This window comes from Triticum aestivum, chromosome 3D (genome assembly GCF_018294505.1).
Source record: "Triticum aestivum cultivar Chinese Spring chromosome 3D, IWGSC CS RefSeq v2.1, whole genome shotgun sequence".
Lineage (NCBI taxonomy): Eukaryota > Viridiplantae > Streptophyta > Magnoliopsida > Poales > Poaceae > Triticum > Triticum aestivum.
In genome coordinates, this window is record NC_057802.1 from 37,241,411 (window position 1) to 37,385,589 (window position 144,179).

The window sequence follows — 144,179 nt, forward strand, 5'->3', positions numbered from 1 at the left end:
TCCTCGTTGATTGCTTGACGTCCACTCCAAGTCCTCTGGATCACGTTTGTTCCGAAAATCACGTTCCCGAAGGTTTCATTCCGTTTGGACTCCGTTTGATATTCCTTTCCTTCAAAACACTAAAATAGGCAAAAAAAACAGCAATTTGGGCTGGGCCTCCGGTTAATAGGTTAGTCCCAAAAAAATATAAAAGTGTATAATAAAGCCCATTAAACATCCAAAACAGAATATATAATAGCATGGAACAATCAAAAATTATAGATACGTTGGAGACGTATCAATCACCCAGTTACGTTGTGATGTTTGATAGAACACAAGGTATTCCTCCAGTATTCGGGAGTTGCATAATCTCATAGTCGAAGGAATATGTATTTGACATGAAGAAAGCAATAGCAATAAAACTGAACGATCATTATGCTAAGCTAACAGATGGGTCTTGTCCATCACATCATTCTCCTAATGATGTGATCCCGTTATTAAATGACAACACATGTCTATGGTTAGGAAACCTTAACTATCTTTGAACAACGAGCTAGTTTAGTAGAGGCATACTAGGCCATGTTATTTGTTTATGTATTCACACATGTATTTAAGTTTCCGAACAATACAATTCTAGCATGAATAAAAACCTTTATCATGAATAAGGAAATATAAAATAACAACTTTATTATTGCCTCTAGGGCATATTTCCTTCATGCCCAAGTGGCCATGTTTGCAGGGAACACCTCTGAGTGGCCTATGTTTTGCCGGAGTGTTGATTAATTTCCGTTCCGGCAAATTTCAGGCGCTCAATATGTCCTTTTCTAGCCAAGGTCATGCCAAATTTTTCCGTGAATTTTGGCATTGAAGGAAATATGCCCTAGAGGCAATAATAAAGTTATTATTTATTTCCTTATATCATGATAAATGTTTATTATTCATGCTAGAATTGTATTAACCGGAAACTTGATACATGTGTGAATACATAGACAAACAGAGTGTCACTAGTATGCCTCTACTTGACTAGCTCGTTGATCAAAGATGGTTATGTTTCCTAGCCATAGACATGAGTTGTCATTTGATTAACGGGATCACATCATTAGGAGAATGATGTGATTGACTTGACCCATTCCGTTAGCTTAGCACTCGATCGTTTAGTATGTTGCTATTGCTTTCTTCATGACTTATACATGTTCCTATGACTATGAGATTATGCAACTCCCGTTTACCGGAGGAACACTTTGTGTGCTACCAAACGTCACAACGTAACTGGGTGATTATAAAGGTGCTCTACAGGTGTCTCCAAAGGTACTTGTTGGGTTGGCGTATTTCGAGATTAGGATTTGTCACTCCGATTGTCGGAGAGGTATCTCTGGGCCCACTCAGTAATACACATCACTATAAGCCTTGCAAGCATTGTGACTAATGAGTTAGTTGCGGGATGATGTATTACGGAACGAGTAAAGAGACTTGCCGGTAACGAGATTGAACTAGGTATCGAGATACCGACGATCGAATCTCGGGCAAGTAACATACCGATGACAAAGGGAACAACGTATGTTGTTATGCGGTCTGACCGATAAAGATCTTCATAGAATATGTGGGAACCAATATGAGCATCCAGGTTCCGCTATTGGTTATTGACCGGAGAGGTGTCTCGGTCATGTCTACATAGTTCTCGAACCCGTAGGGTCCGCACGCTTAACGTTACGATGACAGTTATATTATGAGTTTATATGTTTTGATGTACCTAAGGTTGTTCGGAGTCCTGGATGTGATCACGGACATGACGAGGAGTCTCGAAATGGTCGAGACATAAAGATTGATATATTGGAAGCCTATGTTTGGACATCGGAAGTGTTCCGGGTGAAATCGGGATTTTTCCGGAGTACCGGGAGGTTACCGGACCCCCCCGGTAACTTAATGGGCCTTATTGGGCCTAGGTGGAAGAGAGGAGAGGAGGCCAGGGCAGGGCCGCGCGCCCCTCCCCCCAGTCCGAATAGGACAAGGAGAGGGGGGCGGCGCCCCCCCTTCCTTCCTCCCCTCCACCTTTCCCCCTTCCTCTCCTAGTCCAACATGGAAAGGGAGGAGTCCTACTCCCGGTAGGAGTAGGACTCCTCCTGGCACGCCTCTCCTCCCTTGGCCGGCGGCCTCCCCCTTGCTCCTTTATATACGGGGGCAGGGGGGCACCCCATAGACACACAATTGATCATTGATCTCTTAGCCGTGCGCAGTGCCCCCCTCCACCATATTACACCTCGATAATATCGTAGCGGTGCTTAGGCGAAGCCCTGCGTCGGTAGAACATCATCATCGTCACCACGCCGTCGTGCTGACGAAACTCTCCCTCAACACTCGGCTGGATCGGAGTTCGAGGGACGTCATCGAGCTGAACGTGTGCTGAACTCGGAGGTGCCATGCGTTCGGTACTTGATCGGTCGGATCGTGAAGACGTACGACTACATCAACCGCGTTGTGTTAACGCTTCCGCTTTCGGTCTACGAGGGTAAGTGGACAACACTCTCCCCTCTCGTTGCTATGCATCACCATGATCTTGCGTTTGCGTAGGAATTTTTTTGAAATTACTACGTTCCCCAACAGTGGCATCGAGCTAGGTTTTATGCGTTGATGTTATGCACGAGTAGAACACAAGTGAGTTGTGGGCGATATAAGTCATACTGCTTACCAGCATGTCATACTTTGGTTCAGCGGTATTGTGAGATGAAGCGGCCCGGACCGACATTACGCGTACGCTTACGCGAGACTGGTTTCACCGTTGCGAGCACTCGTTGCTTAAAGGTGACTGGCGGGTGTCTGTCTCTCTCACTTTAGTTGAACCGAGTGTGGCTACGCCCGGTCCTTGCGAAGGTTAAAACAACACCAACTTGACAAACTATCGTTGTGGTTTTGATGCGTAGGTAAGAACGGTTCTTGCTAAGCCCATAGCAGCCACGTAAAACTTGCAACAACAAAGTAGAGGACGTCTAACTTGTTTTTGCAGGGCATGTTGTGATGTGATATGGTCAAGACATGATGCTATATTTTATTGTATGAGATGATCATGTTTTGTAACCGAGTTATCGGCAACTGGCAGGAGCCATATGGTTGTCGCTTTATTGTATGCAATGCAATCGCCATGTAATTGTTTTACTTTATCACTAAGCGGTAGCGATAGTCGTAAAAGCAATAGTTGGCGAGACGACAACGATACTACGATGGAGATCAAGGTGTCGCGCCGGTGACGATGGTGATCATGACGGTGCTTCGGAGATGGAGATCACAAGCACAAGATGATGATGGCCATATCATATCACTTATATTGATTGCATGTGATGTTTATCTTTTATGCATCTTATCTTGCTTTGATTGACGGTAGCATTATAAGATGATCTCTCACTAAAATTTCAAGATAAAAGTGTTCTCCCTGAGTATGCACCGTTGCGAAAGTTCTTCGTGCTGAGACACCACGTGATGATCGGGTGTGATAGGCTCTACGTTCAAATACAACGGGTGCAAAACAGTTGCACACGCGGAATACTCAGGTTAAACTTGACGAGCCTAGCATATGCAGATATGGCCTCGGAACACGGAGACCGAAAGGTCGAGCGTGAATCATATAGTAGATATGATCAACATAGTGATGTTCACCATTGAAACTACTCCATCTCACGTGATGATCGGACATGGTTTAGTTGATATGGATCACGTGATCACTTAGAGGATTAGAGGGATGTCTATCTAAGTGGGAGTTCTTAAGTAATATGATTAATTGAACTTAAATTTATCATGAACTTAGTCCTGATAGTATTTTGCAAATTATGTTGTAGATCAATAGCTCGCGTTGTTGCTTCCCTGTGTTTATTTTTGATATGTTCCTAGAGAAAAATTATGTTGAAAGATGTTAGTAGCAAAGATGCGGATTGGATCCGTGATCTGAGGATTATCCTCATTGCTGCACAGAAGAATTATGTCCTTGATGCACCGCTAGGTGACAGACCTATTGCAGGAGCAGATGCAGACGTTATGAACGTTTGGCTAGCTCAATATGATGACTACTTGATAGTTTAGTGCACCATGCTTAACGGCTTAGAATCGGGACTTCAAAGACGTTTTGAACGTCATGGACCATATGAGATGTTCCAGGAGTTGAAGTTAATATTTCAAGCAAATACCCGAGTTGAGAGATATGAAGTCTCCAACAAGTTCTATAGCTAAAAGATGGAGGAGAATAGCTCAAGCAGTGAGCATGTGCTCAGATTGTCTGGGTACTACAATCGCTTGAATCAAGTGGGAGTTAATCTTCCAGATAAAATAGTGATTGACAGAATTCTCTAGTCACCATCACTAAGTTAGTAGAACTTCGTGATGAACTATAGTATGCAAGGGATGACGAAAGTAATTCCCGAGCTCTTCGTGATGCTGAAATCGACGAAGGTAGAAATCAAGAAAAGCATCAAGTGTTGATGGTTAACAAGACCACTAGTTTCAAGAAAAGGGCAAAGGGATAGAAGGGGAACTTCAAGAAGAACGGCAAGCAAGTTGCTGCTCAAGTGAAGAAGCCCAAGTCTGGTCCTAAGCCTGAGACTAAGTGCTTCTACTGCAAAGGGACTGGTCACTGGAAGCGGAACTGCCCCAAGTATTTGGTGGATAAGAAGGATGGCAAAGTGAACAAAGGTATATTGGATATACATGTTATTGATGTGTACTTTACTAGTGTTTATAGCAACCCCTCGGTATTTGATACTGGTTCAGTTGCTAAGAGTAGTAACTCGAAACGGGAGTTGCAGAATAAACAGAGACTAGTAAAAGGCGAGGTGACGATGTGTGTTGGAAGTAGTTCCAAGATTGATATGATCATCATCGCACACTCCCTATACTTTCGGGATTAGTGTTGAAACTAAATAAGTGTTATTTGGTGTTTGCGTTGAGCATGAATATGATTTGATCATGTTTGTTGCAATACGGTTATTCATTTAAATTAGAGAATAATTGTTGTTCTGTTTACATGAATAAAACCTTCTATGGTCATACACCCAATAAAATGGTTTGTTGGATCTCGATCGTAGTGATACACATATTCATAATAATGAAGCCAAAAGATGCAAAGTTAATAATGATAGTGCAACTTATTTGTGGCACTGCCGTTTAGGTCATATTGGTGTAAAGCGCATGAAGAAACTCCATACTGATGGGATTTTGGAATCACTTGATTATGAATCACTTGATGCTTGCGAACCGTGCCTCATGGGCAAGATGACTAAAACGCCGTTCTCCGGAACTATGGAGAGAGCAACAGATTTGTTGGAAATCATACATACAGATGTATGTGGTCCGATGAATATTGAGGCTCGTAGCAGGTATCATTATTTTCTGACCTTCACAGATGATTTGAGCAGATATGGGTATATCTACTTAATGAAACAGAAGTCTGAAACATTTGAAAAGTTCATATAATTTCAGAGTGAAGCGGAAAATCATCGTAACAAGAAAATAAAGTTTCTACGATCTGATCGTGGAGAAGAGTATTTGAGTTACGAGTTTGGCCTTCAGTTAAAACAATGTGAAATAGTTTCACTACTCACGCCACCTGGAACACCACGGTGTAATGGTGTGTCCGAACATCGTAACCGTACTTTATTAGATATGGTGCGATATATGATGTCTCTTACCGATCTACCACTATCGTTTTGGGGTTATGCATTAGAGACAGCTGCATTCACGTTAAATAGGGTACCATCTAAATCCGTTGAGACGACATCTTATGAACTGTGGTTTGGCAAGAAACCAAAGTTGTCGTTTCTTAAAGTTTGGGGTTGCGATGCTTATGTGAAAAAGTTTCATCCTGATAAGCTCAAACCCAAATCGGAGAAATGTGTCTTCATAGGATACCCAAAGGAGACAGTTGGGTACACCTTCTATCATAGATCCGAAGGCAAGACATTCGTTGCTAAGAATGGATCCTTTCTAGAGAAGGAGTTTCTCTCGAAAGAAGTGAGTGGGAGGAAAGTAGAACTTGATGAGGTAATTGTACCTGCTCCCTTATTGGAAAGTAGTTCATCGCAGAAACCAGTTTCTGTGACACCTATACCAATTAGTGAGGAAGTTAATGATGATGATCATGGAACTTCAGATCAAGTTATTACTGAACCTCGTAGGTCAACCAGAGTAAGATCCACACCAGAGTTCTACGGTAATCCTGTTCTGGAGGTCATGTTATTTGACCATGACGAACCTACAAACTATGAGGAAGCGATGATGAGCCCAGATTCCGCGAAATGGCTTGAGGCCATGAAATCTGAGATGAGATCCATATATGAGAACAAAGTATGGACTTTGATTGACTTGCCCAATGATCGGCGAGCCATTGAGATTAAATGGATCTTCAAGAGGAAGACAGACAGTGATAGTAGTGTTACTGTCTACAAAGCTAGAATTGTCGCAAAAAGGTTTTCGACAAGTTCAAGGTGTTGACTACGATGAGAGTTTCTCACTCGTATCTATGCTTAAGTCTGTCTGAATCATGTTAGCAATTGCCGCATTTTATGAAATATGGCAAATGGATAAACAAAACTGCATTCCTTAATGGATTTATTAAAGAAGAGTTGTATATGATGCAACCAGGAGGTTTTGTCAATCCTAAAAGTGCTAACAAAATATGCAAGCTCCAGCGATCCATCTATGGACTGGTGCAAGCATCTCGGAGTTGGAATATACGCTTTGATAAGTTGATCAAAGGATATAGTTTTATACAGACTTGCGGTGAAGCCTGTATTTACAAGAAAGTGAGTGGGAGCACTACAGCATTTCTGATAAGTATATGTGAATGACATATTGTTGATCGGAAATAATGTAGAATTATTCTGCAAAGCATAAAGGAGTGTTTGAAAGGAGTTTTTCAAAGAAAGACCTCGGTGAAGCTGCTTACATATTGAGCATCAAGATCTATAGAGATAGATCAAGACGCTTGATAAGTTTTTTCAATGAGTACATACCTTAACAAGATTTTGAAGTGGTTCAAAATGGAACAGTCAAAGAAAGAGTTTCTTGCCTGTGTTACAAGGTGTGAAATTGAGTAAGACTCAAAGCCCGACCACGGCAGAAGATAGAAAAAGAATGAAAGTCATTCCCTATGCCTCGGCCATAGGTTCTATAAAGTATGCCATGCTGTGTACCAGATCTATTGTATACCCTACACTGATTTTGGCAAGGGAGTACAATAGTGATCTAGGAGTAGATCACTGGACAGCGGTCAAAATTATCCTTAGTGGAATAAGGATATGTTTCTCGATTATGGAAGTGACAAAAGGTTCGTCGTAAAGGGTTACGTCGATGCAAGTTTTGACACTAATCTAGATGACTCTAAGTCTCGGTCTAGATACATATTGAAAGTGGGAGCAATTAGCTAGAGTAGCTCCGTGCAGAGCATTGTAGACATAGAAATTTGCAAAATACTTACGGATCTGAATGTGACAGACCCGTTGACTAAAATTATCTCACAAGCAAAACATGATCACACCTTAGTACTCTTTGGGTGTTAATCACATAGCGATGTGAACTAGATTACTGACTCTAGTAAACCCTTTGGGTGTTGGTCACATGACGATGTGAACTATGGGTGTTAATCACATGGTGATGTGAACTATTGATGTTAAATCACATGGCGATGTGAACTAGATTATTGACTCTAGTGCAAGTGGGAGACTGAAGGAAATATGCCCTAGAGGCAATAATAAAGTTATTATTTATTTCCTTATATCATGATAAATGTTTATTATTCATGCTAGAATTGTATTAACCGGAAACTTGATACATGTGTGAATACATAGACAAACAGAGTGTCACTAGTATGCCTCTACTTGACTAGCTCGTTGATCAAAGATGGTTATGTTTCCTAGCCATAGACATGAGTTGTCATTTGATTAACGGGATCACATCATTAGGAGAATGATGTGATTGACTTGACCCATTCCGTTAGCTTAGCACTCGATCGTTTAGTATGTTGCTATTGCTTTCTTCATGACTTATACATGTTCCTATGACTATGAGATTATGCAACTCCCGTTTACCGGAGGAACACTTTGTGTGCTACCAAACGTCACAACGTAACTGGGTGATTATAAAGGTGCTCTACAGGTGTCTCCAAAGGTACTTGTTGGGTTGGCGTATTTCGAGATTAGGATTTGTCACTCCGATTGTCGGAGAGGTATCTCTGGGCCCACTCAGTAATACACATCACTATAAGCCTTGCAAGCATTGTGACTAATGAGTTAGTTGCGGGATGATGTATTACGGAACGAGTAAAGAGACTTGCCGGTAACGAGATTGAACTAGGTATCGAGATACCGACGATCGAATCTCGGGCAAGTAACATACCGATGACAAAGGGAACAACGTATGTTGTTATGCGTCTGACCGATCAAGATCTTCGTAGAATATGTGGGAACCAATATGAGCATCCAGGTTCCGCTATTGGTTATTGACCGGAGAGGTGTCTCGGTCATGTCTACATAGTTCTCGAACCCGTAGGGTCCGCACGCTTAACGTTACGATGACAGTTATATTATGAGTTTATATGTTTTGATGTACCGAAGGTTGTTCGGAGTCCCGGATGTGATCACGGACATGACGAGGAGTCTCGAAATGGTCGAGACATAAAGATTGATATATTGGAAGCCTATGTTTGGACATCGGAAGTGTTCCGGGTGAAATCGGGATTTTTCCGGAGTACCGGGAGGTTACCGGAACCCCCGGTAACTTAATGGGCCTTATTGGGCCTAGGTGGAAGAGAGGAGAGGAGGCCAGGGCAGGGCCGCGCGCCCCTCCCCCCAGTCCGAATAGGACAAGGAGAGGGGGGCGGCGCCCCCCCTTCCTTCCTCCCCTCCACCTTTTCCCCCTTCCTCTCCTAGTCCAACATGGAAAGGGGGGGAGTCCTACTCCCGGTAGGAGTAGGACTCCTCCTGGCGCGCCTCTCTTCCCTTGGCCGGCGGCCTCCCCCTTGCTCCTTTATATACGGGGGCAGGGGGGCACCCCATAGACACACAATTGATCAATGATCTTTTAGCCGTGTGCGGTGCCCCCCTCCACCATATTACACCTCGATAATATCGTAGCGGTGCTTAGGCGAAGCCCTGCGTCGGTAGAACATCATCATCGTCACCACGCCGTCGTGCTGACGAAACTCTCCCTCAACACTTGGCTGGATCGGAGTTCGAGGGACTTCATCGAGCTGAACGTGTGCTGAACTCGGAGGTGCCGTGCGTTCGGTACTTGATCGGTCGGATCGTGAAGACGTACGACTACATCAACCGCGTTGTGTTAACGCTTCCGCTTTCGATCTACGAGGGTACGTGGACAACACTCTCCCCTCTCGTTGCTATGCATCACCATGATCTTGCGTGTGCGTAGGAATTTTTTTGAAATTACTACGTTCCCCAACAGGCTTGACTTTTGCTAGAATATGTAGGAAATACCGAGTGGCCCGGATTTTCTAGAAAGATAATTAAACGATATTTCGGGTTGATTTTAAGTCTGTCGGGACTCCACCATATATGAGAGAAGAAGAATGCCGACTGTTGTCGCAGGGGTCGCTCTTCCCCTTCCTTCTCGTGATAGACCTTCTGGTAATGCACGGGAAGGAAGAGAAGAAGGACCATCACCGACAGTCGCAAATGTCAGAGATGAAGAATCCCGACTGTTGTCGTGGGGGTAGCTTCTCCTTCGTTCCCGTGTGCTAGACAATTTGGTGTAATGCACTCGGGAACGAAGGGAGGAGCTACCATCACCGACGGTCGAGTATATACACCACGTGAGCTGAGAGTTTTCAAGAAAATACTTGATGGACCGATAGTCAACCCCTGATGAATAATAATGATCTAATTTAGTTTGTGTAGTACATATATTTAATTTTAGAAGTTTAATCTTTGAATTATGTACATAGGAAATGTCGTCCGACGACGATAGGCTCCCGGAGTGTGACTGGTGCGGCGACGACCGGGGTCTGTTCGACAGGCCTCACCTGGTAGAAAGTCGACGCTTCAGTATTAAGCTCCAGGAGACCTTTGATGTTGAAACGGTATGCAATGACGACAAGTGTTTTTTCGTAATTAAGCATGACTTCTGCTTCTTCAACATGTAATTTCTGTCTTTTACAAGTCGACTAGCTTATCCCATGCCATGCAAGACGCTATGTCTTGAAGAGGTTGGATTTTGAATATCATGAAAACATGGAGACAAAGATAGTTCATCTAAGGACCCATCATGGTTATGATTTTGTTATAAATCTATACAATTCTAAGAGCGTATCCCATTTTGGTTGTCCGAATTGGTAAACACTTTGCATGACGTATGATTTCCATGAGGGTATGCTTGTCACCTTGGAACTTAGTGATCCTGACATCGACGAAGAGAATATGGACATTTGGATCCTTATTGATATGCTTCCAATTCTACCGCTATGTGAGTTTCTCAAACATATTTATTAAGTAATTTATATTGTTTGTTTTAAAATAGTTGACATCTTATTTCCATTAACAGCTTATTTTCATTTTTTTATAAATATATGGAAGATGGTAGACAGAACCTACTACACCGATGGCGCAGAATTAACTTATCAGGAGAAATATCATCTTATCTCATTTATTATTGATGTTGAGAATTATAATATCAATTATCAAATTCCTGCACATTATGGTCAATACATGCCACTAGTGCACGTGACGACCTAAGGTAACATCCATGGAGATGGCAAGGTAAGATTTTTTACTATTACGACATCCGTGCATCTTTTGCATATATTCTTCTAAAGCTAAACTACATTGCTAACTGCGATGTTATTATTATGTTTTTCAAAGGAAAACCCCGAAGGATTATGTGCCTGGTCTGATGTTTCCGAAAGGACGGCTTAATGTTATTAGCTTACGACCATATCTGCCTAGGCGTCACAACTGTTCATACCGGATTTCTAAAACCAATCAAGACATGACAATCAAATAATGGAAAAAATGTATGGACAATTGTAGGGAGCTACTTGGAAGTAACATTGTGCGAAGCGCAAGACAAGATAGTCTCCATTCTCCATAATGGAGAGTCAGGGCCTATCTTGTTTTATACTATTTTACCTTAGAGAGGGTAGTAGGTCCTATGAGAGAGGAGTAGGTCCTAGATACAATGTGTTATTATGTGCTACAATGTGTTAGAGTTAATGATGATGAGGAGGAGTTGTGATTATGATTAGTGACCAACTTGTTATAAGATGTCTCATGGACGAAAATGATGATCATGAGGAGTTGTTATATGACAATGATGTATTATGATGATAAGTTGTTAATGATATGATGACGACGATGATGATGATGAGGAGGAGTTATTATATCATTGGGTGAAAGAACCGCGAGTTTCAAGTGGATGGATCCTAAGTGACCAAATCGATAATCCATGACTTGGTCACTTAGGATCCATCCACTTGAAACTAATCCGCGGTTCTTTCACCCAGTGATATAATAACTCATTATGATGTAAAAACAATATCTAAATTGCTATTGTATGAAAACTTGTATAATGGTGTATGAATACGACATAAAATAAAAATAAATAGAATATGTAATAATAGTAGTAGCGCGGGCACATACCACACTGCTAGTAATTACCAGTAGTGCTTTCTGCAAAACACGCTACTACTGAGTACGTATAGCAGTAGCGTGTGTAGACCAATGCTACTGTTAACCTTTAGCTGTAGCGTCGTAGCAGTAGCGCGGCACCCCATGCTACTACTAGGCCAAAATCCAGTGCTACCGCTAGGCTTTTCCTTAGTAGTATATCGTTCAAGGCATGGGACGAACATGACAACCCTCTACGGCTCCGCACTTGGGCTTACAAGTGGGATGTGGTATCGGAGATGATGAGCGATGTCGATATCATGTACATGCAGTACACCAACGAGCTGGACACGCTTACCACTGAGCAGGTAAACATTAACATTCTCATTGTCTTTATGAAAACTCGACACTAATGTTGCCTTGTTGTGCTATGTTGCAGGTGGAATGGCAGCCATATGGTGTTGGCGATAGATTTGATGAAGCACAAACGTTCATCCTGAATTCGAGGTGCTTGCAGGAGAGGCATCTTTGGATTATGTGGTGCCCAATGATGTGCAACTGTGCGGTCGAGCTTCACTTGCCACACCATGTGTTTTGGCAGTTTGGGTTGTCTTATAGGCTTGCCCCCCGGGGTTACAATGGTAATACTACATGGGTGTGGGGCCCTGGCATCAATATCTGGGAGCCCGCAGTGGGGGCCGTCGGGCCGTACCGGGGCCGCCGGGCGCGGGTACGGCCGATTGCTGGATACTGTGGCACGCCTCGCCGGGGGTCATGGGACGGCGGCACCGCCCTGCTACAGGGTTGCGCCCCCAGGACACCGCCGGCCCGGGCGGAGGCGTAGGGAGCACCGTTGTCGCGCCCACCGGGGCCGGCGTAAAAGGGGGGGCACTGCAGCCACGCCTTCTTGCCGCTGGAGGTGGACTTCTTTGGATCGGCCGACATGCGCTAGCCGGCCGGCCAGGTCGCGGCGCCCATCCAGCTTGTGCTGGGGAGCCGGCCGAGGGCGAGCCGGATTGAGGGGATTTGGCTAGCCCCGATGTTTTGAAAAAGATCCGGGTTCCGTTGCCTGCCCGGAGGTCATCCCCCCAACAGAGGATATGGTTTTTTTTCTTTTCTAGAGAGCGCCTAGAACTAAGCTAGTTGTGATTTAGTTTGGTTTCATTCACATGACGTCATTGTATTTTTGTAGTTAGCTTGTTTGCTGCAACCAGCCCACCATTTTCATATGATTGACATGCAACTAACCTGACAAACCACTCCTGTCCCAGTTACAATCGTATTGTGGCCCATACAAGTTACGGACGAGTTACAACACTTGCAATTACGTATCTAGCGATGGACGTGCAATTGTCCCAACCCCTTATCATCCCTAGTTGTAGTCGCTTTGTGCACCTGCAGTGGCAGCAGGGTTAGAACACATATAGTTGCATATCTAATGAGGGACATGTAGTTAGAGGTGGGTCATGCAGGAGACTCATCACGTGGCAGCGGGCAATATGCATGTATAAATCCAATAGTTGGCCACATGGATAAGAGCATCTCCAACCGTTCAGCCCCCCAGGGCGTCGAAAAAGAGCGGCCTGGGGGCGAACCGGCGGTAGATTGGCCCCTGGGGGGCGACCTAGCTCCCAGCCACGCCCCCAGGCGCCGCCCCCAACCCGCGGCAAATTCAAACGTAGCCATTCCCGCTCACAAAATAGACGCCACAAATCCGACGATCATGCGGCCACAGTTCGGCGATCGAATGAAAAGTTCGGCGTACAAAAAAGAAAGGACGCGCGTGCAGCGCATCAGACGACGAGGTCGGCCTCTGGCGTCGGCGGAGTCGGCTTGCGTGGGCTTGGCGGGGTCGTGCGCGGGCTTGGCGGGGTCGGAACTTCTTCTATGCTGGGCGGCGTCGGCGTGGCTTTTGTACTACGGGGAGTCGTGGAGGCATCATCGCTCGGGCTTGGCGGCGGCGTGGGCGTGGGCGTGGGAGTTGGCGGCGCCGTCGACGGCAGCTGGTTCAGGATGAGGCCACGCTCCGCCAAGTACCATGCCTTGACCGCCTCGTCGTTGCTCTGGAGCATGTGCGCCCCGCCCAGCAGGAAAGCCAGGTCGGTGTTCCTCTTCTTTGCGGCGACGTTGGTCCAGAGTAGGTCGAGCCTGACGGCGCTGCTCGTCATCAACGCCGACCACCGCGCCTCGGTCTTCTCTTCACGCAGGACGGCCGGGGCCTGCGCGTCGGCGAGGCAATGCTCGATGGACTCCTGCACTCGCGCGGTAGCCGCGTCGGCGTGTTTCCCCTTCTTGACCCCTTTGTTGTCGTCCGGCTTGTAGGTCTCCTTGGCCTTGTCGAGGGTGCGCCGGACTTCCGCCCACTTCTCGCAATTGTCAATGCGCTTGTAAACGTGGAGGTACTTGAAATCTTGATCTGTGTTGCCCTGGCGAAACAAGGCGAGCATGCGCACCAGCTGCGCGGATGAACAAACAGTTGGCGGGCGCACACGGCGAAGAGAAGCGGGAGACCGGCATGGCATACCTGATCCTCAATGTTGGCGCCGCTCTCCGGGCAAGCCGCGACCTCCTCAACAACCCCATGCCATTTGTTGCACGCCCCCTAGATGAACCCCCAATGGTTCGCCATTGCCTTAGCCCCGCGCTGCATGTAGACGCCTTTGAAGTAGGGATCGACGAGCTTGCGCTCGTCGAACTCGACCTTGATGCGCTCCTAGTATGTCTCGATGCTCTGGTTCGTGCCGGTGGTCGGGTCGAGGCAGACCACTTTCCACGCTTCGGCGAGGCATTCCTGCTCCTTGGGCGTCCACTTGATGCGCGGCTCGCCGGTCCTGGCCGCCCCCTTCTTCTTCTTACGCCTCCTCGCCGGAACAGTCGCCGGCTCTTCCTCCTCGTCCTCCTCCTCCTCTGGCTCCTCCTCGCCATAGTCGAGCTCGCTGTCCATGCCGCCGCTGAGATCCATCGTGTCGTCGAACCCGGGGGACGCGGCGGCCGCGGCCGAGCCTGCCGCGATGATGTCGTCCATGTCGGCGTCGGTCTCGTCGGTGTCGCCAAGGTGCGACATGGAAGCTTGTGAGAAGGGTAGCGTGCCACAGTGGAGAGGGGGCGTCGAGGAGCACTCGTAACCCGGCGGCGAGTAGTTGTATGGAGGGTACTGCACGCCGGCGAAGGCGGGCGAGGGCGTGCGCTGGGCCGGGTGTGGGGGAAATTGGAAGGGAAGTGGGGGAAAAGCGGGAAGAGGCTCTCGCCTCGCCGATAGACCGGCCCATGCCCCTTTTCGCTTGTGCCGGCGCCCCCAGGCGCCCGCAGCGTGCCGGGTTCGGCTCGGGTCCGCCGGCACCAGTTCCGGCCCGAGCCGGCGAAAAACGGGCTACTGGAGCGCGACTAGGCCGATTTTTCGGCGCCGGGGCGACAGAAACGTCTGGGGAGGGCCTGTTGGGGGCGCGGCTGGAGATGCTCTAAGAACAAAAACTGGTCATGACCCGCAGGGCATTGCAAATGGCTGTTAACCCAGTGACGCTTAATTTGTCTTGAGACTACCTACCGGTTGGTTTAATAGTATCACTTGGCATGTGAAGTTGCCGTCGTTAGACTCCAGTGTCAGTATAATTAGGCATCATTTTGGGACGAACCTTAAAATAGAACTTTTGGCATGTAAAGTTGGCCAGTTGTGAGACATGTTTGTTAAACTATTCATCATACCCATCAGCTGCTTTCCCCGTTGTCACGATGCAAATTAAGCTTCCTTACAAGTTGGATAGATTTAGCCAGGGACAAAGCAGTACCCATAGATCATTTTTCTTCTTCTATGTTGTGCACACAAGTTGTGCATAGGAGATGGAGCTATGCCAGACAGATTGCAATTTTCTTAAATTGAGTAATACAAGTTGCTAAACTGCTCCGTACAAGTTGTTTGCAAAAAGTTGGCAATATATATGAAAAATCTCACTCTAGCTAAATAGAGCACTCCCGCAGCAAGCATTGTCAAATCTTTTTTTTGAAAGATCCGGGGTAGCCGGCTTCATTGATTTAGGAGAAAGCAACGGGAAAACAGTGGGGATCAAGTGATCATGGTTACATGAGAGTGTAAAGTAAAAATGAGGTAGGCTAAGCTACCAGAAGGGCTAATCTCTCGCTACATTATCCCCAAAAGGGGGCTCTAGGCATCGCGCTCCTGCTGATCTCCACAGCTCGAGCGTACCCTTGATGGCGTGCAGCACCTCGCCAGCGTGAGGTAGCTTGTTTTTGAAGATGCATGCATTTCTCTCCTTCCAGATCTCCCAGGCGATCAGTTGGAAATATGCCCTAGAGGCAATAATAAATAGGTTATTATTATATTTCCTTGTTCATGATAATCGTTTATTATCCATGCTAGAATTGTATTGATAGGAAACTCAGATACATGTGTGGATACATAGACAACACCATGTCCCTAGTAAGCCTCTAGTTGACTAGCTCGTTGATCAATAGATGGTTATGGTTTCCTGACCATGGACATTGGATGTCGTTGATAACGGGATCACATCATTAGGAGAATGATGTGATGGACAAGACCCAATCCTAAGCCTAGCACAAGATCGTGTAGTTCGTTTGCTCAGAGCTTTTCTAATGTCAAGTATCATTTCCTTAGACCATGAGATTGTGCAACTCCCGGATACCATAGGAATGCTTTGGGTGTACCAAACGTCACAACGTAACTGGGTGGCTATAAAGGTGCACTACAGGTATCTCCGAAAGTGTCTGTTGGGTTGGCACGAATCGAGACTGGGATTTGTCACTCCGTGTAAACGGAGAGGTATCTCTGGGCCCACTCGGTAGGACATCATCATAATGTGCACAATGTGACCAAGGAGTTGATCACGGGATGATGTGAGTTACGGAACGAGTAAAGAGACTTGCCGGTAACGAGATTGACAAGGTATCGGGATACCGACGATCGAATCTCGGGCAAGTAACATACCGGTAGACAAAGGGAATTGTATACGGGATTGATTGAATCCCCGACATCGTGGTTCATCCGATGAGATCATCGTGGAACATGTGGGAGCCAACATGGGTATCCAGATCCCGCTATTGGTTATTGGCCGGAGAACGTCTCAGTCATGTCTGCATGGTTCCCGAACCCGTAGGGTCTACACACTTAAGGTTCGATGACGCTAGTGTTATAGGTAAAGTATGTACGTGGTTACCGAATGTTGTTTGGAGTCCCGGATGAGATCCCGGACGTCACGAGGAGTTCCGGAGGTAAAGATTTATATATGGGAAGTCCTGTTTTGGTCACCGGAAAAGTTTCGGGTGCTATCGGTAATGTACCGGGACCACCGGGAGGGTCCCGGGGGTCCACCAGGTGGGGCCACCGGCCCCAGAGGGCTGCATGGGCCAAGTGTGGGAGGGGACCAGCCCCAGGTGAGCTGGTGCGCCCCCCCACAAGAGGCCCAGGGAGCAGGAAGGGGGGAAGGGGGAAACCCTAGGCTCAGATGGGCCTAAGGCCCATCTAGTGGGGCGCCCCCTTCTCTCCCCCCTTGGCCGCACCCCTTGGGGGGAACCCTAGATGGGGGCGCAGCCCCTCCCCCTCCCCTATATATACTTGAGATTTTGGGGCTGCCATATACACGAGAACACCTCTCCTTTGGCGCAGCCCTACCCCTCTCCCTCCTCCTCTCCCGCGGTGCTTGGCGAAGCCCTGCAGGATTGCCACGCTCCTCCATCACCACCACGCCGTCGTGCTGCTGCTGGACGGAGTCTTCACCAACCTCTCCCTCTCTCCTTGTTGGATCAAGGCGTGGGAGACGTCACCGGGCTGCACGTGTGTTGAACGCGGAGGCACCGTTCTTCGGTGCTTAGATCGGAATCAACCGCGATCTGAATCGCTACGAGTACGACTCCTTCATCCGCGTTCTTGCAACGCTTCCGCATCGCGATCTACAAGGGTATGTAGATGCACTCCCCTTCCCCTCGTTGCTAGAGTACTCCATAGATTGATCTTGGTGATGCGTAGAAAATTTTGAATTTCTGCTACGTTCCTCAACAGTGGTATCAGAGCCAGGTTTATGCGTAGTTTCTATGCACGAGTAGAACACAAAGCAGTTGTGGGCGTAGATGTTGCCAATTCTTCTTGCCGCTACTAGTCTTATCTTGTTTCGGCGGCATTGTGGGATGAAGCGGCCCGGACCGACCTTACACGTACGCTTACGTGAGACAGGTTCCACCGACTGACATGCACTAGTTGCATAAGGTGGCTAGCGGGTGTCTGTCTCTCCCACTTTAGTCAGAACGGATTCGATGAAAAGGGTCCTTATGAAGGGTAAATAGAAATTGGCATATCACGTTGTGGTTTTACGTAGGTAAGAAACGTTCTTGCTAGAAACCTATACAAGCCACGTAAAAAACTTGCAACAACAATTAGAGGACGTCTAACTTGTTTTTGCAGCATGTGCTATGTGATGTGATATGGCTAGAAGATGTGATGAATGATATATGTGATGTATGAGATTGATCATATTCTTGTAATAGGAATCACGACTTGCATGTCGATGAGTATGACAACCGGCAGGAGCCATAGGAATTGTCTTTATTTTTGTATGACCTGCGTGTCATTGTATAACGCCATGTAAATTACTTTACTTTATTGCTAAGCGCGTTAGCCATAGAAGTAGAAGTAATCGTTGGCGTGGCAACTTCATGAAGACACAATGATGGTGATCATGGTGTCATGCCGGTGACAAAGATGATCATGGTGCCCCGAAGATGGAGATCAAAGGAGCAAAATGATATTGGCCATATCATGTCACTATTTGATTGCATGTGATGTTTATCATGTTTACATCTTATTTGCTTAGAACGACAGCAGCATAAATAAGATGATCCCTCACTAAAATTTCAAGAGACGTGTTCCCCCTAACTGTGCACCGTTGCGAAGGTTCGTTGTTTCGAAGCACCACGTGATGATCGGGTGTGATAGATTCTAACGTTCGAATACAACGGGTGTTGACGAGCCTAGCATGTACAGACATGGCCTCGGAACACAAGCAAAACACTTAGGTTGACTTGACGAGCCTAGCATGTACAGACATGGCCTCGGAGCACAAGAGACCGAAAGGTCGAACATGAGTCGTATAGTAGATGCGATCAACATGGAGATGTTCACCAATGATGACTAGTCCATCTCACGTGATGATCGGACACGGCCTAGTTTGACTCGGATCATGTATCACTTAGATGACTAGAGGGATGTCTATCTGAGTGGGAGTTCATTAATCAGATGAACTCAATTATCATGAACATAGTCAGAAGGTCTTTTGCAAATTATGTCATAGCTTGCGCTTTAGTTCTACTGGTTAAGATATGTTCCTAGAAAAAATTTAGTTGAAATTTGGTAGTAGCAATTATGCGGACTGGGTCCGTAAACTGAGGATTGTCCTCATTGCTGCACAGAAGGCTTATGTCCTTAATGCACCGCTCGGTGTGCTGAACCTCAGCGTCGTCTGTAGATGTTGTGAAACATCTGACATACACGTTTTGATGACTACGTGATAGTTCAGTGCGTAATGCTAACGGTTTAGAATTGTGGCACCAAAGACGGTTTTTGAAACGTCGCAGAACATATGAGATGTTCCGAAGACTGAAATTGGGATTTCGGACTAGTGCCCACGTCAAGAGGTATGAGACCCCTGACAAGTTTCTTAAGCCTGCAAACTAAGGGAGAAAAGCTCAATCGTTGAGCATGTGCTCAGATTGTCTGAGTACTACAATCACTTGAATCGAGTGGGAGTTAATCTTCCAGATGAGATAGTGATGGTTCTCCATAATCACTGCCACCAAGCTATTAGAGCTTCGTGATGAACTATAAATATCAAGGATAGATGATGATCCTTGAGCAACTCGCGATGTTTGACACCGCGAAAGTAGAAATCAAGAAGGAGCATCAATTGTTGATGGTTAGTAAAACCACTAGTTTCTAGAAGGGCAAGGGCAAAAGGGATACTTCATGAAACAGCAAATCATTTGCTGCTCTAGTGAAGAATCCCAAGGTTGAACCCAAACCCGAGACTAAGTGCTTCTGTAATGAGGGGAACGGTCACTGAAGCGGTACTACCCTAGATACTTGGTAGATGAGAAGGCAGGCAAGGTCGACAGAAGTATATTGGATATACATTATATGAATGTGTACTTTACTAGTACTCCTAGCAGCACCAGGGTATTAGATACCGGTTCGGTTGCTAAGTGTTAGTAACTCGAAATAAAAGCTGCGGAATAAATGGAGACTGGCTAAAGGTGAGATGACGATGTGTGTTGGAAGTGTTTCCAAGGTTGATGTGATCAAGCATCGCATGCTCCCTCTACCATCGAGATTTGGTGTTTGCGTTGAGCATGATTGGATTATGTTTATCGCAATACGGTTATTCATTTAAGGAGAATAATGGTTACTCTGTTTATTTGAATAATACCTTCAATGGTCTTGCACCTAAAATGAATCTCGATCGCAGTGATACACATGTTCGTGCCAAAAGATATAAGATAGTAATGATAGTACCACATACTTGTGGCACTGCCACTTGAGTCATATTGGTATAGAACGCATGAAGAAGCTCCATGTAGATGGATCTTTGGACTCACTCGGGTTTTTTTGAAAAAAAATTGAGATATGCGAACCATGTCTATTGGTATATATGCATGAAGAAACTCCATGCAGATGGATCGTTTGGACTCACTTGATTTTGAATCACTTGAGACATGCAAATCATACCACATGGGCAAGATGATTGAAAGGCCTCGTTTTCAGTAAGATGAACAAGAGAGCAACTTGTTGGAAGTAATACATTTGATGTGTGCAGTCCAATGAGTGCGGAGGCATGCAGTGGATATCGTTATGTTCTTACTTCACAGATGATTTGAGTAGATGCTGAGTGTATTTACTTGATGAAACACAAGTCTGAATTATTGAAAGGTTCAAGTAATTTCAGAGTGAAGTTGAAGATCGTCGTGACAAGAGGATAAAATGTCTGTGATATGATCATAGAGATGAGTATCTGAGTTACGAGTTTGGCACACAATTAAGACATTGTGGAAAGTGTTTCACAATTAATACCGCCTGGAACATCACAGTGTGATGGTGTGTCCGAACATCATAACTGCACCCTATTGGATATGGTGCATACCATGATGTCTCTTATCGAATTACCACTATCGTTTATGGGTTAGGCATTAGAGACAACCGCATTCACTTTAAAAGGGGCACCACGCAATTCCGTTGAGATGACACCGTTTAGAGAAACCTAAGTTGTCGTTTCTTAAAAGTTTGGGGCTGCGATGCTTATGTGGAAAAGTTTCAGGCTGATAAGCTCGAACCCAAAGTGGATAAATGCATCTTCATAGAAAACCCAAAACAGTTGGGTATACCTCCTATTTCAGATCTGGAAGCAAAAGTAATTGCTTCTAGAAACGAGTCCTTTCTCGAGGAAAAGTTTCTCTCGAAAGAATTGAGTGGGAGGATGGTGGAGACTTGATAAGGTTATTGAACCGTCACTTCAACTAGTGTGTAGCAGGGCACAGGAAGTTGTTCCTGTGGCACCTACACCAATTGAAGTGGAAGCTTATGATAGTGATCATGAAACTTCGGATCAAGTCACTACCAAACCTCGTAGGACGACGAGGATGCGTGCTACTTCAGAGTGGTACGTGATCCTGTCTGAGATACCATGTTGTTGGACAATACTGAACCTACGAGCTATGGAGAAGCGATGGTGGGCCCATATTCCGACAAATGGTTAGAAGCCATGAAATCCGAGATAAATGGATATTTGAGAAGAAGACGAACGTGGACGGTAATGTTACCGTCCATGAAGCTCGACTTGTGGCAAAGAGTATTTCCACAAGTTCAAGGAGTTGACTACGATGAGATTTTCTCATCTGTAGCGATGCTTAAGTCTGTCAGAATCATGTTAGCATTAGCTGCATTTATGAAATCTGGCAGATGGATGTCAAAACAAGTTTCCTTACCAGTTTTCGTAAGGAAAGGTTGTATGTGATACAATCAGAAAGGTTTTGTCGATCCTAAGGATGCTAAAAGGTATGCTAGCTCCAGCGATCCTTCCATGGGCTAGAGCAAGCATCTCGGAGTCAGAATATACGCTTTGATGGAGTGATCAAAGTTTTTGGGTTTATACAAAGTTTGTTAGAAACTTGTATTTACAATAAAGTGAGTGGGAGCGCTACAACATTTCTGATAAGTATATGTGAATGACATATTGTTGATCCGAAATGATGTAAAATTTCTGGAAAGCATAAAGGGTTGTTTGAAAGGAGTTTTTCAAAGGAAGACCTGGATAAAAGCTGCTTACATATTGGGCATCAAGATCTATAGAGATAGATCAAGACGCCCGATGATACTTTCAAAGAACGCACACCTTGACATGATTTTGAAAGAGTTCAAAATAGATCAGCAAAGAAGGAGTTCTTGGCTGTGTTACAAGGTGTGAGTATTGAGTAAGACTCAAGACCTGACCACATCAGAAGAGAGAGAAAGGACGAAGGTCGTCCCCTATGCTTTAGACGTAGGCTCTACAGTATGCTATGCTGTGTACCACACATGAAGTGTGCCTTGCCATGAGTTGGTCAAGGGGTACAATAGTGATCCGGGAATAGATCACATGACAGCGGTCGAACTTATCCTTAGTATCTAGTGGACTAAGGATTTTCTCGATTATGGAGGTGAAAAGGAGTTCGTCGTAAAGGGTTACGTCGATGCGAACTTTGACACTAATCCGGATGACTCTGAGTAGTAAACCGGATTCGTATAGTAGAGCAGTTACTTGAAATGGCTCCAAGTAGCGCGTGGTAGCATCCACAAGATGACATAGATATTCGTAAAGCACACACGGATCTGAAAGGTTCAGACCCGTTGACTAATAACCTCTCTCACAAGCATAACATGATCAAACCAGAACTCATTGAGTGTTAATCACATAGTGATGTGAACTAGATTGTTGACTCTAGTAAACTCTTTGGATGTTGGTCACATGGTGATGTGACCTATGAGTGTTAATCACATGGTGATGTGGACTAGATTATTGACTCTAGTGCAAGTAGGAGACTGTTGGAAATATGCCCTAGAGGCAATAATAAATAGGTTATTATTATATTTCCTTGCTCATGATAATCGTTTATTATCCATGCTAGAATTGTATTGATAGGAAACTCAGATACATGTGTGGATACATAGACAACACCATGTCCCTAGTAAGCCTCTAGTTGACTAGCTCGTTGATCAATAGATGGTTACGGTTTCCTGACCATGGACATTGGATGTCGTTGATAACGGGATCACATCATTAGGAGAATGATGTGATGGACAAGACCTAATCCTAAGACTAGCACAAGATCGTGTAGTTCGTTTGCTCAGAGCTTTTATAATGTCAAGTATCATTTCCTTAAACCATGAGATTGTGCAACTCCCGGATACCATAGGAATGCTTTGGGTGTACCAAACGTCACAACGTAACTGGGTGGCTATAAAGGTGCACTACAGGTATCTCCGAAAGTGTCTGTTGGGTTGGCACGAATCGAGACTGGGATTTGTCACTCCGTGTAAACGGAGAGGTATCTCTGGGCCCACTCGGTAGGACATCATCATAATGTGCACAATGTGACCAAGGAGTTGATCACGGGATGATGTGAGTTACGAACGAGTAAAGAGACTTGCCGGTAACGAGATTGAACAAGGTATCGGGATACCGACGATCGAATCTCGGGCAAGTAACATACCGGTAGACAAAGGGAATTGTATACGGGATTGATTGAATCCCCGACATCGTGGTTCATCCGATGAGATCATCGTGGAACATGTGGGAGCCAACATTGGTTATTGGCCGGAGAACGTCTCGGTCATGTCTGCATGGTTCCCGAACCCGTAGGGTCTACACACTTAAGGTTCGATGACGCTAGGGTTATAGGGAAAGTATGTACGTGGTTACCGAATGTTGTTCGGAGTCCCGGATGAGATCCCGGACGTCACGAGGAGTTCCGGAATGGTCCGGAGGTAAAGATTTATATATGGGAAGTCCTGTTTTGGTCACCGGAAAAGTTTCGGGTGCTATCGGTAATGTACCGGGACCACCGGGAGGGTCCCGGGGGTCCACCAGGTGGGGCCACCGGCCCCAGAGGGCTGCATGGGCCAAGTGTGGGAGGGGACCAGCCCCAGGTGGGCTGGTGCGCCCCCCACAAGAGGCCCAGGGCGCAGGAAGGGGGAAGGGGGAAACCCTAGGCTCAGATGGGCCTAAGGCCTATCTAGTGGGGCGCCCCCTTCTCTTCCCCCCTTGGCCGCCCCCCAAGCCCCATCTAGGGCTGGCCGCACCCCTTGGGGGGGAACCCTAGATGGGGGCGCAGCCCCTCCCCCTCCCCTATATATACTTGAGGTTTTGGGGCTGCCATATACACGAGAACACCTCTTCTTTGGCGCAGCCCTACCCCTCTCCCTCCTCCTCTCCCGCGGTGCTTGGCGAAGCCCTGCAGGATTGCCACGCTCCTCCATCACCACCACGCCGTCGTGCTGCTGCTGGATGGAGTCTTCCCCAACCTCTCCCTCTCTCCTTGCTGGATCAAGGCGTGGGAGACGTCACCGGGCTGCACGTGTGTTGAACGCGGAGGCACCGTTCTTCGGTGCTTAGATCGGAATCAACCGCGATCTGAATCACTACGAGTACGACTCCTTCATCCGCGTTCTTGCAACGCTTCCGCATCGCGATCTACAAGGGTATGTAGATGCACTCCCCTTCCCCTCGTTGCTAGAGTACTCCATAGATTGATCTTGGTGATGCGTAGAAAATTTTGAATTTCTGCTACGTTCCTCAACACGATCATCATCATCATCGATTTCAGCCCCTTTCTGAAGTTTGGCGGTGTCAGCTAAACTATTATTTTCCAGTGACTGAGGGAGTTGTGGTTTGCTGCTCTCTTGTTCTTCAAAGCTGCACAGCCCCTCCAAGTGGAGGCCCTCTCCCAGATCGAGCAGGAGAATGGGCAGTCCCAGAAGAGGTGCGTGGAGCTCTCGAGGTTTCTGACACAGAGGGCGCAGAAGTATCCATTCGGCCATCCACGCCGCTGCAGGCGATCGTTGCACGAAAGCCTGTCATGGTGTAGCAGCCAGGCAATTTTTTTAACAGTTCCAGGGGCCCAGGCCTTCCATATTGCCACTTTGATTCCTGAAGATGTGGCCTCATTGGATTGAAACTTGTACGCGACGCTGGCTGTTTAAGAACTGTCATCGCCGGCCACCCAGGTGATCGTGTCCTCATCCGGGGAGAGGGCAATGTCGGCCCTCTGTAACTTGCGCCACAGTTGCAAGAACTCAACAACAATGATTTTAGTGTTTCCGTGCTACAAATCATGAATCCATCTGTCATTAGTTAGGGCTTCCTCTACTGTCCTGTTCTTTCCTCGTGCATGCTGAAAAAGGTTTGGAAATTCTCTGCATAATGCCATAGACCCGAGCTAGGAACTTGTCCAGAATTCGGCGCCCGGCAGAGACCAGAACTGCATGGGCAGGTCTTCGATTACCACACGCACATGGTGGCTGAACTTGAGGATCGCGGCGTGGTCGTCTTTGTTCCATGCCCTGATGAAGTACTTGCAGCCCTCGACCTTGATGACGCCGCGGCGCACGGCATTGTCCCAGTGCGTGGGGAGGTCAAAGTGGATGAGGAAAGCTTTAGGCTGATGGGCGGTGACGCGTAGCTGGTGCGGGCTGGTGGAGAGCTGCTCGAAGATCACCCTGCCGACGGCCGCTGGGGTTGTGGAGTGTGAGCGGTCCGCGGCGGTGAGGGTGATGGCGTGCTGACGCAGGAGGTGCTCCTCGATCCCCAGCGCCGGGGTGGCCACGATCAGCTTGTGGCTCTCATGCGGCCGCCTGGCCGGATCGCAGAGGCGGAGACGGTCCATGGGGGCAGGAGGAGGCGCAGCCGGGAAGACGAGGCGATCCCGGACCGGGGCGCGCGCAGCAGCAGGCGGCTTCAGACGGTCACAGGCAGCCCCTCCAGGACCCCCGTTTCGAGGATTCTGCGGGCACTCTTTGCCGTAATTCCCAGCTCGCTTGCAGATGATGCAGCGGAGGGGATCACAGCAGTCTTTGCGGCGGTGAAGCTTACTGAGGCAGCGGAAGCATTTCCCCTTGAATTGGCTTAAGAAGGCGTCCCGCCCCGCGGCCGCATTGAATGAACTGCGGCGGTCTGAACGCGGAAGCGGTGGACGCCCCCTTCGATCCGTCGAGCCGGAGCAGGCCCTCCCTCTCTTCCGGGATTGGACCTTCGTCCATCCGTCGTGCGTCTCTCCGGCCTGGCCCGAAGAGGAAATCAGGGCTGGAGAGGGAGGGCGGAAAACCAGGGATTTAAGCCGCGCCGGCCCCCCACAAGGCGAGTGGCAAGGATCTAGCGGTCCGAGCGACGCACCCGCCTTGGAGAAGCCATCGCGTTGTAGGATTCGCGGCGTCGAGGCTGGATCTGACGCAACGGTCGTCCAGGCAGCAGACCGCGGGGAGGAGGGCGGCGAGCGGCCAACGGACCGAGGCGAGCCGCCAGCGGGCTGCTGGGGGCACCGGCCAGAGGGGGCGGGGCGGTTGGCGGAGGAGCTAGCAGCCATAATGGCCGGATCTGGTGGCCGCCGCAGCCGGAGCGGCCAACAGCGCAAGGGAGGGGAGGAGGAGAGCTGGTATCTGGTTTCCTGCCGCATTGTCAGATCTCACCATCCGAAGAATCTTCTCCTCCCTGCCACATTCCCCGCTGGCCATCCATGGAAGCTCCGGCCATGGCTGCACCGCGCGGCGCCCTGCAGAGCCCGCTCCTCGGCGCGACCCCGCGCCGCCGTTCGTGCGCTGCGCTGGCCATCGCAGTGGCTCTGCTCACCCTGGCCGGGGTTCTGCTGCTGCTCCCGGGCCCCGACGCTGAGACCAACCGTAGTGTGAGGCTGAGCCGGCAGGAGGTGGAGTCCGGGGCGGGCGCGGTGGGTGCCGACGACGGACGGTGCTCGGAGGTGGGGGCCGCGGCGCTGCGGGCCGGCGGGCACGCAGTGGACGCAGCCGTGGCGACGGCGCTCTGCCTGGGCGTGGTGCACCCAATGTCGAGCGGCATCGGCGGTGGCGCGTTCATCGTGGTCTGGGACGCGGCCTCCGGCGATGCCGCCACCTACGACGCCCGCAGACAGCACCGGCCGCGGCCACGCCGGTACGTTATTATCCTACGTTGCCAACTCTCATTAGCCTATGACTTGCGAGACCCAGGCCGGCCAGCCCGGTTAGGCTGAAGTTCACTTGTCGGTGGACCCTGTATTATTACTCAAATATTTTTTCGGACCATGTGTTATTGCACAGTTACCATTTTACCAATGTTCATTAGGCGAATGAACTGGTAGCTCGTTCTAATCGTATTTTTTTCGAAAAAACTTCCAATCTATTCATCTTCAATCATGGTAGTACAACGAACACCGGAAATAAAAATTACATCGAGATCCGTAGACCACCTAGCGACGACTACAAGCACCGAAGCGAGCCGAAGGCGCGCCGCCGTCACCGCCCCTCCATCACCGGAGTCGGGCACATCTTGTTGTAGTAGAAAATCGGGAAGTCATCGTGCTAAGTCCCCATAGGACCAGCAACCCAGAACAGCAACCGCCGCCGATGAAAAATAACGTAGATCGGAAGGATCCAAACCGAAGACACACGAACATAGACGAATAACGACGAGATCCGAGCAAATCCACCAAAGATAGATCTGCCGGAGACACACCTTCACACGCCCACCAACGATGCTAGACGCACCGCCGGTACGGCGGCTAGGCGGGGAGACCTTTATTCCATCTTCAGGGAGCCACCACCGTCTCGCCTTCCTGAGTTGAACACAAACCCTAACAAGATTGAAAAAAAAATGACTAAATACGGAGCCCTCCCGCCGGCCCTTGTCAGGATCCACCACGCCTCCATGGCCCTAGGGCCACCGGAGATGAGGCGGATCTGCGCTGGCGCCGGCGAGAGGCACGAACCCTAACTTCCTTTCTTGGAGGAGGAGGAGGAGGCGGAGCCCTGGCTCTAAGTACGTGCGTTCGTACTAATCGTACTGATGGCTTAGACATGTGAAAGCAAATAATTGCAATAAAATATATTTAATTAGTATGACGAAACATCATCGTGGCAAAACATCGACCAACTCAATAGTGGTCGATCGAGCTGACAGTATTTTTCCATTACTAATTCTGGCTTAAGATTCTCGTGCCTCCATCGAAACAATAAGAAAAGGCCGCATCTCGTCCCTCATCAGTAATACAAAGGTACTAACATGGCCTCATGCATAACCATAAAGTAAGAGAACATTATCTCAAAACATTTAAAGCAAGAGAACATTTGCCTTTATGCACTTCCACCCACCCCATTTCAAAAGTAAAGTGTACTTAGCAACTAAATAAGGGTCCCAGGGGGCCTCAGCGAGCAGTAACAACAGCTGGGGAAGTGGCAAGACGGGGGATAGTGAACGGAGTGATGTGGACTAGATTATTGACTCTAGTGCAAGTGGGAGACTGTTGGAAATATGCCCTAGAGGCAATAATAAATAGGTTATTATTATATTTCCTTGTTCATGATAATCGTTTATTATCCATGCTAGAATTGTATTGATAGGAAACTCAGATACATGTGTGGATACACAGACAACACCATGTCCCTAGTAAGCCTCTAGTTGACTAGCTCGTTGATCAATAGATGGTTACGGTTTCCTGACCATGGACATTGGATGTCGTTGATAACGGGATCACATCATTAGGAGAATGATGTGATGGACAAGACCCAATCCTAAGCCTAGCACAAGATCGTGTAGTTCGTTTGCTCAGAGCTTTTCTAATGTCAAGTATCATTTCCTTAGACCATGAGATTGTGCAACTCCCGGATACCGTAGGAATGCTTTGGGTGTACCAAACGTCACAACGTAACTGGATGGCTATAAAGGTGCACTACAGGTATCTCCGAAAGTGTCCGTTGGGTTGGCACGAATCGAGACTGGGATTTGTCACTCCGTGTAAACGGAGAGGTATCTCTGGGCCCACTCGGTAGGACATCATCATAATGTGCACAATGTGACCAAGGAGTTGATCACGGGATGATGTGAGTTACGGAACGAGTAAAGAGACTTGCCGGTAACGATATTGACAAGGTATCGGGATACCGACGATCGAATCTCGGGCAAGTAACATACCGGTAGACAAAGGGAATTGTATACGGGATTGATTGAATCCCCAACATCGTGGTTCATCCGATGAGATCATCGTGGAACATGTGGGAGCCAACATGGGTATCCAGATCCCGCTGTTGGTTATTGGCCGGAGAACGTCTCGGTCATGTCTGCATGGTTCCCGAACCCGTAGGGTCTACACACTTAAGGTTCGATGACACTAGTGTTATAGGGAAAGTATGTACGTGGTTACCGAATGTTGTTTGGAGTCCCGGATGAGATCCCGGACGTCACGAGGAGTTCCGGAATGGTCCGGAGGTAAAGATTTATATATGGGAAGTCCTGTTTTGGTCACCGGAAAAGTTTCGGGTGCTATCGGTAATGTACCGGGACCACCGGGAGGGTCCCGGGGGTCCACCAGGTGGGGCCACCGGCCCCAGAGGGCTGCATGGGCCAAGTGTGGGAGGGGACCAGCCCCAGGTGGGCTGGTGCGCCCCCCCACAAGAGGCCCAGGGCGCAGGAAGGGGGGAAGGGGGAAACCCTAGGCTCAGATGGGCCTAAGGCCCATCTAGTGGGGCGCCCCGTTCTCTCTCCCCTTGGCCGCACCCCTTGGGGGGAACCCTAGATGGGGGCGCAGCCCCTCCCTCTCCCCTATATATACTTGAGATTTTGGGGCTGCCATATACACGAGAACACCTCTCCTTTGGCGCAGCCCTACCCCTCTCCCTCCTCCTCTCCCGCGGTGCTTGGCGAAGCCCTGCAGGATTGCCACGCTCCTCAATCACCACCACGCCGTCGTGCTGCTGCTGGACGGAGTCTTCCCCAACCTCTCCCTCTCTCCTTGCTGGATCAAGGCGTGGGAGACGTCACCGGGCTGCACGTGTGTTGAACGCGGAGGCACCGTTCTTCGGTGCTTAGATCGGAATCAACCGCGATCTGAATCGCTACGAGTACGACTCCTTCATCCGCGTTCTTGCAACGCTTCCGCATCGCGATCTACAAGGGTATGTAGATGCACTCCCCTTCCCCTCGTTGCTAGAGTACTCCATAGATTGATCTTGGTGATGCGTAGAAAATTTTGAATTTCTGCTACGTTCCTCAACAGTGCTATCATAGCCAGGTTTATGCGTAGTTTCTATGCACGAGTAGAACACAAAGCAGTTGTGGGCGTAGATGTTGCCAATTCTTCTTGCCGCTACTAGTCTTATCTTGTTTCGGCGGCATTGTGGGATGAAGCGGCTCGGACCGACCTTACACGTACGCTTACGTGAGACAGGTTCCACCGACTGACATGCACTAGTTGCATAAGGTGGCTAGCGGGTGTCTGTCTCTCCCACTTTAGTCAGAACGGATTCGATGAAAAGGGTCCTTATGAAGGGTAAATAGAAATTGGCATATCACGTTGTGGTTTTACGTAGGTAAGAAACGTTCTTGCTAGAAACCTATACAAGCCACATAAAAAACTTGCAACAACAATTCGAGGACGTCTAACTTGTTTTTGCAGCATGTGCTATGTGATGTGATATGGCCAGAAGATGTGATGAATGATATATGTGATGTATGAGATTGATCATATTCTTGTAATAGGAATCACGACTTGCATGTCGATGAGTATGACAACCGGCAGGAGCCATAGGAGTTGTCTTTATTTTTGTATGACCTGCGTGTCATTGAATAACGCCATGTAAATTACTTTACTTTATTGCTAAGCGCGTTAGCCATAGAAGTAGAAGTAATCGTTGGCGTGGCAACTTCATGAAGACACAATGATGGAGATCATGGTGTCATGCCGGTGACAAAGATGATCATGGTGCCCTGAAGATGGAGATCAAAGGAGAAAAATGATATTGGCCATATCATGTCACTATTTGATTGCATGTGATGTTTATCATGTTTACATCTTATTTGCTTAGAACGACAGTAGCATAAATAAGATGATCCCTCACTAAAATTTCAAGAGACGTGTTCCCCCTAACTGTGTACCGTTGCGAAGGTTCGTTGTTTCGAAGCACCACGTGATGATCGGGTGTGATAGATTCTAACGTTTGAATACAACGGGTGTTGACGAGCCTAGCATGTATAGACATGGCCTCGGAACACAAGCAAAACACTTAGGTTGACTTGACGAGCCTAGCATGTACAGACATGGCCTCGGAGCACAAGAGACCGAAAGGTCGAACATGAGTCGTATAGTAGATGCGATCAACATGGAGATGTTCACCGATGATGACTAGTCCGTCTCACGTGATGATCGGACACGGCCTAGTTTGACTCGGATCATGTATCACTTAGATGACTAGAGGGATGTCTATCTGAGTGGGAGTTCATTAATCAGATGAACTCAATTATCATGAACATAGTCAGAAGGTCTTTGCAAATTATTTCATAGCTTGCGCTTTAGTTCTACTGGTTAAGATATGTTCCTAGAAAAAAATTAGTTGAAAGTTGGTAGTAGCAATTATGCGGACTGGGTCCGTAAACTGAGGATTGTCCTCATTGCTGCACAGAAGGCTTATGTCCTTAATGCACCGCTCGGTGTGCTGAACCTCAGCGTCGTCTGTAGATGTTGCGAAACATCTGACACACACGTTTTGATGACTACGTGATAGTTCAGTGCGTAATGCTAACGGTTTAGAATTGTGGCACCAAAGACGGTTTTTGAAACGTCGCAGAACATATGAGATGTTCCGAAGACTGAAATTGGGATTTCGGACTAGTGCCCACGTCAAGAGGTATGAGACCCCTGACAAGTTTCTTAAGCCTGCAAACTAAGGGAGAAAAGCTCAATCGTTGAGCATGTGCTCAGATTGTCTGAGTACTACAATCACTTGAATCGAGTGGGAGTTAATCTTCTAGATGAGATAGTGATGGTTCTCCATAATCACTGCCACCAAGCTATTAGAGCTTCGTGATGAACTATAAATATAAGGGATAGATGATGATCCTTGAGCAACTCGCGATGTTTGACACCGCGAAAGTAGAAATCAAGAAGGAGCATCAATTGTTGATGGTTAGTAAAACCACTAGTTTCTAGAAGGGCAAGGGCAAAAGGGATACTTCATGAAACAGCAAATCATTTGCTGCTCTAGTGAAGAATCCCAAGGTTGAACCCAAACCCGAGACTAAGTGCTTCTGTAATGAGGGGAACGGTCACTGAAGCGGTACTACCCTAGATACTTGGTAGATGAGAAGGCAGGCAAGGTCGACAGAAGTATATTGGATATACATTATATGAATGTGTACTTTAGTAGTACTCCTAGCAGCACCAGGGTATTAGATACCGGTTCGGTTGCTAAGTGTTAGTAACTCGAAATAAAAGCTGCGGAATAAATGGAGACTGGCTAAAGGTGAGATGACGATGTGTGTTGGAAGTGTTTCCAAGGTTGATGTGATCAAGCATCGCATGCTCCCTCTACCATCGAGATTTGGTGTTTGCGTTGAGCATGATTGGATTATGTTTATCGCAATACGGTTATTCATTTAAGGAGAATAATGGTTACTCTGTTTATTTGAATAATACCTTCAATGGTCTTGCACCTAAAATGAATCTCGATCGCAGTGATACACATGTTCGTGCCAAAAGATATAAGATAGTAATGATAGTACCACATACTTGTGGCACTGCCACTTGAGTCATATTGGTATAGAACGCATGGAGAAGCTCCATGTAGATGGATCTTTGGACTCACTCGGTTTTTTTTGAAAAAAAATTGAGACATGCGAACCATGTCTATTGGTATATATGCATGAAGAAACTCCATGCAGATGGATCGTTTGGACTCACTTGATTTTGAATCACTTGAGAAATGCAAATCATACCACATGGGCAAGATGATTGAAAGGCCTCGTTTTCAGTAAGATGAACAAGAGAGCAACTTGTTGGAAGTAATACATTTGATGTGTGCAGTCCAATGAGTGCTGAGGCATGCAGTGGATATCGTTATGTTCTTACTTCACAGATGATTTGAGTAGATGCTGAGTGTATTTACTTGATGAAACACAAGTCTGAATTATTGAAAGGTTCAAGTAATTTCAGAGTGAAGTTGAAGATCGTCGTGACAAGAGGATAAAATGTCTGTGATATGATCATAGAGATGAGTATCTGAGTTACGAGTTTGGCACACAATTAAGACATTGTGGAAAGTGTTTCACAATTAATACCGCCTGGAACATCACAGTGTGATGGTGTGTCCGAACATCATAACTGCACCCTATTGGATATGGTGCATACCATGATGTCTCTTATCGAATTACCACTATCGTTTATGGGTTAGGCATTAGAGACAACCGCATTCACTTTAAAAGGGGCACCACGCAATTCCGTTGAGACGACACCGTTTAGAGAAACCTAAGTTGTCGTTTCTTAAAAGTTTGGGGTTGCGATGCTTATGTGGAAAAGTTTTAGGCTGATAAGCTCGAACCCAAAGTGGATAAATGCATCTTCATAGAAAACCCAAAACAGTTGGGTATACCTCCTATTTCAGATCTGGAAGCAAAAGTAATTGCTTCTAGAAACGAGTCCTTTCTCGAGGAAAAGTTTCTCTCGAAAGAATTGAGTGGGAGGATGGTGGAGACTTGATAAGGTTATTGAACCGTCACTTCAACTAGTGTGTAGCAGGGCACAGGAAGTTGTTCCTGTGGCACCTACACCAATTGAAGTGGAAGCTTATGATAGTGATCATGAAACTTCGGATCAAGTCACTACCAAACCTCGTAGGACGACGAGGATGCATGCTACTTCAGAGTGGTACGTGATCCTGTCTGAGATATCATGTTGTTGGAAAATACTGAACCTACGAGCTATGGAGAAGCGATGGTGGGCCCATATTCCGACAAATGGTTAGAAGCCATGAAATCTGAGACAAATGGATCTTTGAGAAGAAGACGGACGTGGACGGTAATGTTACCGTCCATGAAGCTCGACTTGTGGCAAAGAGTATTTCCACAAGTTCAAGGAGTTGACTACGATGAGATTTTCTCATCCGTAGCGATGCTTAAGTCCGTCGGAATCATGTTAGCATTAGCTGCATTTATGAAATCTGGCAGATGGATGTCAAAACAAGTTTCCTTACCAGTTTTCGTAAGGAAAGGTTGTATGTGATACAATCAGAAAGGTTTTGTCGATCCTAAGGATGCTAAAAGGTATGCTAGCTCCAGCGATCCTTCCATGGGCTAGAGCAAGCATCTCGGAGTCAGAATATACGCTTTGATGGAGTGATCAAAGTTTTTGGGTTTATACAAAGTTTGTTAGAAACTTGTATTTACAATAAAGTGAGTGGGAGCGCTACAACATTTCTGATAAGTATATGTGAATGACATATTGTTGATCCGAAATGATGTAACATTTCTGGAAAGCATAAAGGGTTGTTTGAAAGGAGTTTTTCAAAGGAAGACCTGGATAAAAGCTGCTTACATATTGGGCATCAAGATCTATAGAGATAGATCAAGACGCCCGATGATACTTTCAAAGAACGCACACCTTGACATGATTTTGAAATAGTTCAAAATAGGTCAGCAAAGAAGGAGTTCTTGGCTGTGTTACAAGGTGTGAGTATTGAGTAAGACTCAAGACCTGACCACAGCAGAAGAGAGAGAAAGGACGAAGGTCGTCCCCTATGCTTTAGACGTAGGCTCTACAGTATGCTATGCTGTGTACCACACATGAAGTGTGCCTTGCCATGAGTTGGTCAAGGGGTACAATAGTGATCCGGGAATGGATCACATGACAGCGGTCGAACATATCCTTAGTATCTAGTGGACTAAGGATTTTCTCGATTATGGAGGTGAAAAGGAGTTCGTCGTAAAGGGTTACGTCGATGCGAACTTTGACACTAATCCGGATGACTCTGAGTAGTAAACCGGATTCGTATAGTAGAGCAGTTACTTGAAATGGCTCCAAGTAGCGCGTGGTAGCATCCACAAGATGACATAGATATTCGTAAAGCACACATGGATCTGAAAGGTTCAGACCCGTTGACTAATAACCTCTCTCACAAGCATAACATGATCAAACCAGAACTCATTGAGTGTTAATCACATAGTGATGTGAACTAGATTGTTGACTCTAGTAAACTCTTTGGATGTTGGTCACATGGTGATGTGACCTATGAGTGTTAATCACATGGTGATGTGGACTAGATTATTGACTCTAGTGCAAGTGGGATCAGATTGGTGGCAACCTTAGACCGTTCATGCAAATGGAGGACTTTCGCGACTGTCTTGCCGACTGCGGCCTTGCAGATTTGGGGTCTACGGGTTACCAATATACATGGGATAATAAACGAGACGGAGCAGAGAATATCCAGGTTCAGTTAGACCGCGCGGTGTGCACGGATGATTTCTTGCATCTCTTCCCGGAGACTTTGGTGGAAAACATCATGACGAGGAGTCAGATCATCAGGCGATTTTGGTCCGGGCGTTGGAGACGGCTCCGCGTCAAAGGGGACCCGGAGAAAGGCCTTTTCGCTATGAAGAGGCGTGGACTCGCCATGAATGCTATCAAGCAATGTTTGAGGAGGCCAGGGAAGCTGCGGCTACTGGTGAACAGGGGCTCCGAGCGGTCTGCCAGAAACTTAGATGCACGACGGGATCCATGCAGCGATGGGCGAGGGAGGTCTTTGGCTCTATAAGAAGATCGATCACCAAGTTAAAGCACCAGCTAGCAGAGGCAAAAACGAGGGCACTCGTCTCCGGGTCCTCACTGGAGGTTCGTGAGATTGAAGAGCAGCCCAAAGAAATTTATACAAGGGAGGAAGTGATGTACAAACAACGCTCGAGGGTGGATTGGCTGAGTGCGGGCGACCAGAATACCAAATATTTTCAAAACCGCGCATTGCATCGGAAGAGGAAAAACACGGTGAAAGCTTTGCGCAGGGATGATGGGTCTAGGTGTACAAGTGATGAACAAATGCGTGAGATGGCAGCACATTTTTATGAAACTCTTTTCTCTTCAGAGGGCTCGGTAGGAGCAAATAATCTTCTCCAACACATCGAGCAGATTGTCACGCCGGAGATGAACGATGCACTAACATCTACTATCACCGATGAGGAGATCAAAGAGGCGCTCTTCCAAATGGGCCCAACGAAGGCACCCGGGGCCGGACGGCCTCCCGGCCCTTTTCTACCAACGCCACTGGGCGCAAGTAGGAGGGGACGTTTGCCGGGTTGTCCGGGATTTTTTGAGTGGTGTTGCTGCTCCTGCTGCGTTCAATGACACGGTCATCGTCATGATTCCGAAGACCAACTCACCGGAGTTGTTGTCCCAGTTCCGACCGATTAGCCTTTGTAATGTATTATATAAGATTGCTACAAAAGTTCTTGCTAATAGATTGAAAGGCATCCTCCCCATTCTTATTTCGGAGGAACAAAGTGCGTTCGTACCGGGGCGGCTTATTACTGATAATGTGCTCGTGGCTTATGAGTGCGTTCATGCCATTCGGACGAGGAAGAGGAAGAAGCCTTTATGTGCGGTGAAGCTGGACATGATGAAGGCGTACGACCGCGTTGAGTGGGTGTTATTGCAGCAGATGTTGGAAAGAGTTGGGTTTTCTCACACATGGATCATGATGATAATGAGGTGCATCTCTACAACAACTTTTTCTGTCAAATTAAATGGTGATACTCTAGGAATTTTTCACCTTCTAGGGGGCTTCGACAAGGTGACCCCCTATCCCCGTACCTCTTTCTTTTTTGCGTGGAAGGTTTTTCGGCCCTGTTGAAGAAAGCTCAAAGAGATGCAGAGATAAAAGGTGTGTCGTTTGGGAGCACTGGCCCCCATGTGACACATCTACTCTTCGCTGATGACAGCATAGTTTTTTTGGAAGGGTCGAGAGCCAACACGGAGGCTCTAAAGGGGATCCTGGCTTCCTATGAGGCGGCCTCCGGGCAGCGAGTCAACTTGCAAAAATCGTCCATCTTTTTTGGTAAGGGATGTCAGGAGGAGGTGAAGGCTGAGTTAAAGGGTGCTCTAGGTGTTGAGTCCGAGGCGCTGAGTGAGAGGTACCTGGGATTACCGACACTGGTTGGTAGATCAAAGGAAGGTACCTTCAAATATGTAACGGAGAGCTCAAAAAAGAAAGTAAGTGGTTTGAAGGGGCAGGGGCTGTCCAAAGCAGCTAGAGAGGTGTTGGTTAAATCTGGGCTTCAAGCTGTACCTACCTTTACCATGAGTTGTTTTCAGCTCACAAAGAAAACGTGCCGGAACCTGACTTCGATCTCCTCGAAATTCTGGTGGGGTGCAACGAATGGTGAAAGGAAAGTGCACTGGGTCTCTTGGCAAAAAATGTGTGCAGCAAAGAGTGTTGGTGGTCTTGGGTTCCGCGATCCCGAGGCGTTCAATCAAGCTTTGTTAGCAAAGCAAGCCTGGAGAATTCTGCAAGTACCAGCCTCTCTTTGTGCTAGGGTTCTTAAAGCACGCTATTTTAAAGAAGAGACAATCATGTCGGCCACCTTCCCATCAAATGCGTCTTACACCTACAGGAGTGTGCTACATGGCCGAGATCTTCTCAGGGAGGGTGTGATTTGGCGGATTGGGGATGGTTCTAAAGTTCATATCCACCATGATAATTGGATCCCAAGAAGGGGTAGCATGAGACCACTGGGTCAAATTTATGTGCCGGGCGTCACGCGGGTTACTGACCTGCTCACTTTGAACGGGCGTGCATGGGATCCGGCTAAAGTGAACGCGATGTTCAGTCCAAGTGATGCGCAAGATATTCTCCAGATTGCAATAGGCGGGCCGGATGAGCAAGATTATGTGGCATGGAATTACACAAAAAATGGATGCTTCAATGTCAAGTCTGCGTATCACTTGAAGAGATCGCTGGGCCGATCGAGGACCGGACAGCCGGAGCCCTCTGACTCGGTGCAGACACATAAGGGGTTCATGGCGCTGTGGGAGTCATGTGCTCCGGCTAAAGCAAAAATTCATATATGGCGCATGATAAGAAACGGGCTGGCTGTAGGGTATGAACTACATCGACGTAGGATAAAACCAGGAGTTTTTTGTGTTGTCTGTGGTCGAGAAGAAACGATTCATCATCGCTTCTGGTCATGTCAACATTCAGTGAGGTTCTGGCAGCTTCTACGCTCAGAGAAGGGAGTTTCGGTGGCGATCCCACCGTGCACGATCGACTCCCAGAGTGCTCTAGCGCGCTGGTTACTTAACTGGTTCTCGGGTGCTTCTTATGAAGAGAAGGAGGTTATGGTGCAGGCCACCTATGGACTGTGGCTAGCTCGTAATGCTACAAGAGAAGGAAAGATTATTGCGCCACCACATGAAATAATGCACACAGTGTTCTCTCACATGACGGAATGAAAAGCTGTGCATCGTGGGACGCTGAGGGAGCCGAAGCGTGCAGAATCACAGAGATGGAAGCCACCAGACGAAGGCTGGGTAAAGGTGAATTCGGATGGAGCGATCTGAAAATATGGCCTGAAAGGTGGAGGTGGCGCTGTGCTTAGGGATCACAATGGTGGTTTTCTGGCAGCTGCTTGTCACTTCTTCCCAAATGTCGTCGAACCAGAAGCCTCGGAGATACTAGCATGTAAAAGGGGTTTGCAGGTGGGAGCGGAGTTGAATGCTACAAGAGTTCATGTGGAGTTGGATGCTCAGGGCGTGGTGAATATGCTACAACAATCGAGCAAGAACCTTTCCGCCGTCGGCCCGTGGGTACAAGAAATCAAAACCATCCTTGGGAGTTTCGCTGAGAGCAAAGATTCTTGGGCAAGTCGTAGTGCTAATGTTGCCGCTCATAAGTTAGCTAAGGTAGGGGTAGGAGATGAACTATGTAAGGTTTGGCTAGGAGTTCCACCGGACTTTGTGCTTGATGTAATTTCGGATGACATTCCGAGGTTCGATGATTAAATAAAAGCGGCAACAAGTTTACCCTCAAAAAAAAAACTACAGTACCATCTGAGATGACCAACTGCCCATATATTTTTCCTTGCGCGTTTGCGAAATATCACTTGCGTGAATATTCAAAAAAAAATCACTTGCGTGAATTTTAGTTTTGGATCAATTTATGCTTGCGCGTGTCCCAAGGCTGAGAAAGGCCACCACTGCAAGACCTCTTGCTAGGACTTCACCGCAGACGGGACCGTGCGGCTAGCCAGTGCGTCGCAGGCCCTGACGAGGACGAGGGTTGACGGGTGCGGGTGGGGGCCATTTCGTTTGCACCGTCACTCATATTAGATAGGCGACAAGTCCTCACAATCACACCATATCCGACATAGGCAAGGGCGAATATTGACCAGCGCGGGTGGTGGGCTTTCCGTTTGCACTGGGTGATCAAAATATATACAATGTGGTCAAAATATTAATTCGTACCCTCTTTGAGGAGTGAGAAAATGATTTTGGATGATCTTCAGAATGAAATAGAAAAGTAAATTTGCTACATAAAATTAAATGGAAGATAATTATCCTTATTTGTCCAATAAAATATAAGAATATTTATTTTACTTCCATATGTATTTCTTGCTCTTATTTACTTTCAAAGTTCTTTCATAGTTCAGTATAAATCATGACCATGCACTGTGGATTTAACTACTAAAATAATTTTTAATTTTGTGAATTAAGATTTTGCATCTAACAGTGTATTCCTAAGACAAAATGTCATTAACTAAACATTATTCAATAAAATAAGTAAATAAGTAAATAAGAGAACCATGTGCTTTGTTTTTTAATTGATATACTTCCTAAAAAATTAAAATACAAATTTATTAATATTTTGAAAAGTCAAACTTGTCTCGATTTGACCAAGTAAACAAAGTTTATAACAAAAAAACAAAATTTAGAATGCCAAATATAATCAATACCATTATATTAGTCACCATATTTTATTTGCTTAGTGCTGTAAATGTCAATATATTTTTGTATAAATTTAGTCTAACATAGAAAGGTTTAAATTAAAGAAAATAGTCCTCCATATATTCTGGAAAGGGCTAATTTTTTTAAATAATACACTTTTTTTATGAATTTTCAGAAATATTACGCTGGATACAAAATTTTAAAAAATAATAGCCCACAGCAGGCCGACTGGGCCTAATCAGGCAACAGCGGGCCGATTAGTAGCCTTTTGGCGGTGGCCGACAGGCCTCTCGGCCGCTGGCAAGAGAGCTCCTGTTCGGCGCCTTATGCGCCCGAACAGCTGCCTGGCGCCTGAAGGAGATGTCTACTGGGCCGGCCCAGGCGCCTCTCAGCGAACAACTCGATCAACTACAAAAAAGGATATGTGCGGGGAGTCGGAGTTGAACTCAGCAGCTCACCCTTCGCATATCAGTGCATGAACGGCTACACAATCAAACGACTTGTGTTCATAAACTTCGTTTGCTTTGTTTTATCCGTTCTCCAGCTCGCAAAGCCCCTGGTGTGGGGAAGCGTCCAAACCATTTTTTTTCTTCTGTTTTTCTCTTTTTCTGTAACGGTTTTATTTGCTTTTTTTCCTTTCCCTTTTTTCTAAATACGTGAACTTTTCTAAAAAAATCAAAGGAAAACATTAAAAAAAGAAATGAACTTTTTTCAAATTTTAAAAAAGTTCATTGGTTTTTTTAAGTTCATCAAAATTGAAGAAGTTCATCGAATCTGAAAAAAAGTTCATCGAATTTTAGCAAAGTGCATCATAATTGAAAAAAGTTCATCGAAATATAATAGAAGTTCATCGAATTTGAGAAAAGTTCAACATAATTCGAAAAAGTTCACAAAATTTGGAAAATAGTTCATCGGTTTTTTTGAAAAAGTTCATCGAATTCGAAAAAAGTACATCAAATACAAAAAGAAACATCAAATTTGAAAAAAGTTCATCGCGTTTGCAAAAAAGTTCACCGAATTAGAAAAAAGTTCATCCAATTTGAAGAAAAGTTCACCAAATTTGAAAATTTTCATCGAACTTGAAAGATAGTTCATCAAATTTTGGAAAAAGTTCATCGAAGTTGGAAAAATGTTCATGAAATCCGGTGAACATTACGAATTAGAAAAAGGAAAGAAAGAAAAAGAAAATAAGTAAGAAAAAGGAAAGAAGGAACAAAAGACGTAAGAAAATGTACTTGATCACAAAACGTTGAGTGGCGGGGTGGTTATCATGTGGCACGCTGAACCGCTATGTCGTGTGTTCGAGTCCTCCCACGTATGTCTTTTTTGCATCAGTTTAGAAGAAAGCAGGGAATTTGGGCCGGCCCGCGTCGCGAGGGGGGTATGCGCCCTGTACGATTAACACTGTATTCGGCGCTGAGGGCGCCGAATAGGAACCAGCCGCTGGCAGGGGGTCAATCGGCTTGCCGTAAGCCGATAGATCCATGGCCCACACGTACGTCTTTTTTGCATCAGTTTAGAAAGAAAGCAGGGAATTTGGGCCGGCCCGTGTCGGGGGGGGGGGGGGGTATGCGCCCTGTATAATTAACACTGTATTCGGCGCTGAGGGCGCCGAATAGGAACCAGCCGCTGGCAGGGGATCAATCGGCTTGCCGTAAGCCGATAGATCCATGGCCCATGCAATCGTACATGGGTTCGAGTACTGCGCTGGCGCATGTGCACGCCGCTGCCGTATGGTTCAGCCCCACGCCCATAGTACCCCGCAGCAGGCGACGACAGCTGCGCAAGCCCACAGTCCGTGAGTTCGCATCGCCGGACATGGATGCGGCACGGCGTATGGTGCATGCGGCGACGGGGTTCAAGGACGAGTGCCTGAGCGCGGCTACCCGTGCGTGGCCTGATGTTTTTGTTGACTAGGCCCGATCGCTCCTCGCGACTACTTTTCGTCGGTCGACCGAATGCGTACGTACACTGGCTAAGTACTACAACATGCGGATTGCATTCCGGCAAGACGTGCGAATACACAAGCCACGCTTGATCGACACATGCTTGATCGATTCTTCCAGTTCCAGGAGACAACACGCACGTATGTAACAAGCTAGCTACCGAAGCCTGATGTATCAATCTTGACGCTAGCTAGTTGATTAATCAGTATTGCCAGCTAGCTAGTTGTCTAGTAGAAACCATATGGCAGCGGCCTGTACATGCACCAGCGCAGTACTTGAACCCACGTACGATTGCATGGGCCATGCAGCTATCAGCTTACGGCAAGCCGATTGACCCCCTACCAGTGGCCGAGCGGCCTATCGGCCACCCTTAGGCTGAAAGGCTACTCGGCCTGCTGTTGGCTGATTAGGCCCAGTCGGCCTGTTGTGTGGCTGACTAGGCCCAGTCGGCTAGCAGAGGGCCGATGGTGTATTATTTCTGAATATTTTGTATCCAACGTAATATTTCTAAAAATTCATAAAAAAAAGTGTATTATTTAAAAAAATTAGCCTGGAAAGGAGGGACTAATAGATTGTTCACATGCTAGTGCTTAACCGGACTGTTTATGTATTGTATATTTAACTACTGAAATAATAGATTGTTCACACGCTCCTGGTTAAATCGTGACCATGCATTATAGATTTAACTACAGAAATAATTTGATGTTGTGTGAAAGAACATGCGGTGCCCCCATGTTTGGTTTTGGTAATTGATGACAATCTCTATGGACTGATGGTTGCCTTGAGTTATATTTGAAGGATTTGTCCATAGGCATTTCTTGAAGTCCATGTGTTGGTTTCAAGGAGTTTATGTGGTGACCAAGGTGTTATTAAGGAATTATCCAAAGATTGGTCATGTGAGAGTTGAGCTTATTGCAAGCATGTCTTGAAGAAGAATATTGTGTGATCATTCATGTTTACCTTCAAGACATCATCCAAATGAAGAGAGTTGGAAAGCGTCAAGGTTGATCAAGACTAAGTCAAGAGTGAATCAAGTTGATCAACACACAAAGCGCACAAGATATACTGAGGGATCAAGCGATCCCATGGTATGGTAAGCATTGTCAATTACGCTTTGTGTACTAACCCATGGTCTTCGTGAGAGTTCTTTGTGGGGTTAGGTTGCGGTGTGCAAGTTCAAGTGAAGCGGGCAAGTTCAAGTAAAGCATCACGAAGAGATCAAATGCTTGAAGCTATTGTAGTGACAATGGACTTGTGAAGATGTGCGGAAGGGTGGCTCACCCATAGTGGAGTATGGGGGAGCAATCAACTAGTCTTCATCGAGCCAACGCAATCAAGAAAGGTGGTCCATCTTGAGGGAGTCAAGATCGTCATCATCTAGCTCAAGTGGACCATGTGCAAGGCAAAGGTTTGCTCTTCATAGGTTTTCTATTTTACCGGTCTCATGATGATAGTTGGTAGACCGGGTTATAGGATCGATTGTCGTACTATCAAGGGGGGCTCTCGATGAGTAGCTTGATCGTATCGTTCATAGAGAGCTCAAACCATTGCATCCTTGCATCATCTTTATTGGTTTTTGTTTGGCTCTTCTCGTTGTGAGTTTTGGAGCTTATGGTCATCTTGATGACAAGCTCGAGTTCATCGAAAATGGAGTTTACTCGCATCTTCTATGATGTTTTCGATGTTGGAGGTTATGCCGGTTCTTCTCGGTTGGAGGTTTCACTCCTCTATTTGTTGGCATACCTCGCTGTTTTGATGCTACTCGTCGTCTTGTATCCAACAAGCTTGAGTTTGCTCAATTCGGAGCTCATATGAAGAAGTTTTGGCAGTTCTGTTTTTCTCCCTGCGATAGTACCGCGGTGGCAGCGGTAGTACCGCTTGTAGCGTCAAGCGGTAGTACCGCTCCAGTACCGCTCTACTACCGCCTCGATTTTGGGTCTGCTCTTTTCGTGTCGGGTTCAGCGGTAGTAGCGCGGCAGTAATGCACGGTAATTCCGCCTATAAGCGGTAGTACCGCTCCGGTCGAGCGGTAGTACCGCTACTGCACTACTGCCACCGTACTCTTCTCACTCCTGCCTCCTTTTGTCCTGTGTTCTGCTCCTCTAGCGGTAGTACCACTGGGGTGAGCGGTAGTACCTCTTATCGGCGGTACTACCGCCCCAAGGTTCTTGTTTTGTTGCTCCTTTTCACTGCTTCTTCCGCCCGAGCGGTAGTACCGCTCGTGGAGCAGTAATACCGCTCGTGTGCGGGCTGAGCACTTAACGGTTGGATTTTCCCCCTCCTATAAAAGGGGTTCTTCTTCCCCAATGAACATTATCCTTTGAGCTCGTGTTCTTCCCCCATTGTTGACCTTCTTCGAGCTTGCTAACTCTCAATCCCTCCATGGATTCTTGCTAGTTTTTGAGGGAAAAGAGAGAGGAGATCTAGATCCACATTTCCACCAATCACCTTCTCCTCTATGTGAGGGGAACCCCTTGGATCTAGATCTTGGAGTTCTTGGTGTTCTCCTTCTTGTTCTTCCTCTCATTTTCCTCCCTAGCATTAGTTGCTTCGGTGGAATTTGAGAGAGAAGGACTTGGGCACTCCATGTGCCCTTGCCATTGCATTTGGTGCATCGGTTTGAGTTCTCCACGGTGATACGTGGAAGTTACAAGTTGAGAAGCTTATTACTCTTGGGTGCTTGGTACCCTTGAGCTTGTTCCTCTTGGGTGCTTGGGCGCCCTAGACGGTTGGTGGTGTTCGGAGCTTAATGATTGTGGTGTAAAGCTCCGGGCAAGCGTCGGGGTCTCCAATTAGTTTGTGGAGATCGCCCCGAGCAATTTGACGAGTTCCGGTGACCGCCCCCAAGGGTTGCCAAAGTGTACGGGTTCGGTGACCGCCCCCAAGGGTTGCCATTTGTACGGGTTCGGTGACCGCCCTCAAGGGTCCCTTAGTGGAATCACGGCATGTTGCATTGTGCGAGGGCGTGAGGAGATTACGGTGGCCCTAGTGGCTTCTTGGGGAGCATTGTGCCTCCACACCGCTCCAAACGGAGATTAGCATCCGCAAGGGTGTGAACTTCGGGATACATCGTCGTCTCCGCGTGTCTCGGTTATCTCTTACCCGAGCCCTTTACTTATGCACTTTACTTTGTGATAGCCATATTATTACTTATCATATATCTTGCTATCACCTAAGTAGTTTTTCTTGCTTAGAATATGTTGTTGGTGCGCATAGGTGAGCCTAGTTGTTGTAGGTTTTGTGCTTGACAAATTAACCGCTAGGTTTATTACGCATTTGTTCAAGCCTCAACCGTAATTATTTTAAAGCGCCTATTCACCCCCCTCTAGGCGACATCCACGATCTTTCAATTAGTATCAGAGCCTCGTCTCTCTTTATTAGGCTTTACCGCCTAGAGAGTAAAGATGTCGACTAGGGGATTAGGATTCTCTGACACTCTTAGTTTCGATGGCACAAATTTTGATGTTTGGGTAATTCGCATGCTTAATCTCTTTAGGGTCATGGAACCAAATTTAGAGCGAATTGTAGATATGGGTTTTTCTCCTCCAAAGGATCCCCAAAGATTATCTTTAGAGGATGAGAAAAACTATTATCTCAATGCTCAAGCTTCTAATGTGCTTTTCGATGCTTTGAGCAATGTAGTTTTATTTCAACTCATGCCGTTCCGTGATGCTCATGAGTTGTGGACAAAGCTTCAAGATAAATATGGTGTGTCCAAGATTTGTAAGGATGATTGTTCTCCCTCCACCTCCGGTCGTGTTGTGTTCTCAACTTCTTCTACTTCACCTACATGTGGTTTGCCACAAGGTAATGACATGGTGAGTAGTGGTGTTCATTGCAATGATGATAGTGGGCTTAGTTTTGATAATCCTTCATCACTTTCTTGTTGCGATACTTCATCTTTGGACTCTAGCACTTCGAGCACTCCAAATGTTTCACATGCTTGTGTTGATAGTCCTTGCATATCATGTACAAATTGCTTGACTAAATCTCATGATGATATTCTTGCTATGTCTTGTTGGCATGATAAAAATGCATGTATTTCCTCGAGTTGTTGTGCTAACAATGTAGAGGAAACCCAACACTCCATGGAACAAGATGTGGTCTTGACTGGTGCTTCAAGGGATCCCACATCATCATCTATTGCTTTTTGCCTTATGGCCAAGGCTTCAAAGGTATCTCCCACTTTGAATCCCAATATATCTTGTGATAATATTGATGATGGCAAGAGTGATGATGATGTCGATTATGATGAAGAGAATGATGATGTTGCCTCCTTAAAAGTTAAGGGGGAAATAATTTTTAAAGCTCTTCTTAAGAATAAAATTTCTCGTTCCAACTTCATGGAAATCATGTCTATTGCTATTGAGGGCAAGAAATATATTGATGAGTTGGAATCTCGTCTTGAGGATCATGAGGTCACCATTGATAAAATGGAAGGTCATGAGCGTGATTACGCTAATGAGATTGCGGACCTCTCTCAAGCTCTTGAACTTGAACAAACCACCAAGGAATCTCTTGAGGATACTTTTGCTCTAGACTTATCTAGAGTGAAGGAATCTCATGATAGAACTCCTGAGGTGGCCAATGTTTTTGAAACTAAAAATGCTAAGCTTGAAGTTGCTCATGCTAGACTCCTTGAGGATTTTGAGCACCTCGAAAATGGCTCAAGGGTCATCAAGGGTGAGCTCATCAAACTCACCGAGTCTCATGCTCAACTTGAAGCTTCTTATTTAAAAGAGATTGCCAAGTTGCCTTCTCCTCTTGTTGTTAATGATGATGCTTGTGCTACTAACTCTATTTCTTGTGAAGCATCCATTTTAAAGGAGAATGTTGAGCTACGGGCTCAACTTGAGTTGCTATCTAGCAAATATGGGAAATTGGAAGAAAGTCATGAAAAGCTCTCAAACTCTCATGATGATCTTCTAGTATCCCATAATGTGCTAAAGATAGCTCATGAGGCCATGCTCGCTAAGGTAACATCTAGTGAGCCTCATGTGGATACTAGCACTACTTCTAGTCAAAGTGCTATATTGGCATGTGCTAGTCCTTATAATTCATCTAGTCACAATGTTGGTACATCTTGTGATGAATTGCTTTCCTTGCCTTGTTGCTCTAACGATGAAGCTTATACTTCCTCTAGTACTTGTGTTGAGACTAACCATGTAGAGGAAATCAAAGAGCTCAAGGCCCAAGTCACTTCTTTGAAGAAAGACTTGGAAAAGTGTCATGAAGGGAAGGCCACACTCAACAATATCTTGAGTGTGCAAAAATCCCCCAATGACAAAGGTGGACTTGGATTCAACTCCAATAAGAAGAATAAGTCCAAGAGCAACAAGAAGAAGGGCCAAGAACAAGTCAAGAATTCGGCCAAGATTATTTGCTTCAAGTGCAAAATTGAAGGGCATCATGTTAGATCTTGCCCATTGAAGAAGAAGGCCATTAGTGACAAGCAACAAGGGAAGCGGCTACAAGTGCATTCTCATGCTCAACCTCAAGTTGAAGAAAGGCCTCTTCCCAAGAAGACTCAAGCTAATGCTTCTCAAGTTGAGAAATCAAGTGAGAAGAAAGTGAAGAGTAGACGTTGCTACCTATGTTGTGAAAAAGGTCACGCCGCTTCTTCATGCACGAATGGTACCTTATCCAACCCTATTCTAATTGATGATATCTATTCTCTTGGGAAGGATAAGGTTGGCAATGTGTTTGCCAAATTTGTTGGTACTCAAAGTGGTGTCAAGAAAAGAACCATTTGGGTAGCCAAGCCTATTGTGACTAACCTCTTAGGACCCAACTTGGGTGGGGACCAACTAGCTCATACTTGATCAATAGGTGTTGTTGGAGGACATTGGAGACTTGGCTACATTATGAAGAATTAAGGGGACTTCATCACTCTTATTGTCTCAAGCCAAGTCAATTGAATCATCAAGCTTACATCTTATATCCAATGTGCCTCCTTGCGGTAACTTGTACTTAAATTGCTTACATTGAAAGTTACTTGCCCCCTTGCATGTATTGGTTTTGTTCCTTGCATGTGTTTGTATATGTTGTGTCTCCAAATTGCTTATCTTGAGTAATCAAGTTTATGTATGTTGGTTTGCACTTCATGTACATGTGTGTAGTGCGTTGAGCCTTTGCGCATCTTGTTTATTCCTTAGTTGGCTCTTGTGAGAGATTAATGGAATATCCCATTATGGGGGAGTGATGTGCTTTGTGCACCTCACAATCCTATATATGTGTGTACATGAGTAATACCATCTAGTATTGATATTTCAAGATTATCTAGTCGCTATGTGGTATGTCTTCTCATGAGAAATTCAAATTCTAAATTGTCCATTAATTATCTCTTGTTGGATCTTTTTTTGCCTCTTGTTTATCTTTAATTGGTATCACATTATGGGGGAGTAATATGCTATGTGTATATTACTAGCCTAGAAAATGTGTACATTTGAGATATTGTCACCTAGAATTGATATTGTAAATTATCTTGTTCCTAGGTGGCATGTTAGCTCTACAAGTTGCAATTTGCTTTTTGTTTGGTGTGAAGATGATGTCGGATATCCTTGCTATCTACCACCGGGAACTATTTCCAAATACTTCTTGTCTTTTGACAATTGGTACTCACTTATGTGTGGTAGAAATTATTGATCATCTTTACATTGGCCTTTGCTTTTATTTGCTTTTTCTCTTGCCTAGGAATGTATCAACTCCCTTTGTCTTCCATACCACTTGTGGATCTTGTTATTTTCTTGATCTTGTCTAGTGTTTTCTAGATATAGTGAAAGTGGCGATCCCACCTTGTGCATTTTGTATTCAAATGCAAATTCTCTATAATGCACTAGTCTTGGGGGAGCTATCCTATTTTCTATAAAACACTCATCTTGCGATCCTTATCAAGTGTGTGTTGGTGGACGGCAAGCCGTTTCTTTTTGGTACTTGTGCCATCATGAAACTTTGTAGAGAGCTTGGTTTGTTTGGAACCATCCTCTCTTTTGGGAGTTTGATATCATTTTGTGGGTTCCAATGGATATCTCATTCCTTGATGTATCTTTTAATGATATCTTCCAAGTGATGATTTCTCCATTTGGTATTCTTTTCACTTGGTATTTCCTTGTATTTTGGTATCGGTTCTTGAAAGTCTTGAGCATGCATATTAACTTCATGTAGTTTCCTTGGCATGCTTTCCTCTTTGACCCAATATATAGAGGAAACTCCACCAAGTCTCAAATTGGATGAGATGTGCATGAATTTCATTCCATATCTATATGCACATAATTATGTGGAGTTTGTCCTATGTATTGTTGGTGTTTCTAACTCTTTGGTCCCAATGAGTTTGGGTACCATTTTGTTTGTGTTGTTGTTGTAGGATCAATTGGAGATGCATTGGATGCTCGGCTCACTCACAAGGAAGGTGTTGTCACCATGTGCTTTTTGGAGTCAAGCTAGGATGATCAATGAACTACTCTATACCTTCAATTGGTATCTACTACATCCTTCCAATGTTAACTCGGTAACAAGTATCTTCATATACTTCATGCACACATTTCTTGCTTCAACCTTGTGTAGGTTGTATCATGGCATGTTATTCATTCTCTCTTGTGATACTTGTTTCCTTTCTCAAAGCATCCCAACAATGATCTCTTGTTGCTAGTTGTGATGTCTTTGATGGTTGTGTAGTAGGAATTCATTTTAATACAATAAGACCATATCTAGCCATGTGCTATGCTTCCAAGCAAATATCTTATTGGTATATGTATGACGTCCTTTTGGATATCTTGTTCCTTCTTGTTGTAACTATTTCGGGTGTACATCCTTCTTTGTAGATATATATATCATCATGATTTCGTCTACCTAGAACCTTATACACTTGAGAGAAGTTGCATATCTAGTTGATATCCTTTCTTTCACGTCCACCTTGTCTGTCTTATGTTATTTCTTTGGTGGCTCAGTGAAAGCTTTTGCCTTGAGTGCGTGTCTTCTATCGTTGCATCTTGATGCACTCTTGTGTGGTGAAGATTATTTTCCTCATGCTTATCTTTACGAGGCTTTTTCCATCTTAAATGGTATCCCTCGTCTTGATGAGGCTTTCATCTTCTATCTTCACCACGGGTTGTCACAAGCATAGGTTTTTTATATGCTTATTAGTAAGCTTGTGAACCCATTTGCTATTTGTGTGTGGGAATGATAGGCCTTGCACCATGTGCCTCATTCTTTCAAGACTTTATTGATGCTTTATGCTCATCCGTACATTAGTCTTCTCAAGTGCATTGCCGTGACTCACACACATCATTTTGGTTGAGCCCATTCTTAAGTTGCCTCTTTTACTTGTTGCTCAACCATGTGTTTGTTGCAAGTACTAGGCTTTGTTTCCTATATGCTCACTTGCACTTGTTGTAAGTTTCTATTGATTTTGGGGGAGCTATGATCCTATTTTGTGCACTTTGTTTCCAAATACGAATATTCCTATGTGTGCACAAATCGTGGGGAGCTTCTCTGGTTTCTTTAGAACACTCCTTTGCTCATATCATAATATCTTTTATGCATGTGGCTCGTAGGATCTTTGGTCTAGTTGGTTCAATTGATATCCTTTGATTGCTTGCTTCAATTGGTATCTTTTGATTGCTTGATTGCTTGTTTCTCTCTTTGTTATGTCTTTGTGGCATATCATTCTTTTACAATCTTTGGGCCTCAATATAGTTTGTCTTCCTCCAAGTATTTACCGTTGGACATGTGTATTGCATTCCACTCTCTTGTTGAGAAATACACAATTTATGGAGGAACACTTTTTATATTGGCCTTCTAAGCTTTTCACCCATTTTGCCGGGCGATGCCAATGGGGGAGAAGTTTTAGAGAGTTTTGTGGAGAAGTCTTCAGAGTTTTCTCCTTGCTTTGGTTTTGTTCCTAAGCATTTGCATCTCATACGCATGCATTATTGGTTGTTGCATTACATGGTGATGCATAATTCCTTATATAAACTCTCTTGAAAGTGATTGTCATCAATTACCAAAATGGGGGAGATTGAAAGAACATGCGGTGCCCCCATGTTTGGTTTTGGTAATTGATGACAATCTCTATGGACTAATCGTTGCCTTGAGTTATATTTGAAGGATTTGTCCATAGGCATTTCTTGAAGTCCATGTGTTGGTTTCAAGGAGTTTATGTGGTGACCAATGTGTTATTAAGGAATTATCCAAAGATTGGTCATGTGAGAGTTGAGCTTATTGCAAGCATGTCTTGAAGAAGAAGATTGTGTGATCATTCATGTTTACCTTCAAGACATCATCCAAATGAAGAGAGTTGGAAAGAGTCAAGGTTGATCAAGACTAAGTCAAGAGTGAATCAAGTTGATCAACACACAAAGCGCACAAGATGTACCGAGGGATCAAGCGATCCCATGGTATGGTAAACATTGTCAATTACGCTTTGTGTACTAACCCATGGTCTTCGTGAGAGTTCTTTGTGGGGTTAGGTTGCGGTGTGCAAGTTCAAGTGAAGCGGGCAAGTTCAAGTAAAGCATCATGAAGAGATCAAATGCTTGAAGCCATTGTGGTGACAATGGACTTGTGAAGATGTGCGGAAGTGTGGCTCACCCATAGTGGAGTATGGGGGAGCAATCAACTAGTCTTCATCGAGCCAACGCAATCAAGAAAGGTGGTCCATCTTGAGGGAGTCAAGATCGTCATCATCTAGCTCAAGTGGACCATGTGCAAGGCAAAGGTTTGCTCTTCATAGGTTTTCTATTTTACCGGTCTCATGATGGTAGTTGGGAGACCAGGTTATAGGATCGATTGCCGTACTATCAAGGGGGGCTCTCGATGAGTAGCTTGATCGTATCGTTCATAGAGAGCTCAAACCATTGCATCCTTGCATCATCTTTATTGGTTCTTGTTTGGCTCTTCTCGTTGTGAGTTTTGGAGCTTATGGTCATCTTGATGACAAGCTCGAGTTCATCGAAAACGGAGTTCACTCGCATCTTCTATGATGTTTTCGATGTTGGAGGTTATGCCGGTTCTTCTCGGTTGGAGGTTTCACTCCTCTATTTGTTGGCATACCTCGCTGTTTTGATGCTACTCCTCGTCTTGTATCCAACAAGCTTGAGTTTGCTCAATTCGGAGCTCATATGAAGAAGTTTTGGCAGTTCTATTTTTCTCCCCGTGGTAGTACCGCGGTGGCAGCGGTAGTACCGCTTGTAGCGTCAAGCGGTAGTACCGCTCCAGTACCGCTCTACTACCGCCTCGATTTTGGGTCTGCTCTTTTCGTGTCGGGTTCAGCGGTAGTAGTGCGGCAGTAATGCATGGTAGTTCCGCCTATAAGCGGTAGTACCGCTCCGGTCGAGCGGTAGTACCGCTACTGCACTACTGCCACCTTACTCTTCTCTCTCTTGCCTCCTTTTGTCCCGTGTTCTGCTCCTCTAGAGGTAGTACCACTGGGGTGAGCGGTAGTACCGCTTATCGGCGGTACTACCGCCCCAAGGTTCTTGTTTTGTTGCTCCTTTTCACTGCTTCTTCCACCCGAGCGGTAGTACCGCTCGTGGAGCGGTAGTACCGCTCGTGTGCGGGCTGAGCACTTAACGGTTGGATTTTCCCCCTCCTATAAAAGGGGCTCTTCTTCCCCAATGAACCTTATCCTTTGAGCTCGTGTTCTTCCCCCATTGTTGACCTTCTTCGAGCTTGCTAACTCTCAATCCCTCCATGGATTCTTGCTAGTTTTTGAGGGAAAAGAGAGAGGAGATCTAGATCCACATTTCCACCAATCACTTTCTCCTCTATGTGAGGGGAACCCCTTGGATCTAGATCTTGGAGTTCTTGGTGTTCTCCTTCTTGTTCTTCCTCTCATTTTCCTCCCTAGCATTAGTTGCTTCGGTGGGATTTGAGAGAGAAGGACTTGGGCACTCCGTGTGCCCTTGCCATTTCATTTGGTGCATCGGTTTGAGTTCTCCACGGTGATACGTGGAAGTTACAATTTGAGAAGCTTATTACTCTTGGGTGCTTGGTACCCTTGAGCTTGTTCCTCTTGGGTGCTTGGGTGCCCTAGACGGTTGGTGGTGTTCGGAGCTCAATCATTGTGGTGTAAAGCTCCGGGCAAGCGTCGGGGTCTCCAATTAGGTTGTGGAGATCGCCCCAAGCAATTTGACGGGTTCCGGTGACCGCCCCCAAGGGTTGCCAAAGTGTACGGGTTCGGTGACCGCCCCCAAGGGTTGCCATTTGTACGGGTTCGGTGACCGCCCTCAAGGGTCCCTTAGTGGAATCATGGCATCTTGCATTGTGCGAGGGCGTGAGGAGATTACGGTGGCCCTAGTGGCTTCTTGGGGAGCATTGTGCCTCCACACCGCCCCAAACGGAGATTACCATCCGCAAGGGTGTGAACTTCAGGATACATCATCGTCTCCGCGTGCCTCGGTTATCTCTTACCCGAGCCCTTTACTTATGCACTTTACTTTGTGATAGCCATATTGTTTCTTGTCATATATCTTGCTATCACCTAAGTAGTTTTTCTTGCTTAGAATATGTTGTTGGTGCGCATAGGTGAGCCTAGTTGTTGTAGGTTTTGTGCTTGACAAATTAACCGCTAGGTTTATTCCGCATTTGTTCAAGCCTCAACCGTAATTATTTTAAAGCGCCTATTCACCCCCCCTCTAGGCGACATCCACGATCTTTCATTGTGAATTAACATGATACCATGCCAACTTTCAACCTTTCCAGAGTTCATTTGAAATGCTTTTCAATTTTAGGGTCTTATAGCTCAAAATAATCAGTAAATGCATGAAAAATAAAAAAATAAAGTCAGAAAGGATTGAAAATTGAAGATGTGGCTTTGAATGGTGCATTTTGAGCATAGAAAAACTATGGAGTTCAAATAAGTTCAAAAAAATGAAATCCCTTTGTAACAGACGAGTTTCCGTATGAAACCCTGATACTTCGAAAGAGATTGTCCGTTTTGTACACGAAGTGCATCCAGTTTTTGCTGTAACCCTCTCTACTTTCTTGCACATGCTATGTGGGTGAAATGATGATACCATGCCAACTTTCAACCTTTTCAGAGTTCATTTGAAATGCTTTTCAATTTCAGGGTCTTATAGCTCAAAATAATCAGTAAATGCATGAAAAATAACAAATGAAGTCAGAAAGGGTTGAAAATTGATGATGTGGCTTTGAATGGTGCATTTTGAGCACAGAAAAACTATGGAGTTCAAATAAGTTCAAAAAATGAAATCCCTTTGTAACAGACGAGTTTCCGTATGAAACCCTGATACTTCGAAAGAGATTGTCCGTTTTGTACACGAAGTGCATCCAGTTTTTGCCGTAACCCTCTCTACTTTCTTGCACATGCTATGTGGGTGAAATGATGATACCATGCCAACTTTCAACCTTTTCAGAGTTCATTTGAAATGCTTTTCAATTTCAGGGTCTTATAGCTCAAAATAATCAGTAAATGCATGAAAAATAACAAATGAAGTCAGAAAGGGTTGAAAATTGATGATGTGGCTTTGAATGGTGCATTTTGAACACAGAAAAAGTATGGAGTTCAAATAAGTTCAAAAAAATGAAATCCCTTTGTAACAGACGAGTTTCCGTATGAAACCCTGATACTTCGAAAGAGATTGTCCGTTTTGTACACGAAGTGCATCCAGTTTTTGCCGTAACCCTCTCTACTTTCTTGCACATGCTATGTGGGTGAAATGATGATACCATGCCAACTTTCAACCTTTTCAGAGTTCATTTGAAATGCTTTTCAATTTCAGGGTCTTATAGCTCAAAATAATCAGTAAATGCATGAAAAATAACAAATGAAGTCAGAAAGGGTTGAAAATTGATGATGTGGCTTTGAATGGTGCATTTTGAACACACAAAAAGTCTGGAGTTCAAATAAGTTCAAAAAATGAAATCCCTTTGTAACAGACGAGTTTCCGTATGAAACCCTGATACTTCGAAAGAGATTGTCCGTTTTGTACACGAAGTGCATCCAATTTTTGCCGTAACCCTCTCTACTTTCTTGCACATGCTATGTGGGTGAAATGATGATACCATGCCAACTTTCAACCTTTTCAGAGTTCATTTGAAATGCTTTTCAATTTCAGGGTCTTATAGCTCAAAATAATCAGTAAATGCATGAAAAATAACAAATGAAGTCAGAAAGGGTTGAAAATTGATGATGTGGCTTTGAATGGTGCATTTTGAACACACAAAAAGTCTGGAGTTCAAATAAGTTCAAAAAATGAAATCCCTTTGTAACAGACGAGTTTCCGTATGAAACCCTGATACTTCGAAAGAGATTGTCCGTTTTGTACACGAAGTGCATCCAGTTTTTGCCGTAACCCTCTCTACTTTCTTGCACATGCTATGTGGGTGAAATGATGATACCATGCCAACTTTCAACCTTTTCAGAGTTCATTTGAAATGCTTTTCAATTTCAGGGTCTTATAGCTCAAAATAATCAGTAAATGCATGAAAAATAACAAATGAAGTCAGAAAGGGTTGAAAATTGATGATGTGGCTTTGAATGGTGCATTTTGAACACACAAAAAGTCTGGAGTTCAAATAAGTTCAAAAAATGAAATCCCTTTGTAACAGACGAGTTTCCGTATGAAACCCTGATACTTCGAAAGAGATTGTCCGTTTTGTACACGAAGTGCATCCAATTTTTGCCGTAACCCTCTCTACTTTCTTGCACATGCTATGTGGATGAAATGATGATACCATGCCAACTTTCAACCTTTTCAGAGTTCATTTGAAATGCTTTTCAATTTCAGGGTCTTATAGCTCAAAATAATCAGTAAATGCATGAAAAATAACAAATGAAGTCAGAAAGGGTTGAAAATTGATGATGTGGCTTTGAATGGTGCATTTTGAACACAGAAAAAGTCTGGAGTTCAAATAAGTTCAAAAAATGAAATCCCTTTGTAACAGACGAGTTTCCGTATGAAACCCTGATACTTCGAAAGAGACTGTCCGTTTTGTACACGAAGTGCATCCAGTTTTTGCCGTAACCCTCTCTACTTTCTTGCACATGCTATGTGGGTGAAATGATGATACCATGCCAACTTTCAACCTTTTCAGAGTTCATTTGAAATGCTTTTCAATTTCAGGGTCTTATAGCTCAAAATAATCAGTAAATGCATGAAAAATAACAAATGAAGTCAGAAAGGGTTGAAAATTGATGATGTGGCTTTGAATGGTGCATTTTGAACACACAAAAAGTCTGGAGTTCAAATAAGTTCAAAAAATGAAATCCCTTTGTAACAGACGAGTTTCCGTATGAAACCCTGATACTTCGAAAGAGATTGTCCGTTTTGTACACGAAGTGCATCCAATTTTTGCCGTAACCCTCTCTACTTTCTTGCACATGCTATGTGGGTGAAATGATGATACCATGCCAACTTTCAACCTTTTCAGAGTTCATTTGAAATGCTTTTCAATTTCAGGGTCTTATAGCTCAAAATAATCAGTAAATGCATGAAAAATAACAAATGAAGTCAGAAAGGGTTGAAAATTGATGATGTGGCTTTGAATGGTGCATTTTGAACACACAAAAAGTCTGGAGTTCAAATAAGTTCAAAAAATGAAATCCCTTTGTAACAGACGAGTTTCCGTATGAAACCCTGATACTTCGAAAGAGATTGTCCGTTTTGTACACGAAGTGCATCCAATTTTTGCCGTAACCCTCTCTACTTTCTTGCACATGCTATGTGGGTGAAATGATGATACCATGCCAACTTTCAACCTTTTCAGAGTTCATTTGAAATGCTTTTCAATTTCAGGGTCTTATAGCTCAAAATAATCAGTAAATGCATGAAAAATAACAAATGAAGTCAGAAAGGGTTGAAAATTGATGATGTGGCTTTGAATGGTGCATTTTGAACACACAAAAAGTCTGGAGTTCAAATAAGTTCAAAAAATGAAATCCCTTTGTAACAGACGAGTTTCCGTATGAAACCCTGATACTTCGAAAGAGATTGTCCGTTTTGTACACGAAGTGCATCCAGTTTTTGCCGTAACCCTCTCTACTTTCTTGCACATGCTATGTGGGTGAAATGATGATACCATGCCAACTTTCAACCTTTTCAGAGTTCATTTGAAATGCTTTTCAATTTCAGGGTCTTATAGCTCAAAATAATCAGTAAATGCATGAAAAATAACAAATGAAGTCAGAAAGGGTTGAAAATTGATGATGTGGCTTTGAATGGTGCATTTTGAACACAGAAAAAGTCTGGAGTTCAAATAAGTTCAAAAAATGAAATCCCTTTGTAACAGACGAGTTTCCGTATGAAACCCTGATACTTCGAAAGAGATTGTCCGTTTTGTACACGAAGTGCATCCAGTTTTTGCCGTAACCCTCTCTACTTTCTTGCACATGCTATGTGGGTGAAATGATGATACCATGCCAACTTTCAACCTTTTCAGAGTTCATTTGAAATGCTTTTCAATTTCAGGGTCTTATAGCTCAAAATAATCAGTAAATGCATGAAAAATAACAAATGAAGTCAGAAAGGGTTGAAAATTGATGATGTGGCTTTGAATGGTGCATTTTGAACACACAAAAAGTCTGGAGTTCAAATAAGTTCAAAAAATGAAATCCCTTTGTAACAGACGAGTTTCCGTATGAAACCCTGATACTTCGAAAGAGATTGTCCGTTTTGTACACGAAGTGCATCCAATTTTTGCCGTAACCCTCTCTACTTTCTTGCACATGCTATGTGGGTGAAATGATGATACCATGCCAACTTTCAACCTTTTCAGAGTTCATTTGAAATGCTTTTCAATTTCAGGGTCTTATAGCTCAAAATAATCAGTAAATGCATGAAAAATAACAAATGAAGTCAGAAAGGGTTGAAAATTGATGATGTGGCTTTGAATGGTGCATTTTGAACACACAAAAAGTCTGGAGTTCAAATAAGTTCAAAAAATGAAATCCCTTTGTAACAGACGAGTTTCCGTATGAAACCCTGATACTTCGAAAGAGATTGTCCGTTTTGTACACGAAGTGCATCCAGTTTTTGCCGTAACCCTCTCTACTTTCTTGCACATGCTATGTGGGTGAAATGATGATACCATGCCAACTTTCAACCTTTTCAGAGTTCATTTGAAATGCTTTTCAATTTCAGGGTCTTATAGCTCAAAATAATCAGTAAATGCATGAAAAATAACAAATGAAGTCAGAAAGGGTTGAAAATTGATGATGTGGCTTTGAATGGTGCATTTTGAACACACAAAAAGTCTGGAGTTCAAATAAGTTCAAAAAATGAAATCCCTTTGTAACAGACGAGTTTCCGTATGAAACCCTGATACTTCGAAAGAGATTGTCCGTTTTGTACACGAAGTGCATCCAGTTTTTGCCGTAACCCTCTCTACTTTCTTGCACATGCTATGTGGGTGAAATGATGATACCATGCCAACTTTCAACCTTTTCAGAGTTCATTTGAAATGCTTTTCAATTTCAGGGTCTTATAGCTCAAAATAATCAGTAAATGCATGAAAAATAACAAATGAAGTCAGAAAGGGTTGAAAATTGATGATGTGGCTTTGAATGGTGCATTTTGAACACACAAAAAGTCTGGAGTTCAAATAAGTTCAAAAAATGAAATCCCTTTGTAACAGACGAGTTTCCGTATGAAACCCTGATACTTCGAAAGAGATTGTCCGTTTTGTACACGAAGTGCATCCAGTTTTTGCCGTAACCCTCTCTACTTTCTTGCACATGCTATGTGGATGAAATGATGATACCATGCCAACTTTCAACCTTTTCAGAGTTCATTTGAAATGCTTTTCAATTTCAGGGTCTTATAGCTCAAAATAATCAGTAAATGCATGAAAAATAACAAATGAAGTCAGAAAGGGTTGAAAATTGATGATGTGGCTTTGAATGGTGCATTTTGAACACAGAAAAAGTCTGGAGTTCAAATAAGTTCAAAAAATGAAATCCCTTTGTAACAGACGAGTTTCCGTATGAAACCCTGATACTTCGAAAGAGATTGTCCGTTTTGTACACGAAGTGCATCCAATTTTTGCCGTAACCCTCTCTACTTTCTTGCACATGCTATGTGGGTGAAATGATGATACCATGCCAACTTTCAACCTTTTCAGAGTTCATTTGAAATGCTTTTCAATTTCAGGGTCTTATAGCTCAAAATAATCAGTAAATGCATGAAAAATAACAAATGAAGTCAGAAAGGGTTGAAAATTGATGATGTGGCTTTGAATGGTGCATTTTGAACACAGAAAAAGTCTGGAGTTCAAATAAGTTCAAAAAATGAAATCCCTTTGTAACAGACGAGTTTCCGTATGAAACCCTGATACTTCGAAAGAGATTGTCCGTTTTGTACACGAAGTGCATCCAATTTTTGCCGTAACCCTCTCTACTTTCTTGCACATGCTATGTGGGTGAAATGATGATACCATGCCAACTTTCAACCTTTTCAGAGTTCATTTGAAATGCTTTTCAATTTCAGGGTCTTATAGCTCAAAATAATCAGTAAATGCATGAAAAATAACAAATGAAGTCAGAAAGGGTTGAAAATTGATGATGTGGCTTTGAATGGTGCATTTTGAACACACAAAAAGTCTGGAGTTCAAATAAGTTCAAAAAATGAAATCCCTTTGTAACAGACGAGTTTCCGTATGAAACCCTGATACTTCGAAAGAGATTGTCCGTTTTGTACACGAAGTGCATCCAGTTTTTGCCGTAACCCTCTCTACTTTCTTGCACATGCTATGTGGGTGAAATGATGATACCATGCCAACTTTCAACCTTTTCAGAGTTCATTTGAAATGCTTTTCAATTTCAGGGTCTTATAGCTCAAAATAATCAGTAAATGCATGAAAAATAACAAATGAAGTCAGAAAGGGTTGAAAATTGATGATGTGGCTTTGAATGGTGCATTTTGAACACACAAAAAGTCTGGAGTTCAAATAAGTTCAAAAAATGAAATCCCTTTGTAACAGACGAGTTTCCGTATGAAACCCTGATACTTCGAAAGAGACTGTCCGTTTTGTACACGAAGTGCATCCAGGTTTTGCCGTAACCCTCTCTACTTTCTTGCACATGCTATGTGGGTGAAATGATGATACCATGCCAACTTTCAACCTTTTCAGAGTTCATTTGAAATGCTTTTCAATTTCAGGGTCTTATAGCTCAAAATAATCAGTAAATGCATGAAAAATAACAAATGAAGTCAGAAAGGGTTGAAAAATGATGATGTGGCTTTGAATGGTGCATTTTGAACACACAAAAAGTCTGGAGTTCAAATAAGTTCAAAAAAATGAAATCCCTTTGTAACAGACGAGTTTCCGTATGAAACCCTGATACTTCGAAACAAATTGTTCGTTTTGTACACGAAGTGCATCCAGTTTTTGCTGTAACCCTCTCTACTTTCTTGCACATGCTATGTGGGTGAAATGATGATACCATGCCAACTTTCAACCTTTTCAGAGTTCATTTGAAATGCTTTTCAATTTCAGGGTCTTATAGCTCAAAATAATCAGTAAATGCATGAAAAATAACAAATGAAGTCAGAAAGGGTTGAAAATTGATGATGTGGCTTTGAATGGTGCATTTTGAACACACAAAAAGTCTGGAGTTCAAATAAGTTCAAAAAATGAAATCCCTTTGTAACAGACGAGTTTCCGTATGAAACCCTGATACTTCGAAAGAGATTGTCCGTTTTGTACACGAAGTGCATCCAGTTTTTGCCGTAACCCTCTCTACTTTCTTGCACATGCTATGTGGGTGAAATGATGATACCATGCCAACTTTCAACCTTTTCAGAGTTCATTTGAAATGCTTTTCAATTTCAGGGTCTTATAGCTCAAAATAATCAGTAAATGCATGAAAAATAACAAATGAAGTCAGAAAGGGTTGAAAATTGATGATGTGGCTTTGAATGGTGCATTTTGAACACACAAAAAGTCTGGAGTTCAAATAAGTTCAAAAAATGAAATCCCTTTGTAACAGACGAGTTTCCGTATGAAACCCTGATACTTCGAAAGAGATTGTCCGTTTTGTACACGAAGTGCATCCAGTTTTTGCCGTAACCCTCTCTACTTTCTTGCACATGCTATGTGGATGAAATGATGATACCATGCCAACTTTCAACCTTTTCAGAGTTCATTTGAAATGCTTTTCAATTTCAGGGTCTTATAGCTCAAAATAATCAGTAAATGCATGAAAAATAACAAATGAAGTCAGAAAGGGTTGAAAATTGATGATGTGGCTTTGAATGGTGCATTTTGAACACACAAAAAGTCTGGAGTTCAAATAAGTTCAAAAAATGAAATCCCTTTGTAACAGACGAGTTTCCGTATGAAACCCTGATACTTCGAAAGAGATTGTCCGTTTTGTACACGAAGTGCATCCAATTTTTGCCGTAACCCTCTCTACTTTCTTGCACATGCTATGTGGGTGAAATGATGATACCATGCCAACTTTCAACCTTTTCAGAGTTCATTTGAAATGCTTTTCAATTTCAGGGTCTTATAGCTCAAAATAATCAGTAAATGCATGAAAAATAACAAATGAAGTCAGAAAGGGTTGAAAATTGATGATGTGGCTTTGAATGGTGCATTTTGAACACACAAAAAGTCTGGAGTTCAAATAAGTTCAAAAAAATGAAATCCCTTTGTAACAGACGAGTTTCCGTATGAAACCCTGATACTTCGAAAGAGATTGTCCGTTTTGTACACGAAGTGCATCCAGTTTTTGCCGTAACCCTCTCTACTTTCTTGCACATGCTATGTGGGTGAAATGATGATACCATGCCAACTTTCAACCTTTTCAGAGTTCATTTGAAATGCTTTTCAATTTCAGGGTCTTATAGCTCAAAATAATCAGTAAATGCATGAAAAATAACAAATGAAGTCAGAAAGGGTTGAAAATTGATGATGTGGCTTTGAATGGTGCATTTTGAACACACAAAAAGTCTGGAGTTCAAATAAGTTCAAAAAATGAAATCCCTTTGTAACAGACGAGTTTCCGTATGAAACCCTGATACTTCGAAAGAGATTGTCCGTTTTGTACACGAAGTGCATCCAATTTTTGCCGTAACCCTCTCTACTTTCTTGCACATGCTATGTGGGTGAAATGATGATACCATGCCAACTTTCAACCTTTTCAGAGTTCATTTGAAATGCTTTTCAATTTCAGGGTCTTATAGCTCAAAATAATCAGTAAATGCATGAAAAATAACAAATGAAGTCAGAAAGGGTTGAAAATTGATGATGTGGCTTTGAATGGTGCATTTTGAACACACAAAAAGTCTGGAGTTCAAATAAGTTGAAAAAATGAAATCCCTCTATAACAGACGAGTTTCTGTATGAAACCATGATACTTCGAAAGAGATTGTCCGTTTTGTACACGAAGTGCATCCAATTTTTGTTGTAACCCTCTCAACTTTCTTGCACATGCTATGTGGGTGAAATGATGATACCATGCCAACTTTCAACCTTTTCAGAGTTCATTTGAAATGCTTTTCAATTTCAGGGTCTTATAGCTCAAAATAATCAGTAAATGCATGAAAAATAACAAATGAAGTCAGAAAGGGTTGAAAATTGATGATGTGGCTTTGAATGGTGCATTTTGAACACACAAAAAGTCTGGAGTTCAAATAAGTTCAAAAAATGAAATCCCTTTGTAACAGACGAGTTTCCGTATAAAACCCTGATAGTTCGAAAGAGATTGTCCGTTTTGTACACGAAGTGCATCCAGTTTTTGCCGTAACCCTCTCTACTTTCTTGCACATGCTATGTGGGTGAAATGATGATACCATGCCAACTTTCAACCTTTTCAGAGTTCATTTGAAATGCTTTTCAATTTCAGGGTCTTATAGCTCAAAATAATCAGTAAATGCATGAAAAATAACAAATGAAGTCAGAAAGGGTTGAAAATTGATGATGTGGCTTTGAATGGTGCATTTTGAACACACAAAAAGTCTGGAGTTCAAATAAGTTCAAAAAATGAAATCCCTTTGTAACAGACGAGTTTCCGTATGAAACCCTGATACTTCGAAAGAGATTGTCCGTTTTGTACACGAAGTGCATCCAATTTTTGCCGTAACCCTCTCTACTTTCTTGCACATGCTATGTGGGTGAAATGATGATACCATGCCAACTTTCAACCTTTTCAGAGTTCATTTGAAATGCTTTTCAATTTCAGGGTCTTATAGCTCAAAATAATCAGTAAATGCATGAAAAATAACAAATGAAGTCAGAAAGGGTTGAAAATTGATGATGTGGCTTTGAATGGTGCATTTTGAACACACAAAAAGTCTGGAGTTCAAATAAGTTCAAAAAATGAAATCCCTTTGTAACAGACGAGTTTCCGTATGAAACCCTGATACTTCGAAAGAGATTGTCCGTTTTGTACACGAAGTGCATCCAATTTTTGCCGTAACCCTCTCTACTTTCTTGCACATGCTATGTGGGTGAAATGATGATACCATGCCAACTTTCAACCTTTTCAGAGTTCATTTGAAATGCTTTTCAATTTCAGGGTCTTATAGCTCAAAATAATCAGTAAATGCATGAAAAATAACAAATGAAGTCAGAAAGGGTTGAAAATTGATGATGTGGCTTTGAATGGTGCATTTTGAACACAGAAAAAGTCTGGAGTTCAAATAAGTTCAAAAAATGAAATCCCTTTGTAACAGACGAGTTTCCGTATGAAACCCTGATACTTCGAAAGAGATTGTCCGTTTTGTACACGAAGTGCATCCAGTTTTTGCCGTAACCCTCTCTACTTTCTTGCACATGCTATGTGGGTGAAATGATGATACCATGCCAACTTTCAACCTTTTCAGAGTTCATTTGAAATGCTTTTCAATTTCAGGGTCTTATAGCTCAAAATAATCAGTAAATGCATGAAAAATAACAAATGAAGTCAGAAAGGGTTGAAAATTGATGATGTGGCTTTGAATGGTGCATTTTGAACACACAAAAAGTCTGGAGTTCAAATAAGTTCAAAAAATGAAATCCCTTTGTAACAGACGAGTTTCCGTATGAAACCCTGATACTTCGAAAGAGATTGTCCGTTTTGTACACGAAGTGCATCCAGTTTTTGCCGTAACCCTCTCTACTTTCTTGCACATGCTATGTGGGTGAAATGATGATACCATGCCAACTTTCAACCTTTTCAGAGTTCATTTGAAATGCTTTTCAATTTCAGGGTCTTATAGCTCAAAATAATCAGTAAATGCATGAAAAATAACAAATGAAGTCAGAAAGGGTTGAAAATTGATGATGTGGCTTTGAATGGTGCATTTTGAACACACAAAAAGTCTGGAGTTCAAATAAGTTCAAAAAATGAAATCCCTTTGTAACAGACGAGTTTCCGTATGAAACCCTGATACTTCGAAAGAGATTGTCCGTTTTGTACACGAAGTGCATCCAGTTTTTGCCGTAACCCTCTCTACTTTCTTGCACATGCTATGTGGGTGAAATGATGATACCATGCCAACTTTCAACCTTTTCAGAGTTCATTTGAAATGCTTTTCAATTTCAGGGTCTTATAGCTCAAAATAATCAGTAAATGCATGAAAAATAACAAATGAAGTCAGAAAGGGTTGAAAATTGATGATGTGGCTTTGAATGGTGCATTTTGAACACAGAAAAAGTCTGGAGTTCAAATAAGTTCAAAAAATGAAATCCCTTTGTAACAGACGAGTTTCCGTATGAAACCCTGATACTTCGAAAGAGATTGTCCGTTTTGTACACGAAGTGCATCCAGTTTTTGCCGTAACCCTCTCTACTTTCTTGCACATGCTATGTGGGTGAAATGATGATACCATGCCAACTTTCAACCTTTTCAGAGTTCATTTGAAATGCTTTTCAATTTCAGGGTCTTATAGCTCAAAATAATCAGTAAATGCATGAAAAATAACAAATGAAGTCAGAAAGGGTTGAAAATTGATGATGTGGCTTTGAATGGTGCATTTTGAACACAGAAAAAGTCTGGAGTTCAAATAAGTTCAAAAAATGAAATCCCTTTGTAACAGACGAGTTTCCGTATGAAACCCTGATACTTCGAAAGAGATTGTCCGTTTTGTACACGAAGTGCATCCAGTTTTTGCCGTAACCCTCTCTACTTTCTTGCACATGCTATGTGGGTGAAATGATGATACCATGCCAACTTTCAACCTTTTCAGAGTTCATTTGAAATGCTTTTCAATTTCAGGGTCTTATAGCTCAAAATAATCAGTAAATGCATGAAAAATAACAAATGAAGTCAGAAAGGGTTGAAAATTGATGATGTGGCTTTGAATGGTGCATTTTGAACACAGAAAAAGTCATGGAGTTCAAATAAGTTCAAAAAATGAAATCCCTTTGTAACAGACGAGTTTCCGTATGAAACCCTGATACTTCGAAAGAGATTGTCCGTTTTGTACACGAAGTGCATCCAGTTTTTGCCGTAACCCTCTCTACTTTCTTGCACATGCTATGTGGGTGAAATGATGATACCATGCCAACTTTCAACCTTTTCAGAGTTCATTTGAAATGCTTTTCAATTTCAGGGTCTTATAGCTCAAAATAATCAGTAAATGCATGAAAAATAACAAATGAAGTCAGAAAGGGTTGAAAATTGATGATGTGGCTTTGAATGGTGCATTTTGAACACACAAAAAGTCTGGAGTTCAAATAAGTTCAAAAAATGAAATCCCTTTGTAACAGACGAGTTTCCGTATGAAACCCTGATACTTCGAAAGAGATTGTCCGTTTTGTACACGAAGTGCATCCAGTTTTTGCCGTAACCCTCTCTACTTTCTTGCACATGCTATGTGGGTGAAATGATGATACCATGCCAACTTTCAACCTTTTCAGAGTTCATTTGAAATGCTTTTCAATTTCAGGGTCTTATAGCTCAAAATAATCAGTAAATGCATGAAAAATAACAAATGAAGTCAGAAAGGGTTGAAAATTGATGATGTGGCTTTGAATGGTGCATTTTGAACACAGAAAAAGTCTGGAGTTCAAATAAGTTCAAAAAATGAAATCCCTTTGTAACAGACGAGTTTCCGTATGAAACCCTGATACTTCGAAAGAGATTGTCCGTTTTGTACACGAAGTGCATCCAGTTTTTGCCGTAACCCTCTCTACTTTCTTGCACATGCTATGTGGGTGAAATGATGATACCATGCCAACTTTCAACCTTTTCAGAGTTCATTTGAAATGCTTTTCAATTTCAGGGTCTTATAGCTCAAAATAATCAGTAAATGCATGAAAAATAACAAATGAAGTCAGAAAGGGTTGAAAATTGATGATGTGGCTTTGAATGGTGCATTTTGAACACAGAAAAAGTCTGGAGTTCAAATAAGTTCAAAAAATGAAATCCCTTTGTAACAGACGAGTTTCCGTATGAAACCCTGATACTTCGAAAGAGATTGTCCGTTTTGTACACGAAGTGCATCCAGTTTTTGCCGTAACCCTCTCTACTTTCTTGCACATGCTATGTGGGTGAAATGATGATACCATGCCAACTTTCAACCTTTTCAGAGTTCATTTGAAATGCTTTTCAATTTCAGGGTCTTATAGCTCAAAATAATCAGTAAATGCATGAAAAATAACAAATGAAGTCAGAAAGGGTTGAAAATTGATGATGTGGCTTTGAATGGTGCATTTTGAACACAGAAAAAGTCTGGAGTTCAAATAAGTTCAAAAAATGAAATCCCTTTGTAACAGACGAGTTTCCGTATGAAACCCTGATACTTCGAAAGAGATTGTCCGTTTTGTACACGAAGTGCATCCAGTTTTTGCCGTAACCCTCTCTACTTTCTTGCACATGCTATGTGGGTGAAATGATGATACCATGCCAACTTTCAACCTTTTCAGAGTTCATTTGAAATGCTTTTCAATTTCAGGGTCTTATAGCTCAAAATAATCAGTAAATGCATGAAAAATAACAAATGAAGTCAGAAAGGGTTGAAAATTGATGATGTGGCTTTGAATGGTGCATTTTGAACACAGAAAAAGTCTGGAGTTCAAATAAGTTCAAAAAATGAAATCCCTTTGTAACAGACGAGTTTCCGTATGAAACCCTGATACTTCGAAAGAGATTGTCCGTTTTGTACACGAAGTGCATCCAGTTTTTGCCGTAACCCTCTCTACTTTCTTGCACATGCTATGTGGGTGAAATGATGATACCATGCCAACTTTCAACCTTTTCAGAGTTCATTTGAAATGCTTTTCAATTTCAGGGTCTTATAGCTCAAAATAATCAGTAAATGCATGAAAAATAACAAATGAAGTCAGAAAGGGTTGAAAATTGATGATGTGGCTTTGAATGGTGCATTTTGAACACAGAAAAAGTCTGGAGTTCAAATAAGTTCAAAAAAATGAAATCCCTTTGTAACAGACGAGTTTCCGTATGAAACCCTGATACTTCGAAAGAGATTGTCCGTTTTGTACACGAAGTGCATCCAGTTTTTGCCGTAACCCTCTCTACTTTCTTGCACATGCTATGTGGGTGAAATGATGATACCATGCCAACTTTCAACCTTTTCAGAGTTCATTTGAAATGCTTTTCAATTTCAGGGTCTTATAGCTCAAAATAATCAGTAAATGCATGAAAAATAACAAATGAAGTCAGAAAGGGTTGAAAATTGATGATGTGGCTTTGAATGGTGCATTTTGAACACACAAAAAGTCTGGAGTTCAAATAAGTTTAAAAAATGAAATCCCTTTGTAACAGACGAGTTTCCGTATGAAACCGTGATACTTCGAAAGAGATTGTCCGTTTTGTACACGAAGTGCATCCAGTTTTTGCCGTAACCCTCTCTACTTTCTTGCACATGCTATGTGGGTGAAATGATGATACCATGCCAACTTTCAACCTTTTCAGAGTTCATTTGAAATGCTTTTCAATTTCAGGGTCTTATAGCTCAAAATAATCAGTAAATGCATGAAAAATAACAAATGAAGTCAGAAAGGGTTGAAAATTGATGATGTGGCTTTGAATGGTGCATTTTGAACACAGAAAAAGTCTGGAGTTCAAATAAGTTCAAAAAAATGAAATCCCTTTGTAACAGACGAGTTTCCGTATGAAACCCTGATACTTCGAAAGAGATTGTCCGTTTTGTACACGAAGTGCATCCAATTTTTGCCGTAACCCTCTCTACTTTCTTGCACATGCTATGTGGGTGAAATGATGATACCATGCCAACTTTCAACCTTTTCAGAGTTCATTTGAAATGCTTTTCAATTTCAGGGTCTTATAGCTCAAAATAATCAGTAAATGCATGAAAAATAACAAATGAAGTCAGAAAGGGTTGAAAATTGATGATGTGGCTTTGAATGGTGCATTTTGAACACAGAAAAAGTCTGGAGTTCAAATAAGTTCAAAAAATGAAATCCCTTTGTAATAGACGAGTTTCCGTATGAAACCCTGATACTTCGAAAGAGATTGTCCGTTTTGTACACGAAGTGCATCCAATTTTTGCGTAACCCTCCCTACTTTCTTGCACATGCTATGTGGATGAAATGATGATACCATGCCAACTTTCAACCTTTTCAGAGTTCATTTGAAATGCTTTTCAATTTCAGGGTCTTATAGCTCAAAATAATCAGTAAATGCATGAAAAATAACAAATGAAGTCAGAAAGGGTTGAAAATTGATGATGTGGCTTTGAATGGTGCATTTTGAACACAGAAAAAGTCTGGAGTTCAAATAAGTTCAAAAAATGAAATCCCTTTGTAACAGACGAGTTTCCGTATGAAACCCTGATACTTCGAAAGAGACTGTCCGTTTTGTACACGAAGTGCATCCAGTTTTTGCCGTAACCCTCTCTACTTTCTTGCACATGCTATGTGGGTGAAATGATGATACCATGCCAACTTTCAACCTTTTCAGAGTTCATTTGAAATGCTTTTCAATTTCAGGGTCTTATAGCTCAAAATAATCAGTAAATGCATGAAAAATAACAAATGAAGTCAGAAAGGGTTGAAAATTGATGATGTGGCTTTGAATGGTGCATTTTGAACACAGAAAAAGTCTGGAGTTCAAATAAGTTCAAAAAATGAAATCCCTTTGTAACAGACGAGTTTCCGTATGAAACCCTGATACTTCGAAAGAGACTGTCCGTTTTGTACACGAAGTGCATCCAGTTTTTGCCGTAACCCTCTCTACTTTCTTGCACATGCTATGTGGGTGAAATGATGATACCATGCCAACTTTCAACCTTTTCAGAGTTCATTTGAAATGCTTTTCAATTTCAGGGTCTTATAGCTCAAAATAATCAGTAAATGCATGAAAAATAACAAATGAAGTCAGAAAGGGTTGAAAATTGATGATGTGGCTTTGAATGGTGCATTTTGAACACACAAAAAGTCTGGAGTTCAAATAAGTTCAAAAAATGAAATCCCTTTGTAACAGACGAGTTTCCGTATGAAACCCTGATACTTCGAAAGAGATTGTCCGTTTTGTACACGAAGTGCATCCAGTTTTTGCCGTAACCCTCTCTACTTTCTTGCACATGCTATGTGGGTGAAATGATGATACCATGCCAACTTTCAACCTTTTCAGAGTTCATTTGAAATGCTTTTCAATTTCAGGGTCTTATAGCTCAAAATAATCAGTAAATGCATGAAAAATAACAAATGAAGTCAGAAAGGGTTGAAAATTGATGATGTGGCTTTGAATGGTGCATTTTGAACACACAAAAAGTCTGGAGTTCAAATAAGTTCAAAAAATGAAATCCCTTTGTAACAGACGAGTTTCCGTATGAAACCCTGATACTTCGAAAGAGATTGTCCGTTTTGTACACGAAGTGCATCCAGTTTTTGCCGTAACCCTCTCTACTTTCTTGCACATGCTATGTGGGTGAAATGATGATACCATGCCAACTTTCAACCTTTTCAGAGTTCATTTGAAATGCTTTTCAATTTCAGGGTCTTATAGCTCAAAATAATCAGTAAATGCATGAAAAATAACAAATGAAGTCAGAAAGGGTTGAAAATTGATGATGTGGCTTTGAATGGTGCATTTTGAACACAGAAAAAGTCTGGAGTTCAAATAAGTTCAAAAAATGAAATCCCTTTGTAACAGACGAGTTTCCGTATGAAACCCTGATACTTCGAAAGAGATTGTCCGTTTTGTACACGAAGTGCATCCAGTTTTTGCCGTAACCCTCTCTACTTTCTTGCACATGCTATGTGGGTGAAATGATGATACCATGCCAACTTTCAACCTTTTCAGAGTTCATTTGAAATGCTTTTCAATTTCAGGGTCTTATAGCTCAAAATAATCAGTAAATGCATGAAAAATAACAAATGAAGTCAGAAAGGGTTGAAAATTGATGATGTGGCTTTGAATGGTGCATTTTGAACACAGAAAAAGTCTGGAGTTCAAATAAGTTCAAAAAATGAAATCCCTTTGTAACAGACGAGTTTCCGTATGAAACCCTGATACTTCGAAAGAGATTGTCCGTTTTGTACACGAAGTGCATCCAGTTTTTGCCGTAACCCTCTCTACTTTCTTGCACATGCTATGTGGGTGAAATGATGATACCATGCCAACTTTCAACCTTTTCAGAGTTCATTTGAAATGCTTTTCAATTTCAGGGTCTTATAGCTCAAAATAATCAGTAAATGCATGAAAAATAACAAATGAAGTCAGAAAGGGTTGAAAATTGATGATGTGGCTTTGAATGGTGCATTTTGAACACAGAAAAAGTCTGGAGTTCAAATAAGTTCAAAAAATGAAATCCCTTTGTAACAGACGAGTTTCCGTATGAAACCCTGATACTTCGAAAGAGATTGTCCGTTTTGTACACGAAGTGCATCCAATTTTTGCCGTAACCCTCTCTACTTTCTTGCACATGCTATGTGGGTGAAATGATGATACCATGCCAACTTTCAACCTTTTCAGAGTTCATTTGAAATGCTTTTCAATTTCAGGGTCTTATAGCTCAAAATAATCAGTAAATGCATGAAAAATAACAAATGAAGTCAGAAAGGGTTGAAAATTGATGATGTGGCTTTGAATGGTGCATTTTGAACACACAAAAAGTCTGGAGTTCAAATAAGTTCAAAAAATGAAATCCCTTTGTAACAGACGAGTTTCCGTATGAAACCCTGATACTTCGAAAGAGATTGTCCGTTTTGTACACGAAGTGCATCCAGTTTTTGCCGTAACCCTCTCTACTTTCTTGCACATGCTATGTGGGTGAAATGATGATACCATGCCAACTTTCAACCTTTTCAGAGTTCATTTGAAATGCTTTTCAATTTCAGGGTCTTATAGCTCAAAATAATCAGTAAATGCATGAAAAATAACAAATGAAGTCAGAAAGGGTTGAAAATTGATGATGTGGCTTTGAATGGTGCATTTTGAACACAGAAAAAGTCTGGAGTTCAAATAAGTTCAAAAAATGAAATCCCTTTGTAACAGACGAGTTTCCGTATGAAACCCTGATACTTCGAAAGAGATTGTCCGTTTTGTACACGAAGTGCATCCAGTTTTTGCCGTAACCCTCTCTACTTTCTTGCACATGCTATGTGGATGAAATGATGATACCATGCCAACTTTCAACCTTTTCAGAGTTCATTTGAAATGCTTTTCAATTTCAGGGTCTTATAGCTCAAAATAATCAGTAAATGCATGAAAAATAACAAATGAAGTCAGAAAGGGTTGAAAATTGATGATGTGGCTTTGAATGGTGCATTTTGAACACAGAAAAAGTCTGGAGTTCAAATAAGTTCAAAAAATGAAATCCCTTTGTAACAGACGAGTTTCCGTATGAAACCCTGATACTTCGAAAGAGATTGTCCGTTTTGTACACGAAGTGCATCCAGTTTTTGCCGTAACCCTCTCTACTTTCTTGCACATGCTATGTGGGTGAAATGATGATACCATGCCAACTTTCAACCTTTTCAGAGTTCATTTGAAATGCTTTTCAATTTCAGGGTCTTATAGCTCAAAATAATCAGTAAATGCATGAAAAATAACAAATGAAGTCAGAAAGGGTTGAAAATTGATGATGTGGCTTTGAATGGTGCATTTTGAACACACAAAAAGTCTGGAGTTCAAATAAGTTCAAAAAATGAAATCCCTTTGTAACAGACGAGTTTCCGTATGAAACCCTGATACTTCGAAAGAGATTGTCCGTTTTGTACACGAAGTGCATCCAATTTTTGCCGTAACCCTCTCTACTTTCTTGCACATGCTATGTGGGTGAAATGATGATACCATGCCAACTTTCAACCTTTTCAGAGTTCATTTGAAATGCTTTTCAATTTCAGGGTCTTATAGCTCAAAATAATCAGTAAATGCATGAAAAATAACAAATGAAGTCAGAAAGGGTTGAAAATTGATGATGTGGCTTTGAATGGTGCATTTTGAACACAGAAAAAGTCTGGAGTTCAAATAAGTTCAAAAAAATGAAATCCCTTTGTAACAGACGAGTTTCCGTATGAAACCCTGATACTTCGAAAGAGACTGTCCGTTTTGTACACGAAGTGCATCCAGTTTTTGCCGTAACCCTCTCTACTTTCTTGCACATGCTATGTGGGTGAAATGATGATACCATGCCAACTTTCAACCTTTTCAGAGTTCATTTGAAATGCTTTTCAATTTCAGGGTCTTATAGCTCAAAATAATCAGTAAATGCATGAAAAATAACAAATGAAGTCAGAAAGGGTTGAAAATTGATGATGTGGCTTTGAATGGTGCATTTTGAACACAGAAAAAGTCTGGAGTTCAAATAAGTTCAAAAAATGAAATCCCTTTGTAACAGACGAGTTTCCGTATGAAACCCTGATACTTCGAAAGAGATTGTCCGTTTTGTACACGAAGTGCATCCAGTTTTTGCCGTAACCCTCTCTACTTTCTTGCACATGCTATGTGGGTGAAATGATGATACCATGCCAACTTTCAACCTTTTCAGAGTTCATTTGAAATGCTTTTCAATTTCAGGGTCTTATAGCTCAAAATAATCAGTAAATGCATGAAAAATAACAAATGAAGTCAGAAAGGGTTGAAAATTGATGATGTGGCTTTGAATGGTGCATTTTGAACACACAAAAAGTCTGGAGTTCAAATAAGTTCAAAAAATGAAATCCCTTTGTAACAGACGAGTTTCCGTATGAAACCCTGATACTTCGAAAGAGATTGTCCGTTTTGTACACGAAGTGCATCCAGTTTTTGCCGTAACCCTCTCTACTTTCTTGCACATGCTATGTGGGTGAAATGATGATACCATGCCAACTTTCAACCTTTTCAGAGTTCATTTGAAATGCTTTTCAATTTCAGGGTCTTATAGCTCAAAATAATCAGTAAATGCATGAAAAATAACAAATGAAGTCAGAAAGGGTTGAAAATTGATGATGTGGCTTTGAATGGTGCATTTTGAACACACAAAAAGTCATGGAGTTCAAATAAGTTAAAAAATGAAATCCCTTTGTAACAGACGAGTTTCCGTATGAAACCCTGATACTTCGAAAGAGATTGTCCGTTTTGTACACGAAGTGCATCCAGTTTTTGCCGTAACCCTCTCTACTTTCTTGCACATGCTATGTGGATGAAATGATGATACCATGCCAACTTTCAACCTTTTCAGAGTTCATTTGAAATGCTTTTCAATTTCAGGGTCTTATAGCTCAAAATAATCAGTAAATGCATGAAAAATAACAAATGAAGTCAGAAAGGGTTGAAAATTGATGATGTGGCTTTGAATGGTGCATTTTGAACACAGAAAAAGTCTGGAGTTCAAATAAGTTCAAAAAAATGAAATCCCTTTGTAACAGACGAGTTTCCGTATGAAACCCTGATACTTCGAAAGAGATTGTCCGTTTTGTACACGAAGTGCATCCAGTTTTTGCCGTAACCCTCTCTACTTTCTTGCACATGCTATGTGGGTGAAATGATGATACCATGCCAACTTTCAACCTTTTCAGAGTTCATTTGAAATGCTTTTCAATTTCAGGGTCTTATAGCTCAAAATAATCAGTAAATGCATGAAAAATAACAAATGAAGTCAGAAAGGGTTGAAAATTGATGATGTGGCTTTGAATGGTGCATTTTGAGCACAGAAAAAGTATGGAGTTCAAATAAGTTCAAAAAAATGAAATCCCTTTGTAACAGACGAGTTTCCGTATGAAACCCTGATACTTCGAAAGAGATTGTCCGTTTTGTACACGAAGTGCATCAAGTTTTTGCCGTAACCCTCTCTACTTTCTTGCACATGCTATGTGGGTGAAATGATGATACCATGCCAACTTTCAACCTTTTCAGAGTTCATTTGAAATGCTTTTCAATTTCAGGGTCTTATAGCTCAAAATAATCAGTAAATGCATGAAAAATAACAAATGAAGTCAGAAAGGGTTGAAAATTGATGATGTGGCTTTGAATGGTGCATTTTGAACACAAAAAAGTCTGGAGTTCAAATAAGTTCAAAAAATGAAATCCCTTTGTAACAGACGAGTTTCCGTATGAAACCCTGATACTTCGAAAGAGATTGTCCGTTTTGTACACGAAGTGCATCCAGTTTTTGCCGTAACCCTCTCTACTTTCTTGCACATGCTATGTGGGTCAAATGATGATACCATGCCAACTTTCAACCTTTCAGAGTTCATTTGAAATGCTTTTCAATTTCAGGGTCTTATAGCTCAAAATAATCAGTAAATGCATGAAAAATAACAAATGAAGTCAGAAAGGGTTGAAAATTGATGATGTGGCTTTGAATGGTGCATTTTGAACACAGAAAAACTATGGAGTTCAAATAAGTTCAAAAAAATGAAATCCCTTTGTAACAGACGAGTTTCCGTATGAAACCCTGATACTTCGAAAGAGATTGTCCGTTTTGTACACGAAGTGCATCCAGTTTTTGCCGTAACCCTCTCTACTTTCTTGCACATGCTATGTGGGTGAAATGATGATACCATGCCAACTTTCAACCTTTTCAGAGTTCATTTGAAATGCTTTTCAATTTCAGGGTCTTATAGCTCAAAATAATCAGTAAATGCATGAAAAATAACAAATGAAGTCAGAAAGGGTTGAAAATTGATGATGTGGCTTTGAATGGTGCATTTTGAACACAGAAAAACTATGGAGTTCAAATAAGTTCAAAAAATGAAATCCCTTTGTAACAGACGAGTTTCCGTATGAAACCCTGATACTTCGAAAGAGATTGTCCGTTTTGTACACGAAGTGCATCCAGTTTTTGCCGTAACCCTCTCTACTTTCTTGCACATGCTATGTGGGTGAAATGATGATACCATGCCAACTTTCAACCTTTTCAGAGTTCATTTGAAATGCTTTTCAATTTCAGGGTCTTATAGCTCAAAATAATCAGTAAATGCATGAAAAATAACAAATGAAGTCAGAAAGGGTTGAAAATTGATGATGTGGCTTTGAATGGTGCATTTTGAACACAGAAAAAGTCATGGAGTTCAAATAAGTTCAAAAAATGAAATCCCTTTGTAACAGACGAGTTTCCGTATGAAACCCTGATACTTCGAAAGAGATTGTCCGTTTTGTACACGAAGTGCATCCAGTTTTTGCCGTAACCCTCTCTACTTTCTTGCACATGCTATGTGGGTGAAATGATGATACCATGCCAACTTTCAACCTTTTCAGAGTTCATTTGAAATGCTTTTCAATTTCAGGGTCTTATAGCTCAAAATAATCAGTAAATGCATGAAAAATAACAAATGAAGTCAGAAAGGGTTGAAAATTGATGATGTGGCTTTGAATGGTGCATTTTGAACACAGAAAAACTATGGAGTTCAAATAAGTTCAAAAAATGAAATCCCTTTGTAACAGACGAGTTTCCGTATGAAACCCTGATACTTCGAAAGAGATTGTCCGTTTTGTACACGAAGTGCATCCAGTTTTTGCCGTAACCCTCTCTACTTTCTTGCACATGCTATGTGGGTGAAATGATGATACCATGCCAACTTTCAACCTTTCAGAGTTCATTTGAAATGCTTTTCAATTTCAGGGTCTTATAGCTCAAAATAATCAGTAAATGCATGAAAAATAACAAATGAAGTCAGAAAGGGTTGAAAATTGATGATGTGGCTTTGAATGGTGCATTTTGAACACAGAAAAACTATGGAGTTCAAATAAGTTCAAAAAATGAAATCCCTTTGTAACAGACGAGTTTCCGTATGAAACCCTGATACTTCGAAAGAGATTGTCCGTTTTGTACACGAAGTGCATCCAGTTTTTGCCGTAACCCTCTCTACTTTCTTGCACATGCTATGTGGGTGAAATGATGATACCATGCCAACTTTCAACCTTTTCAGAGTTCATTTGAAATGCTTTTCAATTTCAGGGTCTTATAGCTCAAAATAATCAGTAAATGCATGAAAAATAACAAATGAAGTCAGAAAGGGTTGAAAATTGATGATGTGGCTTTGAATGGTGCATTTTGAACACAGAAAAAGTCTGGAGTTCAAATAAGTTCAAAAAATGAAATCCCTTTGTAACAGACGAGTTTCCGTATGAAACCCTGATACTTCGAAAGAGATTGTCCGTTTTGTACACGAAGTGCATCCAGTTTTTGCCGTAACCCTCTCTACTTTCTTGCACATGCTATGTGGGTGAAATGATGATACCATGCCAACTTTCAACCTTTTCAGAGTTCATTTGAAATGCTTTTCAATTTCAGGGTCTTATAGCTCAAAATAATCAGTAAATGCATGAAAAATAACAAATGAAGTCAGAAAGGGTTGAAAATTGATGATGTGGCTTTGAATGGTGCATTTTGAGCACAGAAAAACTATGGAGTTCAAATAAGTTCAAAAAAATGAAATCCCTTTGTAACAGACGAGTTTCCGTATGAAACCCTGATACTTCGAAAGAGATTGTCCGTTTTGTACACGAAGTGCATCCAGTTTTTGCCGTAACCCTCTCTACTTTCTTGCACATGCTATGTGGGTCAAATGATGATACCATGCCAACTTTCAACCTTTCAGAGTTCATTTGAAATGCTTTTCAATTTCAGGGTCTTATAGCTCAAAATAATCAGTAAATGCATGAAAAATAACAAATGAAGTCAGAAAGGGTTGAAAATTGATGATGTGGCTTTGAATGGTGCATTTTGAGCACAGAAAAACTATGGAGTTCAAATAAGTTCAAAAAATGAAATCCCTTTGTAACAGACGAGTTTCCGTATGAAACCCTGATACTTCGAAAGAGATTGTCCGTTTTGTACACGAAGTGCATCCAGTTTTTGCCGTAACCCTCTCTACTTTCTTGCACATGCTATGTGGGTGAAATGATGATACCATGCCAACTTTCAACCTTTTCAGAGTTCATTTGAAATGCTTTTCAATTTCAGGGTCTTATAGCTCAAAATAATCAGTAAATGCATGAAAAATAACAAATGAAGTCAGAAAGGGTTGAAAATTGATGATGTGGCTTTGAATGGTGCATTTTGAACACAGAAAAAGTCTGGAGTTCAAATAAGTTCAAAAAATGAAATCCCTTTGTAACAGACGAGTTTCCGTATGAAACCCTGATACTTCGAAAGAGATTGTCCGTTTTGTACACGAAGTGCATCCAGTTTTTGCCGTAACCCTCTCTACTTTCTTGCACATGCTATGTGGGTGAAATGATGATACCATGCCAACTTTCAACCTTTTCAGAGTTCATTTGAAATGCTTTTCAATTTCAGGGTCTTATAGCTCAAAATAATCAGTAAATGCATGAAAATAACAAATGAAGTCAGAAAGGGTTGAAAATTGATGATGTGGCTTTGAATGGTGCATTTTGAGCACAGAAAAACTATGGAGTTCAAATAAGTTCAAAAAAATGAAATCCCTTTGTAACAGACGAGTTTCCGTATGAAACCCTGATACTTCGAAAGAGATTGTCCGTTTTGTACACGAAGTGCATCCAGTTTTTGCCGTAACCCTCTCTACTTTCTTGCACATGCTATGTGGGTCAAATGATGATACCATGCCAACTTTCAACCTTTCAGAGTTCATTTGAAATGCTTTTCAATTTCAGGGTCTTATAGCTCAAAATAATCAGTAAATGCATGAAAAATTACAAATGAAGTCAGAAAGGGATGAAAATTGATGATGTGGCTTTGAATGGTGCATTTTGAGCAAAGAAAACTATGGAGTTCAAATAAGTTAAAAAAATGAAATCCCTTTGTAACAGACGAGTTTCCGTATGAAACCCTGATACTTCGAAAGAGATTGTCCGTTTTGTACACGAAGTGCATCCAGTTTTTGCCGTAACCCTCTCTACTTTCTTGCACATGCTATGTGGGTCAAATGATGATACCATGCCAACTTTCAACCTTTTCAGAGTTCATTTGAAATGCTTTTCAATTTCAGGGTCTTATAGCTCAAAATAATCAGTAAATGCATGAAAAATAACAAATGAAGTCAGAAAGGGTTGAAAATTGATGATGTGGCTTTGAATGGTGCATTTTGAGCACAGAAAAACTATGGAGTTCAAATAAGTTCAAAAAATGAAATCCCTTTGTAACAGACGAGTTTCCGTATGAAACCCTGATACTTCGAAAGAGATTGTCCGTTTTGTACACGAAGTGCATCCAGTTTTTGCCGTAACCCTCTCTACTTTCTTGCACATGCTATGTGGGTGAAATGATGATACCATGCCAACTTTCAACCTTTTCAGAGTTCATTTGAAATGCTTTTCAATTTCAGGGTCTTATAGCTCAAAATAATCAGTAAATGCATGAAAAATAACAAATGAAGTCAGAAAGGGTTGAAAATTGATGATGTGGCTTTGAATGGTGCATTTTGAGCACAGAAAAACTATGGAGTTCAAATAAGTTCAAAAAATGAAATCCCTTTGTAACAGACGAGTTTCCGTATGAAACCCTGATACTTCGAAAGAGATTGTCCGTTTTGTACACGAAGTGCATCCAGTTTTTGCCGTAACCCTCTCTACTTTCTTGCACATGCTATGTGGGTGAAATGATGATACCATGCCAACTTTCAACCTTTTCAGAGTTCATTTGAAATGCTTTTCAATTTCAGGGTCTTATAGCTCAAAATAATCAGTAAATGCATGAAAAATAACAAATGAAGTCAGAAAGGGTTGAAAATTGATGATGTGGCTTTGAATGGTGCATTTTGAACACAGAAAAACTATGGAGTTCAAATAAGTTCAAAAAAAATGAAATCCCTTTGTAACAGACGAGTTTCCGTATGAAACCCTGATACTCCGAAAGAGATTGTCCATTTTGTACACGAAGTGCATCCAGTTTTTGCCGTAACCCTCTCTACTTTCTTGCACATGCTATGTGGGTGAAATGATGATACCATGCCAACTTTCAACCTTTCAGAGTTCATTTGAAATGCTTTTCAATTTCAGGGTCTTATAGCTCAAAATAATCAGTAAATGCACGAAAAATAACAAATGAAGTCAGAAAGGGTTGAAAATTGATTATGTGTCTCTGAATGGTGCATTTTGAACACAAAAAACTATGGAGTTCAAATAAGTTCAAAAAAATGAAATCCCTTTGTAACAGACGAGTTTCCGTATGAAACCGTGATACTTCGAAAGAGATTGTCCGTTTTGTACACGAAGTGCATCCAGTTTTTGCCGTAACCCTCTCTACTTTCTTGCACATGCTATGTGGGTGAAATGATGATACCATGCCAACTTTCAACCTTTTCAGAGTTCATTTGAAATGCTTTTCAATTTCAGGGTCTTATAGCTCAAAATAATCAGTAAATGCATGAAAAATAACAAATGAAGTCAGAAAGGGTTGAAAATTGATGATGTGGCTTTGAATGGTGCATTTTGAGCACAGGAAAAACTATGGAGTTCAAATAAGTTCAAAAAATGAAATCCCTTTGTAACAGACGAGTTTCCGTATGAAACCCTGATACTTCGAAAGAGATTGTCCGTTTTGTACACGAAGTGCATCCAGTTTTTGCCGTAACCCTCTCTACTTTCTTGCACATGCTATGTGGGTCAAATGATGATACCATGCCAACTTTCAACCTTTTCAGAGTTCATTTGAAATGCTTTTCAATTTCATGGTCTTATAGCTCAAAATAATCAGTAAATGCATGAAAAATAACAAATGAAGTCAGAAAGGGTTGAAAATTGATGATGTGGCTTTGAATGGTGCATTTTGAACATAGAAAAACTATGGAGTTCAAATAAGTTCAAAAAAATGAAATCCCTTTGTAACAGACGAGTTTCCGTATGAAACCCTGATACTTCGAAAGAGATTGTCCGTTTTATACACGAAGTGCATCCAGTTTTTGCCATAACCCTCTCTACTTTCTTGCACATGCTATTTGGGTGCAATGATGATACCATGCCAACTTTCAACCTTTCCAAAGTTCATTTGAAATGCTTTTCAATTTCAGGGTCTTATAGCTCAAAATAATCAGTAAATGCATTAAAAATAACAAATGAAGTCAAAAAGGGTTGAAAATTGATGATGTGGGTTTGAATGGTGCATTTTGAACACAGAAAAACTATGGAGTTCAAATAAGTTCAAAAAAATGAAATCCCTTTGTAACATACGAGTTTCCGTATGAAACCCTGATACTTCGAAAGAGATTGTCCGTTTTGTACACGAAGTGCGTCCAGTTTTTGCCGTAACCATCTCTACTTTCTTGCACATGCTATGTGGGTGAAATGATGATACCACGCCAACTTTCAACCTTTCCAAAGTTCATTTGAAATGCTTTTCAATTTTAGGGTCTTATAGCTCAAAATAATCAGTAAATGCATGAAAAATAACAAATGAAGTCAGAAAGGGTTGAAAATTGATGATGTGGCTTTGAATGGTGCATTTTGAACACAGAAAAACTATGGAGTTCAAATAAGTATAAAAAATGAAATCCCTTTGTAACATACGAGTTTCCGTATGAAACCCTGATACTTCGAAAGAGATTGTCCGTTTTATACACGAAGTGCATCCAGTTTTTGCCGTAACCGTCTCTACTTTCTTGCACATGCTATGTGGGTGCAATGATGATACCATGCCAACTTTCAACCTTTCCAAAGTTCATTTGAAATGCTTTTCAATTTCAGGGTCTTATAGCTCAAAATAATCAGTAAATGCATTAAAAATAACAAATGAAGTCAAAAGGGGTTGAAAATTGATGATGTGGGTTTGAATGGTGCATTTTGAACACAGAAAAACTATGGAGTTCAAATAAGTTCAAAAAAATGAAATTCCTTTGTAACATACGAGTTTCCATATGAAACCCTGATACTTCGAAAGAGATTGTCCGTTTTGTACACGAAGTGCGTCCAGTTTTTGCCGTAACCATCTCTACTTTCTTGCACATGCTATGTGGGTGAAATGATGATACCACGCCAACTTTCAACCTTTCCAAAGTTCCTTTGAAATGCTTTTCAATTTTAGGGTCTTATAGCTCAAAATAATCAGTAAATGCATGAAAAATAACAAATGAAGTCTGAAAGGGTTGAAAATTGATGATGCGGATTTTAATGCTGCATTTTGAGCACAGAAAAACTATGGAGTTCAAATAAGTACAAAAAATGAAATCCCTTTGTAACATACGAGTTTCCGTATGAAACCCAGATACTTCGAAAGGGATTGTCCGTTTTGTACACGAAGTGCATCCAGTTTTTGCCGTAACCCTCTCTACTTTCTTGCACATGCTATGTGGGTGAAATGATGATACCATGCCAACTCTAAACCTTTTCATAGTTCATTTGAAATGCTTTTCAATTTCAAGGTCTTATAGCTCAAAATAATCAGTAAATGCATGAAAAATAACAAATGAAGTCAGAAAGGGTTGAAAATTGATGATGTGGCTTTGAATGGTGCATTTTGAACACAGAAAAACTATGGAGTTCAAATAAGTTCAAAAAAATGAAATCCCTTTGTAACAGACGAGTTTCCGTATGAAACCCTGATACTTCGAAAGAGATTGTCCGTTTTGTACACGAAGTGCATCCAGTTTTTGCTGTAACCCTCTCTACTTTCTTGCATATTCTATGTGGGTGAAATGATGATACCATGCCAACTTTCAACCTTTCAGAGTTCATTTGAAATGCTTTTCAATTTTAGGGTCTTATAGCTCAAAATAATCAGTAAATGCATGAAAAATAACAAATGAAGTCAGAAAGGGTTGAGAATTGAAGATGTGGCTTTGTATGGTGCATTTTGAGCACAGAAAAACTATGGAGTTCAAAAAAGTTCAAAAAAATGAAATCCCTTTGTAACAGACGAGTTTCCGTATGAAACCCTGATACTTTGAAAGAGATTGTCCGTTTTGTACACGAAGTGCATCCAGTTTTTGCTGTAACCCTATCTACTTTCTTGCAGATTCTATGTGGGTGAAATGATGATACCATGCCAACTTTCAACCTTTCCAGAGTTCATTTGAAATGCTTTTCAATTTTAGGGTCTTATAGCTCAAAATAATCAGTAAATGCATGAAAAATAACAAATGAACTCTGAAAGGATTGAAAATTAAAGATGTGGCTTTAAATGGTGCATTTTGAGCACAGAAAAACTATGGAGTTCAAATAAGTTCAAAAAAATGAAATCCCTTTGTAACAGACGAGTTTTCGTATGAAACCCTGATATTTCGAAAGAGATTGTCCGTTTGTACACGAAGTGCATCCAGTTTTTGCCATAACCCTCTCTACTTTCTTGCACATGCTATGTGGGTGAAATGATGATACCATGCAACCTCTGAACCTTTTCAGAGTTCATTTGAAATCCTTTTCAATTTCAGGGTCTTATAGCTCAAAATAATCAGTAAATGCATGAAAAATAACAAATGAAGTCTGAAAGGATTGAAAATTGATGATTTGGCTTTGAATGGTGCATTTTGAACACAGAAAAACTATGGAGTTCAAATAAGTTCAAAGAAATGAAATCCCTTTGTAGCAGACGAGTTTCCGTATGAAACCCTCATATTTCGAAAGAGATTGTCCGTTTTGTACACGAAGTGCATCCAGTTTTTGCGGTAACCCTCTCTACTTTCTTGCACATGCTATGTGGGTGAAATGATGATACCATGCCAACTTTCAACCTTTTTAGAGTGCATTGGAAATGCTTTTCAATTTCAGGGTCTTATAGCTCAAAATAATCAGTAAATGCATGAAAAATAACGAATGAAGTCAGAAAGCGTAGAAAATTGATGACGCGGCTTTGAATGGTGCATTTTGAACACAGAAAAACTATGGAGTTCCAATAAGTACAAAAAATTAAATCCCTTTGTAACATACGAGTTTCCGTATGAAACCCTGATACTTCGAAAGAGATTGTCCGTTTTGTACACGAAGTGCATCTAGTTTTTGCCGTAACCCTCTCTACTTTCTTGCACATGCTATGTGGGTGAAATGATGATACCATGCCAACTTTCAACCTTTTCAGAGTTCATTTGAAATGCTTTTCAATTTCAGGGTCTTATAGCTCAAAATAATCAGTAAATGCATGAAAAATAACAAATGAAGTCAGAAAGGGTTGAAAATTGATGATGTGGCTTTGAATGGTGCATTTTGAGCACAGAAAACTATGGAGTTCAAATAAGTTCAAAAAAATGAAATCCCTTTGTAACAGACGAGTTTCCGTATGAAACCCTGATACTTCGAAAGAGATTGTCCGTTTTGTACACGAAGTGCATCCAGTTTTTGCCGTAACCCTCTCTACTTTCTTGCACATGCTATGTGGGTCAAATGATGATACCATGCCAACTTTCAACCTTTTCAGAGTTCATTTGAAATGCTTTTCAATTTCAGGGTCTTATAGCTCAAAATAATCAGTAAATGCATTAAAAATAACAAATGAAGTCAGAACGGGTTAAAAATTGATGATGTGGCTTTGAATGGTGCATTTTGAGCACAGAAAACCTATGGAGTTCAAATAAGTTCAAAAAAATGAAATCCCTTTGTAACAGACGAGTTTCCGTATGAAACCCAGATACTTCGAAAGAGATTGTCCGTTTTGTACACGAAGTGCATCCGGTTTTTGCTGTAACCCTCTCTACTTTCTTGCATATTATATGTGGGTGAAATGATGATACCATGCCAACTTTCAACCTTTCAAGAGTTCATTTGAAATGCTTTTCAATTTTAGGGTCTTATAGCTCAAAATAATCAGTAAATGCATGAAAAATAACAAATGAAGTCTGAAAGGATTGAAAATTGATGATTTGGCTTTGAATGGTGCATTTTGAACACAGAAAAACTATGGAGTTCAAATAAGTTCAAAAAAATGAAATCCCTTTGTAGCAGACGAGTTTCCGTATGAAACCCTCATATTTCGAAAGAGATTGTCCGTTTTGTACACGAAGTGCATCCAGTTTTTGCGGTAACCCTCTCTACTTTCTTGCACATGCTATGTGGGTGAAATGATGATACCATGCCAACTTTCAACCTTTTTAGAGTGCATTGGAAATGCTTTTCAATTTCAGGGTCTTATAGCTCAAAATAATCAGTAAATGCATGAAAAATAACGAATGAAGTCAGAAAGGGTTGAAAATTGAAGATGTGGCTTTGAATGGTGCATTTTGAGCACAGAAAACCTATGGAGTTCAAATAAGTTCAAAAAAATGAAATCCCTTTGTGACAGACGAGTTTCCGTATGAATCCCAGATACTTTGAAAGAGATTGTCCGTTTTGTACACGAAGTGCATCCGGTTTTTGCTGTAACCCTCTCTACTTTCTTGCATATTATATGTGGGTGAAATGATGATACCATGCCAACTTTCAACCTTTCAAGAGTTCATTTGAAATGCTTTTCAATTTTAGGGTCTTATAGCTCAAAATAATCAGTAAATGCATGAAAAATAACAAATGAAGTCTGAAAGGATTGAAAATTGATGATTTGGCTTTGAATGGTGCATTTTGAACACAGAAAAACTATGGAGTTCAAATAAGTTCAAAGAAATGAAATCCCTTTGTAGCAGACGAGTTTCCGTATGAAACCCTCATATTTCGAAAGAGATTGTCCGTTTTGTACACGAAGTGCATCCAGTTTTTGCGGTAACCCTCTCTACTTTCTTGCACATGCTATGTGGGTGAAATGATGATACCATGCCAACTTTCAACCTTTTTAGAGTGCATTGGAAATGCTTTTCAATTTTAGGGTCTTATAGCTCAAAATAATCAGTAAATGCATGAAAAATAACAAATGAAGTCAGAAAGGGTTGAAAATTGAAGATGTGGCTTTGAATGGTGCATTTTGAGCACAGAAAACCTATGGAGTTCAAATAAGTTCAAAAAAATGAAATCCCTTTGTGACAGACGAGTTTCCGTATGCAACCCAGATACTTTGAAAGAGATTGTCCGTTTTGTACACGAAGTGCATCCGGTTTTTGCTGTAACCCTCTCTACTTTCTTGCATATTATATGTGGGTGAAATGATGATACCATGCCAACTTTCAACCTTTCCAGAGTTCATTTGAAATGCTTTTCAATTTCAGGGTCTTATAGCTCAAAATAATCAGTAAATGCATGAAAAATAACAAATGAAGTCAGGAAGGGTTGAAAATTGATGATGTGGCTTTGAATGGTGCATTTTGAGCACAGAAAACCTATGGAGTTCAAATAAGTTCAAAAAATGAAATCCCTTTGTGACAGACGAGTTTCCGTATGAAACCCGGATACTTCGAAAGAGATTGTCTTTGTACACGAAGTGCATCCAGTTTTTGTTGTAACCCTCTCTACTTTCTTGCACATGCTATGTGGGTGAAATGATGATAGCATGCCAACTTTCAACCTTTTCAGAGTTCATTTGAAATCCTTTTCAATTTCAGGGTCTTATAGCTCAAAATAATCAGTAAATGCATTAAAAATAACAAATGAAGTCAGAACGGGTTGAAAATTGATGATGTGGCTTTGAATGGTGCGTTTTGAACACAGCAAAACTATGTAGTTCAAATAAGTTCAAAAAATGAAATCCCTTTGTAACATACGAGTTTCCGTATGAAACCCTGATACTTCGAAAGAGATTGTCCGTTTTGTACACGAAGTACATCCAGTTTTTGTCGTAACCCTCTGTACTTTCTTGCACATGGTATGTGGGTGAAATGATGATACCATGCCAACTTTCAACCTTTTTAGAGTTCATTTGAAATGCTTTTCAATTTCAGGGTCTTATAGCTCAAAATAATCAGTAAATGCATTAAAAATAACAAATGAAGTCAGAAAGGGTTGAAAATTGATGATGCGGCTTTGAATGGTGCATTTTGAACACAGAAAAACTATGGAGTTCAAATAAGTTCAAAAAAATGAAATCGCTTTGTAACATACGAGTTTCCGTATGAAACCCTGATACTTCGAAAGAGATTGTCCGTTTTGTACACGAAGTGCATCCAGTTTTTGCCGTAACCCTCTCTACTTTCTTGCACATGCTATGTGGGTGAAAAGATGATACCATGCCAACTTTCAACCTTTCCAGAGTTCATTTGAAATGATGATACCATATAAAATTGATGCAACTAAAATTATCAAAGTATTTTCAGTTCAAAATCATTAAAAGCAAAAAGAATTTTCATAAAGAACTTTTTTGTTACAAACTTTAATAGCAAAAAGAATTATCAAAAAATAAATTAAATAAGTAATTAGAAACAAAATAATATAAACTTTAATAAAATATATAAGTCGAAACAAAACAAAATAAAATAAAATAAACTGTAATAACATAAATAAAATTTATGAAACTAAAATTATCAAAGTATTTTCTGTTCAATACATTATAAGCAACCTCTAGTATTATTGAAACTAAAATTATATAAAATTGATGCAACTAAAATTATCAAAGTATTTTCTGTTCAAAATCATTAAAAGCAAAAAGAATTTTCATAAAGAACTTTTTTGTTAGAAACTTTAATAGCAAAAAGAATAATCATAAAAGAAAATAAATAAGTAATTAGAAACAAAATAAAATAAAATCAATAAGTATTTTGTTGTAAGTAGAAACAAAACAAAATAAGTAAAGCAAAAAAGAAAACAAAAAAATTGGGAAAAAATAAAAAATTGCCACCTACTTGGCCACCACAGCCTGAATACGACTAGAAACCCATCCATGGGCCAGGATTCAGGCCCGCAGAAGGCCCAGTAGGCCCATCGGGCATAGCAGTCACAATTAGGCCCGTAAGCCTGCAATGGAGAGGAGCTCGAGAGGGGTGCGACAGTGGGGCTTAGAAACCACTGCGCGCCCCTCTCCACTAGCGAGGTGGGACTAAATTCCCACCACCACGCCGCTATGCAAGGCCTTTGGTCCCGTTTGGTGGCACCAACCGAGACTAAAGGGGTGCATTGGTACCGGTTCGTGGCACCAACCGGGACCAATGCCCCCCCTTTAGTCCCGGTTGGTGCTACCAACCGGGACCAAAGGCCTTTGTTTCCCGCCCTTTGGCTACTGAAAAGAGACCTTTGGTCCCGGTTGGTGGCACCAACCGGAACTAAAGGGGGCATTGGTCCCGGTTGGTGCCATGAACCGGGACCAATGCCCTGGGTATATAAGAAAACACTTAGCAGTTTCGACGAAATCCATCACTTCTTCTCCCCCGACGCCCCTGCTCCTCCTCGTCGCCGTCGCCGCCCGACGCCCCTGCTGCACCTTGCCGTCGCCACCGCCACCGACGCCGTCAGGCTGCTCAACGTCGCCGCCGCCGCCGCCGCCGTCAGGCTGCTCAACGTCGTCGCCGCCGCCGCTGGCGCCCTCTTCCCCGACGACGGCGTTGACCCTCGCGCCCCTGCCGGCCCCGCCGCACCGCCCACAGTGCCCCGCCGCCCCCTGTGAGCACCAGCCTGCTCCCGCGCCCCTCCCCTGTCCCGCGCCCCTGCGCCCCTGCGCCCCTGCCCCGCCGGCGCCGTCCCCTCCACCGTGCCCCTACGCCCCTGCGCGGTGCTATTATATTTGTAGATATTTTTAGATGTTTTTAGATGCTATTCTTAGATGTTTTTACATGTTTTTTTAGATTATTTTAGTTTATGTTTAGTTTAGTTTTAAGATTAGGAAAGTTTCAGATGTGTAGTTATATTTATTTAGATGTATAGTTAATTTAGATGTTGTAATTTGTTCATAAAAAATGTGCACTTTTGTATAGAAACTTTTTTTTTCATATGTACGAAAATGTAGAGTGAAAACGAAAACAAACATATAAGAAAAAACAAAGGAAAAAATGAAGAAGGAAAAAAACCGCCCGGCCCGGCCACCACCGCATTTTCATAAAGTGTTTCCACCGAGTCCACGTCGCACCGATCGAGCACCCGCGGCGAAGCAAGTCTTTTTTTAAGGTAGTTCTTTGTTAAAGTGAGAGGGGATGTCGGACATTACATGAGGCGGGGGGGCGGCGGGGGGCGTCGGACATGACATGAGGGGGGACGTCGGAAAAAAAAGAGGAGAAGAAGAAGGAATAGAGGAGTGGAAATCTACTCCTCTATTCCTTCTTCTCCTCTTTTTTCTTCTTCTTCTTTTTTATCGGGAATGAGGGTGTCGAGGATCGCCGAGCGGTCGAGGGTCGGGAACTAGGGCAGAGGGTTGAGGGTCACCGAGGGGTCGAGGGCCGTCGAGGGTTCGAGGGGCGAGGGTCGTCGAGGGGTCGAGGGTCGAGGAAGCGTTGCCGAGGCCACCCCAAACCCGGGAGAAGCTAGGTCGACGTTTGCCACTAATATATCCACCTGCTTCATGTTTAGAAAAGTGTATATATGTATGTATGTTCTCTGTGTATATATGTTTAGAAAAGTTGTATCTATATATGTTCTCTGATTTATATATACCCCCTCTCGACCGTGATAACTTATACCAGGGAGCATCCCCCGGCCCTCTCGCTCGAACAAAACTCTCGATGACACCCAAACCCTAGAAAAAATGATGTCGGTCTCCTACCCCCTCCCGCCGCGCCCCTACCCGACAAACTCTCTCGAGGCCACCCAAATTTACCAAGTTAAAAGAGCGTTGTCGTCGAGGCCACCCCAAACCCTTGAAGCGTTGTCGAGGCCACCCCAAACCCTAGAGAAGCAGCGTCGAGGCCACTAATATGATTCCTTATTATGATTAGATAGCTAGTTCTATGTTTGCCACTAATATATCCATCTGTCATGTTTGAATAATCATTGCCATGTTGTAAATATTTGCAGAAACTATGGACCCCCGAGACGAAGCAACAGAAGCGGCGTTGGGGGACATAATCGCACACGAAAGTGATGCCGTCTTCTCGTTTCTCAACGACACCGATGGTCTGGAAGAACAGGGTGAAGAAGCAGACTACGGTGATCGAATAATGGAGGAGGAAGGACATGATCATGATGGCTCCGGTGACCCAATGCCAATGCAAGAAGGACACCGTGATGACGGCTCCGGTGACCGAACGGAGTCCGGCCAGGTATATATATTAATTAAGTATGTGCTGACTATAGCTAGCTAATTGATGCATTAATTGTTTTTGGTATGTACACATATTAATGAACTCTCGTCTTTCTTCTTTTTTTCTACCCCTCCGGATCGAGCACAACTTCGGTAAAGAGACGAGGCCCGAAGAAAAAGTTGCGCTCGGATGAAAGTTTTGAGATCATAGAAATCGCGCGCGATGGCCAACTGATTGAACCCATCTAGAAAAAGGAAGCATTTGCTGCTCAGTGCGGGGTTCTTGTTAGGGACAAGATCCCGATCAGCATCCACCAATGGTTTAAGCTGGCTAAAGAAGATCCTGAGGTGTCTTATGTCTCCGATATGCAGAAAGATGATCTTTGGACCGCGCTGAAGGAAATTTCACCCTACCGCCAGAGGAGGATCCGGAGAAGCCAGTTAAAGAGCAATTGATCAAGTCTCATGCTCTTAAGAAGATGGCAGAACTATTCAAGAGGTGGAAGAATGAGCTTAAAAAAATTATGCATTATGATTTCTTGGAGGTGGACGAACATAGATACCATTACGGGAAGCCTCTCGTCAAAGATGAAAGATCTCTAATAACGATGATGCGAAGATTCATGATTGGTACATGAAAACCCGCAGAGAGTCTGGGGGGATGATATTTTGCCGCTGAGAGTTAAAGAGGAGCATGACCTTGTTGGAATTGATCTGTTGAATGTTCCATTTGAGGAGTTCTTCCAGTTTTTCAATCAAAAGGCCCTCGATAAATTAACGGTCACTTGCTACTGTCTGTAAGTACTACTTCTGTCATTAAGTCTCTATATATAGGTCAGCTCTTTCATTGCATGTATTTTTAATTATCCTCACTATATTATGCAGATTGAAGATCGCCGAATTGAAGAAAAGACAAATCGGTGATATTGGGTTCATTAACACAAATCTCATAGATGCATATACGGGTGAATTTAAGGCCAAAGAGACCGAGGCCAACTTGCTACGATCGTTTGTATTAAATCAAAACAAAGCTACCATACTCTTTCCTTACAACTTCAAGTGAGTGTGTTACTGTCTTGTGCATATTTGGTTTCCCTTATTAGTCCAGGTTATAGTAATGTAATTGATGAGTTATGCATGCGTGCGCAGTTTCCACTATATTCTCCTAGAGATTAAGCTTGAACATGGAGTGGTAACCGTCTTAGACTCGAGACGAAAAGATCCCAAGGAGTATGCGGACATGACTGAAATGCTAGAGAAGTAAGTTAAATCGATCATTATCGCACCATATCGACAACTTTATTCATTTCCTGATATCAAGTAATTGTTTTCTTTGTCTAGCAGGGTTTGGACAAAATTCACCTCAAAAGCTCTGGGACTGCCGAGGAAGCTGCGATTTACACCCGAAAGTAAGTACTACTAGCATGTTTCGTGCATCTCCTAGTGATTCAAGCGCTAGTTTCATCAATACCATTTATAGCTAGTTTGCTTATCAGTTTGATTGACCTCTATTTCTTGTAAAGTGGTTGTGGTAGGAAGCCGGGAATAATTACTGTGGATACTACGTTTGCGAGTCCATCCGCCACACGACCTGTGAGCGGGGCTACTCTGACAAACAATATGAAGTGTGTAAATAATAATATTCACAATTTTATTTTATTACCATCATTTCTGTTGAGTTTCATTTATATATATATATATATATATATATATATATATATATATATATATGTATTGACCCCCTTCTTATATACATATATATATATATATATATATATATATATATATATATATATATATATGTATGTATGTATATGTATTGACCCCCTTCTTCAAATTAGATGTTTCGGATGCGGGATGCCTACCACCAGATCGTATGCGAGCAATTCAAGAGGAATTGGCGGCATTTTTTCTTGACCACATGATCGATAATTATATTGTGTCGGATAGATATACGCGAACTTGTTGTTCGACCAATCTCTCGGAGAAGGAGAGGTGGTCGATATCACTTCTCTCTGTATGCATATGTTCATGACGATCTTCTGTTTCCTTCATTTGCTTACTAGCTAGCGTGTCGAGTCCTCTCTATACGTACAGTACGTAGCGTCGACCAAGCACGGAGATAAGAGAGGACACTTCTCTCTATTAGTTAGCTAGCTAACACAATATATGAAACACCTAAATTAACCCTCAAAACCCCTAAACCACCCCCTTTAAAAAAACCTCAGCTCCTGCCAGCTGCTGACGCGTGGACGCTTGTTGGTCCCGGTTGATGGTACCAACCGAGACCAAAGGGCCTCCTGCCTGGGCTCGCCGCACCGGCCATGTGGAGGCCCATCTGTCCCGGTTCGTGTAAGAACCGGGACTAAAGGCCTAGGGCTTTAGTAACGACCCTTTAGTCCCGGTTCAACAACCGGGACAGAAGGCCCTTACGAACCGGGACAAATGGCCCTTTTCTACTAGTGTTACCACGAGCAGTAATACTACAGCTAGGTAAGGATTTCAAAGTAATTAACATAACTGATTAGGTGGCATGTTTTGGTTAGAGAAAATAAAGGAAGGGGCCCCACCCCCGGTTGAAATCAGGGGGCGCGAAGAGGTAAGTTAAGGCAAGTTACGTAAAGTCACGTAGATCATACGTAGATGTAGCATTTTTGTACCACGAGTGCCATGTGGTGCTTGGTGTTGTAGATTTGTTTTCATCAAGGTCCGATTACTTAAGACGAGTGCCACATGGGGCTTAGTGTTGTAGGTGTTAATACATTTTTCTATAAATTTAGTCTAACATTAGGATGTTTAACTTTAAAAAAATAATACACCACATATTATGGAGGGGAAGTCGTACTAGTAATTGCTCACGTGCTCGTGGTTAACCGCACTGTTTATGTACAACATGTATGTAAATCAGACCATGTACGCCGCCGACCCGATGTCCAAGTTCAAGGGGGCGCTTGCCATGAGCGTCCCCGGGGAGCTCGCGGGCCTCCATGCCGCGTGGTCGAGCTACGGGCGTCTGCCGTGGAAGTCCCTCTTCGTGCCGGCGATCAAGCTCGCGCGCGACGGCTACACCGTCGTGCCCTATGTCGCCAACGCGCTCAAGGCAGTGGAGGCCAACGTGCTGGCCGACCCCGGCCTGCGTGCCGTGTTCGCGCCGGAGGGGCAGGTCCTGGTCGCGGGTGCACTCTGCCGCAACCCGGCGCTCGCGGACACCTGGACGCCGTGGCGGAGCACGGCATCTCGGTGCTCTACGGTGGCGCCGTCGGGGAGAGGCTCGTGGAGGACGTGAGGAGAGGTGGAGGGGTGGTGACGATGGATGATCTGAAGGGGTATAGGGTGGAGGTCAGCGCCGCCTTGCGTGCCGACGCCATGGGGTTCACCTTCCTTGGCATGCCGCCGCCGTCCAGCGGCACCGTCGGCATGGCACTGGTACGTCACTTGCAGTCCATGGCTCGATCAGTTGAGCGTATTCATTCAGCGATTATTGTTATGACGATGATTTGATGTGTATGCAGGTGTTGAACATCTTGGGTGGTTACAAGTCGGCGGAGTTTCTGAGAGGATTTCTGGGCGTGCACCGGCTGGTCGAGGCGGTTAAGCACATGCTGGCCGTCCGGATGGACCTCGGCGACCCCGGCTTCGTCAACGCCGCTGGGATCGTCTCGGAGATGCTGTCGCCGGCATTCGCTGATAAGGTCCGGCAAAGGATCGCCGACAACACCACTTTCCCTCCGGCCTACTACCTCCCAAAGTAAGTGCTCCGTTCGAATATGTCCCTGTCGGTCATCATCAATACGCATGCTTCCTTTCCAATGACAAACTCTATGTATGTGTGTCAGGTGGAGCCAGCTGCGCGACAATGGCACGAGCCACCTGTGCGTGGTGGACGGCGACCGGAATGCGGTGGCGATGACGACGACGGTGAACTACTACTTCGGCGCACAGGTCCTCTCGCCGTCCACCGGCATCGTCCTCAACAACGAGATGGACGACTTTTCGATGCCGTCATCGTACCCGACCCCCGACCACCTCCCACCTCCCACCGGCGCCGGCCAACTTCATCGCGGGGGGAAAGCGGCCGCTCTCATCGATGACACCGACGATCATCCTCAAGGATGGGCAGCTGGCTGGCGTGGTGGGCGCAAGCGGCGGCACCAACATCATTGCGGCGGTGACACAGGTGTTCCTGAACCACTTCGTCCTGGGGATGAGCCCTCTGGTTGCCGTGCAGAGCCCAAGGGTGTACCACAGTCTCGTGCCGAATGTTGTGCGGTACGAGGACGAGACAGTGGTCGATGGCGTGGTCATCGAGCTCAAAGCAGAGGCGAGAGAGTTTTTGCGGCGGAGGGGTCATGTGCTCAAGGGCACTGTGTGGTCAGCCGTGTGCCAGATGATAGTGCAAGACTTGCAGGCGCCAGTGTCAAGCGGCAGCGAGAACGTGTTCCACGGGATGCTGACGGCCGTGAGCGATCCAAGGAAAGACGGTAGCCCTGCCGGAGTATGATGAAAACAATTGCGTGCAACGTCTTAATCAATGTTTAATAAACGGAAAAGCTATCTGGCGAACCTTCCTCGGGTGGGCGACCGTGGCAAACAGCCTCCCTACCTTCACACGGTTCTCGACGCAGGGGCATTGCCATGTGAAATGAATGGAGGCGTTCGCTATCTGCCGATTCATGGCGAACTCTTGTTTTTTTTTTTCAAAAATGTGTAACAGAAGCCAGGTAGGTTTCGAAGGCATGACCTCTTGCCAGATTGTTGGGCTTTTTGTCACTAGGCTAGAGGGGGTCATGAACATTCATGTTAAAACTAATTTTTATATATAACTTGGCATTTTTAAGCCTCTTTGTTTATTAATTTGTTCGAAAATCTTGATTTTTACTACTTTCTCACAGGGCAGTTTATTATTAATAGAATGACATTTTTATTATAAGAGGATGGCAACTTCGTTATTAAGAGGATGGCATTTTTATTACTGAGAGGATGGCATTTTTATTTTTAGTGGCAAGGCAGTTTGGTTAATAAGAGCATGGCACTTTATTAATAGTATGATGACATTTTTATTATTTCGATGATGGCATTTTTATATTAATGATGGCATTTTTAGTAGTGAGAGGGTGGCATGTTTAATTTTACTGGCATGGCAATTGTATTAACAAGAGCATGTCATGTTTATTTATAGGGACAGTTACATCTATGCCCCTAATTTGCGCCCACCCTCAGATTTACCCCTAATTTCAAAGCCTGCTCAAATTTGCCCCTCCGCTGTTAGGTGCACTTACAGAAATGCCCTTCTGTGCCGTTACCGTCCGGTCAAAGCAGGTCAAAGCCGGTCAAAGGGCATTGACCGTCTTAAAAAAATAGCAAAAAAATCTAATAAATCTGAAAATTTGTGAGATCAAAGATACTCAGGTTTGCCAGGTGCGTGCAAATTTTCGTGCTGTTTGGGCATTCCAGGAGCTCGTGTCAAAGGAAAAACAGTAGATATGTAAGCCTGTGAACAGTAAATTCAAAAAAATAGCAAGAAAATTCAAAAAAATATGAAATTTTTTGGCATCAAAGAGGCTATGGTCTACAAGCTGCGTGCAAAATTTTGTTGTGTTTCGACATTGTAGGGGCTTGTGGAGAAAAAAACAAAATTTGGCTCAGGAAAAAACTTGGGAAAAAATGACTATTTTGTTTTTTATTGCTAGAGCTCCTCGCATGTCATTTGATCACAAAAACTTGCAAGCACATTGTGCACCCAAGCCTCTTTGATGCCAAAAAATTTCATATTTTTTTGAATTTTCTTGCTATTTTATTTCAAATTTACTGTTCACAAGCGTGCATATTAACTGTTTTTCCTCACCACGAGCTCCTGGAATGTCAAAATAGCACGAAAATTTGCACGCACCTTGCGCACATGAGTATCTTCGATCTCACAAAATTTTATATTTTTTTAAATTTTTTTGCTATTTTTTTCAGGACGGTCAAAGTTGTTTGACCGGACGGTAACGACGCAGAATGGCTTTTCTGTAAGGGCACCTAACGGCGGAGGGGCAAATTTGAGCAGGCTTTCGAATTAGGGGTATATCTGATTAGGTGGTTCGAGTTAGGGACAGAAATGCAAATGGCCCTTATTTATAATAGGAATGCACTTTTATTATTGCGAGGATGTCATTTTCATTATTTAAGAGGATGCCCTTTTTAATATTGTGTGGTGGCATTTTTTAATGCCACTTTTTTTTGCACACAAGATTTTTGGGTGATGACTAGGAATATGACAACTGTTGTGGAATTTTTTCATTTTCTAATTTTTGTTCATGGCATTTTCTAAAAAAAAACTTTTTAATGGGCCTTTGGCCAATTGGGTAGGGGTGGCCCTGCCCCACCCCCACCGTCGGAGCATGATGGGGGTGAGCGATCCAAGCAAAGGCGGTAGCCCTGCCGGAGTATGATGGAAAACATTGTGTGCAATGTCTTAATCAATGTTTAATAAACAGAAAAGCTATCTGTGAACCTTGCTCGGGTGGGCGGCCCTGGCAAACAGCCTCCCCACCTTCACACAGATCTTGACGCAGGGGCCTTGCCACATCAAATGACTAGAGGCGTTCATTGTCTGCCGATTCATGAAGAACTCTTTCCCCCAAAAAATGTGTAACCCACGAGCCGGGTAGGTTTCGAAAGCATGACCTCTTTGCCAGATTGTGGGCATTTTGTCACTAGGCTAGAGAGAGGGGTCGTGAACATTCATGTTAAAACTAAGAGGCTTAAAACTTATTTTTATATATGACATGGAATTTTTTGAAACCTCTTTGTTTTTTTAATTTGTTCGAAAATCCTGAATTTTTTTACTTTCTCATAGGGCAATTTATTATTAGTAGAATGGCATTTTTATTATAAGAGGATTGCAACTTCGTCGATAAAGAGGAAGCCATTTTTTTATTGAGAGGATGGCATTTTTATGTTTAGTGGCATGGCATTTTTGTTAATAAGAGCATGGCACTTTATTAATAATATGATGACATTTTTATTATTGTGATGATATCATTTTTACATTAAGATGATGCCATTTTTAATAGTGAGAGGATGACATTTTTAATTTTACTGGCATGGCAGTTATATAATAAGAGCATGTCATGTTTATTTATAATAGGAATGCACTTTAATTATTGCGAGGATGTCATTTTCATTATTTAACGGGATGGCCTTTTTACTATTGAGGGGTGAAAAAATTTTAATGCCACTTTTTTTTTTGCACAGAAGATTTTTTGGTGATGACTAGGAATGTGGCAACTTTTGTGGCATTTGTTCATTTTCTGATTTTTGTTCATGGCATTTTATCAAAAAGACTATCTAATGGGCCTTTGGCCCAATGGGTGGGGGTCGCCATGCCCCCCACCCCGCGCTGGGCGTTGGTGAACAAGGGAACTGTTCGCCGAAGGACCTCCCCCCGAAGAATGAATACGTTTGATGGGTTGCTCCTGGTGACTGGTCTTCGGATGTTGGGGTTCTTAATAAAAATTCTCAAGGGTGATGTGTTGTGTGCTGTCAACCCGTCTTGTGTTTGTGCCGATTCTATGGCTACAAAGTCCAACCACATTATTAGTTTGTAGTTTAGCTATTTTGGGCCAGTCTACTCTTTGGCGCTTGATTTATGCTTTGCGATTCGTGGTTTTTTCTCGCTGTTTCGTGAGTTGGTTTGGGTTGTTTCTTTTTGATTGACCGAATAATTGGTTCAGGATTTGCAAGTAGGCTGAAGCCCATAACTATATTTCCAAGCCCTCCCCCCTCTCTCTCTCTCTCTATCTGGTTTTTCTTAATGTGTTTCTCCTTTTTATTAGTAGGTTTTCATTTTCTCTTTTGTAGTTATATTTAGAAGGTTGCGAGAGTGTAAATGTATCCACATAAGTACTACGCAATATGTGCAAAAGTTACACTATTATAAGATTGTTTTTTGCATACTACAAAATGTTATGTGCAAGTTTTATGTTTTAACTTGTTATCATTGTCTTTCTTCTTAAAAGAGTAGTACCAATTGGCACCTATTTATTGATCCTTATAAAACTTCATTTTTATTTCAATTTTGTTGTTATTTCATTTTCATTCTACTTTAATGGCAATACAAATACCACTAATTCATTGCTTCTTATAAATACCACTAATTCATTGCTTCTTATAAATACCACTATTATAAGATTTTTCTTGTATATTATTGAAAACCCAATTTATGTGTAAATTGTGTGGCAAATTTGTCATTATTTGTTTTTATTATTTTTATTAGTTTTTTCTTAATAGGTAATACTATTGTCACTAATTCACTCTTTCATTAAAAAATAAAACACATGACAATTTTAATGATTATATTTTTTACATCTTGGAAGGTATGGAAAAAAAATACACTTGTCTCGTGGTAAACTTTAATTTTTGTATCTTCTAAATTGTGGGAAAATGTTTTTGTACTAGTCACATGGAAAGTTTAGAACATTATGTGTTCCATGAAACGACAACTTCAATCACATGGGAATCTTACTAATTCTATTTTATAAATCTTGGCTATTATTAAAAAAGGTACTTGAGTGGGTTATATCTACGGGGTAGGTCCAAGTATGTATAGGCCTAGCCAAACGCCCAGGCCCATAAAAAATAAGGTAAAAAAGATAATGAGCCAAAGGGATAGCATGTCGAGTCCATCGTAGTACAACCCAAGACATCAAAGACATTGGAATCTTTGCTCAGTTACTAAGCGTGGCGTCTATATCTCGCATTAAGCGAGACGAGAGGAAACACGTGTCTAAAGTGTCAGGCCGGCCTGTTACACGCGTGCAATCTTAAAAAAGACAGAAGAAACGAGGGAACCCGGGAATCGATCCCTAGTCTCAAGGGTGTTGGCAGCACTCCTAGTCTCTCAGCTCTCGAGTTCATGTTAAAGGAGCTGGGCTTGCCCTACTTGAGGCATAAAGAGCTGGGTTTCACTGGTTTTTCGGGTTTTTTGTTTTTCTTTTCTTTCTCTATTTTCTTATGTGTTATTCGGTTTTCTTCCCTTTTTCGCCTTTTCGTTATTTTTTCTTCCCCATTTTTATTTTTTCATTCATTTCTTCGGTTTTAAATGCCTTTTCCCTTTTTTGTTTCTTTTTTTTCTTCTCCAGGTTTTCTTTTTTTTCCTTTTTATTATTTCTACACTTGTTTCTTCGGCTTTATTTTTCCTATTTCAGTCTTCATTTTGTTGGTTTCCTATGTTTCTTTTTTTATTCTATACTTTTTGTATATGTCAACAACATTTTCTAATAGACGGTTAACATTTTTTCATATGACTTTAACATTTTGTAATACATGTTCAACATTTCTTTATACAGACTTTAACATTATTGAAATGATTGATCAACATTTTTGAAATACAAAGATTGACTTTTTTTCCTATGCACATTTAACATTTTTGAAATGCTTGACTAATATTTTCGAAATGCAATATTAACATTATTTGAATACATGGTCAACATTTTTTCTATATACATTTAACATTTTCTAAATGATTGATTAAAATTTCTTAAATGCATGATTAACTTTTTTATATACATTATCAAAATGTTTCATCATTTTTTAATACATGTCACATTTTTTGTATACAAATTTAACATTTTTCAAATACTTTTTCAAATGCTTGGTTACCATTTTTATATACATGATAAAAAATCACTATTTTTTAATACATGGTAAATTTTTTTCTATACTCATTTTAATTTTTTCAAATCCTTGATCAACATTTTTTCAAACGCTTGAATAACATTTTTATATGCATGAGAAAAAAATTCATCATTTTAACTGCATGTTCATGAGTTTTTCTACATATTTAAATAAATCAAATGTTTAATCCACATTTTTGAAATGTTTGTTCAAAAAAATTTAAATACTGGATTAATATTTTTTAAATAGAAGATAAAAATGTATACACATTTTTTAATACATTTTCCGTATACGTGATAAACATTTTCTTTATACACATTTACCATTTTTCAAATGCTTGGTTAACATTTTTTCAGATGTATTAATAGCGTGTTTTTTTGTAATTAAGGTATATATATGATCATAATTAAAGTATAAATAAAAGTTAAAAATAAATCAAAAAACAAAACAGAAAACATAATAAAATAGAAAAAAGAAGGCTGTGCCTTCTCGCGCTACTGGGCCGGTCCATCTGGGTCTCCTCTTCAGTGAGGGTTCCACACCTCTTGCTGAAGGCGAGACATAGGGGCGCCCGTTACCAAGTGCCTACAGTTGAACTCTACAAACAGCGCGTGTCTGAGTCTGAAACTTCAGCAACTCGGTTCACTCCTAAAAAAAAAATGAAACCTCATTGTTTATTTATAATAAGTCATGAACATAGACATAAATAATAACTTTTATAAATGCCTCTAAGGCATATTTCCTTCAGATTTGATGCAACCGAGCCTCTGCGGATTCGATGCGGCCGAGAATCCCACTAGTGGTCAGCGCAAGGCCAGGCCACGAGCTCACCGGTGAGGGCTCCACCCTCGACTTCCTGTTCGACCGATGGAGCAGAGCCCTCTCCCGCAATCTCCTATTGCGCTTCCGAGGCAGCCGCAGTGCTGCTGCTCGCGTCCTCAGGAGCAGTTACGCGCGTGTCCGTACTCCTCTGAATTTTCTCTCTGTAGGCTGCAGCTTGGGTCAATTGGAAATGACATTCGTCACTGAGCATCCCAATTTGAACTGCCAATTTGGCTTTTCTTAACACGTGCATGTCAATTTAGCAGAAGAAAGTGTCTTGTGCAGTGCAGTTTGGTTAATTTAACTTATTACTGCAATCGGTGGCTGCCAAGGCCCGTTCATGTTCCTTCCCTGTATTTGTTTATACAATACGCAGTTCAACATTGTCATAGAAGAAATTGACTGTTAAATTTAGTTTTAACAGATAAATCGGAAATGACAGTAGATGCAGTTCGGTTCAAGTAGGGAGCAGTGATGCCCTATTTTAGGGCAGCTATTGGAGACGTCAATTCGTTGTGCCCAAAAAAATCCACTTTTTGGTGTCTAAAATTTTACTCCAACCTCTTTTGATGCTGTACAATAGGGCACGAGGATTGGAGATGATGTAAGAAAGTTATAAAATGAAGCCCGTGGAATAAAAGGAGAATATTTAATGCAAAATAAATACTAAAGGATTTGAGCATCCATTCGAGATTTTTGTACACTACCATATCAATGCAAAATAATACGATAGACTCGAGCATCCCTCGGAGATTTTAACACACCACCATATTAATACAAAATAAACACAATATGGAGTCGACAACCCATCTGCGATTATACTTTCACACAATACCATTTTTCATTTCCATATAATTTTCAAGTTTGTGATCTTTTTGACAATACAAAATGCATATGAGGGCAAGTTCAATGACTGGAACAAAGTTGTATCCCCAATAATCGAAAGGAATTTTGTACTCCCATATGTTTAAACTTGTTGTAATCACAATGAGTTTTTCTTTGGCACACCCCTCTAAAAGTTTACACGAATCTTAAAGTTACTTGAAAAGGTTGTCGCTATATCAGCACGTAAATCAGTTGTACTGAATAGATTGATTTGGATACACAAAAGGCTATATTACCCCTTTTGATCGAAAAGGGTAACTTTTAATCTCCATCTTTAATCCGCATCGAAATTCATAAAGTTTTCTTCGGTATACCAAAGCAAAGTTCAATTGCAATTATTTTTGGTAAAAAATACGCTAATGTTTAGGAAAACCATATATATGAATATTATTTACCAATATATATGAATATTCTTTATTAAAGTTTGCATACCATCCTTATTTAATCACAATTATACTGACATGTAATTACCGAAAAAGGCTTCTCGTCCCGCTTTATAAATAAAGCCATGGCAGGATACAAACACACCAAAATGGAGGTCCACACAAAGGAAACAAGTTTAACAATAAGAAAGGGAAAATATACCCGTTGGGGGCAACAACAAAACAAGCCCGCAAAAGAACATAGCAGGGTCCCAAGGCGGGTAGATGACCATATGTAATTCGGGCGCAACCTCCTTATGTTTCCTTGTGAGATTGTCGAGGGTCGTCTTGTCCCGCCGCTTAGAGAGAGGTTTCCATAGCTGAAAAAATTCACACAATTTGGAAATTGCATCGGTGGCCCCATATGGGTATATATGTTCAATGACAAGTTTATTTCTATCACACCGCATGGTCCAAGCCAAGGTTCCAAAATTCACCCGCAACCTTTTGTGGATCTGCCTCTAGCAATTTGCCATGAGTTGATGCCAATCAGGGAAGTTGGTTGGGTGCTAACTATTGCCCCAAACCTCCCTAAAGCAACTCCACATGAACTGGGCCGACACACAGTAGAAGAAAATATGGTTCAGGTCCTCGTCAACCCCACACAGCGGGCACTGCCATTCCCAGGGCCGTTCTACCTGAGCACATGGTCACCCAAGGGAAATCTACCCCTAGTCAGCTGCCACAAGAATATTTTGATCCAAGGCAGCAGATGCACCTTCCAAAGTTCAGTCAACTTGTCAGGCCCAAATCCCGCCATAAGGCGATTATATAATGACTTAGTTGAGAAGTTGTCCGAGGGCCCGAATTTCCATGATTTGATATTCGGAGCCGCAGACAAGGTAACACTTGTCACACTGGAGGAGAGCGCTAACCATTCGGTGGATTCAAGGGGACCGAAAGAGCGACGGAATGAGAGGTTCCTCCCCGCATTCGCAACCGCCAAGGTCACCGAGATAGAAGGTTGATCTGGAATAGCGAAGAGCACTGGGAACTGAACAAGGAGTGGTCGATCTTCAAGCTAAACTATTCAACCAAAATGGGTGTCCATTCCTCTCTCGACCATCACCAAATCCCCAGACGGAGAACCGGTTTGATAGACTGAATGGCTTACCAAAATTATGAGCCTCTGGTCATGGAGCAAAGAGCGAAAGACCGCCCCTTAAGATATTTGGAGATATCTCATACCGACCATCGAGTCACTAACCGATTGACCAAGGTACCAAATAGGGAATGACCCCGGGAAGCAATTTAGGAGGTTGGCATGGAGGATCGCTCCTGCTTAGAATAATGCAGTACCATCACGTCACTTTTGGCGAAATAAATCGTCAAACCCGACATCTCTTTGAAGCAAATATGGAGGAACTTCAAATTTATTATATCCATTGGAGTTCGCTCCACATAAGGATGGTGTCATCCGCATATTGGAGGTGCGAGACTCCACCTACTGCAATCAAGTGGGCCACCGCCGCACATAGATGGCCAACACATCTCACTTTATACATAATGGCTGCTGAGCCATCAACAACAATATTAAACAAGAACGGAAAGAGTTGGTCATCTTGCCTCACCCCCTCTCGAGTGCTTAAAAAATGGGTCTGTCTCCGTATTAATGTTGATGGCAGTGTGCCCACTACTGACAAGCTGCATAATGCGGGTAACCCATCTATGGTTGAACCCTTTGCACTCAAGGGAATCTTTGTAGAAATCCCAACTAAGCATATCATAAGCCTTATTGAAATCAATCTTGAAAACGACCGCCTTTTGACGTTTAGTCTTAACCTCGTGAATGATTTCATGTAGTGCCAGTAGCCCATCATGAATTAGATCACCCTTAATGAAGGCGACTGGTTTGGATTGGTAATTTGAGCTACTATAGGTGCCGCCCCAATGGCGTGCGCCTTGGCTAGGATGCGGAAGATCACGTTAATAACCGTGATCGGTCGGAACTGGCGAATGTCCGTCGCCCCAACTACTTTGGAGATCAACGTAATCACTTCATAGTTAAGGCAGGATCGTGGGACCATCTTGTCCCGAAGCATCGTGGGACCATCCAAAGGACCACATTTGAGGATCAATGATGACGGCTGTTGGCAATAGCCTGGAAGTTCACCCGTAAATGTCAAATTTAAACGGCCTCGAAGACAACAGTAAATCTCCTCGTTTCAGAACAACGTCATGAGGCTATCCTCGAGAGCATATCTCTCCATCCATTCCTCCGGATCCAGACCCACCGTGGTTGGCCAATCATCAAAGGACTGGATGGCCACAAGGAGCTCTGCCTTGCGGATCCTCAAGTCTCGCCCAGGTTGGACCCCTAACCCCGCATGAATTACCTCGATAACTTGGTACAGTGATGCCAAGTGTATAACACCGACATCGATCGGTTGGGGAGTCCAGCGCCTCGAACCACTACTTGACCGCCTTGGCAAAAACCGGCTGGCATAGCTAGAACAACTCGAAATGAAACCGTGGTGGCGACAGAGGACTAGTTTCCCTGGATGACAACAAGGGGACATGATCTGACCAGTGGCGGTGCCAGCACCAGGAGGCTGTGCGTTCGAATGCACTAATCTTTTTGAAATGTCTTATTTTCTTGTATAAATATGAACAAAATTAAACTTGCAATAAAAAAATTATGGGGGACCCAACCTTAGTCAGTAGTCACTGCTCGAAGAGCTGCTAGGGGAAACTTATGTTCCCTTCAAATGCAACACTCATGATCTTTGTCTATTTTGCTCTTTGAAATTTTTTGAACGCCATCTTCAAAATGCTGAGCTGACAACTTGACGCTCGATCCAGTTTAGTATCTCTCTCTCTCTCTCTTTGCTGGGAATCTAGTTTAGTATCTCAAACATTAAATGGTAGTGATTTATGGCCCTGGAAACTGATCGAACGAACTAATTCCTATAGTAGTATATGTGGACCCAATCAATCTCTAGTATGCAGATATCTCCATAAAAAATACACTCATCTTCTCGAGCACAAAATTAATGCCCAATACTTATCATTATACAAAGAAAGGAAGTAATTAATGCATCAATTAGTGAGAAGAGAGTCGAGAGCATATCCATCCAAGAGCGTTCACCTATAGAAGCACCCCTGCTCGATGAATCCATCCTGTGCCTTCCGAGACTGTATTCCGTTGCCTTGTGAGCCAGCACTCTTGCTCGATCAATCGATCGATCCTGTGCCCGGCCACTGGTTGGCAACCATCTTAGGCAATGGCAGGTCGCCCGTTGCTGGCCCCGGCCGTCACGCTGCGTCCTCCTGGACCAGCGTTGGGCTCGAGGGCCTCGCTATACGTCGGTGACCTCGATGATGGCGTGGCGGAGGGGCACCTCTATGCCCTGTTCTGCAAGGTGGCGCCCGTGGCGTCCCTCCGTATATGCCGGGACGTCATTGGCAGGTCACTTGGGTACGCCTATGTGAATTTCTACAGTCGGGAGGATGGTGAGTGTGTCTTCATCTTTTTTTTGCGGGGTTGTCTTCGTCTGTTTACATGTTCATCTAATCAGGCTTGGATCGGGGATACAGAGAACCTACGAGGTTGCGTGGTTATAGATCTGTTTGGTTATGAAGTCTGTGATTTACTAGATTTCCCATACAAGATGTGGCACAACATGGTTGAAGTTCTATTTTGGCATTTTCTTGTTCTGGTCAACTGAGGCAAGGGTCTTTTGATGGAACGTGCGTAGATAGTGTGTTGACCTCCAGTTTGTAGAACAACGTGTCACTAACATGAGGAGTGTTGGAATCCGTAACCGATTCGGGTTTGCGTAAACGGATGCTATCAGAATCGGACTCGGAATAGGACAAATGATTGGCAAAAGCAAATGGACACACACACTGGTTGCAATTAAACGTGTTTTGACCTAAATACCATATATTTCTGTCGTAAAAGAAATTGACATGTTCCTATTATTGGTGATGTCTTTCTTATTCAGGTCGTAACACTTGAGAATTGAATCGCAAGTTGAATTGTAGTTTGTTGTTAAGTTGGGTTGGTTGTTTTCAAATTAGCCAACATTAATTGGTGTTTGTGTCTTAGTGAAAGGCTCCATAGACTGCTTGTGTTTATTATGAACAAAAGATAATAGGAATTTGGGCTAAAATCCTGTTAAGAGTTCTCCATAGATTGTGCACCATGGGGTAGAAAATCGCCGTAGATAATAGTGTTGTCGGAATCCGACTCAGAACCGGCTGTATGATTTGGGAAAAATAAGTAGACAAACACAATTGTTCCAATTAATATGTGTTTATCTGTTCGCTGAGTTATGCCGTAAACGAAATGACATGTTCTTATTACTGGTTGTTGTCTATCTTATCTATGGTGTAACATTTGGGAGTTGAATCGTTAGCGAGAGGAATTGTAGTTTTTATTAAATTAGGTCACATGATTTGTTTTCAAGTCAGCCAAGATTGATCATTGTTACCAATGAGGGAATGACTTCATAGATTGCATTTGGCGATTAGGAAGAGAATGGAATTTTGAATAAATCTCGGTAGGACTTCTTTATAGATTGGGTTTATGCACATTCCATAAAAAAACCAAGACCCTCGCTTCGATAGATCACAACAAGAAATATAACTTCAAGGCACTGTCGATTAGGAAGAGAATGGAATCAGCAGTTTGTAGATTCGGAAGAGAATGGAATCAGCAGTTTGTAGAACATGTTGCCGAGCACTGACATCAGTGTTAGAATCCGTACCCGATTCAGGTTTCGGATATGGCAAAAAATCTTTGTGGAAACAAATGCTATCGGAATACGACTCAGAGTCGGATGTATGATTCGGAAAAGTCAAGTAGGCACACACACTGGTTGTAATTAATGTGTTTTTATCTACCTATATATTTTTGTCACAAACTAAATGTTCCCATTATTGTTGATGTCTATCTTACTTACGGCGTAATACTTGGATTGAATCGTCAACGAGAGGAATTGTAGTTTTTTGTGAACTTTGGGTTGGTTTGTTTCAAATTAGCTAACATTAATGGTTGATTCCATCTGAGTTTATGGCTTCATAGATTTCTTCTGGTCATTACGAATTGAAAATAATAGAATTTGGGTTAAGATCCTATTAAGGTTTCTGCGTAGATTGTGCACCATGGTGTAAAATTTGATGCGGAAAATAATGTTGCCGAATATGTCAGAATCCGACTCAAAACCGGACATATTATTTTGAAAAAGCAAGTAGGCACACACAATTATTATTTTAATTAATGCATTTTTTCTACTTGCGGGATTCTGTCATAAACAAAATGTTATGTTCATATTATCGGCGTCGTCTATCTTACTTACGGTCTAACTTTTGGGAGTTGAATTGGTTAGCGAGTGAAAATTTAGCTCTTTGTTAAATAGGGCCACACGGTTTATTTATAAGATAGCCAAGATTTGTAGATTGCACACGGGAATTAAGAACATAAGAGAATGGAAGACATAAGAGAATGGAAGTAGAGCTTAAATTTCCTTACGATTTCATTGTAGATTGTGCATCATGCATGGTGTAGAACGTCATCGTGGAAGTTAACATTGTCACAATCCGACTCGGACTCGGATGTGCATATGATTAGGAAAAAACAAATAGCTAGAATTTGGTTACAATTAATGTGTGCCTATGTTCTTATTTCTTTCTATCTAAACAAAAGGACATGTTTATGTTATTGGTGTTGTCTATCTTTTCTATGGTGTAACATTTGGGAGTTGACTTGGTTAGTGAGCGATTTTTTTAATGTTTTGTCAATGCACTTTGTTTTCTAGTTTAACCAATACTCATTGTTGTTTCATTGATGCCTTCATAAGTTGGTGTGGCAATTTGGAAAATATGAACAGGAGGGAACTGAATGTGGGTTAAAAATTTGTTAAGAAGTTTTCTAGTTTGTGCACCATGGTGTTGAAACGTGCAACATTACACTAGGTAGATTGTATGATCACAATGGCCACATGGATTTCATAGTTAACCTAGTCAAATTTTCACCAGTTTATTCATACTCCACGCTGCCAAATTAGTGAAGAGCGAAATTGTACATAGTTCAAATTGGATATTAGCTTTGCATATCGGACATCCGAAAATTGTCTGTTCGATGAACATCCTGTCATATACAATACACCATGTTGTATCGTGGTCAATTATATATATATATATATATATATATATATATATATATATATATATATATATATACACTATTGTTTTCACCTTAACCTGATTTCATTTTCTTTGTATTTGTATGTTTGCTTGCCCTACTAGAGGATTTGAGTTTAATACTACAATTACCTCTAATAATTTTGTATGTGATTGTTTTGCAGCCAAACGTGCATTAGACTCTTTAAATTTTACCCCTGCCAACGGGAAGCATATCCGAGTTATGTTCTCGAATAGGGACCCAACGCTGCGATTGAGTGGAAAGGCCAATATATTCATAAAAAATCTTGTGCCAAATATTGATGGCAAGAGCTTGAGTGATATGTTTGGTCGCTATGGCACTATACTATCATGCAAAGTGGCCACTCACTTTAACGGTCAATCAAAAGGGTAGGGATTTGTTCAGTTTTCAGAGGAGACATCTGCCAATGATGCCATCGACAGCTTGAATGGCAAGTTGGTGAATGGCAAACGAATTTTTGTAGGTCTCTTCATTCGTCGTCAGGAGAGGCAGCCAAATATCAGCGTGAGTAATTATACAAATGTATATGTGAAGAACTTGCCAAAGGGATTCACTCACAATGACCTTCTGCAAGAGTTTGGTCCTTTTGGTACAATTACTAGCGCTGTAATCATGAGAGATAATGATGGAATATCCAAATGCTTCGGATTCGTTAACTATGGGGAATCAGAATGTGCTGCAGAAGCTGTGAAAAGTCTTAATGGTAAGATGATTAAGGATACAATTTTGTATGTTGGAAGAGCTCAGAAAAAGTCAGAAAGAGAAGCAGAACTGAGAGAAAACTTTGAGCGTGCAAGAAATGAGAAATTCAAAAAGTTTGAAGGGCTCAATCTATACGTGAAGAATCTAGATGATAGTATTAATGATCTAAATCTTAGAGGGTTATTTGAATTTTTTGGTGAGATAGGATCATGCAAGGTACTTCTCTATTTATTTGCTAGCTAATTCTGTTTCTTAGTATCATGGCTCACCTTCTTAACATTTTTTAGGTTATGGTTGATTCACAAGGAAGGAGCCAGGGTTATGGCTTTGTGTCATTTACAACCATTGAAGCTGTCCACAAGGCCGTAAGTAACGTGGTTTAGTTGAATGCAAACGTGCCCAATGCATCCAGTTGACTAGTTTAGATTATTAAATCATCTTTAATCAATGTGGTAGATTGACGGGATGAACAGGAAGATAGTCGGCAAAAAGCCATTGTATGTTGGTGTAGCTCAACGCAAAGAGGAAAGACGAGCGATGCTAGTGGTAAGTCTAAATTGTTATTTCCCAAGTGATCATTTTGTACATTAGGTGCCTTTTGCTGATAAGTGATAATTAGAGACTTCTTTTAATTAATCTTATATGCTGATAAGTGTTGTTTGAGTTTTGATATTGCTATGTGTCCATGCCTACTACATGTCCAATTATTTACGTATTATTTGTTTCATTTTTACACATAACTAACTAACTAAAAGAAAACCTGTTCAGTTATAAATAAGTTGTATATTGTCCCATCCTAAGAATAACATAGACTGAGAATCAATGTGGATGAGTGTTAACAAAATGGTTATTTTTTTACCGTCCAAATAAAGTTAAGTAAAACAAGTTCTCTCTTGTCACCCGTGTGTCACTGAATATTTGAACATTAGATCTGTCACTGTTTCAAGAATATATACAAGGGACACATCACAAGCTTAATGCTACTGACATTGTTTCTAGGCACACTTTGCTCGTATTCAGAACGCAGGAGTTCTAGCACCCGCAGCACAAAATTTTGCTCCCCGTCAGTTCTACGTCGGTCCAAGAGTGCCTGGCATGTTCCCACCACAGGTTTCTACAGGCTTCGGGTATCAGCAATTCCCACAACAGCATTTCACTCCTTGGGTTCCTAGCGGCATGACGCCATATACGTATAACATGCCGAGGCCACTGCACCATGCTTGGCGTGGTGTGCATCCAGAAATCAATCTACAACCACAGGTATTATGACACGAGACATGCCATTTTTTGATTTTAATTTTTTAATACTTAATGCATCAGCTGGTCTTGCAAAGTGTATCCAGCCGTGCCCATATTTAGATTATGTCACAAGTAGTCAATTCACCTGACTTTCTTGCTTTTACAATGCAGATGGTGTACCCAAATGCCAACCAAGCCTTCACATACATGCCAAATTCTATGAATGTGAATGCCAACGCTGTGATGGTTCCCCCGGGCTTCGCGCAAACTAATAGTACTGTCTCTACTCCATCTGTTCCAAGCAAGAACACCACCACCACTGCTATAGTTTCTTCTAACCCGGAGAAACAACATCTCGTAAGGACAATGGAATTATATTAGGATGTGCTATTTTCACAGTTACAAATTTTACTTGGCATGCATGTTTATATATTAGCCATTTATGTCAATGAAGGGTGAATTTTGAGTTTGGTCGTATATTTTGTTTACCTTGCAGATTCAAGACGAGAAATTGTACCCACTGGCTGAACAGCTTGAGCCAGAATTAGGAGGGAAGGTGACAGGGATGCTGGGTGAAGCAATGGAAGCTCTGCAAGGAAGGAAAGTGGAAGAGGCCAGCGATACTGTTGACCTCGCGTCGGTACCATCATCCTCGACCTCGAGTGTTACCAGAGATGCTATTGACCCCGCTTCCACAACATCGTCCTCGAGTGCTTCCGCTGACAGTGCTAACCTTGCTCCGGCACCGTCATCCTCGAGTGCTTGAATGCTGGTTCCTAATATCTCTATCTCGACTTGAAATTTAGATGGTTGGATAATGTTTAAGAAGATTCCTGATTTGATGTTGCTTCATGATATTTTCGGTCAGAGTTTTATTCTTGTTTGTTTGTTCTTAAGTTAAAGTGCATCTGCATTTCCCCCAGTATTTAGGATAACTTCAAATAAAAAATTAGACAGTGTCTTCTTCCTTTGGCAGGGATCCTAGTTTACGTCCAATATAAGGACAAGATAACAGTTTAACGGTATCTGTTAAACAATTCATGATGGCCTCGCCAAAAAAACGTGCAAATAGCTTCAGCCTCTAAATCAGCTAAATTGATGCTAAACAAGGGCTAAATGGCGCTAAAACTGCCAAGTAGTATATGGAGATGTCATTTACATGGACAAGTAGCATTTGCTTTTCTCTTCTACAACTATATCTCCTAATCTTTTGTAAGTTTATATATTACTAATGTTCAACTCATCTACCCTGGGAAAAGGCCCTATCCTCAATGACACAATGAAAATCCTAGCCCCCTCGCCGCCGTACAACACCCCAGGGTGTATGGTGTACCACAAGCTTGTGCCAAATGGTCAATGTGCCAGTGGGGTTGCCTCAGGTGAAGGCGGTGGGGGCGTGAACATGTGCAGTGGGATGCTAGGGAGGTGAGCGACCACAGGAAAGTTTAGAGTACTGTGAACATCTCACAGATTGCTAGATGTTTCATGTGATGTAGTAGTACATATATACATTCAAAATTGTCGATAGATGCATGGAAGAAACTAGTTAAGAATTCTGAGGCATACAATGTGGAATCGGTAAGCTTCAGTTCTACAACTTCAAATGACAAAAATAATGACCCTTAATTTTTTTGGAAATACTAAAGCTGTGGAATGTATATATGCTACTCATGATGAAACCTTTTCTATACAGTAAATATCGAAGATTAAAGTGTTTTTTCATCACTTCATTGCACGCTCAATGAAGTCGTTGCAGTAGATCTTGAGCTCCTCGCAGCGGTGTAGCAATGCCAGCTCCAGAGTGCTCATCGCGTTGTCTTTCAACACGAGATGAGCGAGCAAATTCTTGCACATGGCCTTCATCCTCTCCAGGCGGAACCAGCATGCCGCCGCCAGCATTTCTCTGGCTACCACCATTTCATTCACAGGAACCAGCTCGTCGGTATAGACAAAGTGGAGTACGGCCTTGAGCACGACGGCCTTCATATCGCCGATCCGTACGACACTGTTGGTTGTCGACACCACTAATGTTTCGTATAGAAGCAGCGACTGCATGGCGATGATGAGCCAGTGCGCGTGAATCTCGCTCTCCTGGACCAGGAACGCCACGTCTGACCATTGCTTGCTCACCATCAGCTACTCGAGGTGCCTACAATGTTGGACGGCAGCACGATGATCATAGGTTTGGCGATGGTGGTGCTAGTACTAGTAGTGCACGCCTTCGTGTGGACTTCAAGGTCGCAACGTATGGTAAAGGAACCATTGTGGCCTATGTATCGGGACTTTGCAGCATTCACCATGATGAACTTTTGAAACCCCCTAGTAAAAATATATTCAACAAAGCACAATCGACAGTGATTTGCCACTAGGGTCACCGGTCCGGAACGTCTTGGACAACTTGACCCTAGCAGTTCCAGGATCAGACCATAAACGGAGGTAGACGGATATGTGCTCCCCACCCTCCTCCGCCGAGTACCCAGACGGGTACACATTGACTGTCCAATCGTAACCGCCTATGTTGAATATGACTGAAGTGATTACTTGGCCAACACCATGGCTCCTTTGCACTGAGCTAAAGTTGTGGATATTAAACTCGTGCATGCCGTGGTGTTGTTGGTCGATGGATACCGGAGGAGGAGGAAGGAGAGCTAGTGTGTCGGGCCATGTTGTGTGTGGCAACTCTCTCATTGACCTCAATTCTAAAAGAGCTGCATGTTTCCTTGAGCTCCTCATACTCCTTGGTCGCCTTCACCGCGTCGTACATATCAGGGCTAGATGTTATGTACTTGATGCAGGAATCCTTGAGCTGACAGCACCTTTGGCGGCCCCGCACTAGCAGCAAAGTCGTCATGACAGTTGCCAGATCGATGCTCTCGCATAGTATGTTCTCGCACATGAGCTCGACGCTTCAACGAAAAAATAGCGTGCTATAACGGCGCTATAGTGCCGTTATAGCATATTCAGAAGGAAACGCTATATTTTAGCAAATTCAGCCGCTATGACGTTATTCACGTAATTAGCGCGCTATAGGGCGTTATAACGTTGTTGCGTGTAGCGTTATAGCGTCCAAATGATGAAAAATATTAGAAAAATAGGGAAGCACAGGTTTATTTTGTGGTTATTGCACGATAGATGTAGGCTAGGTGTTCAGTGTTCAGAGTTGATATATGTTAAATAGATTGACTACAGTTTGACATTCAGTTTAAAATGTGTGCTTCTTATCTGGCTAGATTATGTCTCTCTATATTGGTGTCTTAAGGTACTGAAATACTTTATTTGTGGATATATTTGGCATTTTTTGCAAACGCTATTTTTAAATATAGCATGCTATTAGCGCGCTATAACTTGTGTAACATTTTGATAAGGGGCTCGCTATATTTTGTAGCGTGCTATTTTTTTCGTTGGATCATACCGATTAGCGGCCACAAGCAGCTTGTGTACCATGACTTCACGGCCCCTCGCCATGAATTCCCTTTTGAAATTATTATGACTGCTTCCTGATTCCTCGCCGTTGTTTGGCTTGACGGGAAGCTCGTCAGTATAGATGAATTGGAGCATGACCCTGAATGTGGAGGCTCGCATGTCCTCGATCCTGACACGTTGAGCGGTGCTCTCCCTCATGTGACCAAAGAGCTCCGCGGCGAAGACCGGCAACCGCATAGCAAGCACAAGCCTGTGGGCGCGGAACTTGGTATCCTCGACGAGGAAGGTCACTTTTGATGAGTGGGGGATCTTTGCCGGACGTAGTAGAAGCTGCTGGAAATCCGGGGGGATGGTGGGCGCCGGCACCATGGAGATCAAGTACTTTGTTGGGGGAATGGACCTCGGGCAGGCAACGGAACCCGGATCCTTTACAAAAACATCGGGGCCACCAACGCTCCTCAATCCGGCTCGCCCTGGCCGGCTTCACAGCGTAACCCGGCCAGGTGTCGCAACCCGGTCTGCCGGCTGGCGCGTGCCAGCTGGTCCCAAGAAGCCAACCTCCAGCGACAAGTAAACATGGCTACAACACTCCCTCCTTTGCGCCGGCCCCGACGGCCGCGGCACTCCTGCCGACCAAGCCACCGTCTGGAGGCGCAACCCTGTAGCGAGGCGGCGCTGCCGCCCCATGACGCCCGGCACGGCATTGCCAACAGTACCCAACAGCCAGCCGTACCCAGGCCGGAGGTCCCAGTACTGCCCGCACCCGATGGACCCAGCGAGACCCGCGCCCGGCGGGCCCGACAGACTCGACGGCCCCCACAGCCGGCTCCTAGACACTGACTCCAGGGCCCTGCGCCCATGTAACATTACCACTGTATCGGGGGGGGGGGGGGTAGCTTATAAGACCCCCCGGTGCTCCTCCATGCAGAAGGTCGATCGTTCATCAGTAGAACACACTCACACGGAGAAGGAGCAGCCTATGCACTAGCCTGCATTCCTTCCTCCCAAAAACAGCAGCAGGAGCAAGCTTGTATCCACCTCATATAAACCACACTCGGCAGGACTAAGGGTGTTGTCTCTCCGGAGAACCCCAAATCTGGGTACGTCTCGTGTCCCACACTTGCGCGTGCCAACCTCGCCTCTGGAGCCCACCGGTGTCCTTGTCCTGTCCCCCCTTTTAGCCATCCCATGGCATCCCCCGTGAGACCACCACAACAGTTGGCGCCCACCGTGGGGCAGCTCGAGGCATCGGCCGGAGTCACGTTCCAGACGGGGCCCTTCACCGACTGCGGCGTGCACGGTTTGGTCCCCGCGCCCAGCGCGGTGCCGGCCGGCCCCGCCGGCTCGTCCGTCGTCCCCTTTGGCGCGCCACGCATCTCCGACACGCTCGCCTCCGACAAGTACCCCAGCGACGAGCTCGACGTCACCGACTCCCCCGTCCCCGTTGGCTGCGACATCTCCGACGACGTGGCGGATCTCTGCACCCACGTAGAGGTGCTCGTCACTAGCTTCGCCTCTACTTCATCCAGCGTCGCGGCCAGGGCCGCAGCCCACTGGGCTAATACGTGACCCGCTGCAGAACCTCAGCGTCCTTATCACCACCGCCGCCAACACCACTGAGGCCAGGGTTCGGCTTGTGGAGGAGCGCGTGCGCCTGCTGGACGAGGCCACGGCGCTCGCTGCTACGCAGCGCCGGCTGGAGTACATCCAGCGGGAGCACGACGCCGCGTACGGCTTCACGCCGGCAATGGTCGAGCCTAGCCGGGTTGCTGGATGACACCCCTTCAAGGTCAGTGACCTTGCTTGAGGATCAAAATTCACTTCACCATTCTAGCTAGGTATTATAGTTTCGTGCTTGCATCGCAGACTGCTATCTAGTTCTGGACATGCAAGCCAGTTGTTTCTAGTTTGTTTCTGTTTGGATGTATGGTTAAGTCCATATGTGTTATTTCTGAAAAAATGCTTGCGTCCTTTTTATTTATCTCAATAGTTCGTTCATGTTGCTGTGTGTGTGGATGAATCCTTTCCGGTTTCATTGTCATATGTTGTGTAATACTGTAGGAATAAGTCTCTCATGTTTCCATCTGTCCTAATATTCCTCTTTATTGTATATATAATCCTTAATTTCATCTTTACTTACAGGTTCTGAAACTGACTGTGCATCCGTGAACATGTGTGTGTTTGTTGGATTGCATTCTCATCCTAGTAGTTTTTTTTGAGAATCACCGCGGGGGGGTTCCCCACCTGAATATATTACTCAAACGGCTGCAAAAGCAGCGAGTACAGAATTACAGCGGCACGGTGCAGCATGCAGAGAGGAAGGAACGCCACGAGAAGACGTCCTCCTTGTCACCCATGTCGAGACGGTGTGACCAAAGGTCTAGGTCAGAGATCAAGTTTCTAATTGTTATTAAAGAACGTTGATCGATTCTCCTAAACATCATGTCATTACGCGCTGCCCAAATCTTCCAGAGTAGAGCGAGGAGGACGAAGGACCAAGCATTCTTGGGTAGGTGTTGAGGCAGCGGGGTGTCCCAAAGCTCATTGAGATCGTCAGACGAGGGCGGGAAGCCTACTCGTTGCCAAATCCTATTGGCAAGAGGACATGTGATGAAGATGTGAGTGGAGTCTTCAGGTGATGTAGCACAGTGAGGGCATAGGTTGGAGGAGATTATATGCTTATGGGCTAGGTTCACTCCAGTGTGGAGGCGATCTTTGAAAAGAAGCCAAGCAAAAATCTTGATCTTGCGAGGAGCCTTGGTGCCCCAGATGAGGGGGGCAATGAGATCCGTGTCTGGCTTGGTCATGAGTGTGCCGTATGCTTGCTTGGTGGAGAAGTCATGCCCTTGGAGTAGGAATCGTTGATCTTCCTCAGTCGATGGCGTGAAGTCCTGCAAAACAGCCAAAAGCGAAGCAAGCTCTCGCTCTGCTGTTAGAGAGATACGATTACGGAGGTTGGCTTCGATACCGAAGCGCAAAATGTTAGCTACTTTAACTAGTTGTAGGATGGAGTGCGAGAAGAGGCGCGGGAAGGTGGTAGCTAGGGGTTTTGGTGTGAGCCATGTATCCATCCAGAAGTATGTGTGTGTGCCACTGTTGGTGAGTACAAAGGTGATTGGCTGGAGGGTTGGAATCTGTTGGGTTATCGTGCGGCACAAGAAGGAGGTTTGGGGGGTCGAAGAGACGAGGGCGTTTGGGTCTTGGAGATCTAGCCAGTCTAGCCAAGGTGACTGAACGGAGGAGAGTGCTTTGACGGCAAACTTCATTAGGAGGTAGTTGTTTTGAACGTGTAGGCTTTTGAGCCCTAAACCACCGAATTTTTTTGGCGAGCAAACGTTTTTCCACACAATCAGACACTGAGCACCCGAGCAGGCATCTTCACCAGCCTAGAAAAATGACCTCCTTGGAGAGTCGATGACTTTGAGGGTCTTTTTTGGGATACGGAATACATACATGAAGTATGTAAGGAGGGAGTCGAGGACCGCGGATATGAGGATGAGTCGATCGCCTTTGTCTAAAAGTTTTGCGCGCCAACCATTTAGTAATTTCCAAGATCGGGCAATCAAGTGAGCGAACGCATTGGAGGGGGGGCTTGGTGGGGGCAAGGGGGAGTCCTAGGTAAGTTTGAGGGAAGGGTGCGCGCGAGCATCCCATGGCAAGAGCAGCAGCATCAGCTATGTTTTCATCTGTGTGTAGGGTGGCCATGGTAGTTTTGGAGAAGTTGATGGTGAGTCTGGTAGCTTGCGCAAAGTTATTTAGGATTTTTTTGGGGGCTGTGGCAGCAAGGGGGGAGGCGGCTGCAATAATAAGTGTATCATCGGCGTATTGGAGAGTTTGATCTGCTGTGTCGATGAAAATCCACAGGAGGCTGCAAAATGGTCGGGAGTTACCATAGTTTTGTCTCCCTTAATTAACTAATCGCTGACTCAGTTTCAATTGTTGACCCGCCCGCTGAGTTCAGCATGAAGTTTTGGTTTGACGTTTTCATTGCGGTGCTTGCAGAATGATGTCGTGACAGTACTGCACAATTAATTAATAACGGCGAAAAACATCACAGTGCTTTTCGTCGTGCCCACACGCTGTGGAGACGCCGGCATGCTAGAGCTATGATGGTGAAGTTACTGGATGTAGGACCTATGGCATACTATGACTGTTGACTTGTTTCAGCGAGAACTTCAGTGAGATTTTACCTTGCTCCAATTAATCAATCAGAGAACTCATGATTCTACATGTCACAACCCTACTTTGGTGTTTACAGATTACAAAGAGATTCCCCAATCCGTAAAAGAAAAGGTGGATGCCAAGCTGAATAGCCGTGAGATGTCTGGAGCTGGGATTCTGAAAAGTATGTGTAAGTTCTTCTGGCTTTCTCTCAAATATTAACTTCTTCGTATGCGCGCGCTTATGTAGAAACAACAAATGCCTCAGATATCTACTAAAAGATCATGTGTTGATGATATTTGAGCAAAGAAGTTTGTAATTTCCCAATCTACGTTACTACTAATCCTATTTTGATGCAATGCATATCTTCTAGAATCCCTGTAGATTTTAAGTTGATCTAAATATTGTATTAACTTATCTGTACAGTTGAATATGGAGTTGCTAAGCGTCCTGTAGCGTAGAGACTAATATACCATTTTGCCAAGATAGTTACACTTCTTGTGGTAAAGTTTACTATATCAATTTTGTACGAAAATGTACCTTGTTTTACCAAATTATCTTGTTACTAACTTCTGCATTGTTGCACTAAAATTTGCCTTGCTACTGTTGTACTAAGGCATATTTCCTTCTGATTTGATGCGACCGAGCCTCTGCGGATTCGATGCGGCCGAGAATCCCACTAGTGGTCAGCGCAAGGCCGGGCCACGAGCTCACCGGTGAGGGCTCCACCCTCGACTTCCTGTTCGACCGGTGGAGCAGAGCCCTCTCCCGCTATCTCCTGTCGTGCGTCCGAGGGAGCCGCACTATTGCTGCTCACGTCCTCAGGAGCAGTTACGCGCGTGTCCGTACTCCTCTGAATTTTCTCTCCGTGGGCTGCAGCTTGGGTCAATTGGGAATGACATTCGTCACTGAGCATCCCAATTTTAACTGCCAATTTGGCTTTTCTTAACACGTGCATGTCAATTTAGCAGAAGCAAGTGTCTTGTGCAGTGCAGTTTGGTTAATTTAACTTATTACTGCAATCGGTGGCTGCGAAGGCCTGTTCATGTTCCTTCCCTGTATTTATTTATACAATACGCAGTTCAACATTGTCATAGAACAACCAAATTGACTGTTAAATTTAGTTTCAACAGATAAATCGGAAATGACAGTAGATGCAGTTCGGTTCAAGTAGGGAGTAGTGATGCCCTATTTTAGGGCAGCTATTGGAGACGTCAATTTGTTGTGCCCAAACAATCCACTTTTTGGTGTCTAAAATTTTACTCCAACCTCTTTTGATGCTCTACAATAGGGCACGATTGGAGATGATGTAAGAAAGTTATAAAATGAAGCCCGTGGAATAAAAGGAGAATATTTAATTCAAAAGAAATACTAATGGATTTGAGCATCCATTCGAGATTTTTGTACACTACCATATCAATGCAAAATAATACGATAGGCTCGAGCATCCCTCGGAGATTTTAACACACCACCATATTAATACAAAATAAACACAATATGGAGTCGACAATCCATCTGCAATTATACTTTCACACAATACCATTTTTCATTTCCATATAATTTTCAAGTTTGTGATCTTTTTGACAATACAAAATGCATATGAGGGCAAGTTCAATGACTGGAACAAAGTTGTATCCCCAATAATCGAAAGGAATTTTGTACTCCCATATGTTTAAACTTGTTGTGTAATCACAATGAGTTTTTCTTTTGCACACCCCTCTAAAAGTTTACACGAATCTTAAAGTTACTTGAAAAGGTTGTCGCTATATTAGCACGTAAATCAATTGTATTGAATAGATTGATTTGGATACTACAAAAGGCTATATTGCCCCTTTTGATCGAAAAGGGTAACTTTTAATCTCCATCTTTAATCTGCATCGAAATTCGTAAAGTTTACTGCGGTATACCAAAGCAAGTTCAATTGCAATTATTTTTGGTAAAAAAATACACTGATGTTTCAGGAAAACCATATATATGAATATTATTTACCAATATATATGAATATTCTTTATTAAAGTTTGCATACCATCCTTATTTAATCAAAATTATACTGACATGTAATTACCGAAAAAGGCTTCTCGCCCCGCTTTATAAATAAAGCCATGACTTGTTGTGTGCTGTCAACCCGTCTTGTGTTTGTGCCGATTCTATGGCTACAAAGTCCAACCACATTCTTAGTTTGTAGTTTAGCTATTTTGGGCCAGTCTACTCTTTGGCGCTTGATTTATGCTTTGCGATTCATGGTTTTTTCTCGCTGTTTTGTGAGTTGGTTTGGGTTGTTTCTTTTTGACTGACCGAATAATTGGTTCAGTGGATTTGCAAGTAGGCTGAAGCCCATAACTATATTTCCAAGCCCTCCTCTCTCTCTCTCTCTCTCTCTCTCTCTCTCTCTGGTTTTTCTTTATGTGTTTCTCCTTTTTATTAGTTGGTTTTCATTTTCTCTTTTGTAGTTATATTTAGAAGGTTGCGAGAGTGTAAATGTATCCACATAAGTACTATGCAATATGTGCAAAAGTTACACTATTATAAGATTGTTTTTTGCATACTACAAAATGTTGTGTGCAAGTTTTATGTTTTAACTTTTTATCATTGTCTTTCTTCTTAAAAGAGTAATACCAATTGACACCTATTTATTGGTCCTTATAAAACTTCATTTTTATTTCGATTTAGTTGTTATTTCATTTTCATTCTACTTTAATGGCAATACAAATACCACTAATTCATTGCTTCTTACAAATACCACTATTATAAGATTTTTCTTGCATATTATTGAAAACCCAATTTATGTGTAAATTGTGTGGCAAATTTTTCATTATTTGTTTTATTATTTTTATTAGTTTTTTCTTAACAGGTAATACTATTGTCACTAATTCACTCTTTCATTAAAAAATAAAACACATGACAATTTTAATAATTATATTTTTACATCATGGAAGGTATGAAAAAAATACACTTGTCTCGTGGTAAACTTTAATTTTTGTATCTTCTAAATTGTGGGAAAATGTTTTTGTACTAGTCACATGGAAAGTTTAGAACATTATGTTTTCCATGAAACGACAACTTCAATCACATGGAAATCTTACTAATTCTATTTTATAAATCTTGGCTATTATTAAAAAAGGTACTTGACTGGGTTATATCTACGGGGTAGGTCCAGGTATGTATAGGCCTAGCCAAACACCCAGGCCCATAAAAAATAAGGTAAAAAAGATAATGAGCCAAAGGGATAGCATGTCGAGTCCATCGTAGTTACAACCCAAGACATCAAAGACATTGGAATCTTCGCTCAGTTACTAAGCGTGGCATCTATATCTCGCATTAAGCGAGACGAGAGGAAACACGTGTCTAAAGTGTCAGGCCGGCCTGTTACACGCGCGCAATCTTAAAAAAGACAGAAGAAACGGGGGTACCCGGGAATCGATCCCTAGTCTCAAGGGTGTTGGCAGCACTCCTAGTCTCTCAGCTCTCGAGTACATGTTAAAGTAGCTGGGCTTGCCCTACTTGAGGCATAAAGAGCTGGGTTTCACTCGTTTTTCGGGTTTTTTGTTTTTCTTTTCTTTCTCTATTTTCTTATGTGTTATTCGGTTTTCTTCCCTTTTTCGCCTTTTTGTTATTTTTTCTTCTCCATTTTTATTTTTTCATTCATTTCTTCGGTTTTAAATGCCTTTTCCCTTTTTTGTTTCTTTTTTTCTTCTCCAGGTTTTCTTTTTTATTCTTTCTACACTTGTTTCTTCGGCTTTATTTTTCCTATTTCAGTCTTCATTTTGTTGGTTTCCTATGTTTCTTTTTTTATTCTATACTTTTTGTATATGTCAACAACATTTTTCTAATAGACGTTTAACATTTTTTCATATGACTTTAACATTTTGTAATACATGTTCAACATTTCTTTATACACACTTTAACATTATTGAAATGATAGATCAACATTTTTGAAATACAAAGATTAACTTTTTTTCCTATGCACATTTAACATTTTTGAAATGCTTGACTAATATTTTCGAAATGCAATATTAACATTATTTGAATACATGGTCAACATTTTTTCTATATACATTTAACATTTTCTAAATGATTGATTAAAATTTCTTAAATGCATGATTAACTTTTTTATATACTTTATCAAAATGTTTCATCATTTTTTAATACACGTCACATTTTTTGTATACAAATTTAACATTTTTCAAATGGTTAACCAACATTTTTGAAATACTTTTTCAAATGCTTGGTTACCATTTTTATATACATGATAAAAATCACCATTTTTTAATACATGGTCAAATTTTTTCTATACTCATTTTACTTTTTTCAAATCCTTGATCAACATTTTTTCAAACGCTTGAATAACATTTTTATATGCATGAGAAAAAAATTCATCATTTTAACTGCAGGTTCATGAGTTTTTCTATATATTTTAGAAAATCAAATGTTTAATCCACATTTTTGAAATGTTTGTTCAAAAAATATTTAAATACTGGATTAATATTTTTTAAATAGAAGATAAAAATGTATACACATTTTTTTAATACATTTTCCGTATACGTGATAAACATTTTCTTTATACACATTACCATTTTTCAAATGCTTGGTTAACATTTTTTCAAATGTATTAATAGCGTGTTTTTTTGTAATTAAAGTATATATATGATCATAATTAAAGTATAAATAAAAGTTAAAAATAAAGCAAAAAAAATACAGAAAACGTCAAAAAATAGAAAAAAGAAGGCTGTGCCTTCTCGCGCTGCTGAGCCGGTCCATCTGGGTCTCCTCTTCAGTGAGGGTTCCACACCTCTCGTTGAAGGCGAGAGATAGGGGCGCCCGTTACCAAGTGTATACAGTCGAACTCTACAAACAGCGCGTGTCTGAGTCTCAAACTTCAGCAACTCGGTTCACTCCTAAAAAAAAAATCTGAAACCTCATTGTTTATTTATAATAAGTCATGAACATAGACATAAATAATAACTTTTATAAATGCCTCTAAGGCATATTTCCTTCAGATTTGATGCAACCGAGCCTATGCGGATTCGATGCGGCCGAGAATCCCACTAGTGGTCAGCGCAAGGCCGGGCCACGAGCTCACCAGTGAGGGCTCCACCCTCGACTTCCTGTTCGACCGGTGGAGCAGAGCCCTCTCCCGCTATCTCCTGTCGCGCGTCCGAGGAAGCCGCAGTGCTGCTGCTCGCGTCCTCAGGAGCAGTTACGCGCGTGTCCGTACTCCTCTGAATTTTCTCTCTGTGGGCTGCAGCTTGGGTCAATTGGAAATGACATTTGTCACTGCGCATCCCAATTTGAACTGTCAATTTGGCTTTTCTTAATGCGTGCATGTCAATTTAGCAGAAGAAAGTGTCTTGTGCAGTGCAGTTTGGTTAATTTAACTTATTACTGCAATCGGTGGCTGCCAAGGCCCGTTCATGTTCCTTCCCTGTATTTGTTTATACAATACGCAGTTCAACATTGTCATAGAACGACCAAATTGACTGTTAAATTTAGTTTTAACAGATAAATTGGAAATGACAGTAGATGCAGTTCGGTTCAAGTAGGGAGCAGTGATGCCCTATTTTAGGGCAGCTATTGGAGACGTCAATTCGTTGTGCCCAAAAAATTCAGTTTTTGGTGTCTAAAATTTTACTCCAACCTCTTTTGATGCTCTACAATAGGGCACGATTGGAGATGATGTAAGAAAGTTATAAAATGAAGCCCGTGGAATAAAAGGAGGATATTTAATGCAAAATAAATACTAAAGGATTTGAGCATCCATTCGAGATTTTTGTACACTACCATATCAATGCAAAATAATACGATAGGCTCGAGCATCCCTCAGAGATTTTAACACACCACCATATTAATACAAAATAAACACAATATGGAGTCGACAATCCATCTGCGATTATACTTTCACACAATACCATTTTTCATTTCCATATAATTTTCAAGTTTGTGATCTTTTTGACAATACAAAATGCATATGAGGGCAAGTTCAATGACTAGAACAAAGTTGTATCCCCAATAATCGAAAGGAATTCTGTACTCCCATATGTTTAAACTTGTTGTGTAGTCACAATGAGTTTTTCTTTGGCACACCCCTCTAAAAGTTTACACGAATCGTAAAGTTACTTGAAAAGGTTGTCGCTATATCAGCACGTAAATCAGTTGTACTGAATAGATTGATTTGGATACTAAAAAAGGTTATATTACCCCTTTTGATCGAAAAGGGTAACTTTTAATCTCCATCTTTAATCCGCATCGAAATTCGTAAAGTTTTCTTCGGTATACCAAAGCAAAGTTCAATTGCAATTATTTTTGGTAAAAAAATTACGCTAATGTTTAGGAAAACCATATATATGAATATTATTTAGCAATATATATGAATATTCTTTATTAAAGTTTGCATACCATCCTTATTTAATCACAATTATACTGACATGTAATTACCGAAAAAGGCTTCTCGCCCCGCTTTATAAATAAAGCCATGGCAGGATACAAACACACCAAAATGGAGGTCCACACACAGGAAACAAGTTTAACAATAAGAAAGGGAAAATATACCCGTTGGGGGCAACAACAAAACAAGCCCGCAAAAGAACATAGCAGGGTCCCAAGGCTGGTAGATGACCATAAGTAATTCGGACGCAACCTCCTTATGTTTCCTTGTGAGATCGTCGAGGGTCGTCTTGTCCCGCCGCTTAGAGAGAGGTTTCCATAGCTGAAAAAATTCACACAATTTGTAAATTGCATCGGTGGCCCCATATGGGTATATATGTTCAATGACAAGTTTATTTCTATCACACCGCATGGTCCAAGCCAAGGTTCCAAAATTCACCCGCAACCTTTTGTGGACCTGCCTCTAGCAATTTGCCATGAGTTGATGCCAATCAGGGAAGTTGGTTGGGTGCTAACTATTGCCCCAAACCTCCCTAAAGCAACTCCACATGAACTGGGCCGACACACAGTAGAAGAAAATATGGTTCAGGTCCTCGTCTACCCCACACAGCGGGCACTGCCATTCCCAGGGCTGTTCTACCTGAGCACTTGGTCACCCAAGGGAAATCTACCCCTAGTCAGCTACCACAAGAATATTTTGATCCAAGGCAGCAGATGCACCTTCCAAAGTTCAGTCAACTTGTCATGCCCAAATCCCGCCATAAGGCGATTATATAATGACTTAGTTGAGAAGTTGTCCGAGGGCCCGAATTTCCATGATGTGATATTCGGAGCTGCAGACAAGGTAACACTTGTCACACTGGAGGAGAGCGCTAACCATTCGGTGGATTCAAGGGGACCGAAAGAGCGACGGAATGAGAGGTTCCTCCCCGCATCCGCAACCGCCAAGGTCACCGAGATAGAAGGTTGATCTGGAATGGCAAAGAGCACCGGGAACTGAACAAGGAGTGGTCGATCTTCAAGCTAAACTATTCAACCAAAAATGGGTGTCCATTCCTCTCTCGACCATCACCAAATCCCCAGACGGAGAACCGGTTTGATAGACTAAATGGCTTACCAAAATTATGAGCCTCTGGTCATGGAGAAAAGAGCGAAAGACCGCCCCTTAAGATATTTGGAGATCTCTCATACCGACCATCGAGTCACTAACCGATTGACCAAGGTACCAAATAGGGAATGACCCTGGGAAGCAATTTAGGAGGTTGGCATGGAGGATCGCTCCTGCTTAGAATAACGCAGTACCATCACGTCACTTTTGGCGAAATAAATCATCAAACCCGACATCTCTTTGAAGCAAATATGGAGGAACTTCAAATTTATTATATCCATTGGAGTTCGCTCCACATAAGGATGGTGTCATCCGCATATTGGAGGTGCGAGACTCCACCTACTGCAATCAAGTGGGCCACCACCGCACATAGATGGCCAACACATCTCACTGTATACATAATGGCTGCTGAGCCATCAACAACAATATTAAACAAGAACGGAGAGAGTTGGTCATCTTGCCTCACCCCCTCTCGAGTGCTTAAAAAATGGGTCTGTCTCCGTATTAATGTTGATGGCAGTGTGCCCACTACTGACAAGCTGCATAATGCGGGTAACCCATCTATGGTTGAACCCTTTGCACTCAAGGGAATCTTTGTAGAAATCCCAACTAAGCGTATCATAAGCCTTATTGAAATCAATCTTGAAAAAGACCGCCTTTTGACGTTTAGTCTTAACCTCGTGAATGATTTCATGTAGTGCCAGTAGCCCATCATGAATTAGATCACCCTTAATGAAGGCGACTGGTTTGGATTGGTAATTCGAGCTACTATAGGTGCCGCCCCAATGGCGTGCGCCTTGGCTAGGATGCGGAAAATCACGTTAAAAACCGTGATCGGTCGGAACTGGCGAATGTCCGTCGCCCCAACTACTTTGGAGATCAACGTAACCACTTCATTGTTAAGGCAGGATGTGTCGAGCACCCCTTTATAGAAATCCTGGAATATAACCATCGCCACCCTTTAACGACCTTCCAGAATTTCATAAAAAATTCGGACAAGAAGCCCAGCCGGGCCCAGGGCAGAGTCGGGTTTCATCGAGTTCAATGGCGCTTCAACTTCATCCACTGAAAAGGACTCCATGAGCCTCAGACCCCCCTAGAGACCCTCATCTCAAAGGGCCATACATCCTCCCGAAGGCTCACCCCAGCCATTTGTTGACCGTTGAAAAGGTTTTCATATAAACCATCAACGTGAGAGTGGATCTCCACCTTGTCCCGAAGCATCGTGGGACCATCCCAAAGGACCACATTTGAGGATCGACGATGACGGCTATTGGCAATAGCCTGGAAGTTCACCCGTAAATGTCAAATTTAAACGGCCTCGAAGACAACAGTAAATCTCCTCGTTTCGGAAAAACGTCATGAGGCTATCCTCGAGAGCATATCTCTCCATCCATTCCTCCGGATCCAGACCCACCGTGGTTGGCCAATCATCAAAGGACTGGATGGCCACAAGGAGCTCTGCCTTGCGGATCCTCAAGTCTCGCCCAGGTTGGACCCCTAACCCCGCATCAATTACCTCGATAACTTGGTAAAGTGATGCCAAGTGTATAACACCGACATCTATCGGTTGGGGAGTCCAGCGCCTCGAACCACTACTTGACCGCCTTGGCAAAACCCGGCTGGCATAGCTAGAACAAATCGAAATGAAACCGTGGCGGCGACCGAGGACTAGTTTCCCTGGATGACAACAAGGGGACATGATTTGACCAGTGGCGGTGCCAACACCAGGAGGCTGTGCGTTCGAATGCACTAATCTTTTTGAAATGTCTTATTTTCTTGTATAAATATGAAAAAAATAAACTTGCAATAAAAAAATTATGGGGGACCCAACCTTAGTCAGTAGTCACTGCTCGAAGAGCTGCTAGGGGAAACTTATGTTCCCTTCAAATGCAACACTCATGATCTTTGTCTATTTTGCTCTTTGAAATTTTTTGAACGCCATCTTCAAAATGCTGAGCTGACAACTTGACGCTCGATCCAGTTTAGTATCTCTCTCTCTTTTTTTGCTGGGAATCCAGTTTAGTATCTCAAACATTAAATGGTAGTGATATATGGCCCTGGAAACTGATCGAATGAACTAATTCCTATAGTAGTATATGTGGACCCAATCAATCTCTAGTCTGCAGATATCTCCATAAAAAATACACTCGTCTTCTCGAGCACAAAATTAATGCCCAATACTTATCATTATACAAAGAAAGGAAGTAATTAATGCATCAATTAGTGAGAAGAGAGTCGAGAGCATATCCATCCAAGAGCGTTCACCTATAAAAGCACCCCTGCTCGATGAATCCATCCTGTGCCTTCCGAGACTGTATTCTGTTGCCTTGTGAGCCAGCACTCTTGCTCGATCAATCGATCGATCCTGTGCCCGGCCACTGGTTGGCAACCATCTTAGGCAATGGCAGGTCGCCCGTTGCTGGCCCCGGCCCTCACGCTGCATCCTCCTGGACCAGCGTTGGGCTCGAGGGCCTCGCTATACGTCGGCGACCTCGATGATGGCGTGGCGGAGGGGCACCTCTATGCCCCGTTCTGCAAGGTGGCGCCCGTGGCGTCCCTCCGTATATGCCGGGACGTCATTGGCAGGTCACTTGGGTACGCCTATGTGAATTTCTACAGTCGGGAGGATGGTGAGTGTGTCTTCATCTTTTTTTTGCGGGGTTGTCTTCGTCTGTTTACATGTTCATCTAATCAGGCTTGGATCGGGGATACAAAGAACCTACGAGGTTGCGTGGTTATAGATCTGTTTGGTTATGAAGTCTGTGATTTACTAGATTTCCCATACAAGATGTGGCACAACATGGTTGAAGTTCTATTTTGGCATTTTCTTGTTCTGGTCAACTGAGGCAAGGGTCTTTTGATGGAACGTGCGTAGACAGTGTGTTGACCTCCAGTTTGTAGAACAACGTGTCACTAACATGAGGAGTGTTGGAATCCGTAACCGATTCGGGTTTGCGTAAACGGATGCTATCAGAATCGGACTCGGAATAGGATAAATGATTGGCAAAAGCAAATGGACACACACAATGGTTGCAATTAAACGTGTTTTGACCAAAATACCATATATTTCTGTCGTAAAAGAAATTGACATGTTCCTATTATTGGTGATGTCTTTCTTATTCAGGTCGTAACACTTGAGAATTGAATCACAAGTTGAATTGAAGTTTGTTGTTAAGTTGGGTTGATTGTTTTCAAATTAGCCAACATTAATTGGTGTTTGTGTCTTAGTGAAAGGCTTCATAGACTGCTTGTGTTTATTATGAACAAAAGAGAATAGGAATTTGGGCTAAAATCCTGTTAAGAGTTCTCCATAGATTGTGCACCATGGGGTAGAAAATCGCCGTAGATAATAGTGTTGTCGGAATCCGACTCAGAACCGGCTGTATGATTTGGGAAAAATAAGTAGACACACACAATTGTTCCAATTAATATGTGTTTATCTGTTCGCTGAGTTATGCCGTAAACGAAATGACATGTTCTTATTACTGGTTGTTGTCTATCTTATCTATGGTGTAACATTTGGGAGTTGAATCGTTAGCGAGAGGAATTGTAGTTTTTATTAAATTAGGTCACATGATTTGTTTTCAAGTCAGCCAAGATTGATCTTTGTTACCAATGAGGGAATGACTTCATAGATTGCATTTGGCGATTAGGAAGAGAATGGAATTTTGACTAAATCTCGGTAGGACTTCTTTATAGATTGGGTTTATGCACATTCCATAAAAAAACCAGGACCCTCGCTTCGATAGATCACAACAAGAAATATAACTTCAAGGCACTGTCGATTAGGAAGATAATGGAATCAGCAGTTTGTAGAACATGTTGCCGAGCACTGACATCAGTGTTAGAATCCGTACCCGATTCGGGTTTCGGATATGGCGAAAAATCTTTGTGGAAACAAATGCTATCGGAATACGACTCAGAGTCGGATGTATGATTCGGAAAAGTCAAGTAGGCGCACACACCGGTTGTAATTAATGTTTTTTAATCTACCTATATATTTTTGTCACAAACTAAATGTTCCCATTATTGTTGATGTCTATCTTACTTACGCCGTAATACTTGGATTGAATCGTCAGCGAGAGGAATTGTAGTTTTTTGTGAACTTTGGGTTGGTTCGTTTCAAATTAGCTAACATTATTGGTTGATTCCATCCGAGTTTATGGCTTCATAGATTTCTTCTGGTCATTACGAATTGAAAAGAATAGAATTTGGGTTAAGATCCTATTAAGGTTTCTGCGTAGATTGTGCACCATGGTGTAAAATTTGATGCGGAAAATAATGTTGCCGAATATGTCGGAATCCGACTCAAAATCGGACATATTATTTTGAAAAAGCAAGTAGGCACTCACAATTATTATTTTAATTAATGCATTTTTTTACTTGCGGGATTCTGTCATAAACAAAATGTTATGTTCATATTATCGGCGTCGTCTATCTTACTTACGGTCTAACTTTTGGGAGTTGAATTGGTTAGCGAGTGAAAATTTAGCTCTTTGTTAAATAAGGCCACACAGTTTATTTATAAGATAGCCAAGATTTGTAGATTGCAGACGGGAATTAAGAACATAAGAGAATGGAAGTAGAGCTTAAATTTCCTTACGATTTCATTGTAGATTGTGCATCATGCATGGTGTAGAACGTCATCGTGGAAGTTAACATTGTCACAATCCGACTCGGACTCGGATGTGCATATGATTAGGAAAAAACAAATAGCTAGAATTTGGTTACAATTAATGTGTGCCTATGTTCTTATTTCTTTCTATCTAAACAAAAGGACATGTTTATGTTATTGGTGTTGTCTATCTTTTTTATGGTGTAACATTTGGGAGTTGACTTGGTTAGTGAGCGATTTTTTTAATGTTTAGTCGATGCACTTTGTTTTCTAGTTTAACCAATATTCATTGTTGTTTCCATTGATGCCTTCATAAGTTGGTGTGGCAATTTGGAAAATATAAACAAGAGGGAACTGAATGTGGGTTAAAAGTTTGTTAACAAGTTTTCTAGTTTGTGCACCATGGTGTTGAAACGTGCAACATTACACTAGGTAGATTGTATGATCACAATGGCCACATGGATTTCATAGTTAACCTAGTCAAATTTTCATCAGTTTATTCATACTCCACGTTGCCAAATTAGTGAAGAGCGAAATTGTACATAGTTCAAATTGGATATTAGCTTTGCATATCGGACATCCGATAATTGTCCGTTTGATGAACATCCTGTCATATATAATACACCATGTTGTATCGTGGTCAATTATATATATACATACCATACCTACACTATTGTTTTCACCTTAACCTGATTTCATTTTCTTTGTATTTGTATGTTTGCTTGCCCTACTAGAGGATTTGAGTTTAATACTACAGTTACCTCTAATAATTTTGTATGTGATTGTTTTGCAGCCAAACGTGCATTAGACTCTTTAAATTTTACCCCTGCCAACGGGAAGCATATCCGAGTTATGTTCTCGAATAGGGACCCAACGCTGCGATGGAGTGGAAAGGCCAATATATTCATAAAAAATCTTGTGCCAAATATTGATGGCAAGAGCTTGAGTGATATGTTTGGTCGCTATGACACTATACTATCATGCAAAGTGGCCACTCACTTTAACGGTCAATCAAAAGGGTACGGATTTGTTCAGTTTTCAGAGGAGACATCTGCCAATGATGCCATCGACAGCTTGAATGGCAAGTTGGTGAATGGCAAACGAATTTTTGTAGGTCTCTTCATTCGTTGTCAGGAGAGGCAGCCAAATATCAGCGTGAGTAATTATACAAATGTATATGTGAAGAACTTGCCAAAGGAATTCACTCACAATGACCTTCTGCAAGAGTTTGGTCCTTTTGGTACAATTACTAGTGTTGTAATCATGAGAGATAATGATGGAATATCCAAATGCTTCGGATTCGTTAACTATGGGGAATCAGAATGTGCTGCAGAAGCTGTGAAAAGTCTTAATGGTAAGATGATGATACAATTTTGTATGTTGGAAGAGCTCAGAAAAAGTCAGAAAGAGAAGCAGAACTGAAAGAAAACTTAGAGCGTGCAAGAAATGAGAAATTCAAAAAGTTTGAAGGGCTCAATCTATACGTGAAGAATCTAGATGATAGTATTAATGATCTAAATCTTAGAGGGTTATTTGAATTTTTTGGTGAGATAGGATCATGCAAGGTACTTCTCTATTTATTTGCTAGCTAATTCTGTTTCTTAGTATCATGGCTCACCTTCTTAACATTTTTTTTAGGTTATGGTTGATTCACAAGGAAGGAGCAAGGGTTATGGCTTTGTGTCATTTACAACCATTGAAGCTGTCCACAAGGCCGTAAGTAACACGGTTTAGTTGAATGCAAACATGCCCAATGCATCCACTTGACTAGTTTAGATTATTAAATCATCTTTAATCAATGTGGTAGATTGACGGGATGAACAGGAAGATAGTCGGCAAAAAGCCATTGTATGTTGGTGTAGCTCAACGCAAAGAGGAAAGACGAGCGATGCTAGTGGTAAGTCTAGATTGTTATTTCCCAAGTGATCATTTTGTACATTAGGTGCCTTTTGCTGATAAGTGATAAGTAGAGACTTCTTTTAATTAATCTTATATGCTGATAAGTGCTGTTTGAGTTTTGATATTGCTATGTGTCCATGCCTACTACATGTCCAATTATTTACGTATTATTTGTTTCATTTTTACACATAACTGACTAACTAAAAGGAAACCTATTCAGTTATAAATAACTTGTATATTGTCCCATCCTAAGAATAACATAGACTGAGAATCAATGTGGATGAGTGTTAACAAAATGGTTATTTTTTTACCGTCCAAATAAAGTTAAGTAAAACAAGTTCTCTCTTGTCACCTGTGTGTCACTGAATATTTGAACATTAGATCTGTCACTGTTTCAAGAATATATACAAGGGACGACACATCACAAGCTTAATGCTACTGACATTGTTTCTAGGCACACTTTGCTCGTATTCAGAACGCAGGAGTTCTAGCACCCGCAGTACCACAAAATTTTGCTCCCCGTCAGTTCTACGTCGGTCCAGGAGTGCCTGGCATGTTCCCACCACAGGTTGCTGCAGGCTTCGGGTATCAGCAATTCCCACAACAGCATTTCACTCCTTGGGTTCCTAGCGGCATGACGCCATATACGTATAACATGTCGAGGCCACTGCACCATGCTTGGCGTGGTGTGCATCCAGAAATCAATCTACAACCACAGTTATTATGGCACGAGACATGCCATTTTTTGATTTAATTTTTTAATACTTAATGCATCAGTTGGTCTTGCAAAGTGTATCCAGCCGTGCCCATATTCAGATTATGTCACAAGTAGTCAATTCACCTGACTTTCTTGCTTTTACAATGCAGATGGTGTACCCAAATGCCAACCAAGCCTTCACATACATGCCAAATTCTATGAATGTGAATGCCAACGCTGTGATGGTTCCCCCGGGCTTCGTGCAAACTGATAGTACTGTCTCTACTCCATCTGTTCCAAGCAAGGACACCACCACCACTGCTATAGTTTCTTCTGACCCGGAGAAACAACATCTCGTAAGGACAACGGAATTATATTAGGACGTGCTATTTTCACAGTTACAAATTTTACTTGGCATGCATGATTATATATTAGCCATTTATGTCAATGAAGGGTGGATTTTAAGTTTGGTCGAATATTTTGTTTACCTTGCAGATTCAAGATGAGAAATTGTACCCACTGGCTGAACAGCTTGAGCCAGAATTAGGAGGGAAGGTGACAGGGATGCTGGGTGAAGCAATGGAAGCTCTGCAAGGAAGGAAAGTGGAAGAGGCCAGCGGTACTGTTGACCTCGTGTCCGTACCATCATCCTCGACCTCGAGTGTTACCAGAGATGCTATTGACCCCGCTTCCACAGCATCGTCCTCGAGTGCTTCCGTTGACGGTGCTAACCTTGCTCCGGCACCTTCATCCTCGAGTGCTTGAATGCTGGTTCCTAATATCTCTATCTCGACTTGAAATTTAGATGGTTGGATAATGTTTAAGAAGATTCCTGATTTGATGTTGCTTCATGATATTTTCGGTCAGAGTTTTATTCTTGTTTGTTTGTTCTTAAGTTAAAGTGCATCTGCATTTCCCCCAGTATTTAGGATAACTTCAAATAAAAAATTAGACAGTGTCTTCTTCCTTTGGCAGGGATCCTAGTTTACGTCCAATATAAGGACAAGATAACAGTTTAACGGTATATGTTAAACAATTCATGATGGCCTCGCCAAAAAAAACGTGCAAATAGCTTCAGCCTCTAAATCAGCTAAATTGATGCTAAACAGGGGCTAAATGGCGCTAAAACTGCCAAGTAGTATATGGAGATGTCATTTACATGGACAAGTAGCATTTGCTTTTCTCTTCTACAACTATATCTCCTAATCTTTTGTAAGTTTATATATTACTAATGTTCAACTCATCTACCCGGGGAAAAGGCCCTGTCCTCAATGACACAATGAAAATCCTAGCCCCCTCGCCGCCGTACAACACCCCAGGGTGTATGGTGTACCACAAGCTTGTGCCAAATGGTCAATGTGCCAGTGGGGTTGCCTCAGGTGAAGGCGGTGGGGGCGTGAACATGTGCAGTGGGATGCTAGGCAGGTGAGCGACCACAGGAAAGTTTAGAGTACTGTGAACATCTCACAGATTGCTAGATGTTTCATGTGATGTAGTAGTACATATATACATTCAAACTTGTCGATAGATGCATGGAAGAAACTAGTTAAGAATTCTGAGGCATACAATGTGGAATCGGTAAGCTTCAGTTCTACAACTTCAAATGACAAAAATAATGACCCTTAATTTTTTTGGAAATACTAAAGCTGTGGAATGTATATATGCTACTCATGATGAAACCTTTTCTATACAGTAAATATCGAAGATTAAAGTGTTTTTTCATCACTTCATTGCACGCTCAATGAAGTCGTTGCAGTAAATCTTGAGCTCCTTGCAGTGGTGTAGCAATGCCAGCTCCAGAGTGCTCATCGCGTTGTCTTTCAACAGGAGATGAGCGAGCAAATTCTTGCACATGGCCTTCATCCTCTCCAGGCGGAACCAGCATGCCACCGCCAGCATTTCCCTGGCTACCACCGTTTCATTCACAGGAACCAGCTCGTCGGTATAGACAAAGTGGAGTACGGCCCTGAGCACGACGGCCTTCATATCGCCGATCCGTACGACACTGTCGGTTGTCGACGCCACTAATGTTTCGTATAGAAGCAGCGACCGCATGGCGATGATGAGCCAGTGCGCATGAATCTCGCTCTCCTGGACCAGGAACGCCACGTCTGACCATTGCTTGCTCACCATCAGCTACTCGAGGTGCCTGCAATGTTGGACGGCAACACGACGATCATAGGTTTGGCGATGGTGGTGCTAGTACTAGTAGTGCACGCCTTCGTGTGGACTTCAAGGTCGCAACGTATGGTAAAGGAACCATTGTGGCCTATGTATCGGGACTTTGCAGAATTCACCATGATGAACTTTTGAAACCCCCAGGTTTCACGTACCCTAGTAAAAATATCTTCAACAAAGCACAATCGACGGTGATTTGCCACTAGGGTCACCGGTCCGGAACGTCTTGGACAACTTGACCCAGTTCCAGGATCAGACCATAAACGGAGGTAGACGGATATGTGTTCCCCACCCTCCTCTGCCGAGTACCCAGACGGGTACACATTGACTGTCCAATCGTAACCGCCTATGTTTTATATGACTGAAGTGATTACTTGGCCAACACCATGGCTCCTTTGCACTGAGCTAAAGTTGTGGATATTAAACTCGTGCATGCCGTGGTGTTGTTGGTCGATGGATACCGGAGGAGGAGGAAGGAGAGCTAGTGTGTCGGGCCATGTTGTGTGTGGCAACTCTCTCATTGACCTCAATTATAAAAGAGCTGCATGTTTCCTTGAGCTCCTCATACTCCTTGGTCGCCTTCACCGCGTCGTACATATCAGGGCTAGATGTTATGTACTTGATGCAGGAATCCTCGAGCTGACAGCACCTTTGGCGGCCCCGCACTAGCAGCAAAGTCGTCATGACAGTTGCCAGATCGATGCTCTCGCATAGTATGTTCTCGCACATGAGCTCGACGCTTCAACGAAAAAATAGCGTGCTATAACGACGCTATAGCGCTGTTATAGCGTATTCAGAAGGAAACACTATATTTTAGCAAATTCAGCCGCTACGACGTTATTCACGTAATTAGCGCGCTATAGGGTGTTATAACGTTGTTGCGTGTAGCGTTATAGCGTCCAAATGATGAAAAATATTAGAAAAATAGGGAAGCACAGGTTTATTTTGTGGTTATTGCACGATAGATGTAGGCTAGGTGTTCAGTGTTCAGAGTTGATATATGTTAAATAGATTGACTACAGTTTGACATTCAGTTTAAAATGTGTGCTTCTTATCTGGCTAGATTATGTCTCTCTATATTGGTGTCTTAAGGTACTGAAATACTTTATTTGTGGATATATTTGGCATTTTTTGCAAACGCTATTTTTAAATATAGCATGCTATTAGCGCGCTATAACTTGTGTAACATTTTGATAAGGGGCTCGCTATATTTTGTAGCGTGCTATTTTTTTCGTTGGATCATACCGATTAGCGGCCACAAGCAGCTTGTGTACCATGACTTCACGGCCCCTCGCCATGAATTCCTTTTTGAAATTATTATGACTGCTTCCTGATTCCTCGCCGTTGTTTGGCTTGACGGGAAGCTCGTCAGTATAGATGAATTGGAGCATGACCCTGAATGTGGAGGCACGCATGTCCTCGATCCTGACACGTTGAGCGGTGCTCTCCCTCATGTGACCAAAGAGCTCCGCGGCGAAGACCGGCAACCGCATAGCAAGCACAAGCCTGTGGGCGCGGAACACGGTTTCCTCGACGAGGAAGGTCACTTTTGATGAGTGGGGGATCTTTGCCGGACGTAGTAGAAGCTGCTGCAAATCCCGGGGGGATGGTGGGCGCCGGCACTATGGGGATCAAGTACTTTGTTGGGGGAATGGACCTCGGGCAGGCAACGGAATCCGGATCCTTTACAAAAACATCGAGGCCACCAACGCTCCTCAATTCGGCTGGCCCTGGCTGGCTTCCTAGCGTAACCCAGCCAGGTGTCGCAACCCGGTCTGCCGGCTGGCGCGTGCCAGCTGGTCCCAAGAAGCCAACCTCCAGCGACAAGTAAACATGGCTACAACACTCCCTCCTTTGCGCCGGCCCCGACGGCCGCGGCACTCCTGCCGACCAAGCCACCGTCTGGAGGCGCAACCCTGTAGCGAGGCGGCGCTGCCGCCCCATGACGCCCGGCACGGCATTGCCAACAGTACCCAACAGCCAGCCGTACCCGGGCCGGAGGTCCCGGTACGACCCGCACCGGATGGACCCAGCGAGACCCGCGCCGGCGGGCCCGACAGACTCGACGGCCCCCACAGCCGGCTCCTAGACACTGACTCCAGGGCCCTGCACCCATGTAACATTACCACTGTATCCGGGAGGGGGGCAGCCTATAAGACCCCCCGGTGCTCCTCCATGCAGAAGGTCGATCGTTCATCAGTAGAACACACTCACACGGAGAAGGAGCAGCCTATGCACTAGCCTGCATTCCTTCCTCCCAAAAACAGCAGCAGGAGCAAGCTTGTATCCACCTCATATAAACCACACTCGGCAGGACTAAGGGTGTTGTCTCTCCAGAGAGCCCCAAATCTGGGTACGTCTTGTGTCCCACACTTGCGCGTGCCAACCTCGCCTCTGGAGCCCACCGGTGTCCTTGTCATGTCCCCCCTTTTAGCCATCCCATGGCATCCGCCGTGAGACCACCACAACAGTTGGCGCCCACCGTGGGGCAGCTCGAGGCATCGGCCAGAGTCACGTTCCAGACGGGGCCCTTCACCGACTGCGGCGTGCACGGTTTGGTCCCCGCGCCCAGCTCGGTGCCGGCCAGCCCCGCCGGCTCGTCCGTCGTCCCCTTTGGCGCACCACACATCTCCGACGCGCTCGCCTCCGACGAGTACCCCAGCGACGAGCTCGACGTCACCGACTCCCCCGTCCCCGTTGGCTGCGACATCTCCGACGACGTGGCGGATCTCTGCACCCACGTAGAGGTGCTCGTCACCGGCTTCGCCTGTACTTCATCCAGCGCCGCGGCCAGGGCCGCAGCCGACTGGGCTAATACGTGACCCGCTGCAGAACCTCAGCGTCCTTATCACCACCGCCGCCAACACCACTGAGGCCAGGGTTTGGCTCGAGGAGGAGCGCGTGCGCCTGCTGGACGAGGCCACGGCGCTCGCTGCTACACAGCGCCGGCTGGAGTACATCCAGCGGGAGCACGACGCCGCGTACGGCTTCACGCCGGCAACGGTCGAGCCTAGCCGGGTTGCTGGATGACACCCCATCAAGGTCAGTGACCTTGCTTGAGGATCAAAATTCACTTCACCATTCTAGCTAGGTATTATAGTTTCATGCTTGCATCTTCCAATGTGCACTGCGGACTGCTATCTAATTCTGGACATGCAAACCAGTTGTTTCTAGTTTGTTTCTGTTTGGATGTATGGTTAAGTCCATATGTGTTATTTCTGAAAGAATGCTTGCGTCCTTTTTATTTATCTCAATAGTTCGTTCATGTTGCTGTGTGTGTGGATGAATCCTTTCCGGTTTCATTGTCATATGTTGTGTAATACTGTAGGAATAAGTCTCTCATGTTTCCATCTGTCCTAATATTCCTCTTTATTGTATATATAATCCTTAATTTCATCTTTACTTACAGGTTCTGAAACTGACTGTGCATCCGTGAACATGTGTGTGTTTGTTGGATTGCATTCTCATCCTAGTAGTTTTTTTTTTAGAATCACCGCGGGGGGGGGGGGGGGGGAGTTCCCCACCTGAATATATTACTCAAACGGCTGCAGAAGCAGCGAGTACAGAATTACAGCGGCACGGTGCAGCATGCAGAGAGGAAGGAACGCCACGAGAAGACGTCCTCCTTGTCACCCATGTCGAGACGGTGTGACCAAAGGTCTAGGTCAGAGATCAAGTTTCTAATTGTTATTAAAGAACGTTGATCGATTCTCCTAAACATCATGTCATTACGCGCTGCCCAAATCTTCCAGAGTAGAGCGAGGAGGACGAAGGATCAAGCATTCTTGGGTAGGTGTTGAGGCAGCGGGGTGTCCCAAAGCTCATTGAGATCGTCAGACGAGGGCAGGAAGCCTACTCGTTGCCAAATCCTATTGGCAAGAGGACATGTGATGAAGATGTGAGTGGAGTCTTCAGGTGATGTAGCACAGCGAGGGCATAGGTTGGAGGAGATTATATGCTTCTGGGCTAGGTTCACTCCAGTGTTGAGGCGATCTTTGAAAAGAAGCCAAGCAAAAATCTTGATCTTGCGAGGAGCCTTGGTGCCCCAGATGAGGGGGGCAATGAGATCCGTGTCTGGCTTGGTCATGAATGTGCCGTATGCTTGCTTGGTGGAGAAGTCATGCCCCTGGAGTAGGAATCGTTGATCTTCCTCAGTCGACGGCGTGAAGTCCTGCAAAACAGCCAAAAGCGAAGCAAGCTCTCGTTCTGCTGTTAGAGAGAGACGATTACGGAGGTTGGCTTCGATACCGAAGCGCAAAATGTTAGCTACTTTAACTAGTTGTAGGATGGAGTGCGAGAAGAGGTCCGGGAAGGTGGTAGCTAGGGGTTTTGGTGTGAGCCATGTATCCATCCAGAAGTATGTGTGTGTGCCACTGTTGGTGAGTACAAAGGTGATTGGCTGGAGGGTTGGATTCTGTTGGGTTATCGTGCGGCACAAGAAGGAGGTTTGGGGGGTCGAAGAGACGAAGGCGTTTGGGTGTTGGAGATCTAGCCAGTCTAGCCAAGGTGACTGAACGGAGGAGAGTGCTTTGACGGCAAACTTCATTAGGAGGCAGTTGTTTTGAACGTGTAGGTTTTTGAGCCCTAAACCACCGAATTTTTTTGGCGAGCAAACGTTTTTCCACGCAATCAGACACTGAGCACCCGAGCATGCATCTTCACCAGCCCAGAAAAATGACCTCCTTAGAGAGTCGATGACTTTGAGGGTCTTTTTTGGGATACGGAATACATACATGAAGTATGTAAGGAGGGAGTCGAGGACCGCGGATATGAGGATGAGTCGATCGCCTTTGTCTAAAAGTTTTGCGCGCCAACCATTTAGTAATTTCTGAGATCGGGCAATCAAGGGAGCGAACGCATTGCAGGGGGGCTTGGTGGGGGCAAGGGGGAGTCCTAGGTAAGTTTGAGGGAAGGGTGCGCGCGAGCATCCCATGGCGAGAGCAGCAGCATCAGCTATGTTTTCATCTGTGTGTAGGGTGGCCATGGTAGTTTTGGAGAAGTTGATGGTGAGGCTGGTAGCTTGCGCAAAGTTATTTAGGATTTTTTTTTAGGGCTGTGGCAGCAAGGGGGGAAGCGGCTGCGATAATAAGTGTATCATCGGCGTATTGGAGAGTTTGATCTGCTGTGTCGATGAAAATCCACAGGAGGCTGCAAAATGGTCGGGAGTTACCAAAGTTTTGTCTCCCTTAATTAACTAATCGCTGACTCAGTTTCAATTGTTGACCCGCCCGCTGAGTTCAGCATGAAGTTTTGGTTTGACGTTTTCATTGCGGTGCTTGCAGAATGATGTCGTGACAGTACTGCACAATTAATTAATAACGGCGAAAAACATCACAGTGCTTTTCGTCGTGCCCACACGCTGTGGAGACGCCGGCATGCTAGAGCTATGATGGCGAAGTTACTGGATGTAGGACCTATGGCATACTATGACTGTTGACTTGTTTCAGTGAGAACTTCAGTGCTTGTGTCAGAACCTGTAAGATTTTACCTTGCACCAATTAATCAATCAGAGAACTCATGATTCTACATGTCACAACCCTACTTTAGTGTTTACAGATTACAAAGAGATTCCCCAATCCGTAAAAAGAAAAGGTGGATGCCAAGCTGAATAGCCGTGAGATGTCTGGAGCTGGGATTCTGAAAAGTATGTGTAAGTTCTTCTGGCTTTCTCTCAAATACTAACTTCTTCGTATGCGTGCGCTTATGTAGAAACAACAAATGCCTCAGATATCTACTAAAAGATCATGTGTTGATGATATTTGAGCAAAGAAGTTTGTAATTTCCCAATCTACGTTACTACTAATCCTATTTTGATGCAATGCATATCTTCTAGAATCCCTGTAGATTTTATGTTGATCTAAATATTGTATTAACTTATCTGTACAGTTGAATATGGAGTTGCTAAGCGTCCTGTAGCGTAGAGACTAATATACCATTTTGCCAAGATAGTTACACTTCTTGTGGTAAAGTTTACTATATCAATTTTGTACGAAAATGTACCTTGTTTTACCAAATTATCTTGTTACTAACTTTTGCATTGTTGCACTAAAATTTGACTTGCTACTGTTGTACTAAGGCATATTTCCTTCTGATTTGAGCGACCGAGCCTCTGCAGATTCGATGCGGCCGAGAATCCCACTAGTGGTCAGCGCAAGGCCGGGCCACGAGCTCACCGGTGAGGGCTCCACCCTCGACTTCCTGTTCGACCGGTGGAGCAGAGCCCTCTCCTGCTATCTCCTATCACGCGTTCGAGGGAGTCGCACTATTGCTGCTCGCGTCCTCAGGAGCAGTTACGCGCGTGTCCGTACTCCTATGAATTTTCTCTCTGTGGGCTGCAGCTTGGGTCAATTGGGAATGACATTCGTCACTGAGCATCCCAATTTTAACTGCCAATTTGGCTTTTCTTAACACGTGCATGTCAATTTAGCAGAAGCAAGTGTCTTGTGCAGTGCAGTTTGGTTAATTTAACTTATTACTGCAATCGGTGGCTGCGAAGGCCTGTTCATGTTCCTTCCCTGTATTTATTTATAGAGTCAATTACATTGGTGGTGCCACAACTTGGCGTAAACGGTCACTTTAGTGCTAGAAGCTGTGGCATATATTAAAATGGTGCAAAAACTTGGCTCTGACGTGCAAATACGGTGATTATTCCGTTTGTATACGGAATCTGTGCTGACTAGGCAACAAAACATGTGTATCTAACCACTATGCAATATGTTTTATACTTTCAACTATGCTTAACAGAATATATATACCTTCGGTACGTAGGTGGAGTTTAAATGGGCTGCAAATATTGCGGCCTATTTGCGCCAACTATTTTTTTTACGATATTTGTAAAACGTAAGTAATAAAACTTATATTCAAGCATTTATGTGTGATCAATATTATACAAACAAACGATGGTTTGTAAATATATATATTAATTTTTTTAATTAATATGGATATTTCTGTGTTATAACTTTTGATAATACAAACATTTTAATAATAATATAATTAACGTGATGAAATGTAAATGTGTGTATCTGTATTAACTTAAATAATATACATGATTGAATATTCAAATCAAAATTTTATATGTAGGAATATGAATATTTTTAATTATACAAACGTTGAACTATACAAATGTGCATATAATTATTAAAATGCTTGTATAATTGAAACAATATTTTTAGTTATAGTTTATGAAATATTTGTATTATATAAAATTATAATATATTTTTACTTCAGCATGTCAATTATATAATAGTCAGTCGAAAATGTATGGCAGAGTGGTTTGGACCGTATATGATGTAGCAAGTGGTTTTGGGTCCGAATCCTGGCGGCACCTACTTTTTTGTTATTTATTTTTAACAGGCAGGACCCGCTGGTCACTGAGGTGAAGAATGCCACGCCTGAATGGACCTTTTTTTTAAATCAAAGTTCCGAGGTTTATTTTGTGAAAATCAGGCCACACGCTCTTTCTCCTTAGTCTAGCCACTGACAGCAGGGTGCGCATGCCTAGTCAGCGCACATTTCCTATACAAACGGGATAAGCAACCGTATTTGCACGTCCGAGCCAAGTTTTTGCACCACTTCAATGTACGCCACAACTTGTAGCACTAAAGTGACCGTTTGCGCCAAGTTGTAGCACCAACAATGTAATTGACTCTTATTTATACAATACGCAGTTCAACATTGTCATAGAACAACCAAATTGACTATTAAATTTAGTTTCAACAGATAAATCGGAAATGACAGTAGACGCAGTTCGGTTCAAGTAGGGAGTAGTGATGCCCTATTTTAGGGCAGCTATTGGAGACGTCAATTTGTTGTGCCCAAAAAATCCACTTTTTGGTGTCTAAAATTTTACTCCAACCTCTTTTGATGCTCTACAATAGGGCACGATTGGAGATGATGTAAGAAAGTTATAAAATGAAGCCTGTGGAATAAAAGGAGAATATTTAATTCAAAAGAAATACTAATGGATTTGAGCATCCATTCGAGATTTTTGTACACTACCATATCAATGCAAAATAATACGATAGGCTCGAGCATCCCTCGGAGATTTTAACACACCACCATATTAATACAAAATAAACACAATATGGAGTCGACAATCCATCTGCAATTATACTTTCACACAATACCATTTTTCATTTCCATATAATTTTAGAGTTTGTGATCATTTTGACAATACAAAATGCATATGAGGGCAAGTTCAATGACTGGAACAAAGTTGTATCCCCAATAATCGAAAGGAATTTTGTACTCCCATATGTTTAAACTTGTTGTGTAATCACAATGAGTGTTTCTTTGGCACACCCCTCTAAAAGTTTACATGAATCTTAAAGTTACTTGAAAAGGTTGTCGCTATATTAGCACGTAAATCAATTGTATTGAATAGATTGATTTGGATACTACAAAAGGCTATATTGCCCCTTTTGATCGAAAAGGGTAACTTTTAATCTCCATCTTTAATCAGCATCGAAATTCGTAAAGTTTTCTGCGGTATACCAAAGCAAAGTTCAGTTGCAATTATTTTTGGTAAAAAATACGCTAATGTTTCAGGAAAACCATATATATGAATATTATTTACCAATATATATGAATATTCTTTATTAAAGTTTGCATACCATCCTTATTTAATCAAAATTATACTGACATGTAATTACCGAAAAAGGCTTCTCGCCCTGCTTTATAAATAAAGCCATGACAGGATACAAACACACCGAAATGGAGGTCCACACAAAGGAAACAAGTTTAAGAACAAGAAAGGGAAAATATACCCGTTGGGGGCAACAACAAAACAAGCTTGCAAAAGAACATAGCAGGGTCCCAAGGCGGGCAGATGATGATAAGTAATTCGGAGGCAACCTCCTTATGTTTCCTTGTCAGATCGTCGAGGGTCGTCTTGTCCCGCCGCTTAGAGAGAGGTTTCCATAGCTGCAAAAATTCACACAATTTTTAAATTGCATCGGTGGCCCCAGATGGGTATATATGTTCAATGACAACTTTATTTCTATCACACCACATGGTCCAAGCCAAGGTTCCAAAATTCACCCACAACCTTCTGTGGACCTACCTCTAGCAATTTGCCATGAGTTGATGCCAATCAGGGAAGTTGGTTGGGTGCTAACTATTGCCCCAAACCTCCCTAAAGCAACTCCACATGAACTGGGCCGACACACAGTAGAAGAAAATATGGTTCAGGTCCTCGTCTACCCCACACAGCGGGCACTGCCATTCCCAGGGCCGTTCTACCTGAGCACTTGGTCACCCAAGGGAAATCTACCCCTAGTAAGCTGCCACAAGAATATTTTGATCCAAGGCAGCAGATGCACCTTCCAAAGTTCAGTCAACTTGTCAGGCCCAAATCCCGCCATAAGGTGATTGTATAATGACTTAGTTGAGAAGTTGTCCGAGGGCCCCAATTTCCATGATGTGATATGCGGAGCCGCAGACAAGGTAACACTTGTCACACTGGAGGAGAGCGCTAACCATTCGGTGGATTCAAGGGGACCGAAAGAGCGACGGAATGAGAGGTTCCTCCCCGCATCCGCAACCGCCAAGGTCACCAAGGAAGAAGGCTGATCCGGAATGGCGAACAGCACCGGGAACTGAACAAGGAGTGGTCGACCATCAAGCTAAACTATTGAACCAAAAATGGGTGTCCATTCCTCTCTCGACCATCACCAAATCCCCAGACGGAGAACCGGTTTGATAGACTGAATGGCTTACCAAAATTATGAGCCTCTGGTCGTGGAGCAAAGAGCGAAAGACCGCTCCTTAAGATATTTGTCCCTTATTAGATCCATTTTCTCATCAGGCACATGTTCATGTGACGAGTAGAAGTGATGACCAGACGCCCTAGTCCTTTGTCATGCAAATGTCCTGCCATTTATTCATATGGCATTTCTGTTTATCTGCCTCACCTTGCCAGAAGAATTTGGATTGATATATGTCCATGTCTGCATGGGCTCCTTCAGGAAAAAGTTAAAGCCTCATCGCAAACATAGGAGGCTAGCCAAGGAAGATCTAATGAGAGCCGATTTCCCAGCTTTAGAAGCCAATCTTCCTTTCCACAAATCTACCCAGTGTCTCACCCTCTCCATCACTGGTCGCAGATCTCTCATACAGACCATCGAGTCACTAACCGATTGACCAAGGTACCAAATAGGGAATGACCCCGGGAAGCAATTCAGGAGGTTGGCATGAAGGATCGCTCCTGCTTCGAATAACAGAGTACCATCACGTCACTTTTGGCGAAATAAATCGTCAAACCCGACATCTCTTGGAAGCAAATAAGGAGGAACTTCAAATTTATTATATCCATTGGAGTTCGCTCCAAATAAGGATGGTGTCATCCGCATATTGGAGGTGCGAGACTCCACCTACTGCAATCAAGTGGGCCACCACCGCACATAGATGGCCAACACATCTCACTTCATACATAATGGCTGCTGAGCCATCGACAACAATATTAAACAAGAATGGAGAGAGTGGGTCATCTTGCCTCACCCCCTCTTGAGTGCTTCAAAAATGGGTCTGTCTCCATATTAATGTTGATGGCAGTGTGTCCACTACTGACAAGCTGCATAATGCGGGTAACCCATCTATGGTTGAACCCTTTGCACTCAGGGGAATCTTTGTAGAAATCCCAACTAAGTGTATCACAAGCCTTATTGAAATCAATCTTGAAAAAGACCGCCTTTTGACGTTTAGTCTTAACCTCGTGAATGATTTCATGTAATTCAATCACCCTTAATGAAGGCGACTGGTTTGGATTGGTAATTCGAGCTACTATAGGTGCCGCCCCAATGGCGTGCGCCTTGGCTAGGATGCGGAAGATAACATTAATAACCGTGATCGGTCAGAAACTGGCGAATGTCCGTCGTCCCAACTACTTTGGAGATCAACGTAACCACTCCATAGTTAAGGCAGGATGTGTCGAGCACCCCTTTATAGAAATCCTGGAATATAACCATCGCCACCCTTTAACGACCTTCCAGAATTTCATAAAAAAATCGAACAGGAAGCCCAGCGGGCCCAGGGCAGAGTCAGGTTTCATCGAGTTCAATGGCGCT

General features: G+C 42.5%; 1 protein-coding gene and 4 pseudogenes across 1 annotated transcript; 3 read left to right on the forward strand and 2 right to left on the reverse strand.

Moving 5' to 3' along the window:
- Positions 1-25,506: 25,506 nt before the first annotated feature.
- Positions 25,507-93,253, forward strand: LOC123076107 (glutathione hydrolase 3-like; annotated as a pseudogene).
- A 10,512-nt stretch (positions 93,254-103,765) lies between these two features.
- On the forward strand, positions 103,766-109,417 carry LOC123073976 (polyadenylate-binding protein 3-like; annotated as a pseudogene).
- Positions 109,418-110,373: 956 nt separating this feature from the next.
- LOC123073977 (BTB/POZ and MATH domain-containing protein 1-like) lies at positions 110,374-112,443 on the reverse strand. Its single transcript, XM_044496950.1, has 3 exons — positions 112,064-112,443; positions 111,344-111,557; positions 110,374-110,742 (listed from the first exon to the last, which is right to left on the reverse strand). The coding sequence occupies exons 1-3, from the start codon at positions 112,441-112,443 to the stop codon at positions 110,374-110,376; spliced, it is 963 nt and encodes a 320-aa protein (XP_044352885.1).
- Positions 112,444-126,128: 13,685 nt separating this feature from the next.
- LOC123073978 (polyadenylate-binding protein 3-like) lies at positions 126,129-131,975 on the forward strand (annotated as a pseudogene).
- Positions 131,976-132,203: 228 nt separating this feature from the next.
- Positions 132,204-135,060, reverse strand: LOC123076108 (uncharacterized; annotated as a pseudogene).
- Positions 135,061-144,179: the final 9,119 nt, after the last annotated feature.

Bases quoted from the DNA above. Each gene is read 5' to 3' on its own strand.
- LOC123073977 (XM_044496950.1), bottom strand. From the start codon at position 112,443: ATGGTGCCGGCGCCCACCATCCCCCCGGATTTCCAGCAGCTTCTACTA. The intron at 111,558-112,063 runs GTATGATCCAAC...TTTTCGTTGAAG, and splicing joins CTGCTTGTGGCCGCTAATCG to CGTCGAGCTCATGTGCGAGA. The intron at 110,743-111,343 runs GTCAATGAGAGA...TTCCTGGTCCAG, and splicing joins GCAGCTCTTTTAGAATTGAG to GAGAGCGAGATTCACGCGCA.